We start from the raw sequence: 132,598 nt of genomic DNA on the forward strand, positions 1-132,598 counted from the left end.
CAAAGGTAAAAAAATGGCGAAACGCATTTGCACGAACTTGTCTGAGGGGCCTTATCCAATTCGCTTCAAACTCAACCAGAACACTTAGGACCCACTGAAGATTAAAAATCATCAATGTTATTTGCGTATCTCTAACGGTTTGGTAGTGGCCGCCGCAAAATCGCAATGCTAATTTTCGTAAGCACGCCGAAAGCTATCATCCCATCTTCACCAATGAACTGTCAAAGCTTACCTAAGAGCCATGGCGCTGCTGAGGTTTACTGTGAGTTTGTTTATAAACTACTAGCCAATCGGTACTTGCAGGCTGAGTATGAACTATTTGCACAGATCAAAGTGAAACTGGGTCAGGCAAAAGTGGTCAGATGCTAAAGAGCCAGTTCAGATTTAAAGATGAGGGTGCTTGGATCGGTCACTGAGTTTGAGTGGCGGTAAGTGGAGAGGAAAGCTTCACAAACCACTCTGGGAATCATTCAGTTTGTATCAACTTTGTCCAGATCAGTGCTGGGAGTTACTCAGGCCTATTCAAGGACTCATCAGGTGCTACATGGTACCGCTCACCAGTGCATCACTACTTCAATAGAGTGAAAGAGACTCAAACAAAGGCACACACCGATTCACTTACAAATTCTATTTAATCACAACTCCATATAGCATAATTAACCTCTAGCATTATGTGTGCTACGGGCCTCTCATTGTCACTTGTCTTTTTACACAAATTAATTCATAATTAAAAGAGTGAATCAATTATTGCAGAGTCAGGGTCATATGATAAAGCACAGATTGAAAGCTATAGCTCATTGGGAACATATTATATTTGGGGAGCCTAATGATTCATGAGATAGTTTTAAGTAATGGTATACTTGGTAATGTTTAACTGAGGAAAATATTTTAGAGATAATGTCAATTAACTTAATTTATTTGAAAACAGGTGGCATCTTCAATCATCATTTAGACAAAGTCTGATGAATATGGACAGAAGAAACATAAAAGAATAAAATGGATTTTTCAAATGGGACTTTTCATGATTTTTTTTAATGGCTGTTAACTTATTCAAACCTTCAACTCTTGTGCAGTTATGTTTCTTTTTTTTTGTTGTTTTTTTTTTTTTTTTTTTTTTTTTAAATCAAAAGTTCGAGCCCCGCTGTTAGCCCCCAAACTTGGCTCCGTCATACCCTGCAATAGACTGGCTTCCTATCCTGGGATAGGTGCTCGCACCCCTTTCAACACTGTAGAAGATAAGCGGGTAACACCAACTAAATGGATTCATTTGAATTGCCCTTTTGGTTTATTCTATCTTGAATTTTGTCGGATGGTTTTCTTTAATCCTAGCTACAGTATGTCTCGAGTTTTGCTCCACAAATAAGGAATGAAAACAAATCTAACTGTTTTAATTATTCTGATTTCTCATTTCTGTAACACTCTTTCAAAGCTGTATTATGGACCTGCCAAAATAAATCTTAACAAATGAGAGTTAATTTGCTCAAATTAAGCAGTGTTATTATTTATGATGTTCTACATGATATATGATATAACACTTGATACATTTGCCTTAATAAAGGAGCTATGTTTTAACATGGAGGGACACTGTCACTTGTAAATCACTAAGTTAGACAACAGGTAAGGATAGAATAAAAGGATTAAAAACATAGACGTAGATTATGAAATTAAAAGTCGTTCGTTGAATGCTGAATACATGCATTATGAGTTTACGGAGCACCCGCAATGTAGGCCATATTGTAAACACTGAGGCGTCTGAGCTGCTACAGGAAGCAGGAGGGTCAGTTGTCATCGTGCTGCTGGTCCTTTAAAACTTGTGCAGCGTCTCTGCCGTACCGACGGGAAATAGCAGTATTGAGTCATTTGGGCTGTAGGCTATCGGAAATTGAAATTGAAATTATAATTATATTATAATTAAAACAAATAATCATAATATCAATTCACCCTTGGGTAGGTACTGCTTACCATGCCTACCCTGACTACACGTCACTGATGGCCATTGACAGCCATTAACACAACAGTTAAGCTTGTAATCGGAGGGTCACCGGTTCGAATCCAACCTGGGCCATCACTGTGGGATGTTGAGCAAGTCCCTTAACCCTAACTGCTCGTGTTGTACATCCATCTATCCATTTTCAGACCCGCCTGTTCCTGTTTTTCCGGGCCGTGGGGATCTGCCGGTGCCTATCTCTAATCACTGTATGATTAATGACTGGGACATTCTTAATATTTCCATCGGTAAGTTTTATTAGCAAAACCTTGACAACTTGAGCCTTTGAAAGAAGCAGCTTTTCCCCCTTGTTTCTCTTGTGTATTGTCAAGTTCAGTTTATGTTGTTGTAGTTTTTCTTAAGTTGAAAAAATTCTAAATAATTTAGTGCACTATTTGGTTTGTTCCTAAAAGTCTCATCGCTGCAATAAATCGTTGGACTATTTGAGTGTAAAAAGCACAAACTCCTTATTTACATCAACTAGAAACTTGGTTTACAAATTACCTTGCATTTTATCTTTTCAATGTGAAGCATTCTGTGTCATCTGAGGTTTTAAATTTGAACCAATTTGAGAAAATTACTTGTTTACTGTTTGTTTTTGTTTTTTTATTTCACATGCTCACTATAAAACTGATTCTAGTTTGAAGATAATTATTCCAAAACTAAAAGAAAAACATTGATTCTTATTGATCTTTGTAAAATAGGTGGCTGGTTGAGGACAGACTTGATATTCCATATGAAGAAGTGGCATGTCATGTTGTTGAGCTTATATATAGTCTCCTTGGATGTCTGATTCTGCTCCCCTCTAAAAGTCTCTGAAGACTTCATAAAGACTATGTTTAAATATTTACGTACGTTTGTCAAGCATTTCTTTTCGTAGATTTTGATGTAAAAGTAGAAATAAAACTGGAGGCGTTTGAAACTAGGCCTTTGGACGTCCTCGTCCACAGAATGTACGTCTAATAACTGTGTTTTCATCATTTAGCCATGACTGCCTTTAGACATTTATGATGTTTTATTTTACGATATTCTGAAAGCAGAGGCACCCATTAAAGTTTGGTTTCAAATGCCCCATTATTAATGATCTCTGCTGCACTTCAACTCAGGCAATATTGGAAGACCCTCAGAGAACCACACATCTCAGTTTTAGATTTTTTTCTCCCTCAAATGTAATCTAAAGTTGAACAGATCTGCTCGGAACAATTAATTGAATAAATCAAGGGCAAACAGCTCTTTATATATTTATAAGCATTTAATAACACTATTACTCTTGTTGGCATGGCCTTTATTAGTTGTGTTTTTTTCTTGGTGAGGAATGGCTCAAAATCACATTACCACAACCGTAGCATCCTACTGCTGTGTAATGTGCAGTTGCTCCCTGGTTGCACATTGCAGCGCACAAAGTTACAACTCAGACATGTTTACTTATACAGGAATGAGGAATGGAGCTCTGTGAAGTGGGAACAGATAACACCTTAAAGTGTCTGACAGTTTGTCAGAGACCAAATTAAAAGCAGACATCAGTCCGTCAGAGTAACGGAACAGACCAATGATTTGATGCGAGAATGAAAAGAAAGATAAACCTTTAACTTTTTATTTTACTTTCTAACTTTTTCATTATTTACTTTCATTTACTTAAAATTCATTTACTTATGTAAAATGTAACAAATCTAGCATAAGTCTATCTGTACTCATGTAGATTTGTGTTATAAGGGTCTATCATACCCTAGTTCAGAAAAATGTAGTCAGTTGAATATACACGAAAACATTATTTTGCAACATCCACAAAAGTGGCTTTTTTTTGCACAAAGAGTGATTACAGTAAGTCTAAATAATAAATATAATATTATACATGTTGGTTTTGGACTAATGGTCAGAACAGGGATTTTCCACGAGTGTGCTGCAAGGGTTCAAATATTACTGGAATTTTCTGATACAGAATGCTGTCAAATTTTTTTGTTTTCATTAACAGAGTAAATTATTTACTCCTCCGAGAATACAGGGGTACAGTTGACAGAACAAGACTCTAATATTTGCTGAAACTGTTGGACAGGTCCTTTGTATTACTATATCAATAAGTGCGCCGTGACTCTTTTTTTAAGGAAAGAGAGATTTATGCTTAAGTTGAAGTTTGCATAGTATCTTTACATTCTGAGTTTATGAGTTTGTGCATATAATACATTATTTTCCTTGTGTTGACTTTTTACTCCTCAGTCATGATGCTTTTAGGATTTATTATTCCAGTAGTTTTTATTAATGACTCTGGTTGTTTTGGCATTTAGATGTTTTTTAAAAATACTTTAATAGGGTGGTAAGGGGGGTTGAGTTTGGGGGTCAGAGGATTTTATCTCTGCTGTTTGCAGATGATGTTGTCCTATTGGCCCCATCACCTCTTGCTCTTACTGGAAAGCTTTGAAACCAAGTGTGAAGAGAAGCGGAGTTTGGCATTCAAATAACAGACAATGTCATTTATTTTAAATGTTATAAGAATGTTATAAGAATTTCCATACTTGATTTACGCAAAAAATACAATTATTTTATCTGATGAGGATTTCAACCACTTCAGTAGTTGAAATAAGAATGAAATTAGTCGGAGATACAGTCAGAGGAAATGTTTTGTTTGAATTAATTATTTAATAAAAGACAATTCGGCAGGAATAACAAATGGGGAAAACCAAAACACTCATTTTGCACAGCTGTATAAGATTAAAACAATGCCGTGACCAACGCACACTAAGACCAACAACCAAGGCTGGCCACTTTGAGCCTCGATATTAGTTCTCAGCATTTCATCTAATAGTCGAGTATATCCTCGTCCCTCCTCCTCCTTGGCATGGGACAAAGCTTTTTTTTTTCCAGCCAATTAACCCGTTTCTACAGTATACATGCCTACACAGTTTACCTGATCTGTCATGTTGTGATTACATATCATATATAACTTTATTAATAACCAAGTCAAATTTACTAAAAAAAAACTTGCATCTTCACGTCAGCCTTGAATCTGCCAAGGCCTGGAACATGACATATACAAAATACTCCACGGTCACCTTCAGTTATAAATCTTAACAATAGCATTTAAAGGTAGGGTAGGTGATTTTCAAAAGCTCGCATGATTTTTAATGTAGCGACGGCACTGCATTTACACCCCTCGCCCCTCCCCTCTGTGCTCCATCTCACTCACATGCACTAGCACAGCTGCTGCAGAAGAGGAGCTCAGCTTATTGCTTATATTGTGAAACTACGTCAGCAGTAAGTTAACAATAAACTTAACCATTATATTTTAAAAAAACGTGACCAAAAACTCTGTTTTAACTGTCAGCGGTAACACGCTTTCAGTGTGAGCTCAAGAATGAGCAGGGAGACGTGATTGGTTGAAAAAAAAAAAACGGTTTGTTTTTTTTCTATTGGTCAAAGTTATTATAGGTTTACAGCTGCTACAGGTGACAGAATTCCTTTGTCCATTTTCAGAGCACATAAGATCGTAATTTCTGTCAGGACATAAAGAAAATTTCAACCAAAAACTTAAAAAGCGGAGTAAATCGCCTACCCTACTTTTAATAATGTGTGAGATTGTATTGATTAAAAGTGTAGGATTAAAGTGTTGAAGTATGGTTATTGATTAGCTTAATCATAATTAGTGGTTTTGAACTATACAAACAAGTAAATCTCAGCTGGTAACATCACAAGATTTAAAAATAAAAATTGGAAGTTTATTTGTTCGGAGACATTAAAAAATCATTGATTAACGTCCATTTGTGGATAAATATTTGTTTTTTTTTTGTTCACTACAAAGATTACAGGCTAGTTTCACAATTGATTTCAACAATAATGAAATAATTTCAAATACAGAAAAGGGCAACTAAGACGTGCGTGCTTGGAATGTCCGTGCACGTGCCTGAACAGATGCATCCCATCCTATCTTGGTTGTCATAGATTATGCAGTTTGACTTTGAAAAATCACCAAAGGTTAGAGAATGGTGACGGCAAATGACAAAGATTAAACTCAAGCATAAAGATGAAAAGTTCCCTGTAGAAATGAAACTCATTAGGATGTTATCAGGGCCAGCTGCCTTTTCAAGTTAGTTGTACATTTGGCAGTTTGCGGAGGCAGACAAGATCCAACCCTGCAATTACTGCTCATCAAGGTAATGATACGTAATAAAAAGAACCTTAAGCCAACTCCTCAAGTTCACTAATCACAATGAAGTTGGAACAGGGTAGGTAAATGCAAAGTATGCTATTTAATATCTAGTTGGAGAGGTTGGAGCATCTAATTTATGTTTTTTTTTTTTGTTTTTTTTTTTTTTTTTTTTTTTTTTTTTTTTTTAATGGTGCTACAATAAGTCATTGGAACTTTATGTAATTGTGCTCCAGCTTATGGTTCAAACTGGATCAAACCACTCAAAACTAGAAGTTACAAAATCGGAGGCAGGCTGGCACAATGTCCTTATCCTGTCGAATTTCAACAGTTGTGACTTCATTACCAATGGCTGCATATGATAATCTCACACTGAAAAGTGCATCACACGTCCCATAGAAACACTGCTTCTCTTGGACAGATTTGACAATTTGTGACGAAGCAGTAAATTGTCATTTCATTGAGCGGAACACTATCTGCTGCAATGCTAGTCAAGTTCAAATTAGGTGAACAAAGACAAATGAAAAGGACACCAGCAAATCAAAACACTCCTAATGGGCCTTAATTAAAAACCTGAGCGAGGCAAATGTACGTCAAATATGTCTACTTACATTACATTAGTCATCTAATGTCACTTGGCAGAAGCAAGTTTACATTCTCATCACATTTTTGTACTTGCTATATTACACATAGCACTGCACCTCCAGTGGAAGACAGTGGGGTTGATTCTATTAAGTTTCCAGCGTTCCCGTTTTCATAGGTCGGCCAATGTCATACGCACGGCATTACGCATGAAAGTTTGTTTTTAAAGGCCTGTCCACCTGTTGGCACAGCCTTGCTGGATGCTCATTTGCGCTCCTTTTGAGATAATCCTGATTTCTGTTTCATCTAATCATACATAATAAATAAATAAAAGGGTCTAAATAAGAACAAAAGATATCAATGAAAACGCCTAATTTCCTTTAAGTGGGAAATAGGATATGAATGTACACTACCTGTCAAAAGTTTGGACACCATGTAATTTAAATCAAATGAGAAGGTGAGAATAAATGAGAACACATTAAAAGTGTAATTAAATTCAACTTTTGACGGTTATTGTAAGGGAGAAAAGTAATAAAACAGCAGAGATGGTAAAGTCTATACAGATATTGTGTTGACAGGTTGGGTTTGAGTGTCTGAAAGAAGAGGTGTAGGGAACGTTTTGGTGGATTTCTGACAGTTTATGGGTGCTATTACCAGCTCTACCCATCACATCAGAACTCAAATGCAATGCAGTGTGGAGTAAAGCAAAACTGAAGTAAAACAGGCACCAAAACAAAACAAAGGAGGATAACTTAAATTCTCCCAAACAAGACTTGTTTATTATAAAGGCAGGAAAACAAACAGATTACTTCACAACCACAATATGATTTTACAGAGCTGGAGTGTCTCTCTCGACAGATTGACAATCTAGCAAGAGACTGACTAAACTGAGGGAGTACATACAGTGGGGCACAAAAATATTTAGTCAGCCACCAATTGTGGAAGTTCTCCCACTTAAAAAGATGAGAGAGGCCTGTAATTTTCATCATAGGTATACCTCAACTATGAGAGACAAAATGAGAAAAAAAAATCCACAAAATCACATTGTAGCATTTTTAATGAATTAATTGGTAAATCCCTCGGTAAAATAAGTGTTTGGTCACCTAAAAACAAGCAAGATTTCTGGCTCTCGCAGACCTGTAACTTCTTCTTTAAGAGACTCCTCTGTCCTCCACTCATTACCTGTATTAATGGCACCTGTTTGAACTCGTTATCAGTATAAAAGACACCTGTCCACAACCTCAAACAGTCGCACTCCAAACAAACTTTTACACCCATAACATAATGACATAACTCCTCTAATTAATCAGCAGCACAGCAGAAAATGAAAATAACTAACCTTTTCTTTATCAAAATAGCCTGTATCCTCGCAACTTTTTAACACATTTAACAGCCGAGGCCTTCCTTATTGTTCATAAGCCAAGAGTAGCAGATCATCTTGAGTCCACCCCGAGTCCTCATGTCGACTGGATAGTTAAAAGCAGGTTCTCCTGCATTAACATCATCGCTTACAGGTGCTGCTCGTCACTAAGCTAACTGCTGCTGTTGCGCACCTCCACGATTTCCACAGAAACAACCTTTACCTCAGGCTTAGCTTCACTTATTGGCTTAAAAAAGCTTGTTTTCTACCGTCTTCAGAGCTGACAAACTATTTTTGCGCAAAATCGCAGACATAATGTGGGGGCGTGGCTTGACTTTCCACTTCCTCATTCACGTCGTGTGTCTACATTCAATTTTGTGTTATTTGAAGTATCATCTGCCCACTCTACTTATAGTAGGTGTGACTACCTACGGCAGGTGAATACATTTCACCAGCCAATCAGGATTGGCGTAATGAGTTTGGGCTTCTGAGGAATGACGTGGAGGCGTACATCCCATAGTGAGACATCTCATCCATATTACTCAGAGAACCGGGGTTATGCAACTTATAGCTTCATGCAATCATTTGGTCTCTAATACATGCCGCATATGGACTGTTTCTCGGAAATGATCAGATAATCAATGCCTTATAGTGAACTGCTCCGTGGTCCTAATGTGTAAAGCAGGTTTGTTGGTTTAAGATTCACTCATCAGGTTCTCACCTTTCCTTCACCTTTTAGTTTTTACCAAGGCCAATATTATCCAAGCTCCAGCAATAAGCACCAGGGAGTTTCAAGCAGTGATCAACAATCTAATGCCTGTTGATATCTGAGTCCCGACTCCCTACCAGTATACTGCAATTCTTAAAACAATGAGCACCAATCCTCTGCTTGGCAATAATCCCATTTTAGATATGATTTAGGACATTCAATAACATCTTCAAGTCTTAATTCATCATATTGTTAGATTTCACAATGAGGTGTATGTAATTGTATGATGTTTCTAATTAGAGGCTGCTTTATCCAATGCTCGAGCACACTAATTAGGAGTGGAGAAATAATCCAATGCCAATATTAGGTTGCCCAGGGCAATTGCATTGAATAAGCGCTCCTGAAGGTCATCCCACTCTATCGCCTAGACTGGTTATCATGTCAAGCCAGAAAGCATGACTCAAAAAGCTTTTAAAGGGAATGAATGGATTGACGTCTGACTTTATCAGTTCACTTGGTGTGCAGAACAATATGAGTAAATGCATAGAATATTTGTATTTTTGTTTAAAAAAAAAAAAAAAAAAAACGGTTTAGAGCAAGAACAATGAATAGAATCTGTGTGCTTAATGATAACACACTATAGTAGGAGGTTGCCTCAATCTTCATTGGTCATTAAAGCTGCGGTATATAGAATCCTCTCTCAAACCAAAACTCAACCTCCTTTACCGGTGTCTTATGTGAATGCTCTTAGCAACTTTTTTCTTAATATAGACTATTGACAAGTGTATGAACTTTATCCCCGCCACAAGCACACACAAAGGAGGCTGTGATCCCACCTGCCTGTCGTTCTCAGCGGACTAAGAAATTAATTTACCTTGAATAAGCTTCTTATTTATCCCACAATTTATTCCGTCTGTTATCTCTCTCTCTCTGACACCAGTGTGTGTGTGGGAGGACCCTGCACAGTCACGGGGGTCCATGAGGACACAAAGCGATCCGTTCCTCCTCGGTATGTTTGTGACCTAAAACTGTTGCTTCTCCACATCGGTTGCTGTGTACTGTAACTGTTGTGTCTAACGTGGTTATGGAGAGTTGTGCTTGGATGTCCGTCATTTCACTTTTACCACCAAGGGTACCTGAACGCGCCTGATTTCAGTCGAGCAGCCAATAGTAACGCCAAAAACAGCTCATGGAGCACACGTGTTTGTAGAAAAATCTCCTATTGGCTGACATTCAGATTCTAGGCGCATGATGCTCCTGGATTTAAAATTTTATTTTACAAGGCCAGGAGAAGGAGATCAGATTCACTGTCCACTCAGAACAATTTCAATACGATATGCTCAAAGATAATGAATTTTTGACGAAATTATGCCAAAAAAAAAAAAAGTACATATTACAACTTTAAGATAATATTCAAACTGTTCCATGTCTTTTCACAAATATATTTTATAAAGCTTATTTAAGTGAAAAATGAAAGTAAAATCAGAAAATGTAGCTTGTCACCTTTGCTCAGTGTAGTTACAGGCGCCGCCTTCCTTATTAAATGAAATTGGAAATGTGGTTGGTAACCGCCATAAATGTGACAGCCTAATTTTTTCCTTTTTGCCTGGACCAAATGCCAACAGCCACTGCAGAATACTAATCCCTATTGTATGTAAATGGTCTCTGTGGCATAAAAAATGTCACTTGCAAAAGTTTGGTGAATTTGACAAAGAATCCTGTGTTAGTTATACAGACATGGAATGTCTCTATATATGTAAATAACCTGTTTTAAGTAGCTCAAAGGCAATGAATCGTTGCTTTTTTTTTCCTTTTCTTTTTTAAATCAAGTGTGGACCTACATTTTACTTCATGAAGAAAAACATGAGGCAGCTAAAAAACAAAATGTGACGACTGAAAAACAAATTAAATGGCTAAGTACTCGGCTGTTGACTGACTTTGATTGCGTTTCTTTTCTGTGTGTTAACCGTGCTTTGAAAAGGTGACCTACTAAAAGGGTATCCCGCCTTAAATTCCATTGAAAGCAAAAGCTTTTATTACAATGAGGGACAAAAAAATGTGGCATCTGTTGAAAACAGAGTAATGTTGCATTTCAAGCTTGGATGCGAGTGAATCTGAGCATGAGTTGCAGATATAGACATTCCACTTAAAGGATTCCTTCAGCCGTATCGACGTGAACCCTCTGAGTGACGAGGAAGTAGGAAGCCCACTGTCGATGCAGCAAATTAAACTGTCTGTGCTCAGACTGTAGGTAAAGGCAGACCTAAAAATACTAAAGAGTATAATTATAGTTTATATTAAAGCTATTAAAGACTCTGGCTTCAGCTGGTAGCGTCACTTTTGTCGAGCCACATAATTAGTCACAACACCTGTTTAAAACTTCCATCACAGATAGGTGTTGGGATCAATTCTGCAGCCCCACAAAAAGATTTTGAAGGCTCAATTTGAAATAAGGAAATTTCATTTGCAGAAATCTCCTTACAATAAGCTGCTACACAGTGTCGAGGAATTTTTGAGAGTAGTTTATGTAATGATAACAATGATTATGCTTTCTAACTCTATGGGCATCATCAGCGTTACTTCTTTCTGTGTCATAACAACCCATGGTCATTCTCAGAAAAGCAGAGCAGCAACGAAATGAACATTAAAATAAAAACTATAAAGTCGACTGAAGTTGCGCATGCTAAAATAAACAGCACCTTTTTGCCACATTTAGCAACAAACCACGTTTAAAAAAAATGTAAGTGATTTTTTTATGTTATTTTTGACCAGATTTACACCACATAACCTTTAGATTTATATTTAACATTTAGATTTAATACCTAACATTTAGATTTAGATTTAACATTGAGATTCAACATTGACATATTTTCATGAGAAAAAAAAATGTCAATTGCCAAATACAAAAACAGAGAGATTATCAAAACCATAGCAATGCTTTACCAGTCAGTGGTGTAAATGGTGTAAATGTATTATTGAATCAATGGAATAAGCACGCATGGGGAACTTTAGTACAATCAAGAATTTTGGACTCTGTTCTGATGGCCTTCTAGGGCTGCAGACTTCCAGCAACACGAGCCCGACCAGACAGATCAAAAAGCAATGCAAGTAGGGTTTGGATTTCACTGTCTGTGTCTGTGTGTCTGTGTGTCTGTGTGTGTGTGTGTGTGTGTGTGTGTGTGTGTAAATATTTGATGAAGCAATTAAGGAATGAGACCATTCTGAGGACATTGCTGGTATAAACAGTAAGGTTTTATCTATAAATGCATTGAAAACTGCAGTTGGTGAGGAAATTATTTGACACATTTCTCATTGTCTGTGTGCATCCTGATTGCTCCTAGGAATAGAAAGCGGTTGTGGTTTCTATTATAGTTGCTGAGAATTTACAGGAGAAACAACATTTTCACGGTTGTCATGGCACGCTGCTAGTAAATAGAGACGGCGGTCGAGCATTTAGGCGGGAGATTATTTAGTGCTTGTTGCTTAGTTGGATGAATAGGGATCCAAAGAACCTCCTGAGTGACATAGACCTGCCTAAATGATTGAGCAAATGACTCAGAGGTGAAATCGATAGTAAGACAAATGGATGTGTGACAGAGCACAAGAGAAGTGGCGGCCAACAAGATGACCGCCGTAACTGCAGACGGCAGAGACGTTTCATACTCGTCCAAAGAGATCCTGCAACAAAGTGCCAAAAACAACAACTTACCAACAATCTCTGATGATAGCTTCTCACTCTGCTACTTTTCAATCCCTCGTCCACGGCTATCTTGCTCAACACTGTGCCAACCTTCCTGGACTAAAGTGGTTGTAAAAAAAAACAAAAAAAAAACAATAGAAATCCATGAACAATAAAAACCAAATTCCACTCACTCTCTACATCGCTTTTGACAAACTGGAAGGACCAATCTGATGACTCATCCATCCTGAAAAACAACAAAACTTGAACAAATTTGAAAGCACAATCATCATACAGAAGAATGGAGAATAGTATTAAATGTTGATTATTAAACTTCAGATCTCTCAGATCAAAATTTCTCCCATATTCGGTGATCTGATAACTGACCACCAATTAGGTTTTCATTATCTTAATAACTGGTAAAAAAAAAAAAAAAAAAAAAGGAGTTTAAGGGTCTTAATGAAGCCATCTCTCTCAGTTATATTAACTAACATTGGTGTGCAGGGTTAGTAATTGACAATTTGGCAGAGGTGTAATATATACTCAAGTAGAAGTACTGTTATTTGAATGAAATTATACTCAAGTACAAGTAAGTCATACATAAAATACTCAAGTATAAATAAAAAGTAGCACAATTAAATAGTACTCAAAATCAAAGTTACTAGTTACTTTCACCCCCCACATTTATTTTTGGTAATAAATCTTGCCACATGTATCTCAAAGAGACCATGAATCAGAAATAAAAATAATAATTTACTCAATAACTTCTGGGTGTATAAATGTAAACAATTTCTTTACTTTTTTTTTGAAAGAAAAAAAAAGGTACTTAAGTACAAAAATTACTTGTTTAGAAATATACTCAACAAAGTACAAGTTTTCATATTTTTTCAATTTCTGAAGTTGCATTCCTGTTCTTATTTTTGCACATATGATGTTTCAGGTGAAATATATCCAGTGGGACAGCATAAAAGTAGGGTTAACATGTTAATTACATGGAGAAATACATTATGTGACTTGAAATTAGGAAGAAGAGTTCTATGTTTGAATCAAATTTGGTTAATATCGGAAATTGGAAATTACTGTAGGTGTTAAACAATTTTAGCATAAGGAATATCAGTAAAAAAACTACTATCGAACAAGCCCCCGCTCTGTAATTATAATTATAAAAATAATGCATCTGATTTTAAATAGCACTTTTTCATTGACACAAAGCGCTTTACATTGATGTGTATTATTATTTCACTCCACACGTGGTGCTGGTAAGCTACTATTGTAGCCACAGCTGCCCTGGGGCAGAACAAAAATGACTTGGATAGAGGGGGATATAACCCCCAACCCTTCTGTTATTGGACGACCCGCTCGACCACAAAAAGAGAGAGAGAGCCGACCATTCATGTAACCTTAGCAGTGGCAACTTCATGAATTTCTTTACAAATGAGATTTCCACAAATATAGACAAAACTACTGTGATTCCTGCAGCAGTGATCGATAAATAAATGGTTTCTCACGCATAAGAAGTAACTCCCACATGCAGCTGTCTTACATCAACACAGTTTCACTTCAATTGGTCAATCTGAGCTGACATTTACTGTAAATGAACCAACAACCTGTCTTTTAGATCCGATCCCAACTCGACTGTTTAGGGACTGTTTGGTGTTCTACTGATCAGCACCAATGACAAAGTGTATTTTAACTTTAGCTTTGAATAATGTCTAGGATTTTACTTGGGAGATTTAGAACAGTGTTACAGCTGTCACAGCTCTCTTACTTTTGCATGCTGGGCCCTTAATAACAAAAGAAAACAATAAAAGGGATGATTCATCGTTAAAGCATGCTGCAGAGACAGAGTGAAAAACGGATAATAATGACTCCTCTTGTTTTTTCACACAAAGCTGATTTCTCTTTACCCCTAATTGTGATCACACTATGAATAATGGTTTGCAGAGATATGAGATGCAGTCTTGTGTACTGCAAAAAAACATGTACATGCAACCTTTGGTAGCAGTTTGCAATATGAACAGTATGTACACTTTATTATTCTTTCTTTCATGAAGTATACTTCATGTTTCGGCACTGAATCTCTTTTGGTGAAACAATGTCAAGAAAAGCTGGAAAGCCGTATCCTAGTTATTATAAACTCACACACAGTCTCACACAACACAGATCTCAAAGCTGCTCAAAGGCGAGACGGTGTGAAATGTTGCTGATACGTGGACAAATTAAATTCAACTCTCGCAAACACTGCCACACACTCAGGTCGTACTCAGAGGCCGCCAAAGCATTATTAGTTGCTGGCTGCTTGCATGTCAATAAAGTGAAGCTGTGCATGTTCCCCATATATAAATTTGCCGTGTTGGTTGAATTAATTCTCCTTTACTTCACTAAATAGTGCAAGTACAATCCATCTGTCAAAATGCATGATTAATCATGCTTAATTATTCAATGCATTAGTATATTCATTTTTTTGTGCAATAATCTACATTTTTTATGGAATTTAGAATACTGTGATGCGAAGGGACATCATCAAAAATCTTGCCATGGGTGCCAAGTTTGCTGAATATTTTCTACCTGTCAAGTGAACAAGGCTAAATCATGTATGTAGCTCTACATACATGACAATAAAGGTGATCTATCACCCTTGCTTATCCTTATCAAACTACACTTTGAAATTGTAGGGTTCACGCCTCCAAATGCATGATGCGTGGTTGGTTAAGAGATTCATAATTCACTCTAGTAGAGTTGTAGATCCACACTCTGTGGCGCTAAAGCTAACACATTATAGAAATGTGCATAATTAGTGTCAGGTTCATAACCACAGATACACTCTTGCGGAGCGCCTCATCAGCAGTTTTGGCCTTTCTGCCTGACATAAGTTTAAAAAAAAAAAAAAAACTGTCATGTAATCTCACCAAAACCAATTAGGATGCAGTAAAGAATTCCCACTTCAAAATGGAAACACTCTTGTGAGACCCTAGCCCGGACTGGAGTTGATTAATCCCTGCAATCAGAGGTGAAATAAGAGCTGATTGTAGCCCCTCCCAAGACAACTGTTAGCAGCGCTGTTCGGCTCCTATTAGTTCTACAAACTGCTTATCGCACAGCATTCAATCTAAAGCCCAACGCACCATTTTCTGGGTTGCTCTTCGGAATGGAGCAGAAAGTGTGATTGCAGCCTGTATTCATCACAGGACCGCTGAAATGCAGCCTGTGCTAACTGCATTAATCAGTGCAGGCAAAACACACAGAATCTAAGCAGCACTGGATCAATGCTGTAACTGAGGACAGACATGTTCAAATCCAACAGTATTGTACTCGAATAGTGCAACAAGAGCGCACGCATTAAAAAAATATCAGAAGTGTCAAGAGCACTCAGAGAGCGCATGACTGATATATGAATATGCTTCTTGGATGAAACGTCTTCAAGCTAAACGTCAAGTCCACCTGTTTAAGACACCAGAATCAACATGACCTGGATTACTGAGAACCTTCACATGTTATAAGTATTACATATGATATTCTGTTTAACGTCCCGTTTACCGTGGGCAGCCATAACATGCTATGCAAGCTATGCTCCTTAAAGGTCCTCTATCATGCTATATTAAGACCTTCCAAAATCAACTACAGCCGCATGTGGGTAATATGTTACATTTTGTGAATTATAATACTAATTCATAAAGAAATTACTTGTTTTTTTTCAACCCGGAAGTTGAGACGCACGGTTTCTCGGAGCGCCGCCTCTCCCCGTGTGAGTGACGCCCATTTCATGACGTAGCCCTAGAGCCCCGGCAGCATGGGCAACAGTCCCAGAGAAAACAGTAAACAGTTCCAGAGAATGTATTTCAATTCTAAAGCCAAACAAGTGAGTATGGCTAACATTTTGCCCGAGGTTTATTTTACTTATGGCTGTGGCCTATCCATTAGTGGGTTTTATTGTGGGAATCGCTCCAGTTTGAAGACGTAATTTACTGGACAATCCAATTTGGAACTGGCCAAGGTTCACCAAGCAGTCCTCTGTAAAGTGACAGTCACAGACTAACGGATGCTGGATGGTGCGTCACATGCTCCCAGTGATGAATTCCAACCACTTTTGGCAGTAGACTGTTCTTTAGGAAGTTTGAATAAATTTCGAGGACTTTCGCAGTCGAACACGCATTTTCGGTTACCAGACATTATCTTTTGGTACAAAAACAAAGACCATTTGGTTCCCTGTGCAGACTGGATAAGAAAGGACAATGACCATCCAAACAGATGTTCTTCGGCCTCTCGCGCACCTCTAGCACCAGAGAGAATGGCCGTGTATGTTCACTGTGGAGGGGCAGAACCAGCAGCAGGCACTTCCTGGAGGGGACGGTTCATAATTCTAGTGACGTCACTAGAATTTGAACCGCTCGTTTTTCAGAAAAGGGCAGAGGATTTCCCAGAGATGCAGGAAGAAATCCCAATAATACTTTGGGGGTGTTTTTGATAAGGAATTAACATTGTAAATTGATTTGCATGATATAGGACCTTTAAAGTAGTGTATATCCACTGTAATCAGGCAGCATGTTTTTGACCACATACCTTGTGGTTGGTCTATCAAGCTGTTCCTAGTTAAAGTCCCTCAGTTAAAATCCAGCTGTTTTTGCATGGATGGAGTAGTTTGAAACACTCAGCGGTCTCCTTCAGCTTTAAGTTTAGCCGTAGGCATACTTCCACAGATTAGATATATTATTTCTGGCATTTGAAAGGACCTTTGAGCCCAGACACAGCTTACATTTAACTACAACATTCTCATCCTTGACCTGGATAAAGGAAAATTGTTAAAATTTCATCATGTGAAGAAACTACAGTCCGAAAACTCATGCTGCCAAGGTGTGTCGTTGATTGAAATAATCAAACACACCCACAACTTGGCTCTGTGTGCATATAGAAATACTTACAGTACATGAAATAACGCCAGCATACTAGAAAGGTATGGTGGAGAGGGAAAGAGTGCAACATTCTACTGTAGAATTCAGACACTGATTTTTTTTCTTTGTTGTATTTTCAGTTTGCTTTCACACTGTATTTAAGCTGCTCCAAGTTGTATGCGTACTGAAACCTACAGTACAAAACACATTCACAACTTACTAAATGAAATTATCAAGAAATGCAACGTGTTTTTCTTCAATCTATCAAACAGCTCTATTTTGAAAGAACTTGTCACCACTTGACGTTACAACTGTGGAAGGGAACCAGAATTCCTAGCATAGGGTAAAACATATACTGTACATTTTACACAGCAAGACCTCAAATTTAATCTTCTCACTGTTTATTGTTTGCTACCCTCTGCTCTGTGTTGCTAACAGCTAAGTGATGATAATATTTAGGTTAAGTAAAGCGGTTCCTGTTGCTAAGAGACAAATTTACCACCCTTAATCCAAATAGAAGTTGTTATATTTTCTCGACCTCCAATTTATATGTCAGTGGTATGCTAAATATTTTTATTTCTTTAAAATGGGTTACTTAAAACCACAAACAGATTCTGAGATCCATTTAGATAACGTTATTTTTTAAAGTTGGAATTTTAGGTTTGATTACATGGAAAGTATATTTGCTTTTCTTTCATTTTATTTTCTAGTTCAGATTTAGAAACGCACCTTCATCCCCTCCGCAATAACTGCTCTGAACAACATGAGATAGCCATCACACTGCAAACTGTTTATTTGTTGTTCTTAAAATGATCCCCATTGTGTGTTTTTAAGCCAATTTTATGTGTTTTACCGTGCTGAATGTGTTATTGTGGTGAATACGTTTTATTGTGCTGAATACGTTTTATTGTGCTGAATACGTTTTATTGTGCTGAATACGTTTTATTGTGCTGAATGCATTGCTGTTGTAGCTGTGTCAATAGAAGAATTTCTGTCACTGCTTCAGGACAGAAAACAAGTCGATCTATCCATTTATATTGATAATTGCTTGTTTTTATTTTATTTTTCTGTGGGGCAGATATGGTCTCGCTGGTCAAAAGATATTGAAAATTGGGAATTTGTGATTTATTTTTGTTTCTTCAAACTACTACACTTGCAGTGACCCATGCTGGCTCTTCTACAAGTTTTTGTTGCATACCTAGCAGCCTTTAATGTTGTGTGAGGTCTAATATAGAGCAGAAGATTTGGTCATCTAGACCTGGATAAAAACTGATCCAATCCAACATTGCTTTGAACAACTGGACCCTGGAGGCAGAAAGAGTTAATAAGGAAAATAACAAATAAATAAATAAATGCTGAAAAATGTTTTAAAATTAATTTGCCTCATCTAATTAAACAAATAACAGTGTCACAGTATTGAAAGGCAATTTTGTAGCATTTCAATCTGTAACACCAAGAGACTGACACTTTGATGTGAGTCTTCATAGCATAATGAGATGATTAACTAATGCTTCGAAGAGATTAAATCTGTTGTGTCCGTTTCAGGTGCAAGTGTTATTGTGGTGCTAAAGTGTTTCGTACAGAAAAGGAAAATGCCTTAATAAACCTGTATCAGTGTAATCAGCATCCAAGGAATGAGAAGTAGCTACCTGAGAGAATACCTGCACAATTCAGTGTGTGTGTGTGTGTGTGTGTGTGAGAGAGACTTCCAAGCCAGATCATATTTTTTGTTTCAGTCTATAAAAAATGAATTTAAAGACAAATCTACATCGTCTCTGTTGGTGTCCGAACTTGAGTCACATTTCAAGAATATTTCCAAAACTCTTCAGAAGTTGGTGGCAGACAACCAAAAAGGTCTAGAAACTGACAGAACATGTCTGAGGATTGAACAGTGAGCAGACGGGTTTGAGCTGTCCTCCCACGAGGCTGCCACTCTTATTGTAGAAAGAATCGCCGCACATCAGCAGGAGGAGCCACTCTGCTGAGCAATATCACAAGCATATTACACTTGGTACATCAGATACCAAGTACATGGAATACATAGTTTTGTTCAAAATCTGTCCATTATTCATGACCAATAAATATAAACATGAATATGAACTGTGCCTCTCTGGAAACACTTCCCACTTGAAACATGGTTGGTCATGTCTTTGGCTTTAGGTTTGCTTTTTTTGGGTCACTTTTTTCCACTTTTGAGTATTTCTTATAGCTTTGCATCTGATTTGCACCTCCATTGCCGCCATTGTTTGTTGTGTCTGCTCTCAGCAACTTGGTCTTATCTTTAACCACAACTTTGAATCAAATAGTACGACACACTGACCGTATGGTTGAGAGTGGTACTGCTCCTTTCTGTTTCTATTCATTGAAATCCTGGAAAACATGCGAGAATAGAGTTGAAATGAACACAATGTGCAATCGCAAAGCGCTGTCATATGACAAGTAAAGCGCTATCGAACCTTTAAAACTGAATAACACACCAATTAAACAGTGAATTAAAGATTTCTAAAAAAAAATGAACCCACCCCAACTTACATATTACAGAGGCGAGATTGAAGTGTCAAATTTTATAGTCCAAAAATTACAGCTACAATTTGGGGACTTTCCAGGGGATTTTTCATCACTGCAAACAGTAGTTTCTATAAGACAGACAAAAATATGTCTTATAAATGTGTATAATACAGTTGAACTATAACATTTAACATACAGTTAAGCAACATGACACAAAGAGAAAAACATTAAACTTACTGACGACAGAAAATATGATACCACATATACTATTTATAATCAAAATAAATAACAGTTGGGGGTTAAATGTACAACATTATCTGTGGATGCATGGCTGCTCAGTTTTCAACCAATTTTTGACAATTGCTTCAAAGGTTGGGTAATTGCCACAGTTTCTGATGTTTTCTGGATGCCTTTATTCCATATTTCCCATCCATGTTTTCTGCAGGTCCAGTTGTGTAGATTTTTTTTTTGGCTGATGGCGTGCTTGAGTTAGAGATCTCGGGCACACAGCTAGCCGGCGCTTGCCCATCCTACGTGAGAGCTCTGTGACCCTCTGCTTGTTATATTAAAATCTGTTACATTACCTACAAACCAGTGTGTCAGCCTGTTCTTGAGCCCTGCATCTGCCGCCTAATCCGTCTGCTGTGACTGAACGTGACATGGACTTGTGCCAAAAGCTATATCTGATACAGGCATCAAAATCCAGTTCTATTAAAACTTGTAAGAGTGATTGTGACTCAACTCAACTGTAAAATGCAAAGTTGGATTTTGTACAAAATTCACATTATAATCCTTTATTAATCAGAATGTTTGACATTCATCACCATAGTACACCCCTTTCGGGGGGGAGGCGTCTTTCTCGAAAAGCCTTTGGAAAAGTTCACAAATTATAGCTTGCAGATGTGGTAATGGAGGTTGATTTCTATGTGGTTTTTATAAATGGAGTAAATCCATCTTAGTCCACAGCCTACTAGTCATACAAGAACAGATCTAAAAAAATAAAGTCGTTAAGTCCCTAAAGCCTCTTCCTTGCTTCACCTTGGGCCCAATTAGATGAGTTACAGTGACTGGCCAAGCATTGCTGTCCTCTGTTGGCCAAACAGATCTGGATTCTTGTTTATCTCCTTTTTCAATTGTGAAAACCACATTATAATTCTCTTTCTGAGCTGCCATTAATAACTGCCAAAATAACGTAAGCCTCACAGCCAATATGTTCAATTAGGATTACCCAGAGACTCTATTCATTGGGACGGCAGAGTTTACATCTTAATGAAGACAGTACCAACTTCTGCTTTAAAGGCTTTGGATTTGCAATTAGCTAAAGCAACAGCAAGAAGAACAATGCTTCCATTTAGCCAATCCCACCCCACAACCCCTCCATTATTTTAACAACATATATATATATAATTTTTTTTTTTCTTTTTTTTTTTTAAAGAAAAAACAAGTAAACAAAATATAAGGAAGTACGTAACATCCTTCCTCCCAGCAACTCTTGAATGTGCTGATTTGTCAGTTGTCAACTCAAACTGATTAACTGGAACGTAATTTCAGTACACTATTTAACATTAGCATTCTTGATAACAGGAGTTGCTAAACTGCTTTAGGGCGTTTTGTCATCGGGGTTTGGCATTATTTGTTTATTTGAGATATTATCACATCTCCGTGAGTTCTGCATTCTGATAAGCAGTACAATGTTCAATTTGGGCAACATGTCGCTATTATACTGCAGATTGTCAGATGTTTAGTATGCAGCTTTAAAGGAGCATAGGGCAGGATTTGAAAAAAAAATAAACATTCATTTTAGGTTTTTTTAATGCTAATGCTTGATGAAGTGCTCACAACCAAAGAGAATGAGCCCACACACATTTTTTTTCTTATTGCTTTGACAATATTGTGGGATACATTTCGTATTTCTGTTCAGGGTACGAAGAGCAGTACAGTTCCACTGTCGGTGACGTCAAATGACGTTGGTGCGCATTCACGACGGCTTTGAGAGGCATCCCAATAACCCGGAAATAAAAGCGAATGAGGAGAAGATGGTTTGGAGACAAGCACAGTGGACTAAACTACTGTTTGGTTCCACAGATGCAGCCAGAGGCATGTGCACAGGTCTAGCAGTAAACAGACAATGACCGATGAGTAGATAAATAACCGTGTCACATAAGGGTGGGAAAAAAAAAAAAATCGATTTCAGGATATATCGTGATTTTTTGGGTGCCGACTTTATAAATCAATTCTTCTTCCCAGAATATTTTTTTTTTTGCGATATTTAATCGATATTTTTCCGATTGTACTTTTCACATTTTCGTGGACGTGCATTTTCTACTGCTGGAGGCATTGTCACTTCTCAGCGGAGCATCCCAACTACTGAGCATGTTGATCAGCTGCTGTTCCTACATAAAGCACTAGCTTGATGAACATTACAGTATCAGTTGACCAACTTCAAAAAGTTCCGTACAAATTTGTTGTTTGGTACATGTTTAGTTTACCTCCTTTCTAATGGAGGTTTTATTTCGTTATTTATTTCAGTTGAAATAATAAGTGAATGACTGAATGTGATGTGCATTGTTTTTTGGGACTGTGACATATTTTCAGAAGTGTAGGATTCAACTAATGTTTAGATAAGGAAAAAAAATTGTCACTAATCGTCACTGCAGAATCGCAATACTTGTAAAATCAGAATCGCAATTTAAATCAAATCGGCACCCAAGAATCGGGATTAAAATCGGATCGTGACAAAATGGTATCGTCCTAGCTCTAGTGTCAGAGTATGAATTGGGCCGCATTTTCTCATTGGAGTCCGACCAGACAGTGAAAACCTCTTTTTTTTCCTCAAATAAATGACATATGCACATTTGTTTTAATGGTAAGCATCAATTTTATTAAAGGTCCCAAATTATTACAAGTTTTTTTTGCTTCTACATCTATAAACTGGTACTCCCTGAGCCTGCCAACCCCCAAAATGAGGAAAACCAGCGATTCCTGCATGGTCTCTGCAGTCCACCTACTGGTAAAAAGACGCTCCTACAGGCTGTTCAGATTCAGCTCCTGTCGTTACGTAACCAAAGGAGTCATTTTCATAGGCCGACCTCCTCTGAGCGGTGATGGGGGGGCGTTCATCGCCGAGGTGAAGTTTGGAGTGTCCAACGAGTGTCCAACGATGAGTGTCCAACGATGAGACAGTTGTTTCGCAATGTCATCGCTCAGAGCTAGACATGCAAATTGCTCTGTTGTTGGTTGTACAAATCAACATAAGTGCCTATATTATGTCCCAGCAAAAGCAAGGCTCTCCAAGTAGGCGTCGACAGATGGAGCTCATTAGCATTTAAATATGCAGGCACAGAAACGGCCTGTTCTCAGGAGAGCTCAGCAGAGCTCATTTGAGCATCTTTTATGAATAGCTTTATTTGTCATGTGCACATGTTACAGAGCAACAAGATTTCATTTCAGTTTCATCCCATCCAAGAAAACATGAAAAGACAATCACGTATAACACTTAAAACATGGAGGGACAGGAGCGGGAGGACTGTGGTTTGCCACAAGGGCGGCGCCCCTTAGATGAAAAAAATGGGATTCATTTTTCATTATTCATTTAATCATTACTGCTAATGTGGAATTCATTGTTTTGAGCTTGTTATTTTGTTCTGTTTATTTCAACGCTTTACTTTTACTATAATAAGTGACACAAGACAGTGCCAAATTAAGTACATTTCAATAAATTGAATGGCACCATGCTGGCAAGATGAGTGAATTTAGTGGTAAAATGTGTTTCCAGTGGGCAATGTTCTGCTGTCATATTGCACCTGTGGTAAGATCAATTCTATTTTACTATGAAACAAAATAACAACTTTACATTCATCCCTAAGTGTAAGCTGGGATTGATTCCAGGAATTCGTAGGATCTTGGGAAATACGTTGAAATGGAAGATTCAGATTTAAAGACGATGTTTAAAAGCAAATTAGTGTAAATAGTGTTGTATTTAGTCTGGTGCCGATATGTGCAACTGGTGGCCATACATTTCTGCTTCCGCTCTATGGCGGGGTCTGGGTCTTCTCACCCCCGGTGTGACTGTTGACCAAAGCAGTTGACAGTCCGATCGACACTTTTATACTTTGTTTACGAGTTACCTACATTTATATTGAAAAATAAAGTGCACTGTTTGAAACCATTGTTTTAATGTTTGTGTCCAACAAAACACAGTTTGGTACTGTAGGTAAGTGATAATCCAGAAATAAATTACATTTTGATGTTTAAAAAACAAAACATTTTTCTGTGACCGGAAGATAAACAAGGGCTTTTTAATGCTCAGTGGCAGGGCGGCTAATCGCATAGCGAGGCGTTCACTCCACGCAGAAGTAAAAGGGCCAACCTCTGTGTCACGTTGACGGCACGCTGAACCTTAAACCAGGCTTCAGTCCCCACACACACAACATCCTCCTCCTCCCAGACATGCTGAGTCTCACTGCTTGCCCCGGTTTGTTGATCGTTTTTTCTCACGATCGCGACACTCAATAGTTCACTAATGCTCTGTTCACGTGTGAGCTGCTGGGAGCTTCACAATCTTCCCTTGTAGCGCCATTTCCTGCCTCGTTCCTGGCTTCTCTCTCCCCAGCGATGGTGATAATCATGGATAATCTCTCATCAAAAGGTGCACTGCTGCCACCTACATGGCACCAGCTGGTCATTACATCATAGTACATGGCTGATATTCAAGGAAGAGCTCCGTCACACTGTCTCCTAGCAACCCCCTTTGAAAAATACAATTGACATATATATATATATATATATACTGTATGTCATCAGCAGCGAGAGTTTGAATTTGAAATTACGTGTATTTACGTCAAAGGCAGTGAATGAGTTAAGATCGGTGAATTAATTTTGCCAATGATGAGCGATAGGGATTTTTCAATTATTGAAACTGATCAAGAATAACTGTATTGTTCCAAAATTTTATGGAATCTTCCATGGGGTAAGGTATTTTTTTGGTAAAATTTTTGTCAAAATCATTTAAGTACTTTTGGCATAATCATGCTAACAGACAAACAAACAAATTAATAAATAAACACCAGGTTACGTCCTCAGCGGAGGTAATGATAGTAAAATAAATAAAACAACAAAAACACACAAACCCTTTGTTCTTTCCAGTATTGTTGCTCGGATTGGTCATTATTCCAAATTGTGACAGGATTGTCGATATTGTGGCCGATATAATAAAAAAAAAAAAAAAAAAAAAATGTAGACCCCGCTGTGATATAAGTTGCCAATCTCTGGTCTAGTGTCTGTCTACATTCTGTTTGTTTACCAAAAAAACGTTATTTTTTTCTAAATTTAGATATCTAAGATAAACAATCATGTGATTTTAAAATCAGTTGAATTCAGGGCGACAGCCGCGACAAAGTAATTCAGCAGATCCTGCTTCTGTCCTTACTCCTCCGCAGCCATCCCACACAGTTATTAAGCCCCATGAATCATCTATTCAGAGCTCTCCAGCAGTGTCATAACATAACAAAGGGACTTGCCAGGTAAAGATAACCATGTGATTTAGTGTATGAAAAGGTGTACAGACGCTGAAAATAATAGTATTTGGTCATATACATTATCAGTGTTCAGTTCCGTTGTCCATGAACCCAGCTTTGGATGTTCTTTTGAAAAAGAAAGTTAACTAGTTCAATTGATTGTTTTTTGTTTTTTTTTTGACAGTCTGAAACTTGTAGATGTAACTTCATCAGCATGTACAGTACCTTTAATCTTCTATACCAGTAGCCCCAAACCATCGGGCCATGAATCAATTGGTTATCAGCCTCAAATAAAAATAGTTTAAAAAAATTAAATGCATTTTATTTTCAAGTATAATCCAACACCTTTTGTACTGACAACTCCTTTACTCGACTGAACTTAATGAGACTCAGTGTGGAAGCGTGTGAAATGGACTTTATTTTGCATGCTTGGCAATACGATATCCACATATTTTGCATGGTGCGTGACTTGAGTTTAGTTTGTGCGGCATGTCATGCAATTTTTGTGACAAGACACAATCGTAGTAAATTACTTCCAATCAAGTCACATGGGGTCGGAAAGTTGTGTCTGCAGCACGAAAAGAATACGGAGGTTGGGGTGGCACGCACAAAAAGCGAAATTTTAATTTTGTGACCGTGTCACGTTTTGTGCACAAAGCGGTGTTTTACTATATGGGTCAGTATATATCTAATTCCTTGCGCTAAACTAGTATAGATTAGATTGTAGTATATTTCGTTAAACCCTTGCTCAACTTTACCTTATTAAATGACAACACGAGCCTCAAAGGTCTACCTCTGCTTTGCCCTCAACAGTTCCTTTGTTGAAATTCAAGCTTAAACTGGATTTAAATTGACCCTTACATTCTGGGATTCATTTATTGAGCCCAGTAACAGTGTTTCATGAATGAGTCAAGCTAAAGCCAATTATGTAGAATTCTTAAGGTTCTAAAAAAGTACATTGTGTCTCACTGTTAAAAAAATAAAAGACTTCCGACATCATCTTGACCTCTACTTAGGTTCCAGCCATTAAACTTTTTAACTCTTGACCACTGGGATGTATCTCAGATCTGTTCACTTACAATGTCAGCATCTTAATTTTCTTCTGAAGGGCTCACTCTTATAAACCCACACTTTGTATTGATTTTATTCGGTTGTGAGACAGCATATTTTTGCATACTAACAAGCTACTTTACTCTTTCTTGTTGGAGTAAATGCTTCTTAGCATTTTGTTCCTCGTTTGCCACCTGAAACACTTAATTTGTGTCATAGGAGTAAAGTTAAACCTAAAGATACTTTTCAAACACCCTAATTAACATGTAGAAAGTGAGCGTACATGATAATTTAATCCCTACTCACAAGAGTTTGGAGTTGGTGTGAAAAACCATTGGTTTTGCCAAATTCTGAGAACTTGTTCCTCTACTATCCTACTCTGTGACAGGCTTTAAACATCAAATAAAGATTTTTTCATTGACAAAAATGGGATGGGAATTAGTCTAAAATATAGCAAACATTACATTAAGTTAACCCACAAAGGCCAGAACACTCAGTACTGCCTCCTGCCCTTCATTTCAGCAACATAACTACCTGCTTAACACGGTGTAGCCCCCCCCTTCTGCAACCAAAATATCACTGACCTTTTGAGGGATGTAGTGCAGAGGACTTTAAAGCTGTGCACCACTGCACAAGGAGGAAGATCCTTTAATCTGATCACTTGGAAGCAAGGGCCTCGATGGATTGAGCTCGATCAGCACATCCAACCGATGACCTATCAAAATGAAATCTATGGAAATCAAAGGTCAAGTAACAACAATGTGACTTTTTCAATCTGTTCAGCAGGGCCCATTATCCCCAGATGCCACTGCAAACATCTGGCATTCTCTTTTTCTCAAACAGGAGCCAAAGAGCAGAAAATAATTCTGTCGTCTGTGAAAGTTATGAGTTTAGTTTTTGTTTCTAACTTTTGTTGAGTATTCTAGTGGAGCAATTTGCATGGGTTTGGTCTTATACGCTGAAGGCTTGAACACAGGTGTAGTTTTAAAAAATATTAGTTGGATTTATTTACTAAAATCTTCAGTAAAAAAAAAAAATACACCAGTAAAGTAAGTCCAAACAAAACTGATGAACGGAGGTCAACACAAAAAACACAGTAACTTAACTTCTCCTAACTGAACTAAAAAATGACACATGGTAGGGTTTATATACAAGGTGGCTAGCCAACAAAGAAAAATGTGTACACTCAAATTAACTAACAACTGTCAATGAACATATATGAAATAATAAACAGTGTTGTGTTTGAGAAAAATATTAACTTAACTTCCGTGGAGCCACATAGTGTGGCCTCCACAAGGTTGTAAGTTGTTTTATTATTTTTTTAATTGTGTTTTATTCTGGATCCGGATTCATTTTGTGGCTACTCAGGTGGTATTTGATCAAAGTGTTCTTAATAGAGCCAGGCCTATGGTTTAAACCTGGTTTACCCAAGCCGCCCATGACCATGCTGGCTTTTCCCATTCCATCCAACTCTTCTCAACTTGGAGCTCCCCAGCTGAGCCGAGCCAGCTGATAGTGTTTATCTTAAGTACTCATATTCATAAGACCCACGAGATCGATCACAGATTTAATGATAGAGATGTGAGGGCGCATGCGCCGAAGCTTTTAATCTCATTAAACAGCCAATAAAAAACTGCTGAGACCAACAGGACATGACATCATCTGTTACTGAGCAGTGAGAATATAGTTAAAGAACTTTCTGTGGTATGAACATTTTAAATGTAGTAAAGGGTTAAAGATGGTGTTATTTAGTCAATTTATCATAAAAAACTAAAGCATAGGACCACACACTGATCATCTGAGTATGATAATGTTTTAACACCTGTCAGCGTTTAATAAAAGACGATGCTGTAACTCACAATTAAATAGTATGTAATTTGAGACTTGTGAGTGTTTTGATGAATAGTTTCTTCTGCACTAAACATCAAATTCAAATGAACGGGAAGAGGAGCTCAGCTGTGTGCCGCTGAATGTCACATACAACACTGCTCCCGGTCAAGCAGCGCTGATCACCTCTTATAAAGCGATGCTATTCATGGAGTTTGTCATCGGGGAGCCTTAGTGCTTTGCCCTTAAACTGTCCCTGAACAGCCTCTATCCATCTCTGTGTATATAGAGCCTTCTCATTATTAATCTCTGGATCCTCAATGAACATGGACATATACCGTGCGGTAAACAGAGGTGATGGATACGCACGTATCTCAATGGGCTTATTACTATTACTGATGGGTTAAACACATGAAGACCACTACATCACACCTGCAGTGGCTGCAAACTTGAAGGAGGTTTTAAACAAATATCCACTGCCTGTACTATTTCATAATATTTTGAGATGTATCACTATGGGATGCACACTCTGATTAGTTAGTGAAATGTGTCCATCCGCCAGGGACATTCCCACCCCTTAAAAGGAGAGGAGGTGGCGGACGGCAGCATGTCATTCAAACACCTCTTCTCACTCTTAGCATATCTTGCAATTTCTACCAGCTGTCTGCAGACAGATCTTTTTCTAGCCTCCGTTGCCAGGCGCTGATAGGAATTGGACACACCTGCTATCTTTGATCACACCTGGTCAATCAGCGCTTCCACTCCGTCAGCACTGTTTTCAGCTCGACACCACACCACGGTTTCAAGCTCCCGGACGTTGGCACATCAGCTAACGGCTCGGCTCCAACGCTGCCCTCGACGTCTCCGACGGTCCGTTGCACGTCGGTCCACACTTCGGCCAGCACACCAGTTTGCTACCACGTGGTGGCACTAAGCTATCCACCTGTTCTTCCTGCCACGTCAGCGCCAGGAATGGAGGCCAAAGCCCCTCACACCAGAGGGGCACACTCAGAGTCACACTTTTTCTCGAGCTGCCTCGGGCTGAAACATGCCCGGCTGGTTGTCAGCGTCCCCGTTTTTTGTCGGCACTGTGCAGCATTCATAATCAAAAGCCTTCGCAGAAGACTAGCATGCCAAGCTAGCCTGTCCGAGCAGGACCCCTTTCTCCCCCCTCACAGAGCATTCGTCGCAGCAGGAGAAGAGTCATTAACACCACTGGCCATCCCGTGGCCTGCAGTCGTGACAGAGACTACCAGATCTTGGTATGTAGGGGAGAGACTCCCCACATCCATGGGCGCGTCAAGACAAAATCTCCCTGTCTTCCCTGAGCTGCTGGTCGAGGTGGCACGCTCCAAACAGGACCGCCCCTTCAGCAGCAGGACTCTGGTGGTCAGTGCCTCATCCCTAAACTGCAAAGTGATGGAGAGCCTGGAACTGCTCCGGTGGAACCACTCGTCGCAGCACACCTGCTCCCACAGCTGTCTGCGTGTCCCCCACAGAGACCGAGTTTGCCAACCAAAGCTGACCGTCCCCAACCGGACCTGTCTGGCAGGACTTACGCAGCGGAATGTCCTTTGCATGTTCACAGCCTACCAAGCTGGCCGAAAAACCTTCGGCCTCGGCTGCAGCTGCGCCGACACAGCCAGCTCAGCACACACAGGCTAAGAAGAAGAAGAGGACGGCCTGAAAGTATCTGAGATCCGCTTTCCGGGAAATATGTTACGAGTACCGTGTGCTCCCTTTTGGCCTCTCTCTGAGCCCGAGGATGTTTGTGCGATGCACAGAGGCAGCACGTGGCCAGGCGTCTGTCTGCCTTCCAGATACGTACTTTTGGCTCAATCTGAGACGGATGCAAGAGCGCACACGCGTATCCTGTCACCTATCCAATTTAGGTTTCGTGATAAACGCGGAAAAGAGCATGTTGTCCCCAGCACAGGAAATTGTTTTCCCGGGACTGTCCCTGCACTCAATGTCTTTCACCTTTCGGCGGAGCTTGTGAAAGCGTTCAGGACATGCCTTACGCTGTTTCAACTGGGCAGATCTGTTCAGTTCAGATTATGTCTTTGGTTACTCGGGTTGATGGCATCTGCCATCCTCGTAATCTGCCTCGGACACCTCCACATGAGGGAATGCGGACCTCCAGCGCTCTCACAAACTATATTTCATGGGACATCACGTCCTGGTGAGGACAAACAATGCAACAAACCGCCATGTCAACCGCCAGGGTGGGTTGAACTCCCATTGGGTGCATATGCTGGCACGCAAACTGATCCTGTGAAGCTGTGGTCGTCTCCTCTCACTGAGAGCAACGCACATTCGGGGGTTCCTGAACAAGAGTGCAGACCTGTTGTCCAGGGGTGCGCCAATGTAAGGGGAGTGAATGTTTCACCCGGAGGTGGTGGAACAGTTATGGGCCTGTTACGGATGGGCCAAGGTGAACCCATTTGCTGCGGAGGAAAACGCGCAGTGCACAATGTTTTACTCCCTGTGCAGCACGGATGCTCCCCTCGGCTTAGATGCACTAGCGCACGGTTGGCCGCACATAATTTTTTACGCATTTCCCCCGCTGGTCCTGATACCCCCACTCTGTCCAGAGTGCGAGAACATGGCCATGCACTGATCCTGGTAGTTCCACTTGTTTGTTGTGTATGTTTAGATGATCTGATATTTTAAAAAATGAAATAATATTAGCCTCTACTTAAATAGTTATATAGATGACCAGGGCTTTAAATTAACACCCGCCAACCCACCAATTGCGGGTAAAAATGTACTTTGTTGGGTAACATTGTAGCGTTACTAGCCATTTTGGCTGGCGAAGAATGAAACGATGCGAAAAGTCATTGTTGCCAGAATGGGCTGTTTTCCGCCAATAAATTTGACGGTTTTTGTGTGTGTTTAGACTTTAAAACATAATGCATATCTGGCAACACAGCTGGTTGTACTAAGACTACATTTCCCATGAACACTATGTTGTGACGTGTCCTACAACAATTGGCTACATACTGACGTTAGCGTGATTGTTATGGTTCGATATTGGAGCGACGCAAAACAAACAATAGGAGCTGAAATTGAGAACAAAAAACGTGGGGATATTTATCTGGTGTTGAAAAACCTGAACTGCAAAAAAAGGAAAGCTGCTGCCGACACTGAAAAAGGATCTGAAAAAAAGAAGAAATTGAAAAGTTTCAATACTAAATGGATGGTGGGTCGTGAGTGGCTGGTATTTTGTCATTTGTTCACCTTTAAAATGTGCACTATACAGTTTGTAGGGAGTGGGATTTGTTTATATTTGAAGAGCATGCATGTTAGTAAAACTTTTTTTCTCTACAGTACATGTAATTTTTAGTACTGACTACTGCTATTCTTTCTCATTTCAAACAGTGTTCCAGGGATTCAATTTTCATCTGAGTTAAGTTTGTTTATTAAGTTATGAGAATATACTTTATAAAAGGTTTGCATCTCTGACACACCCATATTGCACCTTTTAGGCATTGTTAAATCATTGTTTTTAAATTAAATGTATTTCTGCAAATAACTAAAATAAAAACTATTTAAAGAAACGTGAACGCTTAAATCTATGAATGTAGTATATTTTTGCTGGGGAAAAAATTGGCTGGTGGAAAATCTGGTTGGCTGGTAACTTTAAGAATCTACTAGCCATGCTGGCTGGTGATTTAAAAGTTAATTTAAAGCCCTGTAGATGACTTATATGATTCATTTAATCTATCTATTTTGCAAGTCTGCCACAGCTTCTACATGATGTCACGTGCGATCACTGATACAATGTTCGGGGTACGATAAGATTGTAACTGCATATGGCTGTTGCTGTAGTTGCTTTACATTGATAATATGAATCTAATTTAGTACATTTTTTTTCTCTAAAGAAACACTTGCCACACGTTTCACAGTAGCTGAAGATTTCCTTCCGATTGCTCTCTGTATTTTCATTCCCAATGGGTGTCTAAATGCATGCAGCAATCAACCATTGAAGACTTTACATCCTCTTATTGTCACTTTTGTATCATTTGGTTTCATGTTAAGAAAACAAAAGTAATTCACAAACAAAAAGAACCTCCCAGCACATATAAGTTTTTGTTCTTTTTAACTCATTAATTTCAAGATGCTAAATTTTATTTTTGAAAGAATGTTGCAGGCTAGTTTTGTTCTCATGATTTAAAAAATGTACGCTGTGATGTGAAAATCAATGTATGTTGTGAAACGTAACACAAACATATGCTTTTTTTTTTTACAATTGTTAAACAGGAACTTATTGATAATGTTTATTTGTATTAATCAATTTGAGTGTTCTGTGGGCATCAGCGGAAATAACACACACTGGGAAGTTTATCATTTGTTGTTGACAGATACCGGGCTATTCAACTGGTGGTCTATGGGCAACACGAGGGCCACCTTTAACCCAGCAGTTGCCCAGTTTTGTATAGATTTACAAAATAACAACTTTCATACCCATTCCGAAATGTTGCCAGAAAATTGTGACTGACCTTAAACTCAACACTTGGTAGCCTTGGTAGTTTGTAATAGCATTTCTTTTTTAAAGCTGCAATGGGTCAATAACTTTTAGCAGATAAATACATAGTGTAGGCCTCATAGATCAGTAAATCAAAGATCAAAAAAAGATGTAAAAGGTTGAAATTGCTTTTCAAAAGCTTGTTTTGATCTTCACTGTAAACATTCAGTTTATTGTCATTGTCTGAAAAGTCCTGGGTATTGCATTGTGGGATGTGGAGTTCTGTAGGCGGATGCATAGAAGTGTTTTTACTTCATTCTTATTTTGAATTCTTGTGTTTGTCAAAAAAGTGAATTCCCAATACATTTCTGGTGTTTTCACAGACTGAAATTTTTTTATTTTGAGGCTTAAACCTGGCTGAAATTGAATATCTCACAGAGTGAGGCGTTATCACAGGGAATACCAGGAACAAACTAGGACAAAAAAGGTGTCAAGCAAATCCCTGTTCTCCTTGTCTGGCAAAGAAACACTTTGAAATGACATTCAAATTAAAACAACAAAAACTTGGTACAACACTGTAAGAAAGATAAAGTTTCTGGATTGTTTATTGCTTAATATGTATGATGTACCATGTATGCCTCCCAAAAATATTTCTTGTAATGCCCCCTCAAAAGTCAAAGAAAGCTCATTCGTATATGGCAAACATGTGTAATCAGAGCGTGTCATTTGTTATTGCAGAAAAGAAACTAATAAAAAGTCAGAGTTTTGGCATCCCCTCTGAAACCAAGCTTACATGGAGATTATCATGTAAATGCCACTCAACAGGTGATTTCATTTTCATTTACCACCACCCGTGTTTGCCATCTACGCAGAGGGGAACAATGATGTTAAAATGTATGACATTTAATGGCATTTAAATACACAAATTCTCAGATCACACTTCACCATCGTTAATCATACTTCTGTCTGTGATGTATCCGAGCTTTCTCATTATGCAGAATGCCTCATGTTTATTTGCACCTGATCCTTGTTACTCAATGTAAATGCTTTTAATGTAAAAAAAAAAAAAAAAACACTTTTTCCTTAAGTATCTCCATGGAGAGCTAACAAAAGTAATAAGGAGGTTTAATATGTTTGACTCACTCTCATCAGCGGCTTTAAAGTTTTCTTCCCAGAAGTTTTTTTTTTTTTTGTTTTGATTTAAATGGCATTTCCCAACTCTCTCTTGATGCTAACACTTTAAAACCTTTAGGTCACAAAACCATACTTTCCAGTGACAGCCATAATCATAAAACAAGGTAACCAGTTTTGATAAAGACTGTTTAAGATTAAGGCAAAGTTAGCTTATTTCAGTTTATAAAGTGAAACTTGTATAAAGTATACATTCATTTCACACAGACTGACATATTTCAAATGTTTATTTCTTTTAATTATAATGATTTCAACTGACAGCTAATGAAAACCCTAAATTGAGTTTAGGGTATTTTGAATATTTTGGAGAGGTTCAATATTGAAGACACCTGGTGCACCACTCTAATCAGCCAAATAACACAAAACACCTGCAAAGGCCTTTAAACGGTCTCCAGTCTAGTTCTGTAGGCTACACAACATGGGGAAAACTGCTGACCTGACAGTTGTCCAAAAGACGACCATTGACACCTTGCACAAGGAGGGCAAGACACAAAAGGTCATCGCTAAAGAGGCTGACTGTTCACAGAGCTCTGTGTCCAAGCACATTAATAGAGAGGCGAATGGAAGGAAAAGATGTGGTAGAAAAAAGTGTACAAGCAATAGGGATAACCACACCCTGGAGAGGATTGTGAAACAAAACCCATTCAAAAATGTGGGGGAGATTCACAAAGAGTGGACTGCAGCTGGAGTCAGTGCTTCAAGAACCACCACGTACAGACGTATGCAAGACATGGGTTTCAGCTGTCGCATTCCATGTGTCAAGCCACTCATGAACAAGAGACAGCGTCAGAAGCGTCTCACCTGGGCTAAAGACAAAAAGGACTGGACTGCTGCTGAGTGTCCAAAGTTATGTCCTTTGGAAATCAAGGTCTCAGAGTCTGAAAGAAGAGAGGAAAGGCACAGAATCCACGTTGCTTGAGGTCGAGTCTAAAGTTTCCACAGTCAGTGATGGTTTGGGGTGCCATGTCATGTGCTAGTGTTGGTCCACCATCCACTGTGTTTACCAGGAAGTTTTAGAGCACTTCATGCTTCCTGCTGCTGACCAACTTTATGGAGATGCAAATTTCATTTTCCAACAGGACTTGGCACCTGCACACAGTTCCAAAGCTACTACTGCCTGGTTTAAGGACCATTATATCCCTGATTGGCTATTAAACTCACCTGACCTTAACCTCATAGAAAATCTAAGGGTTATTGTGAAGAGGAAGATGCGAGATGCCAGACCCAACAATGCAGAAGAGCTGAAGGCCACCTGAGCAGTGCCACAGAGTGATCAAGTCCACTAAGTATTGAGTGCTGTACATGCTCATACTTTATGTTCATAATTTTAAGTCGGCCGAAATTTCTAGAAATCTGTTTTTTGTATTGGTCTTAAGTATTCTAATTTTCTGAGATGCTGAATTTGGGATTTTCATTAGTTATAATCATGAAAATTTAAATAAACATTAGAAATATGTCAGTCTGTGTGTAATGAATTAATATAATATACAAGTTTCACTTTTTGAATGGAATTACTGAAATAAATCAACTTTTTCATGATATTCTAAAAATATGACCACCAGCACCTGTATGTCAGTTATTTAAAATGCTGGGGCAAACTGATTTCCACCACCAAAAAAAGTTTAAATATTTCACCAAAAAAAAAATGTAAATCTCTCAAGAAAGATTTTTAACGCGTCAAGTTTAATCTTGCAAGATCTCGTGCCACGAGATCTCATCACAACCCTGCTTTATAGCTTTTGCTAAATTACAACTCTTGTCCCTAGTTGGGTTTTTACATTATATATAGCTATCAATGCACTAAAATATAAATGTAAAGATGATAGAACATCGTACACACAAAAACTGCATACAATTATCACAGTGCTATATGAATGAAAGTTAGTAAAATTGTAAATGAACTTTAGTAATTGAGAATGTAATTGTAATTGACTTTCAGAAGAAAACTAAAAATTGTAAATTAATTGCGAATTAACTTGGGTAATTGAAAAGGTAATTGTAATTGAAAAATGTAATTGACCCCAACCCTGGTGCTTTCTCTGCCATCTCTTTGAAATAGTCTGATAACGTTGAACTCTGATTGACTTTTAGATTATTCTGAAAAACTAGTCTAAATACAATGTTTTATAATTGAGGTTGAAATGCCTGAATGTGTGGATTCTTTGTGAAGTTGTGATTATTACTCAAATAAATCTATGGCATTATTGGATTTGGTGTAAAATGTAATGGTTATGATATGACCCAAACAAAAGAGCTCAGGGATTCCCTAGACAGCAAGAGTGTGAACATCAGAATCTGCTGGGTTTTTATTATCCCAGATAGGAAGGCCATTACTTTCCCTGTAATGACTTCACATGGCACTTATTCAAAGATATTTCTGTAATATGACAATCAGCCACACTATCGCTGGTAAAACTCAGTGGGAAACATAAGGAGGAAGAATTATTGCTATGTTTCAGGATATTAAATTGTAAAGTCTGCCCAAGCATTGGGCTATGTAGTTTTTATTCTTACAGTTAATATTGCAGGTTGATTTCTTGAACCATTTACCTCATTGTTAACGCAATGTAAGGCTGTGGCTAAACGAGACAAAACAAGAATATTGGAAATGTACCGGCAAATCATTCCTTTAATGAACGTTGTTAGGGTCCAAGCAGTGAGGCAAGGAGACAACAGCGTTACATTTCCAAAAAAGGTGCTTTATTGGCCACAGACTAACACAGGCCAAGAACAGAGGTAGCATGTGCAACAAGAACTAACACAAAACCAACTGCCTCAAATGAGACAGGAGTCAACTTAAATACAGTTTGGACCATACCAAATATAAATAAGGAGAAACACAGGGGATAAACAACCAAAACTAAGGGACAAACACAGCCCCCTTAACCTCAGTCCCCCTCTGCAATGGTCTGGTCCACTTAAGGCCGCCTCCAGCTCTCTCCAGGCCAGCCCCTCACCACCTCTGTTTTTAAAGGGACAGAGAATAATGTCAGTGGCAATCATCAAATGATTTAGGAGCTGTTACCTCTGTGTGGCCCGGCCATCACAAACGTCATTTCTAGTGTTTGTTGAGAATATATCCATTTCAAAATTATTTCGACAGTAATAAAGCATTTCAAGCAGTTTGATATGAATCCATGCTCTTTTCAAATAAAAGACTTAATTAATTGACCAAACTAATGTCTGTTTTCATGATGGAGAGCATATGGCCTGTGTTGTAAATCTGCCATCATGAAAATCTCTAATAGCCTTTTCCTCCTCGGAATCACTAGAAAGTATTTTCCCACTCTGGCTTGAACAAATATAACCATTCACACTCATTGTCAAGTCAATCTCAATGTTGTGCTGTTCCTGACATGAAAATAAATTCTCTTCACTGGACGTTATTTCCTGGACTTTACTCAGAAAACCAGACCTTCAATTATTTCTTTCTTTTTATTCAAAGTATTGTTTGTAGGTATAGATACATCATCTTAGGTGAAAAAACTCATAAGGAAAATATACAGTACAGGAACAATTAAGATTTCAAGTTCATTGAAATCAAATTTAGCTTTTCAACTTTGTAACCTTTTCCAAGTATTTTGTTTAGTTTTCATTACAGTTTGAAATCAGTGCCATTTTTCTTAAACAATTTTTTCCACTTTTAATCTTGATCAATTATATGAAATTATTGGAGTTTTAACTGGCATTTTAACAGCAAATCGAATCAAAATCAAATTGTTAAAAGTAGTTCCCTTAATACTTTAAGTCAGGTAGTTTTAAACCACAGTATTTTAAAGCAATGTAGATCATTTTTAAACTACTTATTTAACCAACTATTTTTAACCATTTTATCTTTACTTATCTGTATTTCACATTAACCAAATCTAGTTTTAACGACACAGTTAACAGCTCTTTAAATGAAACAAGTACATCAAACTCAATAATCATTCCTAGCATTGCCTGTTAAACAATAAACAATTTGCAAAATTTTACAAATAAATGAACAAGAAATGCATTCAACTTAAGTTTCCATGCTAAACAATGTTTAAGTCTGTTTCCTGATTGCTTTTGAAGAAAATGTCCAAGCAACAGAAGTTTATATGAAACCTGTGGTTATTTTGAGGTGCTTACCAGTCTTTCCACATCAACGTTCAGTCCCAGTTGAGGGTAAAGAACTCTTTCCACTGTCGGCTGCTAAGCATGCACTGCCATTGTCCCAGTTCACCCGCAGTGACTGGTTTGTATCATTAAAATAATCAGGTGTGCACACTCACAAGTGGGAGGGGCTTCTACCTGGCCCCTCCCCTCCACAGGGTGGGAGGCAGCTCAAGGGAAGTTTACCAGAACCTTCATTCACTCACAATTTTTTGGCAATATTTTCAACTTAAAAAACACTGTACAGACCTACAGAAGCATCTTTACGTCACATCCTGTAAAAATGACTGCTCTACATTAGTTAAAATTAATTCTTTTTTATTTTTCTAAATGTGTCTTGGCTATTGATAATACATGAAAGACAATTGATGATGGTGGTGACTAACTGGTGACCTGTCCATGGTGTACTCTACCTTGCACTTGATGTTGTGGGTCTGTTACGATTCATATTTCACATACACATAATTAACTTTTTAGTTTTTTTATTACTGCTTTCACTACAAATGGATACCAAATACCAGAGTGTCAAATATATGATTAATAGCAATCTTTTGTAATTGTATGTAGAAAGTTTGATTATTTTTTCATCTGGCACTTTAATCCAAAGAAGCAGACGGTCTCACTTTAAATTGAAGCGAACAGCTTTAATAAGGAATTGTCTTGAGGGCACACTTCAGCCATCTCACAAGGTTTTGAAACACAATTAGTGATACACCGAATTGCTCAACCAGAGAAAATTAGTTTTTTGTCTTCCTCCATTTAAGACCAGCATCCCCATGATAGGTTATTCATCCATTGTCATTGCAAATAGCACATTTAGTGAAAAGATGGGGAATCAGCTCATTTCAATTTTGTCATTAATAATGTCAGCTCATTTAATGCTGCTGAATCTCAACACAATATCTATCAAAGTGTCCATATTAGTCCTCCATGATGAGGTATTTAAAAAACAAACAATACTAGATCTCAGCATTAAAGTCACATGGTATCATCCATTCATCCATCTATCCATTTTCCTGACTCGCTTGCTCCTTTTTTCAGGGTAGCAGGGTGCTGCTACTGGTGCCTGTCTCCAGCGTTCATAGGGCGTTAGGCAGGGCTGGACTGGGACAGTACATCATCAGCGACACCACGTAGAAGCCGTTATTAAGTCAGTGATTCTCAACATGTGGCTCTTTGTCTTAATTTCAATTATTTCCCAGAAAATCTTAAAAGGGGGAACATTTTTAACCCCTATTTACGTATTTCTTTTGTCCCATTTTTGCTCTTTTTCAAAAAGTTCTGACACTTTTTTCAGATTTCAGCTCCTTTTGCCAATAAATATCCCTTTTTTTCTATTTTTCGTCAATTTTTACGAGTTCTTTTCAAAACTTTAATCCAATGCTTGTCCTTTCTTTAATTTTTTTGGCCACTTTTCATGCAACTAAGCTAACTTTTGCCCAATAAATAGATTTGCCATTTTTGTTTCCATGGATGAACTTGTACTTTGTGCGAAGCAAGACATTTTTGTCACCTGATCATCTGGTCAGTCTGCTCTCTCTGTAAAAGGAGCAAAACTGTGGAACTCTCTACCCACGCATCTAAAATTAGAGACTAGTGACAATGCTTTAACAAATTAACTCAAAAAAAATGGTTAAAATCAAAACAACAGTGTTCACATTGCGTTTTATCTTGTTTCTCACTTGCCTGTGTTGCCTCTGCCCTATAACTAATAACTGTATTTAAATATAATTATTGCTTTTCTTTTTCTAATGCTTTGTGCAGTGCATATTCCCTCCTTACTTTCTTGATATTTCTGTTACTTTTAACCTTTTTTAAAGGCCTCCTGTGTAGAGGTGTTGTAAATTAGCACATGTGCTACCACACTAAAAACAATACATCTGAGTAACTAATGTAATTGTGATGTGCGTAACAAATAAAAGGAATAATGGTAATGTTTTGTTCTAATCAGACCTCAACCACACTAAATAACAGCAAGTATTCCAGAACCTGGAGTTGTTTTTTTGTTTAACAAAGTCGACAATAACACACACACACACACACGCAACCGGTGCTTCGTGACCATTGGGAACAACCGCAGTTTCGGCACAAACTTTAATTCAACAACTACCTCTCTATAAAGCCAAACACCCTACTTTACTGCGTTATTGGTGTGTATGATTGTGTGTGTGGTGTGCGACGGCTGCATGAGTCAACTCACTGGATTAACACACAGAACCAGGATTTTATTGAACGATGATACAGTCTTGGCAAAGAGAGATGTTCTCAGCTGCATGAAAAGCACTCAACACTTTTGCCAAAAAATAATCATTACGACTGCCATGCTGTCCCCTTTGTGCTGTCAGTCATATGAAGGGACCTAAGGAGTGATAATACCCTCCAGGGAAAAATGACCCAGTTGAAGAGCTTTAATTTACTTTCCTGTACCAGTGTCTATGGTAAAACTTTTATTTTGTAGGAGGAAGATATTCTGTGCGCACGTGTCTATGCTGTACATTTGTCAATGTGGAGAATCTCACATCAGCTTTAGGTTTAAGAACATACTTTACCCTCGAGAACTACTGAAGGCTTATTATGGATGAAAGATAAAACCCTGCACACATCCTATTACCTTATAAGCTGACAGAATACTAACCCTCCTTGGTGAGATTCAGTTGTTTTAACCCCATGAAACCTAAACAGAAAAAAAAACTTCTAGCAAAATAACAGAGAGCTGTAAATTGTGGAAAAATATGTATTATAGCAAAATGTTTTTCAAAATAATTGATATATCCATGATGTTTTGTTCTTCTTATGCTTTCAAAGAGTTTAAGAAGTTTAAATGTTAATTTTAAACAACACAGATTGAGGAGCTTTTGCTCTTTTTATTAAGATTTAATTAGACTTTATGACAAAAAGATAATATTTACTTTTTTACATTTTACTTAAGAAATCTCAAGGTAAATAAAGACAAAGCATTGCACAGAAACCCTCCCTGTGGATGAATATTAGCATATAACAACCGATGGACAAATCTGTACCGTTTGGTGTCATTTTTTATTCTTTTATCTTTTTCCTTTTTTTGCTCCTTCTGTTCTGACATTTTGATTCTTTTGTCTTTCTCTTATTTTTGTATTTATTCTGACCAAACATGTTTTTTTGCTGGTGCCTATAAACCAGTGACGTGCCGCGAGCACTAGGGTTGGGTAGGCAGGGTGTTGCAAATCGTGACCACCAATGTTCACACCAATGGCAATTCCATATGTTTCTGCTGGCAAGTGTTAATCTAACAAAATCAACATCGTAACGCACCATTAAAGAAACAAATAATGATTCAATAGCAGCCTCCATACTCTCCCAACGAGATGTATCTCATGACACGGCAGCGCATCCGTTGTTTGTGTTGGAAACACAGAAACACGGAGAAAATGACAACAACAGCTTGGCGCATACACAAAGCCATTCCTTCATTTTTTACCATTCACTGTGGAAAATACGAACAATTTCTGACCTCACCTTTGCTGAAGGTCTGGTAACTCAGGTGTTGGTCTCCCGTCTTTTAAAAGCTGTCGCATTTAGCATAGCATGGTTACATCTAAAGGCAGCATAGAGAGCTGCCTTTTTACGTAAATGGTGTTCATATTGGGGAACTGACTGCTCATGCGGAAACACATAAAAACACGCTATGGGAACAGAGGCAGAGCAGCAATGTGTCTTTGGGAGGGGGTGTGGCCTCCTCCTGCCTTACAGCGGAGTGAGACTGTGCAGCGTCTCTGCCGTACCAAGAAATAGTGGTGTTTAGTCATTTGGGCTATGAAAAGCACAAAATGCTGACACTTTCAAACGTATAGGTACTGTAGGCTATTGGAAATGGAAAAATGAATCATTTTTAATTATATTATACTAAAAAAAATTAATCAAAATATCAATTCAACCTTGGGTAGGCACTGCCTACCTTGCCTACCCTGACTGCACGTCACTGCTATAAACTCATCTCTTTTCAGCATTCTGTGACACATTTGTTTCTCATTTGCATTTTTCTTCAGCTAATTGGTAGTTTTCCCAAACCAAATGTGGCAATATTGACTAAAAAGTCCAATTTTTCTGCAAAAGTGTTATCAACAAGACTGCAAGCTGTACAAACCTTCGCTCTCCAGTAATAAAGCTTCATATAATACAGGAAAATTGTGTTGTTCTTGCCATTAGTGGCCCGGGCTGCAGCGATAGTTGCCAATAGTTTTTAGGATTTACCAGAGGCTGTTAGGAAACAGCTTCTTTGCTTCCTGTATGAGGGATAGAATGGGGCTTTAGCAGAGCCAACAATGTAACATAAATTGAAGCCCAGGGCTCTGAGGGATTCAGAAGTTGATGCATCAAAGAAAAACAAGCTGTGAACCTGAAGTGCTGACAGCACAGACAGACAGAAGATTTACACCACTGAGAAAACCTTTACATGCTTTTATGTGTATTGAGATTGATTTTTTTTTTTGACAGCATATTTTACAGTTTACATTTTTAATTACTCAACTCTACACTTGATATTCAATTAATTACAAATCTTGGTAAATTTTGAGTTTTATCTTATGTTTAAACTTTAAACTAGGAAAATGCGGCTGTGATAGAACACAGAATGGTGCTGTGAAAACATACAGCATTCTTCTGGTTCTGCCTTTCCATCCCACATTTGCTGCACTTCATATCAAACAAATACTCATATCACTGATATCAGCCACATTGAATTGGGTAAATGAGCATGTGTAAACTGAAATTATTTCACTATAAAACCTTTTATTATAACTTGTCTCAATCAAGAGTAGATTTTTCTAGTGTGCTTCTAATCACTGTCCTATTGGTTAATCACGGTGTGCTTGGGTTGTCAGAGCATCAATTACTTTCTATCTGTCTGAGTTATTTGATGATCGGAAACACTGAAGTGTGACTAGAAAGGAGTCAATGAGGGGGCAAAGGCTCACAGCACATAATGAATGAAGTTGAACGACTGGGAAGTATTCATTTAATAATCCTACACCTCTGTCAAGTGAACCCGCAGACGACAATGTTTGAAAATGTGCACAGTGTATATATTTATTCATCTGGATGCCAAAAACTTATGTTAACCTAATCAAACAGTCAGATAGATGTAGGATTAGTGAAATGGATGCGTTAGGAATGAAAGGTTTCCTATACATTTTATTGCTAGTGATGACAAAGGTTTTTGAAGATAAACAGACATCACATAATCTACCTGAGGTCATTTAATGAACGACCAGCACTTAAGGCAGTGTTTTTCAACTTTGGGGTCAAAACTCCATATGGCACATGTGTCAAACTCAAGGCCCGAGGGCCAAATCTGGCCCTTTAGACCAATCTGCCAATTCAGCCCGCAGGAGAAAGTTAAAAAGACAGAAAAAAACACAAGTTATTGTCTAAATTACCAAACAATTCAGTTGATATCTCATCCCTTCTAAATACATAAATTCAATGAAACAATATTTGGAGGATTGCAATTTTTCCCATGCTTTTATCACACGACTGCAGTCCTTTTAAATCTGAAATTGTTCAAAGAACTCAATTTTCTTGAAATTATTTCACATAATTTTCCCAAATTGAATAAAAATAGGTCACAAAATCAATGAAATGTAAAGACAAAATCCTGCAGGGACTGAAATCTGTCACTTATTGCCTGGATATTGTCATCATTTATATGGCGTGAAAAGTGCAAACTCGGGGACTTGCTCTTTTTCCCACCTAAAATCTGCGGCCTACTTAAGATCAAACTACTTCGTATTTGGCCCCTGAACTAAAATTAGTTTGACACCCCTGCCATATGGGATGGCCTGGAATTTAGATGGGGTCACCTGGAATGTGTTAAAAAATAACTACTGATTAAAAATACATTTTCTATTTATTTTTTTTATTACTATTATTCTTAGATTGAAACACAACAACGCAATCTTAATTTCATATGAACTGTATTGTATACTTTCACTTTCTCAAATATAAATCTAGTCAGTGACGTGCCGTGACCACTAGGGCTGGGTAGGCACGTCGCAAATCAAGACCACCAATGACAATTTCATATGTTTCTGCTGTCAAGTGTTAATTCAATTCAAATCAATTTTATTTCTACAAAACAATTTCCAACAAAGTCATCTCAATGCGCTTATCAAAATATAAAATTCATAATAAGAAAGAAAAAACCCAATAAGATCCACATGAAAAAAGTGTTTAGCCATCTATCAAAATCAGCATCATAAACACCATTAAAGAAACATAAACAATTATTTAATATAGCCTCCATACTCTCCCAACAAGATATATCTCATGACACGGCAGCACATCTGTTGTTTGTGTTGGAAACACAGAAACACAGAGAAAATGGCAACTTAGAACAGCCTCAGTGAGGAGCATCCACAAAGTCAATCCTTCCTTTTGTACCATTCACTGTGAAAAGTATGAAACATGTTCTGACCTTACCTTTGCTGAAGCTCTGGTAACTCAGGTGTTGGTCTCCCATCTTTTAAAAGCTTCTTTTCCTCAAAACAAAGTTTCTTTATCATCTCTAGCGCTGTCATCCTGACTGTAGTGTTACTCCGCCCACTAGCTAGAGAATGTAGCAGCAGCGGTCACGTGTCATCTATTCACTAATGTACTGTGAACTTACGTATAGCATTTAGCATAGCGCAGTTACGTGCAAAGGCAGATCTCTACGCTGCCTTTACGCGTAAATTGATGTCACATTGGGGACCTGACTGCGCATGCGCAAACATGTAAAATCACGCAAAGAGAACGGAGGCAGAAGAGCGACGTGCCTTTGAGAGGGGGCGTGGCCTCCCTCTGCCTTACAGCGGAGCGAAAAAAAATAAATAAATACTGTGCAGCTGTTACAGGAAATAGCGCTGTTTAGTAATTTGCACAAATGCGGACACTTTCAAACTTTTAACTGTAGGCGATTGGAAATGGAAAAATAAACAATTTATAATTTAAAAAAAAAGAAAAGAAAAAAAAGAAATTATTATTAAATAATCAAAATATCAATTCACCCTTGGGTAGGCACTGCCTACCTTGCCTACCCTGACGGCACGTCACTGAATCTAGTTCAAATAAAATGTAGTATAAAGAAAAGGAAGATAAAGGAATAATATATAAAAAATATCTGAGCTGGCACATCTTTGTGCTCTAATCCTGGCTGCTCTGTATTTGTTACAGAGTAAAAAAAAAAGAAAAGAAAAAAAACACAAAAAGTTAATTATAGAAAATAATTCTTTGGGGTTGCCAGAAATTTGTGATACAAAAATGGGTTCACGATCCAAAAAGATTGAGAACCACTGCTTTAAGGCACTAGCGTAAGCACCGCAGTAATACACTTTAGCCTGGTTTTAGATTGGTGTGATCTGAAATGGCTCAGTGATTCTGCTGGCTGTCAAAGGGTGAAATATATGCATTTTATTTATGGAACATCAATACCATGGACTGGCAAAAGTCGACAACTTGCATTTTTTTTATTAACCCCCTCCATTCAGATGGACTCCATGAGCTTATGTTTTGTCTCGACCCCAATCAATGTCCTCTCTATTAAAAGTCACATGCTCCTTATTTGTATTTTTAGCACCAGCAACACAAGCATTTATTGCATTTCCATTCTAATGTAAGAATGTGTTTGTAAATGTCTCATGTCTATTGTAAATTTGAAAGAGCAGAGTGGCGCATTCTGACGTAATTGGTGGTTTCCTCTTTCATCAGAATTCTGCTTTCAACATATTATAGACAAAAGTGTTTTGTTCTTTTGTATCCGTGTCAAATTTTACTCTCACTCCAATTACTGTGCTTTTTTCTTCCTTTGGAGGTTTTTTAGCTTTGGTATGTTCTGATGAAGGGTCATGTCATCAGTAAAGAAGCAGATATAAAAGCAGAATATTTGCTTTGACAAGCCTTCTTCATTAAAGAAGAAGTCCACCCTCGTTCAAAAAGAAGACATGTTATTCTTTGACTTTCACTCTGACCTCCTTCCATAATGATTCTTCTTCTCTGATTGTTGCTCACCCTTAACTTCTCTTCTCCAGCTTGAACAACTGAGGCACGAGTCTCGTGAGAACTATTAAGATGCTGCGTTGACAGTGATTGTCAGCCATGGTTAATGTGATAGATGCCCCAAGTGTTGAAGGCTGACAGGAAGTAAGGGCCGCCTTTCATTTTAAAATGATTCTCCTTCACTGGTGACAAAAGTTCCTTCAGTCACGAATAAAAAAGTCTTTTGCAGAATTACATTTAATGATTGCAACATGATGAATATTACCTTTGTAATGCTTAAAAGTATGTGTTGAAGTTTGTTTTTTATTTCTTTTTTTAGTGCCACACATCAAGTCTGATGGAGTGAGGGGTGAATCCGCACTGATCATTTGTTCTGACAAATATACTGGCTCGTTCTGAGGTCAATATTTTTGCCTCATTAATCATTTTGTTTTCATTTTTTCACACGCAAAAGACGTTTTATGTTTCGGGGGAAAAAAATGCTAATGTCCCATTGAAAGGGTAAAAACAGTCCAGTTTTCTCTGACGCAGTCGATTAAACACAGGATCAAAAAAGCTCAGCAAAGAAAGTGTGCTGATGTAAAAAGTTTGGGATTGCTTCCACAATAACTATACATAATTTAAAAAAAAAAAAAAAATGATGTCTGCTTTTAGTGACTTAATGTTGTTGTCATGACACAAATCTGAATTTCTTCTTGAGAATTAGAAAATGAAAAAACAAAACCTGAAATATCAGAAAAAAATGGACAGCGTGTGAGTTAAATATGAGTGTCACAGCAAAGGGTCTGAATACTTATGACCATGTGATATTTCACTTTTTCTTTGTTAATAAATTTGCAAAAAATTCTACATTTCTGTTTTTTTCTGTCAAGATGAGGTGCTGAGTGTACATTAATGAGAAATAAAATGAACTTTTAGCAAATGGCTGCAATGAAACAAAAAAGGGAAAAATGTAAAGGGGTCTGAATACTTTCTGTACCCACTGTATAACAGCATCTACTCTAAGTGGAAGGCAAGATGTTTGAGTGAATTTGTGCACATTCATTAATAATTGAGGCAGGCAATGATGAAGGCCAAAACCGACTAGTCCCCAATCTCCATTCCAGTTCATCCCAAATATGTTTGATGGGTCCACTGACTGTCAGTCCAGATCACCAGCTGTCCTTTTTATGCACACCAGTTATCACTCATGGTTGATTATTCAGAAAATAAGTCCATAAATATTTTAATTTTGTGCAGGAATTTACACTGGTAACAGCATTTTGTTAATTATTCTATTAAACATCTTTTTAAATCCTATTAGTCTGAATAAGACTTGTTATGGCTGGCTTAATAACAGATTCATATTTTGATTCCGAGAGCTACACTATTTGCATCAAAAAGAATATATCCATCCAGCAATGACAGTTAAGTAATGCAGGTGTGTTTAAAATGCATTGTATTTTATCTGTATGGCAGCCCAGCCAGGCTGAGAAATGAGAATTCATTATCAATATAATGCAAGTATTCTAATTCATCACATGCAATGCCCCCACAGTCACAGCAGACCAATCAAATGAATAATTAAAGCACAATGTACACTAATCCATGTGAACAGACTGAGATTGGCCTTTACACCTGAAGCATGAAGCAACCAAATAAACACACAGGAAATTGTAACCCAGGGTTGTCGGACGTGTCTTAAGTACAAATGAAGAAATTTTTTTTTTTAACTGCAGATATCATTTGGATGCACCAACTTCTGCTGGATTAATCAAAGTGCAACGTGGCTACAAATATCTGTGGGTTCATTTTTAGCCAAAAAATAAATAAATAAAAAACACTGATATAATAAGTGATTCAAGTTAAAAGGATGGCTATGAAAAGTGTCACAGTTGCTCATTGGACTTCATCTGACTGTTGTCACGGCAGATTTTCAGTTCTCCTCGTTTTAGACCAAATATTTACACTCTGTGATGATGAAGTCCAGACGGAAGCAATGTGAATCAAAGTAACAAAAGTTTATTAAAGCAAAATAAATCAAAGGAGTGAGCACAATGGATCCTCCTGCGCAGGATGGTACGGAAGCTTGTGCTAATTATCTAAAGATATACTATATCATTTATAATGTTCTAAGCTACAGGGAGGAGAGAGGAGAAAAAGAGAGAAAAAAGGGTGGGGGCGACGAGCAAAGAGAGAAAGAGGATGAGGAGGATGAAGAATGATAATGGGAGGGGCGAGGACGAGGATGGGCTATCTTGCCTCTGCGTGCGTGCGTGCATGAGTGTGTGTCCAAATATGAACCGGTTCCTAAGATCCGGTTCCGGAACCGTAATGAAGATGTTTGTATTTCGATTCTTTTTTTTCGATTCCTAAATGCCCGCACTAGTTTGTGGTATAGGTACCAGGATCACCAGGAATAAATATTTGCTCCATGGTTAAGATAGTAGCTCGAACAACAGGTAACAACCTGTTTACCTGCACAACTCAAAGAATCGGAATCGAGAATCATTTAGAGCAGGAATCGGAATCAGAATCGTTGAAATCCAAACGATGCCCAACCCCTAATCCTCACACATGAATATATGATTTACAAATTATATGATGGAGGAAAGAGAATCCCATGCAATCACTCGAAAAAAGCCTTCATCCCAAAAAACCCAAAAACAACATAATCTGTAATATTTACTTCTTTAAAGCACCAAAGATTCAACACAGTAGCTAATACAAAAGGCAATACAAAAGGCACAATAAACCTCTGTGTTGTGCCATTAAACAGTGTGTACAAATACCACAAGGGGATTTTACATCAATATTTGAAGTTGCATCAATGCTTGCTTTGCTTTTTTCCCCCATTTGACGTAATTAAAGGAATAAACAGACAATTACACAGGAAAAATCTCTTTTTAGGGCACACACAAAGCAATGGCAGTTGTTTTTTTCTTATTCCCAATTTCACAAGAAATGGCTTTAGAGGCAATTTATTCCTCACATTGGGTACAGCACGGAAATTGTAACTTCCGGCAGCATTGCAGTGAAAAGCACACAGAGATCAGACACTCAGACCACACAACTTTAGTCTTATTATGTTATTTTGGGTCTTGTCTTTGTTTCCGTTTTGGAATTGTAAATAGTCTTTGAAGGTTTTGAAAAGTGCTGTGTAAATTAAAGATAGCAGATTTTTTAATAATTTGTGTGTTGTTAATGAAGGAAGTTACATCAGGTCTCCATGGTGTCAGGAAATTAGGCTAAACTAATTCATTTCCCAAAAACACACTTTAAAGTTTTTGTAGCACTTAAAAGGGAGTAAAAAGTTAATATATTTTTTTCAAATTTAGCAATATTTTTTGCATGGAGTGACCAATATTACATAGTGGAGCTTGGTGGAGTATGTGCATGTTTTGCGTAAACGTCTTAGCTTTTTCTTTAAATATTCGAATGTGAGGATTTGCGTATAACAGAACATTAACACAAGCTACCCTTACAATGGGGATTTTTCACAATTAAGATATTTGTTTTACTTTAAGACATGGTTTAGGAAATTATCATGCATGAATTTCATTACATCATGTGAGAAATTACCAAGCGGGCTGGTATAAATTTTAAGGTGCAAAACGCCTGTCACGAGAACATCTGGCAGAGAATCCAGTGTGCAGATTCAAGCACACTTTTGGAAACTCCTGAGTACTTCTCTTTTCAGGTGTCAAATGTTTCACTGTTATGCAAAGAGAATTTCCTGCTGCTCTCAGCACTAATCGCAGCACTAGCTGGCATGTGTAATGCATACATAGAGAGATGTTCTCACCAGATAAAGCAAGGCCAGAAGCAATTACATTAAAGTACCTTAATGAAAGGCTGGCAGAGAGAGAAGCAGCCATTCCACAGGGGGGATTGGATTCATTTGACCACGTTTTTGGCAAATGCTCTGCTTGCACCAGTCATGCCATTACACTGAAGATTAAAAGTTATTAGCCCGACTTCTGGTCCATTCATGTTGTATGATCCAGCATAATGTTAAGACAAGGTAAAAATGGCACAAAGCATATTGGAATCACAAATAAAATAATCTGACTAATAATACATCTACAGTACATTAGTTTCATTATCAAGACAGTGGATTTTGGAAAACATTACTACATTTTCATTTTACATTCGATTATTTTTAAACATTTTAAATCAAAGTCAAAGGCTTTTTTTTCTCTACTGCATATGATTAAAATGGAGATTTTTGGTCATGTTGTTGATGTAATGTTTGTTGATGATTTTAATTGATTTTACTGATGATTTTAAACGTTCTTATTGATTTTAAGCTGTTGAATGTTTTATCATGTAAAGCACATTGAGTTGCCTTGTGTATGAAATGCACTATACAAATATATTTGCCTTGACTTGCCTAGATGCATATCTAACGTGAAACTATATTCTGTGCGAATCATGACCACCTTGTAAAAATAAAATCACAAAAACAAGACAGTGTGTAGTTGTTGACAGTGTTAAGTCCCCTTACCTTCCCTGTCCCGTAGGTGTCCCACAGGGATCAGTCCTTAGGACCTTATCATTTTTCATTGTACATTAACAATCTTCCAGTTGTTTGTTCCAATTTTAATATTCAGATGTATGCAGATGATGCGCTTATTTTTACTCATGGTCTGACAATTGACACGATCTCATCCAAACGTACATATGCCTTATCTAAGGTCCTGGCATTGGCTTAAAGACAACTGCCTTGTGCTCAATACTTAAAAGACTAAGAGCTTGACGTTCACAAAAACACCAATATCACAAAACAATCTTACAGTTTCTATAGATGGAGAGGTACTTGAATTGGTGTCTCAGTTCAAGTACTTGGGAATCATACTGGACTCTAATCTAACCTTAAAGAAACATGTAAAAAAAGGTTGTTAACACAATAAAATGTAACCTCCAAAACTTTAAACAAATCAAGCCCTTTATTTTCACTACTGCTGCGAAATACCTTTATTGTATGATCCTTTCTCACTTTGTGTACTGTTTTACTGTATTTACTGTTATTTACTAACAACACTGCACTAAAACCTGTAGAACAGTTGTATAAACAAACCATCAACGCTTTAGCCAAAAAACCCAATTTTTCCCACCTTTGTCCAATTTTAGAGAAATATCATCTGTTGAGTTTTAATAACTTTAGTATTTTTAAACATGCCTGCCTCATCTATAAATCTCCTCCGTTGGAGGAATTTATAAGATGAAAAGATACCAATCTAAAAACTAGATCAGCCACTAGAGGGGACTGTGAGGTACCATTCAGACGCACAACCAATGGACAAAAAACACAATTTCTGTAAACGGATGCACAAATTGGAATAGTCTTCCAATCACTGTTTGAGACTGATTCACCTTTATAGCTTTTAAAAAAGAGCTGGAAAAAATGGTTAAAAGAAAATCAGTCATGTGATCATCTATGGAAGTTTTTTTTTTTTTTTTTTTTTTAATAAGAAGTTGTTTTGGTTGGTTGTAAATAATGTATATATAACGTCCATGTGTGTCTGTGTGCATACTATGTCCATGTCTGTATCTTTTATTGTTATGGTCTTAAATGTATGAGGACTGCAGATGGAAAGCAGCTCAAGGCTAAATCTGGCACATTTACACAAAAAATTGTACAAGTGTTCATTACAGCACTGTCCTCTTCAAATAAACAAAACAAGTAAACACTTTCATTTTAGTTTCAAAATATTGCTACCATTCCATTACAGCTAGAGTTTCCGTTTGCTGTCAAACATTAACAGAGGCAATAGTTTAAGGTTTTAATAAAATTTCCCAAGCTGGAACTATTTTCTTGGCAAATAACAAACAATGAATCAGTCCAACACTACATTGTGCCATTTCCACTGGTTTCCCAGCAACCCAACCAAGGACTGATTATTTGAGGAAGTCACTTTTAGTAGATGTTGTACTATGAGGACATGTCAACCCCAAACATCCTCAAAACAACAAAGTCCAACAATAACTATATCTGTTGATATGAGACGAGTATCAAAGGAAAACTTTGTAACTGTGTTTGCACATTTTCATATGTTTAACCTATTTTGTGAAAACCAATTACATTCAACTTAATTTTGGACTCGTAGATGGAATTTTAAAAAAGACAATCACGCCAATGTCTCCACAAGTCAGACTGATAACGTGTCGCACGTATAATATTTCTGTCAGTGTTGAGATTGTATTGCTGTTTTAGCCGAATAACACTGGGGGGAATCAATTTATTCAGAAAGCACATAGCACAAATGTTCAGCCAATTAAATCAACAACAAAAATTGTCTTTTCTAATTTCCTGAGCCCAGTAAAGCCTAAACTCAACACAATCTTGACTCTGTTGTTCAGCTGATGGATACATAGTAGAAATTAATGCTAAATAAACAAAAAAATTAAAGGACAGCATTTACGCACAGCGACATTCATCTCGAAACTGATTTCCAAGGTTGTGAATGAAGTCGATGTAAGACACACGCTTTCTGTTGTGTTTCGCTCCATGTAGGCTGATGACTGCACAACACACACCATAGAAATGTGTGCATATATGAATGTTGGGCAACAATGTGTTTTTGGGGTTTTGTCATTTCCCTGTCACCAAATACCATAAGTAACAAACAAACTCTTACAACAATCTATTTTCTCCTGACAACCAAAAATAAACTATTCAGGGACTGTGGGACATCCTTTTGAATTGCAAAAATCTTGCAGCTTTGTCTCCCTCCGCCTCAGCACGTCTACACAGAAGCCCTTGGGAACAAAGCCATTGGCTTAAATGCCAGTAGGTTGATTTCACCTGTCATGTGAATTTCACACTTTATCCTCCTTTATTAATGCGAACCATGAAAATGTAAAAAGAAAAGCTCTTTTTTCTTTTCTTTTCTTTTCATTTTTTTTTTTTACCAGGAAACTAATGTATGGTTTAAAAGAATCACTCAGAAATAAGAAAACAAGGGGACAGAGGATAGGACTTTTATGAAGCAGCTCCTGCTGAGGCTCTTGAAAAGAAATGGAAAAGCAGTGGAGTTTGGCAAAGGCGTATGATTATAATATAAAGCTCATACGTTACAGTATGAAGCCACCATATGGAGAGCCAGCAAGGGCAGGTTGCGACCGCTCAGAGGGACGGGCACTGACAGAAAGAGCTAATGGGGACTCAGCTGCTGCTCATTGTCTCATCAGGCCGTTCTCACCTCTTCAGGCCTCATGGCCGACACCCTGACTCGGCCGTGCTCACCACACACATCCATCTTTTAGTGCTTTTGTCTTCTACTTACATCGTCAGAACCACACTCTCTGAAATGCACACATTACCCGAGACATTTTCATTTTTGACGGCACCTACAGAAAATAATACACCGGGTGTCTCATGAAGACGCTCCAAAATCATGTTCCTCTGTTAATAATGCACCCACACACCAAACATGCACACAACACCCTCTGAAGACCAAGTTGACTTTCCTTCAGCGATATTTAATAAATTCTGCAATTAAAACCATCCACAAAACAGAATAAAGCATCTCAGTCTCGCAGTTTGTGAAACTGTCACAAAAGGGACTAATTTTCATGCGTGAGTCACAATTTTTTATTGCGCTGCACAGCTCTGGGAAAGGAATTGCAAACCAATGGGATTTATCACCTTTAGTATGAAAGTCATTTCCTACAGCACAAAAATAATGTGGAAAATGTGTAAATTAGAAACATTCCTTTTTTCATGACAGTGTCAGGTTTCCCCATGAGATTATGTTGTCTGCAATGTAGCTGTACATGTGTAAAAATTAACTTTGTTAATACTATTAAGGTGTTACTTTATTCTATATATATTTACTATCTAAGTTGACCTTTGATGACTAATAAAACACAGGCAATCTAATCAAAATGTGTCCTAGTTTCTCATTGTTCATTAAAAACAACAATAAAAAAACAAAAACAAATTACATTACTATTATGTTTTTCTATGGTTTTCTATTATTTTTTTCTTCCCATCACTAGATCATCTAAAATGTCAAAAGTTACTCGTGTTTCTAAAAGTTGTAATGAGGAAAACTATGTCTAATAATAAAAGTGAGTTTTGTGATTGCATGTAAGTAGAAAATATTTTTTTAAATCTGTGATTGTATGCATGATATCTGTTATATGCTTGTTTATTCTTTTAGTTTTGATTTGCATGCAGAATGCTGATTTACTCTCTTTTTTTTGTTTAAAGTTTTATTTCTTTGTTTATTTTTTAAACCATGTACAATACTGTACAACACGGACTTCATACTCCATTGACAGTATACATGAATATAAAAACCTCTTGCCCTATGGATTAAAGGTGCAGTCCGCTGCTCTCAGATCCCTCCCTCCCACTCCCTCTCCTCTGCTCTCTTGCCCTGCCTCCAAACTTTCCAAAGTCCCTCCCTCAAAGGAGCTAACAAGCTAACTTTAGTCCGACAGCAACATCGCAATAATATAACATGCACTGTTAAAAGCATATTACTGCACTTACAGCAGCCCAAACGGAGGCTGCTGCGCACACACAAACAACAATTACAAATCAAACATAATGTAAATCAAGCAGCAGTAATTACCTTTCAAGCAGAAAAGTCACCAATTCTATCTTCTACTCCTCCAGACCATACACTGTAAAAAAAAAAAAAAAGATGGTGCTCAGCCCATCAAACACAATCCTGGCTCTGATTGGTTCTTTTTGCTCGGTCTCCCAAAGGCAGCAGGAGCAGCAGGGGGGACTCAATGAGTCTGTTTTTTTTTCTTTCACACAAACTACTAGTTTGATGTAGAGCTGTCCTTACATAGTGACAGCTTTAGCAAATATTACAAAAGTCACTTTTATAAGAGTTGCAGACTGCACCTTTAAGTTTCAAATTATTAATTGACTGCAAAGTTTGAGTTTTGGATAGTAAAGAAGATTACGCATAAAATAATAACTGTGAAGAAATATTCTGAGGCTTATGTTGGTAGAAAATGCCTTAAATCTTCCATTGATAAATGATATCATGCACTCTACCGTCTATTAAGCCATTTATCCATCCTTTTCCAGCTGACTCAGGGTAGGCCACCACTCTAGCTAACACACAGACAGGCAATCACAGCCAAACTCATTCATTATACTGCAAATTAATGCTACTCACACTCAGGCAGAGCACATGCGATGTCGGAAAGGCTTAAGCCTGCTAAGAGACAGCATCAATAACTCATTTTTGGGATGTATGGGGAAATTGACAGCTAATTCCACCATTTCAAATCTGCCAGCCTCTTTCTAACACATATAAAAAATGTGCTTCCTATTGGTTATTAGTTTTCCTGATCTTAGGAACAGTCATAAGTAAAGATCGCTAGGACAGTGCTGGGTTTTTTTTCTAGATCATCTGTCATTTGAGAGGTCTTTACTAAATTTGCTAGATTTGTCTTTCGAGTGTGTTAGTCCATGGTTGCAAAAACGCTGCTAATCAATGCTATTATTAAAAAAAAAAAAAAAAAAAAAAAACCATAGTTCTCCAAAATCACATGTAAGATATTTACAAATTGATATGAATATTCAAAATCACAGCTTGAATCCAGCAAACACCATATCTTTAACAGCTATCATCCAGTCCTTCTGCATAATGACAACATCTACATTCATCAACCTCCTGCTGCTCGGCACTCACAAACACTTTCAGGCATTTTTTCAAAACTTGTAGCTTCCTCTTCCACGGGAAGAATGACAACAGCAACTCCACTAATACACTGTGCACTGCACCTTCAACTGTTTTGTTCGATTGTTTTATATTTTTAGAGAATAAAAGTAAATTCAATGCAGCACTTTGCCACAGTGATAACCCAAGGGGCTCCCACAGTACAAATGTGTCAAACCCTGCCTTCAGCATCTTCAGAAAGATTAATGAAAGTGCCCACTCCAAAGGAGTCTCCTGCTTCAGCACACACTTTCCAGGGAATCCATCGGATGTACAGTCATTACCTCAGATGCTAAGTAGGTTCATTTTACTTTAAAGACATACATCTAATAAGCATATTCAACAGAGATTTGAGGAAGGCCAGCAACAAAAAATGGCAAATTGTGCCTCAATGACATCACACACTTTTCTTACATTTTAGCAAATGCTGCAGTCTTACTGAGGTAAATCACCATGGTAACTTACTCTGAATGCTAACCTGGTGGTCGGGATGATGTTAAGTGCTAGGATTAGATCAAACAAGTATATAAGCACCGCCTGCTAACCAATCAGTTCTCTTGGAAAATGATCTGACAGCTGACAGGAGAGAAAAGAATATATATGGATATGTGCAATCTTTTCATTTACCCAATGACATTCTATATGAAATATAGAGATTTACATCTGATGGACAGGCCAATATTTTTTAGCTGATAAAGCCTGCGTGCGTTGGGCGCTCTCTGACCGACTATTTCATTCATTCATATACACTGTGGTGATGCAGAGAGCCTCAGTCTTGTAAGATAATACAGGCTGTATAAAATACAAATATTGTCCACCTTATGATGTAGGCTAAGCTGTATGAACGCAGCATTAAAGCCACAGACTGCACCCGAAATGAGGCAGATACGTGAATAGAAACACATTTGTGATAAGTTAATACTGTACAATCTAACAAATCTAAGAATTAAAGGGCCCTTTGAAAAAAAAAAAAAAAAAAAGAATTAAAGGGCCCATGTTATGCTAAATCTACTTCTCTGTGCTTTAAACGTCATAAAAGTGCTATTTGGGCTTCATACACATACACCTCATTTCTTACTGCAGGGTGAGCCCAAACACCTCGCTCCAATTTGATGACTCGTTCCTACTTTGATGATGAATTTGACGCAGCACTGAGCTGGAGAAGCTGCGCCTCCAGGAAGCTCTCTGCTGTGATTGACATGTAAACAGACACGCCCACAAAGGTGAGCATTTCAGCGTCCTTCATGCAGTGCTATGTATGTATTTTCTACAGTCTATGTATGTACCGGCGTACGCCCCGCCCCCACGCTCTGTCTCGTGTTTATAAAGCAGCATGAGCTCGGCTACGGAGTGGGTGGGAGGAGGGCGGGCTGTCTACGTCACCGTGCGGAGAGGAGGAAGTCAGTGTCCCGTCTATAGACACGCCCACTCATGAATATGCAAAAGTAGGCCACAAATCAGCCTGTTTGAGTAAAGTTGCTAAGAAAGTGACTTTTCAGAGGCAAAAACTCTGGAAAACAGGCGAGTTTGGGAAAATAAACCTCAAATACTATGTTTTTGGGTAACAAATGGAGATGGGTGAAAAATAGCATGACATGGGACCTTAAACATTAAAAGTCATAAATGATCTGCCTTCCTTCCTACTTTTGCTGGTGTTGTTTTTGGTCTGAATTATGAATTTTAATTCTTCATATTTTTTCAAGATTTATTCCTCATGGTGACGTACGTTGCTCTGCACGATTTCTCTGTGTTTGTGATTGGTCAGACGCTGTCTCAGCAATCTCAGCCCCTTTCATGTGAGCACGCACTGATCCAGATTGGAAAACCCTAGCTTAAGTTAACATGTGGACAACCAGCTTTGTAGTACAGCTGCCCTGTGATGGGGAATGTTTGGTTAAGTAAAGCCCACCAACCAACAGTCTTACTCATTGATAATGGCTTCCATTAAAACACTGATGATGAGCTTCAAAAGGTTGGTTTTTTTTTTTGGCTTTAACTATTAACTGCCTTGCTATTTTATTGGGGTTTTTTTAACAAGAAGTAAGGAAAAAAATAACTCAAACCGTAGCTGAAAAACAGATTTTACACAATAGTTCCAGCCCTGTCCATCAAAATCCTGAATGGTGTAACAACAGACCATCAACAAGGGCAAGCCACGGCAGCCTGAGGATTTCATGTAATCACAACTTTCCTATTTCACCTCTGACCGTGGACCTTTCGGTGCACGGCATTTCTTTCCTTTCCCTCGGCTTCAGTCAGTTCACCACCATTCTCTCTATTAGTAGAGGCTAGCATGCTTAAAAACAATCCAACGGCAGAGTGTTTTCCTTTGTCCGACTGCGTGTTCGGGCTCCTGTACTGACAGAAATGTCTCACTAATAAAGAACTGCAACACAGACTGTTTGGAATCTCAAAATAAGAATTTTCATCTGTGGAAAATTACCCTGGAGTGTTAAAGAAGATATGGAGGCTTAGAGTATTTACCATCAAGGGTCAGTCGTTTAGTCAATAAATTCTATCGTTCATCAGATATTCTAGACCAGACCATGGCAACAGTTGGCCTGGGGCCACATGCGTCCCTAAGTCTAATTTATCTGACCACAAAAAACACACAAAATGGCAAGAAAAAAATACAACAACAAACGCACACTTAGGGCCTGCGCTACGAAGATGGATTTCCCAGTAACTTTTGGGATATATTCTGTTCTATACAACGACGCTGGTTAACTTCTTGAGGTGAATCTCCAACCTGATAGCACACATACATCTCGCCGACGTCGGCACGATGAATGAAGGTGCATCGGTGAGACGTATTATGGAGAGCGTTTGCTCACAGGGCAGACGTCGCAGAGACATTGGCGTTTGGACGATGCATTAAAGATGCTCAGCGCCGCCTCGCTACAGCTTATATTAACCTTTATTAAGCTTGGCTCATTCAATTAGTATCAATATCTCTATATCCATTGTCGAGTTTTACTTAACTCTGACAGGAATATGGCAATATCACAACAACAAAACCATATACTACCACTAAATAGCTTATTATGTGTGGACAAAATAAAGAGAGACACAGTTCATGATCATAAATGTGTTTTCAGCAGTATAGTCAAAAGAGCCCAAGCACAAAAACAGCTTCATGGAAGTGACATTTTACAGTTCTACAATTTTATAAGTGGTATCACCGATTTGGCGGAAAACACGCAAAATGACGCATGAGGAGTAGAATGCCGACGCACGATCTGACGCTGACAGCGGCGAGACGTATGCGTGCTATCTGGGCATAGTATCTTACGCTGAGTGCCAAACCTGGTCAAACCAGTATTTCAGTATTTACCAGTGATGAGGCACACTTATACCACTGAAGAGCCTCTCTAAATAATCTATGAATTACTGTAAATCTCATCTGGTATTTAGCACCAAAATGGGACTTTATAATCCAAAGTGTTTCTTCTTATCTTGGAACTATTGGATTTTTGGTAAACAACCACTGTATCCCCAGGACACTGTTCAGATTTGGTTATAAATAAAGACCATCAGGGCTATGAAAAGACCGTAACAGTTTGAAATCAAGCTTCGGGCTTGACATCTGTAATTTGTAAAATTTAGGGCATTGCCTCCATTGTTAACAACTAATGATTTGTTGGCATACCGTGTTGTCAGCTAAGAGGTTTATAATAAGAAACGTATTGTTGTCTTTGTATGGAGGACTGCCATGTAAAAGCCAAAATTTAGAAATGCAAAAGCACATGTAATGTATGTCATATGTCTTTGTATTATTTAAACATTATTATAAGAAGTAAAACCTGATTGATTCAACTTTCTTCAGTGTTTGCTTCATGTGTGTGTTTAGTGATACTTTAAGGAAAGTTCTAATTGTTAGATCCACTGCTCTGATGGTTGTTAGGCTAATTTTCTGTTGTTTCAGATCAGGTTTATCTTTAGTTCATGATTATTTTTGTGATTTCTCTGGTTTTTCTCAGTCCCTTTGTCTGGTTGTGTAGTCCTTTTTGGTTTTTTGCAGCCTGTATTTTATCTGTGTGATTTTCACTTATCTTTACCGAGGTGTTTGTCATACCTTGATTATCTTCCTGCACTATTTAAGGAGGGCTTGGTTACAGTAGCCCTCATTCAATTATTGCATTTAAAATGTAAAGTATACCTCATACTTTTGCAAATGCACTGCAGTCTTTAATCAATTATGTGATGAAGTATCCTAGCTTAAGCCTAACTAAACACAGACAAGGGACAACATTCAGTCATTTAAACATTTATTTTAAGGTTTTTTTTTTAGGGTTTTGTTTCTTTTGATTTGTCATTCATTGCCTCAAGTGTGCGGACAACTGAGGCCGATAAACGGCATATTTCTACTCAGTAGCCTGACTAGACCACTTTTTCTTGACCTAAATGTAAATAATTGTCTTGATCATAAGCTTTTAGGTTGTGGATGACTAGAATTTCAGCATTCACCATTAGGCATCAGTTCAGTTAGAACAATAGATAGGAAAGGAGATAGGAGGGACTATTCGGACGCAACCAAAGACAAGAGTAAACCAGACTCAAAACAGAAAAAACAAAGACTTTCAGAAAAACTAAGAGAGAACCACAAGGGCTAAACACAAACAATATATAACAGAGCCTAACACCTATACAACAACGCTGTCCACTGCCTACGTTTTTCTCTTCCACAGAGCCTTTTTATGAGCGCCTTTAACTCCAGTTTTTGCACGTCTGAATGCTGATTTCCATCTTGGAAAAATCAAAATCAGCCGCCACATTTATCAGCACCCAATCATTTGTACGCTGGGATTGGTCGGATACGAATGTTTCATAAATCACGTGTCCCGTCACGTGACCCGTTTTCATGCAAGATTGATCAACGAGGGCCAGTGTGTTTATAGGAGCATGGTCTTGTCCTGGATGTTCTTTTCTCGTGTTCCCAGTTTTTAAACGTTTTTCTTTTTTCTCATGAATACTTGAATTCAACCTAGCATTAGTCTTTTGGTTAGCAGCCCTTTGACAGAGACAAAATATCGCTACTCAAAAGCATATTTGTGCTTGAAACACACAATTTGATTGTAAGAACATTTATTAGCTCTATTTTTCCCTGAGATGAGGTTATTTTCCAACGTTCTCACAGTTATATTTAACGGCATCTCAAAATATGGACATCAGTCATGAAAGGTTTTTATACAGAAATCATACAGTTTGAAGTTTTCTGTAGAAATTGGTCTGAAATTATCATCATAATAACAGTCATCACTTAGTGTCGGCCTGCTTGGCTCAGTCTGCCAACATTCAGGGACAGACTCAGAGAATGACAAATGTTCTGAGATGAGCTTTTCATTTCACGGGTCAGCCAAGGGAAGGCAAGCATGATGGTTAGAGGTGATATTACTGTTTCTTTAATTTCCTGTCATTTTGAGGCTTCCACTGTCATAAAATGGCATATGATGTTTGTTTTTAATACGAGGATGGAGTGAAATTCAAAATAGATTCTTTTGGAGTCGTGATAGAACTTTGACATTATTTTTGTGTGTGTATTTAGCTACAGTAAGTGTAAAAAAGTCAAATTAAATAAACTTTTATTTAGTATTAAATCCTTAATATTAATTAAATCCTACAGAATATCCGTAACATCTGATAACTTAAAATAGCATTCGACCAATTTCACATGAAGAATTTTTGATTTATTTTTTTTTAATCCAATCAGCTAAAACCACAGTAAGATCGTAGAGATTGTCTCCATCTCAGCAGAAGCTAATCTGCTGCACTCCTTACAGTTTTTTTTTTTTTTCCTCTTTCTTGCTAATCTACTAACATGTGATCCTGCCGCTGACCAAAGAGGAATAAATTAACCTGTACCTGAATCCTCGTTCGCCCATCGCCAATGGAATTTACATAACCCCCATCTGTAATTTTAGAATGATTTAAATATAAATAGCAAAGGGCTGAATAATCAACAAGTAATGAGAAGCTAAATTGGTCATCTGTTCACATCCAACACTATCAGCTCAATCAACAGGCATGGCTGCTCGCCTCTGCTCCAAAACAACCATCCTCTGATGTCAGTTCATTTCAGAAACACATGAATGTTTCAGTTCTCAGCGTATAGAACTCATCACCGCTGAGACGGAGAGGTCAAACACTATAGCCTCAATCATTTATTAAGATGAGCCATTTCTTTCACGGTGGCACAAATGCAAATTGAGTCTTAATTATAACTTTTTTAATTGTGAAATGATTTGAATTAAAAAACCAGCTTCAGGCAAATCTGATAACAAAACAAAGTTGTACAGCAATTTACAAGGGTACATTTTTGAGATGAGTCATTTGCTATTATTACACGTATGAGAAACACACATTCAGCTCCAAAAGGTAAAAAATCTTTGAATCTTTTTGGAAAATCAAGCTTCTGATGTCAAATCTATAGCTTTCTTCCCACAATCAACTAGCATTGGTGAAAGTAATGGATTACTTATGTTACTGTAATTGAGTGGCTTTTATGGGGAGTTGCACTTTTTTGAGTATATATTTTTTTTTTACTTTTTTAAAAAAAAAGTAAAGTATTTCGTTACATTTCTACACATAATTGTTACTGAGTAATTAATTATTTTGAATTTTAAAATGATCAACGGATATTGTGAAACTACAAAAAAAGAACAGACTAGACAACGATAAAATGAGTCACAAATAGCTGACCAATTGCGGTGGACGGAGTGGGTGTTTTATTTCTTTTTTTACTTTGTAAAAGTACTTTGAGCTGCGTTTTATTGCATGAAAAGCGCTTTTTATCAATAAAGATTGAGCTGATTTGATTTGAATAAGATTAAACATAATGCACGGCGCCAAAACACCATTGAACGGAGGTTCTTTTCTCAGTTTTAGAGTTTATAAATATAACTATACTTAAAGCCTGACACTTTATTTTATTTAAAATTGAATTCATTGGTTCTTATTTAAAAAAAGAATTGTACATTTTGCCTTTTCATTTCATATACGTAAATGTCTTCCTGGAAAATAAATTAAGTTCCAATCATGCAAGATTTTGTCTTTTCCTTTTTAGGTTTATACAGTACATGAGATGTTTACTGTACGCAAGGGAATCATGGCAAGATTTATTACCAAAAATAAACGTGGGGGGTGAAAGTAATAGTCACTTTGGGCTATACTTTATGTTTAGGGAACACCTACTAACCATTAATTAGTTGCTTTTTCGAATGCAAATTAGTAACATATTGACTCTTAGTTAGTCATTATTAAGTCCTTATTAATGCCTTATTCTGCATGGCCTTATTATACAACCAGTAAACCATTAACTAAGAGTTTTGCCTCGATAACCTCAGAATTATTACTTATTAGTAGTAAGTAAGGAAGTTGTTGTATATGAATTACAATCTCAAAATGCTAGGGATAGGGTTAACGTTAACCCTAATCCCAAACCTAACACGAACCCTAATCCTAATCCTCACCCAGTTTGGACTGCGAGACTACCATTGGGTGCATAATAAGGCATTATAAGAATAAGGCATTAATAAGTTCTTAATGACTAATTAAGAGCCAATACTTGAGTATTTTGTATGTGACTTACTTGTACTTGTACTCGAGTACAATTTCAATCAAGTAAGAGTACTTCTACTTGAGTAGGATATATGAGCACTCTTTACACCTCTGACAACTTGCTTGTGCAGAATTTAAAGTTTGTACGTGTGCTGTTTGCAGCTTTACTAGAGTGCCTGCTTGGAAAATAAATGGAGCTCACATTTAGCATATCAATGCAAGGGTAACATGCGCACATAATGGAGGCCCTTTCAGACGAGGGATGAAACGTGCCAACCTTTAACATCTGCATCCCTGGTACTCATTCAGCTGGAAGTCTTTGTTGCAAACCCCCCCCCTCACTCCCTGCGGACCCATCTCCATGTTGTTGTTTTGTTACCTTTCTATTATTGTTGCAAAAGAAACAACGACATTTAATTTGATGAAATTTGAGAGGGATGCTTGATGGTGCCAGATTGTGGGTGTGACATGTGAATTCATTCATCAGTTTCCTATCACAACTAAAATATAGAACAGTGGGGGAATAAACAGTTTCAACATTATTGTAGCCTATATAGTTTGCACTTCTACATAAAATCAATTTTATGCATGTAAAGCACCAGTGACAGATATCAGTTCCTGCAGGATCTGTGCTTAAATTTGATTGATTTTGTGACCAATTGTTATTTACTTTGGGTAAATATTATGGAGTTTCATTAAATTTGTGTATTTGGAGAGTTTGAGATATCTACAACTGAGTTTAAAAAAATATTTATATTTTCTCTGTAATTTACTTTCTCCAGTGGGCCGAATTGGATGCTTTAAGGCAGTGGTTCTCAAACCTCAAGTACCCCCATTTTCTTATTTCTGAGTCCAAGTTTGTCCGACGACAAAATTTTGCCTAGTAAGCTATTTAAAAACAACTATGGAGCCCAGTAATGGAATGAATGATTAAATAGAGCAGATATCCACGCATACACTTTTTCCATCTCAAACTGACATTTCAAGTTCCCTTCAGCAGAACAAAAAATAAATAAAATAAATAAAAGCTGTACAGATCCTGTACTTTTCTGTCTGTCTGTCCATTCGTTGAAAGTTTTCTCCTGCGATTGCTGTGTAATGCTGATCGGTGCACAATGGAGATAAACAACAGTGTCAGAAAACATACCAATAGGCACAGCGATTGCAGGTGAAATACAACGGAATGAGTATTCCTTAAATCTGATGTGTTGGGCACTGCAGATGACACACCTTCAATGTGCCTCAACAGTTTTCAACCAGCACTTGTTGGAAACATGTTCCAGCTGCCTCAGAATAATAGAGTTTGGGGTACATTTTCAGACAAAGTGAACATTGTATATATTATCTAAAAAATTGTGGATGACCAAAACACAGTTAAATATTTAGTTTCTTCCAGGCTGCAGAACCAAATATTTTCCTTATTTTTTTTAATGTTAACGCATTACATGTTTTTATGACAATCATGATATTCTGAGCAGTAGTGGCTAATATACTTGTATCTGTCATTGACACATATGGGCATTATCACTGACCTTGGCCTATTTAAATAGAAACTTAAAACACATTCATTTATGATGTCTTTTAATGCCCAGTTGTGTCGTCTGTGGACAATTGCAATGCATCCGTTGTTACTCATGTATTTTGTTTTTATTCTGTGTATTTATGTTGTGATCTACTGTAAAGCACTTTGATCACCGGTGGGCTGTTTTATAATGCTATATACATTTGAAAAAATAAAAAAATACAGAATGAGTGTGGAGCTAAAACAATGTTCAAACAATTCAGCTTAAAAACAGGTAGAAAACAATGTTTTTCACAAGAATGAATCTGATCACTAATCACCAGCTGGGTTTTTATTATTCTGTTTTGATGATTAGCTATTCTGAATATGTAGATTGTTTGTTTAATAATATATGAATTGTATTATTAGTTGTACTTAAAAAAGCAAAATCGATAGTGATTAATGGGGTAATTATTTAAATAACTCCATTTACCATATGAGCCTTCTCGGCCGCTGAGGTCCTCCAGCGCTGGCCTTTTAGTAATAACTACTGTCAGGACACGCACACACGCGGTGAGGTGTCGTTCCTCGTAGGTGGAACAGTCTGCCGGAGAACCTCAGGGCTGCAGAGAACGTTCATGTTTTTAAGAACAGGCTCAAGACCCACCTTTTCAAATTAGCTTTTAACTAATTATTTATTCATAGGACTGTGATCTTTAATGTTTTATTGTTACCTATTGTTGTTTTTATAGTTTTAGGATTGTTATCATTTGTTCTTTTTAGTTTTAGGATTATCTTTTGTATTGTTTTATGTTTTAGGATTACTGTCCCAGTGTTTCCTTGGAGGGAGCCCTCTGCACTGGGGGCTGTGATGGGCCGTGGCTACAGTTGTGCCGTTTCGTGGCCCTCATTGATGGTGAATAGCTTCTGCATGTTTTGCTGACTCTGTCTCAGTGCCCTGTACCCGCGATCTGTGTCCTACTCCTGGTGCAAATGGCTATACCTAGATCCTCTGTATCCAATTCAACTTCATAGAGCAAATTACAATAGTCATCTCAAAGCACTAAACAAAAAATAGTCCATAGTAAGAAAGAAAGAACCCAACAAGATCCACATGAACAAGCGTTTAGCGTCAGTGGGAAGAAAAAAGTCCCTCTTTTTTATAAGAAGAAATCTCCAGGTTCCAGTGGCTTTGACTCGTTTGGGTTAGTGGACAGAACAGGATAGAAGGATAGTCCATCCGAGTGCCCCAGATTAGTTGAGCCGCGAACCATTGATCAGTCCATCCATGTGCCATTGTCCTTATTTTAACTTGTGTGTCTGTGTGTGGTAGAAGTGGTTTGTATGGGGTGGGTGTATTTCTAACTTTGTAAAAGCACTTTGAACTGCATTTCTCTGTATAAAAAAGCACTTTTTAGAAATGAATATATTGATTGATTGATACTTATATTTACAGGTGGATATTTCGGCTACAGATGTAGCTTACATCCACCAGTGTCACACTAATGTGAAAAAACTTTAGTCTCGGCCTGCAAAGAACTTTATACATTAAAGCCAAAAACAATAAATGAGCAAATAAATAATTTTCCTTTATTACTGAAGTCAGTATAAGAAGGTATAGAAACAAAGACGGTCAATAATACATTCACATGCGTTGAGAATTAGAAGGATGAACTTTGTCCTGTCCTAACAGAGCAGTGAGCAGAACACAACACTTCAATGTGCAAAGCTTCAGCATTAAGTCACACTTTATGCTTCTTCTTCTTCTGCTTTTGCGTTCTTTCCTCTCTCAGTGACAGAATGATTACATATTTCCAAATGACTAGTGGTGCACACTATTAGCATAAGCGCTGCTGGTAAATGACTTTCAGAAACAAAGCAAATACCAAACTGAGAGTGTCGAACAAACGCTGGAGCCAAACAATAACTTGAGAGAACACAGCATCAGGCTCTGAGGGATATTATGCTGATCCTCTGCATAGGTTTACATATTACTGACTCACTGTTGCTGCTGCTGTGGTAAATTAGCAGGGATCAGAATCCCGATCAGTATTAAATGTGTGTGCACCAGTGTTGGGAGTTCTATTGATGCCTCCACAGTGCCACCTATTGATGGGACCCACTACACGAGCCTCAGCATCACTACATCCCTGGCTTTTTGTACATTCTGGCAAGGAAATATTTCTCCGACGAATCCTTTCTGCTGGCTTCTGGCTTTAAAGTCTGAACACTAGCAAACACACTCAGCAGTTTCTCCTGGAGTTTGTGTGTGAGGATCCCATCCCAGTATTTACAAAGCAGAGATCCCTTGGGCTGTAAAACCTTCTCAGCCAAGTCTATCAAAGACAAGCACATATTGATCAGCTTCTCATGATCCATGTCCTTAAAACCACTGGCGTTGGGTGCCATGTCGCTCAGGATGACGTGGGCCTGGCCATTGGGGAGGAGTCCCCTCAGCTTGGCCTGTGTGGTGGGATCCGTGACGTCATGGCAGGACAGGAAGTGGGCGCCGTCTAGAGGAGGAATACGAAGCAAATCGATGCCAATGACTGTGCCTTGTGACAACGTTGGATCTGGGGTGAGAGAAAAGATTAGCTCTGTTATTAACTGGTATTTAGTATGGAAGAACAATTACAGAGAATAGAAAGTAAATGTGCTACAGGAAATATTTATTTTAAGCATTATAAATGGATATCAACATTTTAGATCCTGAAGCAGAGTTGGGGTCAACTATAATTGTAAACGCGTCATTGATAATTAATTTCAATTATGGCGTAATTATAATAGTAATTTCAAAAATCTGTCCCCATTGTAATCATAAAATTGAATTGTAATTTAGTTCAGATAATTGACTTGTAATTGTAATTACCATGGGAATTCACTAAAAACTATCAATTATTTGTTAATCAATTACAATTTAATTAAATGCAAAACAGATCCATGGCTTACACGTATGTAGTTAACAAATATTAAAATGTGTTTCATATTAATTTTTCCCACTGCTTGTCAGTGAATTTTGACACTCATACAGGTGGCAAGGAATGGAAGAGTTAGGGGTTAGTGGGTTAGAATTAGGATATAATTGAATTTATTTAAATAGGGATGAGACAAAGAGTAACAATAACTGTGAATGTAACTGATGTTTTGTACAAAGAGTTTATAGCTATTGTTAAATTTCAACTCTTGGGCTTAGTTGGATTTTAACGTAAGATATTAAAATAAATGCACTAAAATATAAATGTAAAAATGCTAAAAGGACATTGTACACATAAAAAACTAGGGATGTAACGATTAATTGTAAGGCAGTTAAAAATCGATTCATAGGTATCCCGGTTGATATCGATTTTCTGAAAATTGAATCGCAGTAAATTTTTTAAACAGCAGAGGACGCTATATATATATATTTATATCTCTTGTCCAAACGCTGAGGTTGTGGGCGGAAACTGCTACTATTTTCTTTCTGGCCGCCTTATACACTTAAACATGTTCATAAATGATTCCTTACCCCTTTAGCACTGAAAAAATATCTGTAATATAATGTAAAAAGCCACGTTTTTCTAATAGCTCTGTCTGCTAGCATAGCATCTCTTCTTCACTGCACAGATTAGCTGCATGATAACCGACCACTGGGTTACCAGCGCCCTCTGTTGGTCCAAACAAATATCTGACCTAAATACAGTGCAGACTGTTTTTTTTCTTTTAAAGTCCAATTGTTAAGGCACAAAATACATTTTCAGTTGCACTTTTAAAAAGAAAAGGAACTATTATGCAGTTTTGCATTGTTTACCATAGAACCAGAATTTAAATGAATAGGCTTCTTCTTCATTTGTATTATTCCTTTATTTATTTCAATCAAGATTTATTTTTAGTTAAATTGCATTGTTCTGAATAGGTTATCGGGATTCTTTTGACAATAAAAAATAAAAAGAAAACAGTACAGTATTTTCTAGTTTTTTCCCCAAAAAAAAGGAATATTTGTCAATCATTGTTTGTCTACAGTCTCATTTTGTAAAATAAATCGCGAGAGAATCGTATTGTGAACACAGTATCGTGAATCTAATCGTATCGGGAGTTGAGTGAATCGTTACATCCCTATGAAAAACTATTAGTCCCACAAAGGGGAAATTTGCAGTGTTTCAGCAGCAGATAAATAAAACAGCGTAATAAAATGAAAAATGTGTCATGCATCATGTGCCACAATGATTATTAACACAGTTTGAACCCACTGTCCAAATCTTGAATACTTGCAGACACCTTATGTAGGACCAGCAGACCCAGTTTAATAAAGATTAATGTTGCTACCCTTTTCTTTGCTGCCCTTTCATAAGCCAAACGCAAAAACAACAAAAGTGAAATAATAAAGGCACAGAATTTTGATGAGGAAAGCAAGGATGGCAAGTTAGTAACAAAAAAAACTGAGCAAAGTTCTAAAGACATTGTTGCTTTTTTATGGCTTTCTGCTCCTCTGCTCACAATAACTGTAACTCACGTTTACACCAGCCACTTTATGCAGCATCAAACTGCTCTGCACTAGTGTAATATATCATAGTTATATTATATATATATATTTATTTTCATATTCATATCTGCACTCTCACTGTATATATTGTTAATACTTGTGTTGTTGTCCTGTCTTGTACATATAGTGAATTTGACAATAAAGCTGATTTTTATAGTCAAATTTCAGCAACATTTCTGCTTGAATTGAAATAAATTAGGGAAATAAGTCTGGCAGTGATATATTTTGTGGATTACAGATCACAAATGTATAAACATAGGTATTTAGCAGCGTGTGTACTATTTCAATAATAAGTGTTATTTATCTGGACTGAAAAAGCTCCAATTGATCTGAAATAAACTATATATTAAATTCACAACCACAAAACATACAATACATTCAGAACTTACATGAATTATATTGAAATCTAAAATCTATTTTCATTTAGAGTCTTACCTGTGCTCTGACGTTGCTACTCTAAATTACCGAGTTCATTTTTATGTATAGCAAAAATCACCTTCACATGCAAAATTTGAGATTTTAAGCAGTAAAACATCCTGTTGGTCTATAAACAAAAAAACATCTGAGAGTTCGTTCATCCATCATCATCAATTTCCCATCTGCTTTTGTTTATGTCACGGTTACATCTCCGTTTTGCGGTCACGGGGGGTAGGCTCTTCCAATCAATCTGCACTTACCGCTGCTTCACTGAGCAACAGCAAATAGACTTGGACTTAAATGAGTGCTGCCTTGATGGATGACGAGAAGATGGATTAGCAGGCTGAAGTGAGACCTAAGAACCAACATACCGATGATTTTTATATTAAAGAAAACACGGAGAAACCTGAATAGGAGTACTCAGCTAAAACATTAATATTATTGATAATATGATTTTTTTTTTTTTTTTTAAATAGTTGAAAAAAGCTTGAAATGATTTCCTGTCCATTCACAGCTATGTGAGAACAACTAAGCAATTCATACTTTCAGTCTGTAGATGGTGCTGCCGACTGAAAAAGTTACATTTTTGCTCCAGTCCATAAGATTCTCCCTCATTTCTAAATGAAAATAATAGTGATTTAAAGTCCAGAAAATATGGTACTTTGATTTCTCCCACTGTGATATGAACAAAAGAACATTTTAACCAGTTTTAACAGATCACAGATAGCCTGCTGAAAAGCAACATATTTCACTAAAAACATCTGGAACTGACCTTTATCATGTTCTACTTAATAATATCTGTTTTTCTTTTCATTTTTACTACATTCAACGTCATCCCTAGGACTGAATTGTGGCACATGTGATGTAAAACAGTGATTCTCAACTGGTGGCTCGGGACCCAAAAATGAGTCACGGAGTGGACCTGTACTGGGTGGGTCGCGGACAGCTGGTCAAAAATAAATTAATACTTAATGGCTCTTATGCTGGACTTCTCTTTTATTTTGAAAGATACTTTTCTTTTGACATGCATGCTGTGAAATGCATGTTGAACAGGAAAATATATAGATTTATGTTTGAAAAAATGATTATATGATAGGATATATAAGCAAAATAAATTAGGATGGAATAGAAGTGTCTGTTTTTGGTCTCTAATTTCATAAAACGAAACATTCACATCCAACATTATCTGAACTCAAAATCTGATAAGACATTTTAGGTCAAATACCTCATGTAACAGTGGTTGGATATTTTTGTGGAGATGTGAAAATTAAAATGATCCTCCACAATAACCTCTGACGTTGGAATATTTTATTAATAAGGCAGTGGCTATCCGCACGTAGCCATATCAATATACCGACATTCTATCCGTACGTAGCGCCCCTCATTGGCCACTTTAGGTGACGTGATAGGTCACGTGATTAAGACGCTACGAACTTGTATTTCCGTTTGCCATTAATACGTAGATTCCTAAACTACGTTACGGACATGCGACGTATTTATGAATTGTTGTGATATTCACACGTATCGCCACTCATTGGTCAGTACTTCTGTTTGTTATTAATACGTAGATTCATAAACTACGTTACGGACTAACCCGGTAACGTCATAGGCCATGTACGAATAGCACTCATGGGTTGTCCGTACGGCTACGTATGGATAGCCACTTTGTTTCAATAATGACCCCTTTATAAACCCATCGAGTGGCTTTAAGTTGTGTATTACATTGAAACACAGCATGCTTCCATGCTCTTCAGCTCACTTCCGGGTGCGGACCGTACACCCACCTGTCCCCGCTGAGTTGACCTTGTCCACGGCCACCTGGCTCCAGGCTCCGGGAGCAGCGCCGCAGTCCAGCACGCTGTGTCCGGGCTGAAGGAGCCTGAATTTACCGTCTATCTCCAGCAGCTTAAAGGCGCTTCTACAGCGAAAGTTGCGGGTGTGAGAAGCTTTAACATACGGGTCTCTACGTTGTCGCTGCAACCAGCGCTGCTCTGCTGCGGTTTTGTTCTTCTTTAATAACCTTGAAGAGCAGTGAACGAACCTTCTCTGTAGACAGAAGGTCCACATGGTTTCTACTGAGCAGGGTCATGGTGCGAGTGGCACGAACTGCGCATGCGCTACACTAATGCGCAACTGGTCAAATGAAACAAAGGTCTATCAAAAAAAAAAGAAACACAACATAAAAATATATATCTTGAAACGCAAAAGTAATACAGTTTTAAAATATTTACTAAAACTGAATAAAAAACGAAATCACTATTTTCAGAGCTGGATAATCACATTTCAAACTCAGCACTGCCCCTTCATATTTAAAAATTTAAATATGAAGGAGACTTTTCCTGTAACTGTAATGTGAAATGTGTGAAAACGGCAACCTCTTCTGTAAATTTCATAAATGTGAAATAGTTGCTTCAAAAGATTTTATAAAAGTTGATTTCATTTTTTTTTTTTTAACCTTCACCACAAGCTCTGTAGAGAAACCCTGAATATTTCTAATGGAAAACTTCTAAAACCCATTCAATTTACACTCACTTCTAATAAATGACAAAAATAAACTCCTTAATCTTGAAGTTGATGATTAATCAAAATAACTAAAAAGGTTTGACGTATATTTAATATTGACGTAATATTTACATACACGTTTTAGTATACAATAAACCCTTTTACTCCACGTGGTTATGCTCACACATTTATTAATTCACTGTGTTCAAATGCAATTGCTTGGGTCTCTAATATTTTTTTGCATTTAAACATTTAAACATTTTTTGTTTGAAAAGTTTTTTTTATTATTATTAATAATAATAATAATAATAATAATAATAATAATAATAATAATAATAATAATAATAATAATAATAATAATAATAATAATAGACGATCCGCCGTTTCTAGTCGAACATATTTTAATGTCACACTCAGACTCTCGTGATCGTCATAGGTGATCATGATTGGTCGGACAGGATGAGGCAATAACCAATCAGAACCCTTGTCTCGTACAGCGTCACGGCATGACATACTCATAGTGCACGCGGGAGCGCGTCAGGGAAGTAATGCGCTGTTTTGATTCAACGATTCATTTTTAATCTAGTATTTTGCTATTATTTCCTTCCTTAAATAGCTCTCTTTTTAACGGCTCTACCCAGCAGGTAAAAACATAAACAATGCTACATTTAGCAAACAAACATGTCAGCTACTTCCTCTGCCTTCCCTCAGGTGGAGATGCTGACATCCAAACTGTTGACGTTGGTTATGGTGGTAGAACCGCACCGCGTGCTGCTCGGTATGAAGAAAAGAGGCTTCGGGGCCGGGAGGTGGAACGGGTTCGGGGGCAAAGTTCAACCTGGGGAAACCATTGAAAAAGCTGCAAGAAGGTAAAGCCAACATCATTTACACAAGTCATTTTATATAGTAATTTAACTTTGTACATGGCAAAGTTATATGGGACGCCGATTGTAAAGTTATGCATGCTAAAATAAACAGCAACATTTTAGCAAGAAACCACGTTTAAAAAACGTATGTGATTTTTTTTTTACATTACTCTATAGCATGTTTACAGCATTACTTCTGAAATTTGATTTTTTTTTTTTTTTTTTACCTGGTAAAAATCTAAATCTGAATGTTAAGTCTAAATGTAAATCTTCAATGTTAAATCTAAATGTCACAGGGGAGAAACTAAGTATTGAGCTAATATGCAAATACACCGGAATGAGTTTTTTACGTTGGTACTTTCGGCGATTTTGCATAGTAGCTAAATATTGAGATTCACCTGTGACATTTAGATTTAAATTTAACATTTAGGTTTAAAAAAAAAAAAAAAAAAAAAAAAAAAAATATATATATATATATATATATATATATATATATATATATATATATTTATAAATACCATTTATATTTTAGATTTAAATGTAATATTTAGATTTACCATTTCTATTTTAGATTTAATACCGGAAAAAAAACACACACTATTGAAAAATGTAGGTTGTTGCTAAATGCTGCAGGTTTTTTTTTTTTTTTTTTCCAGCATGCTCAACTTTACAATCGGCACCCCATGAAGGTATCGTTTTAATCTGCTGGATTTTTACAAAAAAGTTTTGACTGACAACTTAATTGTGCACAAGTGCTCACAAAAGGCAAAGAAGCTCAGAAAACCTGTGCCCGTTTATCGCGATTTTATAGTTATCTGTTATTACAGTTATATATTTTGTTCTGTAACGTCCTCCAATATGAGAGTTCTTGCTGGTTAAAAAAAGGAGAGCTTGTGATGTATAACGTTTTTTCTGCTGCTTTACTAGCATTCATCCGAAATGTGTGTTTTATCGTAGAGAACTGGAAGAGGAAAGTGGACTCACAGTGGACGCACTGGAGAAGGTCGGAAATATCAAGTTTGAATTTGTTGGTGAAACGGAGCTGATGGATGTCCATGTTTTCCGAGCAGACGGTTATAACGGTGAACCAACGGAATCTGACGGTAGGGTTTCCTGTGCACCGCCACCACACCAGATAACAGCACTGAAACCATCTGAGACAGTGTGTTTGGACTGCTGTCATCTACTAGTTCAGGGTTCATTTTTGGCCCCAAGTGGGTTAAACCATGAAATAGTTACATTAATTAAAACTTAAGAGTTATGACAGAGTGCCGTTATCATAGGAATTCCCTTATGCTTATTAAGCATGGTTAAACAGATTCATGGAATATTGATAAACTCGCAGCGCAGAAATATATTATTGATTACAGTACTGTTTGCAAGTGAAATTAAAAAGCAACACGTTTGTCTTTAGAAGTGCTTTGGAAGTATTTTCCACAATATGAATTAGGGATGGACGTGGAATTTTTTTAGGGCCAATACCGATTTTTTTTGTCCATCCATACGGACTGCAGATTTTTTTGAGCCGATACTACTTTTGCTTCCTCAATTTACATCATATAAATTACACAATGATCATAACAAATGGTACGACTCTCAATTTAAAAAAAGGAACATTTCTTGAAATTAACAAAGGTGAGGTACAACGAAAAATATTTAACATATATTAAAAACAGGTGATGTAGAACAAGAACAAGTCAAAAATATTTCTGCTCTCTGTAAATAATGCGGCTCGGCGAACGCAGCAGCCCGCATCAGCCAATGAATGATACACGTAAAAAAAAATGAGAAAATTGGCCGATAATATCGGTCTATCCCTAATATAAATACACTTGACATTTGGTTTTTTTTTTTACCTGTTTTTTGTATTACATCTTTAAAATAAATACATTTGATTTAAGTAATAAAGTTAAAACTCTAGAATAAGTAGAAATGTAAAAATATATTGTAATAAAACAAATGTGATTAATTAGTTCTCTTTTAAGCAATGATTTTTTCATTTATTTTTTGTTGAAGGTTAACACTACAAGAAGTGCAATCTTTTATAGACAGCAATGCATGTTTTGTTATTGCAAATAAATAAAGGAATTTATTTTATTACATATTTGTGACCATCACCAGCCCTCCCTAAGCAATGATTTTTAATGTATTCAGATTGTCAAGCTAATTTAAAATGTTAGCCTTAAGAGGGAAGCAGCATCACAGATTTACAAGATTAACATTTTAGCATGTGTTGTATAGTTGAGATTAGGGATGTCCGATACAACTTTTTCACTTCCGATATGATACCGATATTGCAGCCTTGCGTATCGGCCGATACTGATTCAATTCCATACCAGCACAAATCATACATACTTTTATTACTTATTTTGTAATGTTGAATGTTAGAAAAGGCTTGATCAAATGATGTTACTCAAACAGAGAACAATAGTCAGCAACTGTAGGTTACTTTGATGGAGTGTGAACCACAGTCGTCTATGAAAGTGCTGGAGCGGAACATTTTATCAGAGAGCTTACATCGGGGATTTTAGATGCAGTTCGATAAAATTCGATATTCGTTTTCCGGCTGATATCGGACCGATATCAATATCTGATCGGGACACCTTTAGTTGAGATAAAGCTAGTAAAAATGATTCAAAAGGTTTCATAAAATCTGAATGACTGTACAAAGCCTGTGTATCACTACATGGAATAGTAAATATGAATTATTTATTGAATTATTCTCTCTGGTGTTTTCTAGAAATGAGGCCCCAGTGGTTTGAAAAGGACCAAATCCCTTTCAGTCAGATGTGGCCTGATGATATCATGTGGTTCCCTCTGCTGCTCCAGAATAAGAAGTTTTTAGGATACTTCAAGTTTCAGGGTCACGACGTGATTCTCAGCCACAAGCTGGAGGAGGTGGAGGCGCTCTGATGGCAGCCATGTTTACAAAGGATGAAGGATCCATGTTCCACACACTTTCACAAAGTACACAATCCAAAATGAATCAGGGCAACAACAAAGTCAAAGGTATATCTCCATTGCTTTTTATTCATGGTTAATTGATTTGATACAACTCAACAAGACAAAGGAATATTTACAGTATTTACACAACTTCAAATGTTTAATGCCATGTGTGCAGGTAGTTACTTACTTCATTAAATAAATGTTAAACTTTCATTTGTGTCTTCCTTTTTTTTACGATGTATTTCTGAAATTTGATTTAGGCTGACATCCATTGTGTCAGTAAATGAGATGAACTGTGTCGTCCAGTTACTCGCACACATTCTGATTAGTCCCTTTAATTTTTTCTAAGTGCAAAAATAACCTGTGTAAACTGTATAGATATAAATGCTTTTACATTGAAATAATCCAGCAGTATTCAGGCTGTGTTTGTTCTTAACGGTTCTCACTCATCTGTCAAGTAAAGTAGTCTGATAATATCATTTAATGTTTGTTTTTTATTTTATTGGAGTGCTAACATATGATTATATTACTCATTAATGTAAGTCATGTTTCAACGGTGGTAAAGATCAACGTCGTACTGCTTCGTTGTTGCCATTTGTCATTTAAATCAGTAATTTGATGATCTCCTAGTGTCACTTTCGAGCTCAGGCCTTTTTAAATAGCTTATATAACAAAGTCCTGCATGACATTTAAGCAGAGCTACGATCAGACTGTATCAAGAGTAAACAAAAGACACTTGTTCATGAAAATACATGATGTGCAGATAAATGTGTGTATATATACATACACTAAATACCCCAAATGTGATATCTACTGTTAACGAATAGAGACTGAAAAGAATCTCATCCATTATTATCAAGTCAAGCTCAGTATATTTGAACTTGCTTTAGTGTGTCAAACGTTTGAGGTCAAAATTATTTGGGAAAAAAAAAACAAACCTCTTTATCCCACGTTTAAGTCAATATTTAGCTCACCTTTAACAACACCACCCTACAGTCTGGCTCCTACCATTTACTCTGTAATCTCACAATGCATGTTATCTCATCTGTAGTGGTAATCCAACCATCTTGTGTATTTAAATCTCAGATGGACTTCAATCCGTTATTTTCAGCAAAAAGACAACTGAGTTTTGGCTGCAGTTCATTCCACACCTCTCCCATCTGGAAAACAGGCAATAAAAAGGTTAAAACTGGTCATATTTGCTGTGAAATTAAAAGAAACGCAACATAAAGTTGAGAACAACTTGATTTATATTCATTATAATTAAGCAGGAACATAATACCTGCTCGATTATAGAAAGAATAATCACGATTACTTTTAGTCATAATTGAAGTCACGATTATTTGTCATTCAAAAAGTTGTTTATTTTTTGCACAAACAAAAAAAATATTTTTCTTAAAACAAATAAAATCCTTCAAACTATAAAATCAAGTATGTTCACTTTTGCACAAAACTTTAGCAACAACTTTCTTCGTGAGAGGGGAGGAGCTTGCATGTGCATGGATTAAACAACTCAAAGTTATTAATAACCTGCGTGCCAAGCTTTATTAATTGTAGATGTCAGAAATTGTGTTTTTTTTCTTTACTTTAGTGAAAAACATATTTAAAAAATAAATATATATGTATATTGTTTTTTTCTCGATTGTTATTTTTGTAATCGTTGGGTGTAATAATCAAAATTGTAATCGAATTTCGATTAATTGAGCAGCCCTACTTGGGATCAGACCTCTTGGGGTGCAGACGTAAGATAATAAATAACATTTGTAGTTTTTAGGGAAAGGAAATAAATAATCTGACCGTGTATAAAAGGTTTTAGTCATACAGGCATATTGTATATAACTACAGATACACACTTGTGAATGTGAAAACAGTCTCACCTCTCTGTGTCCTTGGACCTGGGAGTTAACGAAGGATCCCAGAATGTGGGATGTGATGGGCAGGTAGGCGAAGATGAGCTGCGTCTCTTGATGAAGGCAGAACAGGGAGAAGTAGTTTCGTAGCTCCATGGTCTGGATGGCATTCTCTTGCTATTTTGAGAAAAAATAAATATATGTGCTTATATATTTTTTTCAAATAATCAAGTCATTTGAACTGGGGTTCTCAACTAGTGGGTCAGAACCTTAAATTAGGCTGTGGACATGTACGCAAAAAAAAAAAAAAAAAGATAGAAACTGCTTTAATTTTGAAGGTACAAGATTGTCAATTTCCAATTCAAACAGCAGATGGCAGCAATCTGGTACTTTATCTGTTTTTAAACCACATTATCTTCATCTATCTTTCACCTACTTTAGGTATAAGTAATAAGGAATATGTATGAAAAAAGTTTTGTTGATGAAAATTATTTAATAAATATTGGAGATTTAATAAAATATTTTAATGCAAACGTTTTTAGAAGTTTAAAATGTGCTTTTAAGAAAATATATTATTTATTTAACTTTACATTTTAGTTAAAGAGAATACACTTCTCTTTATATAATTAGCCATACAAAAGTTTTAAATATAATCTCATCCTCAATCTTTCATTTCGACATCTGAACTATTGGTGAAACATTGAGCAACTACCAGCATGTAATAAAGCAAAGGTGAGGACAGTAAAAGAGAATCCCGAGATAACTTATTGTAATAATTAAATAGTCATAAACTAAGTTGATGTGGGTAGTTTGAAATTACCTTGGTATGCATTAAAGGTAAATAGGAGTGGCCTGATTTATTTATAGTCTGCAGTTTCATGAGTTATTGTTCTTCAAAATAAGATATGATTTCTTTAAATAAAAAAAAAAACTCCTAATAGCTTGCAACTTATTATAAAAAAAACTAAAAAATGTGAATACATAGTTTTTAGCTATTTGCACATACTGTAATATTATTCCAAGAGGTACTGCTGTAGCAGAATTAGCAGTTAGCGATTAGCTATAATCAGTATCAATATTAGGTCTTTAGAAAAAAATAAATAAATAGCTGGTGATTATGTTTCTTTTCCAAATGGAACTCATGATATAATTAACAAGAATCCTAATGCTGCGTTCACACCGAATGCGTCTTCTGCGGCACCGGACGCATTGCCGCACGAAACGTTGAAGCGAAGCACCGCCCACCAGCGACACATCCAACTTGGTGAGTTTCACTGCCTGCTGAAGTGAGGAGCTGTGCTCCTTTTTCTCCTCTCATAAACATAAACCACCAGTGGAAAAAAGCCGGTGTGATTAGCGGCTAATGCTATCCTAGCTCAGTGCTACAGAGATAACTTTTACCTGCTACTACCACCTCCTTGCTGATTCTCCTCCTAATCCTTCCTAGTCCTGGTTATAAAGGGCATGTCCTACAGCTCCAGGTGGTCACACACAGCTTCTACTCCATGGTTGAATGGGTGAACAGTGTCCGTGTTGACGACCTGACGTCATCGTCAACAAAGACTCTGATTGGCTTTCGTCATGCGAAACAGTCGCAGGAGTTCAATATTTTCAACTCTTGCGAATGTGCGGATGCGTAAAATTGGGAACGCGCTCGCACAGCCATCGCATTTGACATGCGGATCGGACCGCCGCACAGGAAAGAGTTTGCATCTGGGACACATCTATTCATTGACTTTGTATGTAATCTGGACGCACGAACATTTCGTGACGCATCCGGTGTGAATGCAGCATCAGAAAGCCCCTGTTAGAAACAATTCTGACCTGAATAATGCGGGATTCCAGCTGCTCTACGGACGCCTGCTCTTTGGGTTGCACCGTGGCGCTCATCATCTGCCTCTTCATCACACCGTACTTGTGCAGCGCTCGCTGGTGCTCGTGCAGGACGCCTTTCTCATGGCGCTCGCAGAGATCCTGGAGAAAAGCATGACAAACTATTGAAACACCTGTTATATGACTTAAAGCTTGGAATAACAAGGAAATGATCACATACATATATGTATATACTGTATATCACTTATGGGGGATTCTGCATTATTGTCCTATTTAAAAAAAAAGCCTTTCATCTGTTTTATAGTTAGTGTTATTAAATTATATTAACACAGACTTCTATAATCTACTATTATGCTGCGTCATGTTTATCCTTATGAAGATGAAAGCAGAAACAGAAGAATGTGAGGGGCCGATAGGAGACCCCTGAAGGTGAATCCCACTCACTCTGTACGACTGCAGCAAATCCAGGAAAAGATTCAGCTTCTCCACAACATCATCTTCCTCTCGTCTGCCCTGAGGACATGAACAAAAACAACATTAACTCGTCTGTGCCAGTTTTGGAAGATGAAGGAGTGAAAAGGCTGGACCTGCTGAGCAGCTTTGTCAGACAGCACAGCAAACTCCACAGACAGGCTTTTCAGGGCCTGACGAAGGGTCCCCCAGGTGCTCTGTGACGACGCCATGGAGGGAAGAGACGAAGAGTCCGAGCCCAGCGTACTGCAGCAGGGGACAGGATTATTACACAGAGACAGGACTATTACACAGAGACAGGATTATTACACAGAGACAGGATTATTACACAGAGACAGGATTATTACACAGAGACAGGACTATTACACAGAGACAGGACTATTACACAGAGACAGGACTATTACACAGAGACAGGATTATTACACAGAGACAGGATTATTACACAGAGACAGGACTATTACACAGAGACAGGACTATTACACAGAGACAGGACTATTACACAGAGACAGGATTATTACACAGAGACAGGACTATTACACAGAGACAGGACTATTACACAGAGACAGGATTATTACACAGAGACAGGACTATTACACAGAGACAAGACTATTACACAGAGACAGGACTATTACACAGAGACAGGACTATTACACAGAGACAGGACTATTACACAGAGACAGGATTATTACACAGAGACAGGACTATTACACAGAGACAGGACTATTACACAGAGACAGGACTATTACACAGAGACAAGACTATTACACAGAGACAGGACTATTACATGCTGCTGTGTGCTCACCGACACATTTTAGGATAACAAAACAACACAAAACGTAAATATCATACCAACAGTAAAAAGCCTGTAGAAACATACAGCATTTCTTTGCTTTAAAACATCAAAATAAAACATATAAGATCATCCATTCATTAATTTGTCATCTGTTTGTTTTTTTAAACTATGACTTTCTACACTTAATAATAATATTAATAAAAATAACAATAATGTCTTAATATTCTTTGCAAAGATATGTCTGCATTTTCACCCATTTCCCCTTGGGGTAGCAAATATATTATTTATTGTTAGTTATTTATTCATTTATATTTTTCCTGTTTCTTTTAATGGATCGAAATAGCCTGAATTATTAGCCCCAACTACGAAAAAAATAAGTAGAATATAGATGTAAAATAGCAAATATAATATAAACAATAATAATTATAAAATAATAATAATAATAATAATAATAATAATAATAATAATAATAATAATAATAATAATAATAATAATAATAATTTAAAAATATGTGAAGTTAAATCTAATTTGCGCTCACAGCTTACAGGTTTTTCTTGGGTATATTGTTTTTTGGTTTTTTTTCCAGCAGCTCAAAAACATAATTTTGTGATATTTGTGTTGGTGACTTTTGTTCACACATTTTGCAAGTGAAAATGTGTAAAATGTCCTGTCTGTTCATGATTAAACAGCCTAGAGTGGACCACAACCATTCATAGCGTGGATAGATATTGAAACATTTTAAACGTGTCATAAACATTTTTTATCAAGATGGTATATTTCTAACTTTTTATAAAATAAAAAATAAAAAACTTTAGAGTTTTAGAGTGGTCATTTGCTTTCAAGGCAAGTTGTTGTTATAGCTGGCTGCTGCAAACGCTTCAAAAATGTGTTTAATAAATGAAAGTCGGCTGTAAAGGATTAAAATACCTCAGCTCTCTGCCAAACATGAGGAGGTCAGTGGCGTTCTCCTTTGAGCGCTCGGCCATCTTCTCCGCTCTGTCCCTCAACTTCTGGAAGCTGTTGTGAATGTTTCGGATCATTTCCCGACTTGTGGAAAACTGAGCCTGAATGTCAGATGGAAGGTATTCCTACCAAAACAACAAGTAGCACAAAGAACAACGTTCACTAAGCCATACTAATAATTGCATATTAAAATTAAACAATAATTACTTCCACATACATAATAACTGAATATATAGCGCTAGGTTCAAACTGATAACATAGGGAATGTATTTTACCAACCTTTGACTGGGTTGCGATTCTGTTAGTCATGAACTCATCCCTCGTCCTCTTATAAGAGTCACGGAGCTTGATCTGAACATCCTGTTTTTGTGGAAACAGACACAGAAAGGATTTTTGTCACTCTGTACTGTCATTATTTTAAAAGATTGAAAATTGGGAAAAAGCGATAGAAAATACACACGGAGCCACTAAAGGTGAGGAAGGTCTTCACCAGCTCGTCCTCTGAGAAAAACGGATGGCGAGCCACTAAGTTAAGGAATCTGCAAAGGGCACGTCTCCTTCCCTCTATGAACTCCCGCTCAGACACGTTGGTCAGAACTGTGGACAGAGATGGTAATTTTGTAATATATTCATATTTTTTAATAAAATTAGAAATTATTAGAGGTTGATCGATATGGGATTTTCAAAGGCCAATACAGATTTTTAAAAAACTTCAGCTGATGGTCGATATACTTTTTTTTTAAAGCACATTGATTTTGAAAGACAATTGAAACTCATATGATATAAATGTATGTATTAGAAATTTAATTAAACACACCAATAGAACTTTTAACATTTATTGAACATTTATTGAACAAAAAGTACAGGAGGACGGGTAAGTAGCAGTAAAACATGACAACAATATACAATGTGCAAGTAGTCGGTTAAAACTAAATACCTGTTTTAGGTGTAACCACTCACTCCTTCCCTCTGTTCACAGCTACCACCATTATACCTAAGCTCCACACTTGTCACCATATGCACAACTACAACCTCACATCTCACTTTAAAATAATCAACTCTTTCCCACTTTTTCCATTTCCTACCTTGAGTCTCTCCTCCCTGTTCCCTTCCCCCTCACACTGCCTTCTCTTTTTATATCCTCCCTATAATAAAGTGTTTCTTACACTTCCTTATGGAGGGCCGGTGATGGTCAAAAAAAAGAAAAAGAAAAAAAAAAAATATATATAATATATACATATATTTTATTTTATTTTTATTTTTTTTGGCCTTTATTGAAAAAAGTTTATATATCAACCTCTAGAAATGATAATAGAATTCAGCAAATAAGCACCAAAATAAATATATAAAATCTGTTTTATCACCTTTATGTGTAAAAGACATTAATTCGAAGGACAGATTTGCTTTCCCACTCATCCATGCAATGAAAACACGTCACAAATGTAATTCAGTTTGCCTGTCAGTGGCCATAATAAAACGGCTGATTGGATTACCCTTTAACATCCTTTTCGGTGGCAGTGCTGGCACCACTCTGTAAGCAAACCTCTGCAGCAAAACTTCATGGAAGACGTCAAAATCGGTGTAGCGTCGGTAAACGGATATTTTATAATGCTGGGAAAGAAAAGAGGGGGAAACGTAAAAAGGCGATTAGCAGGATGTACACAGTAGTTTTATTTTTGACTTGTTACTTACAATGAATGCTGACCAGAAAAAAACAACATCCAGTTCTTTTAAACGTTTTACTTTTAATGTCAGTTTAAGATATGCATTTCAGAATAGTGTGTTACTTTTTAAATAACCAATTAGTGTACACAAATGATACACACATGAGACATTTTTTTTTCAAATATATAAATATATTCAAAAGTGATTGACAAAAATATCAAAACTCAATTAGATGTCACTTATGTAAAACAGGGATTTGGCAGATTTTAATAAAAATCATCAAATATAAAAAAAAACTGTACGATTACCAATATAATCAGTTTCACTTATTAGCACCAAAGCACTCAGTCCAGACTGATTTAAATTAAAACTTTAATATTAACCTTTTGGTTTGGTTTGGAGTCAGTAAAATTTTCAGCTCATCGTGTTTTCAATTACCTATGTTCAATACAACTTAATTATGATTACAGTGACCAGCATTTTTCTCCAATTACAATTAAATTACAATTCTTTTTTTTATCCTCAGACAAACAATTACAATTTTCATTACTTAAAGTTCAATTACAAGTAATCACAACCACTGAGCCTGAAATAAATAACCTAAAAAAAAGTTAACCTTCCTCTTGTGTTAGCTTTCTGTTAGCATCTCTTACAACGGGTCCTAAATCAGCTGTAAAATGCACTAAATACAAATCTACAGTATCATTTCATTTCTTTCCTATCTATTGGTTACCTTGTTAGGCTTCCTAATTAATTAAAATGTAGGTTTTAAGTTTTTGGCATGGGCGTCTGAGCCTTTTTTGCGTCAGTATACCCCTCGATTTCCATTATTATTTCATTTTTTTTAAATGGTAAAATGGAAGTACATATGTGTAGAACTGTACATAGAACTGTAACATGGTTCACCAGGTTTGCGTTAAATTATAATGAACACTTTTTAGAGGACTTTCATGGCGATTACAAAGTCAATGAACTAACCTGGCTGGTGACCTGGTACTCCACGTGTTTTAGAAACAGTCCCTTCTTCTCAGGTATAAGCTCCACCTGCACAGTGTCGCGGGCCAGGATTTTGTCCAGCGTCAGCGACAAGGTCAGCACATTCTCCTGAACCGGCTGCATCCTCAAACTGCTCAGATCTTTTGGCTCTCCAAGATGAGGCTTAGGCAACTCTGCCAGACACACAACCAGAACAAACACTCAGTATGGACTGTGTGTGATTAATACAAAAGATCTAGAGTCACATGCATTTCCCGACACACAGGGGTGTTAATTTTACATCTACTTCCCTTTCCATTTCATTACGTTTGCCTTCTTGCATGCAATGTGATGGAATGTGAGATTCATGTGATCAGTTATTCATTCCTTTCATAACATTTCAAACATGTCATGAAGTCAGTGCAATGAACTGGAAAGAATGCAGAAATGTTGTTGCAGTGTCAGCAAGGAAATGGCTTGCAAGAAGTTCCAGCCACGCCTTAAATAACACTGAAGCTAAAAATAAAAAAAAAAAATGGCAGAACCTTTGGGATGGCCCTAACTGTGGTTTCCATAATGGCAGCTTCTATGCAAACTCCCTCATTTCATCATCCCAGTGAAATACTGGGAGAGAAAAGCCACGTATAACTTTAAACAACAACGTTCCTCCTCATTATCAAAGCAATTTCAAACAGCAACTCTGAATTCAAGTGAATGTTATTGTTGTTAAAATGTACGGTATATAACAGGTAATGGGAAAGTGGTGGCCCAAAAACAGACAAAATGACATAAAAAGACTCCTAAAACACAAAACAAAGACAAACATAACAGAAAAATATACAAAATGACAAGAAAAATGAATGATATGACAACAAAAATACAGACAAATATACAAAACTACACAAAAAATAGACAATGACTCGTGAAACACAAAAAACTACATAAATTGACTCCAAAAAACACACACAATGAGAGAGAAATATACCAAACAACAAGAAAAACACACAAAATGACGTAAAAAGACTAACAAAGACAAACATAACAGAAAAATATACAAAATGACAAGAAAAATTAATAATATGACAACAAAAATACACAACGACTCTTAAAACACAAAAAACAACATAAATTGACTCCTAAAACACACAAATTGAAAGAGTAATATACAAAACAACAAGAAATATGCAAAACCACACAAATTGACTCCAAAAACACTCAAAACTACAACTAAAACAACAGGACAAAATACAAATGACAACAAAAAGATGAAAAGAAACCTTTGATCTTCCCTGTGCTAATGCTCAGATTGGTTATTATTCAAAACGGAATAAGGAGAAAAATTTTACAAAAGAATTTTGAACAAACTAAAAGAACCAGCACCCTTGTATTTACCAAAATGTTATTTAATGTTTTAAAAAGGTGATTTCTTCCAAACAAAGTGTTTTAAAAGTGAGTCTTTTAATGGATGGTATCTGAACAGTAGCCATAGACACCCTAAGAAATCACCAAGCCTTCCTTTTAATAAATCCACCATGTTGTCACCTACCCAGAATGCAGTTCTCCAGGAGCTTGGGGCTGGGGGTCTTTCCTTGCTGGGCGAGAGCAATCAAAGCCAGTGCTTTATAAAAGGACAACTTGCTCAGAAACCCGTCCACAGAGTCAACATGCTTCACAATCTGATGAGGACAAAAACCATAGTCACATGGTCACATAGCGCCTCGTGTTGATTCTATTTCTTCATGCAAAAAGTATGGTGAAACCCTTGTGTCAAAAATAGTTTTTTAGATTTTCACATGTTTTTTTTCAGATTTGAACATGTTTAGATTTTCACAGTTTTCAGATATTTAAATTTTTTTAGATTTTCACGTGTTTTTTTTTTTTTATTGTCAAATGTGCTTTTTAGATTTTTACATTTTTCAGATTTTCACGTGTTTTTTTTTTTTTTGGTTTTCACATCTTTTTTTTTATTTTCATGTGTTGTTTAGATGTTCACATATTGTTTTAAGATTTTCAATGTTTTTCAGATTTTCACATGTTTTGTTTAATATCCACGTGTTTTTTACATTTTCACATGTTTTTATTGATTTTCACACATTTTTTTTATTTTCATGTGTTGTTTAGATGTTCACATATGTTTTTCTGATTTTCACGTGTTTTTTTAATATTTTCACGTTTTTTTTCCAGACGTTCACATGTATTATTCAGATTTTTATAAGTCAGTTTTTTTTTCAGATTTTCACAGAAAAGTCATTGACACACAATTTACGCATGGGAAAAATCTGAAAAATACATTATATATTTGTGAATCTTTTTGAGACAAATCTCTCCCTGTAAAAAAAAGTGTGATTTGCAGAAACGTCAGGAAAAGAGACAGACAGGTCACCGAACCAGCGGCTGGTTCTTCATTCATCCTTCACAATAAAAGCAGCTTCATAACATTAACTTTTTGCTATAGTAACGTTCCAATAAAAAATACTAAATAGGGGAATTTTGGGTCCAGAAGTCTGGCTTACCAAAAAAACTCTATCCTCGCTCCTAATTATCTACAGTATCATCTTACATACCAAAATAGAATAGAATAAAATAGAATAGAATAGAATAGAATGCTTTTATTGTCATTATACACAACTCTTGTGGTGTAAGATACAGAGAAAAATAAAAAAGATGGATAAATAAGTGTATTTAAAAGCGGAGTCACTAAGACAATAAATAAATAAATAAATAAACAGTGAGAACAACAACTAACTACACTTTTAGATGTCTCGAATATTCTTTATTTGTTGTTTTTATGGCAGTGGTTCCCCCAAACTTTTTTGGGACGTGACTCCATTTTGATATTACAAATTTCTAGCGACCCCAAAGACATTTAGTTTTTCTAGAATCAGTTTCTGATCATGTTTGTTATGCTGCGTTATCAATACAGATCATCCACAATTAATGACAAAATGCACTATATTAGATATTTACAGTATATAAACCATTTTATTTGAACTAGATTTATAATTGAAAAAATAAAAGTGTAGAATACAGTTGTTTGAGATTGTGTTTCGATTTGAGAAAAAAAAGAGTAATAAATAACTTAAAATATATATATTTTAACCAGTGATTTTTTTTTTTTCCAATTACTAGACATTTCAGGCGAAACCATTTAAATTGCAGATGACCCCAAAGTTGAAAAGCTCTACTTTATGGTGTAGTTGTAGCCAGGATTACTGAATTACACTTTGCATTTACATCAACATAAAACCCATTTACTGCCTGCTGGTGAACTGTCAGTATATGATCATTATATGAATAATGTGAATAATAATATTTTATTAATACTGTGAATAATAACAGGCCGTACTGAGGATAGTAATGCTAAATTTAAGTCTAAAAACTGGAGTTTGGGGCTTGAAATGGAGCAGGTTCTTTCTTTTCTTTGTCCTGGTTCTCTGCCTTCCTGTGTGGGTTTGGAACACGGCTTTCCTTTAGTCGTGGCCTGCTACACTGATGTTGGAGGAGACGCAGAGATTTCCTCACCTGGTTTAGAGCTGCTTCAGACAGATCAGTCCTTAAAAGCAGTCTCTGAAAAACTTGCAGTTGCACTCTCTCGTCTGTCCTGCAGCGAATGGCCTCGTGCACGTCTCTGTAATAGGAGGGAACTGAGCCTATAAGGAAAACAATGCCTGCTTAGCATCACACTGAGAAAGTCATTAGATTACTGCACTACTTTATTAAACTCTAAACTTTACTCTGATGCACCTGAGATTCTTCAGATCCAGTGGGAAATGTTTACATATATTTCCCAGGATTACTTGAAAACATCATGTTTGAGGCCACTGTTAACTGTCCTTTGGGTATTTTAGGGGGTTTTCCTCTAAATCTTCAGCTTTCCAAAAACATAGAATACATTTTTTTCAATTTGCACTGTGAACTGTTAGATTAAAAGTAGTGTAATAAAAACAGATTTTTTTTTTTTTTTTTTTTTTTTTTTTTTTCCAAGCATGATAAATAATTGTGATTATAATCATGATGAAAATAATAATGATTATTATTTTGGCCATAATTGTGCAGCCCTGCATTTGGCCCCTGAACTAAAAAGTGTTTGACAGCCCTGTGTCAGATATAACCACGTGCTCTTTTATCACAGATTAGACCCCACAATAATCTCCATTTTAAATTAGGGCTGCACAATTAATCAAATTTTAATCATGATCGTGACTTCAGTTGCCACGATTAAATGAACCTGATCGTCGGCAACATTTACAATTAAAATGTGGGCTCTGCTACATATCAAATCAGGCACTTTCCCAACATTCAGTTAGAGTCAGTTTTGAGTCATTTGGTGGATTAATGAGAGCTGTAAATGTTTCCAATAAATTGCATTTTGTGAAAGCACTCTGTAATAGTGTATTTATTCAGTTAAACCTTTGTACATTTTAAAATCTTGAGTTAATTTCTTCTTTTTTTTGGTATAATTTTTATTTAAAGCTTCATTTTGCACTGTAAACTGTTCATATACTGTTTTTTTTTTTTTTAAAGTAGTGCAAAAGAAATACAGATTTTTTCCGAACGTGATAAATAATTGTAATATAATCATGATTACAATATTGATAAAAAATAATCGTGATTACCATTTTGGTCATAGTCGTGCAGCCCTATCTTTAATGTACCCAAAGCATAAAAGCTTGATACAATAGATAAGTCTTCTTTCATAATAGCCTAATCTTTTTTTTTGAAGGGGGGGGGGGGGGTATAATTTGTATTTAAAGCTTCATTTTGCACTGTACAAATTAAGCTTTATTAAAAAACTATATTGTCTTTTAAAAGTAGTGCAAAATAAATACAGATTTTTCCCAAACATGATAAATAATTGTGATGATAATCAGAATCAGAATCAACTTTATTGACCAAGAATGTATGTTATACACACGAGGAATTTGACTTGGTGAACTGTGCTCTCTCTAATAGTGTAAACATGAAATAATAACAATCAACTCGAAAAAATAATAATAAATATAAACATAAATATAAACAGTAGTTAGACTAGAATGTGCAAAACTAAATAAAATAACAAGATAATAATAATAATAATAATAATAATAATAATAGTATAAAAAAATAATAATAATAATAATAATAAAATATAATAATAATAATAAGATAATAGTGCAGTAGTGCATTGATGAGTACTGCAGGAGAACATTTAAATTAAATTAAATAGTATGTACATGAACATGAAACGGGGGGGGTGGATCAATAATTATGATGATTACAATATTGATAAAAAAATTATCGTGATTATCATTTTGGTCCTAATCGTGCAGCCCTAACTTAAATGTTCCTAAAGCACTAAAGTCTTCTTTTATAACAGTCTTATCTTTACAGAAATGCCACCATCAGGTTAACTTCAGTGTATGCACATGACAGCACTCCCCACACACACACACACACACACACACACACACACACACACACACACACACACACACACACACACACACACACACACACACACACACACACACACACACACACACACACACCAGCAACTAAAAAGAAAACAGCTTTAGTCTATCAGACAGACAGAATCAGTCATTATCCACTGTATTCACCATCATCGCTTTTCAAAAACCATGACAATCTATTCCAAAGCGTGAAAGATGGAGAGCTTTTATTTATTTATTTATTTATTTATTTATTTTTTTACTGCGATCACAATGTTCCCAAAAGTTCTCGGTGGTCAGTTCACATCGAGACCTGAGCCAACAGGAAGATCCACGACCAAGACGAGACCGAGTAGACACGATAAACAACAACGACCAATAGAACAAGACGCGGGTGTAAATCATGAAAACATAGTGTGAAATGATGAAGTAAAGGAGCAGAAGTGAAGTTTGAGCACCGTACCTTCATTGATCTCTGCTGACATGGTTCAGCCTGTCATGTGAGCGCCACAGCACTGCCATGTGATTTCCTGAGGAAACGAAAAAACAAGTCATTTATTTCTTAAAGTTGTACAGAGCGTTGGTTAAAGTCCAAGTCTGGTAGAAGGTTGTCGAAATGTTTCCTGATCGTTTACATTCAGCCACTGACACCAACAGGAGGACATTTAAATGAGAAAAAAAATCTCGGCGTTTCACTAAATATCCACAAAGCTTTAACATGGTCTGTCAGCTAAATATTATTAGAGCACGTCAACATTAAGGAAGAAAACAAAAACATCTTAGTTTACCTCGTTTCTACGTCCTTGTACTTGTTTATAGTAAATAGTTACTCTGACCGTATTTGCTTAGATTTCAAGTTTGCTCGCGTTCATAATGCTGCCTTCAGGGATCCTCGTTTATTTAAAACGTCTATCTGTAAAATCCTAAAAACCATTTTGTAATTTTTTTTCCTTCTATTTATCTTTAAAAAAAAAAAAAAAAAAAAGTACTAAAAATTTTACATGTTTTTTTACAAAACTATTTTCTTGGACTTTGTGAAAATACAGTTTTAACAAAGCGATACAAATAATTAACTTTTTCCACCAATTTAAAAATATTCAATTGCTCTCTCTCTCTCTCTCTCTCTCTCTCTCTCTCTCTCTCTATATATATATATATATATATATATATATATATATATATAGATTTTTTTTTTTTTAAATCCCTAAGTTTTAAAAATAAAATTGACTACATTTCTTTATTTTTTTTTTTCTCTTTATTTTTAAAAAGGGATTTTAAGAACATGTAAACATCGGTACTATGTGCACCACAGTAAACATAATTAATAAATAATACATTTTAATTCTACCTCCATATGTCGTTGTGCTGTTTAAAATTCTGCATAGGAAGAGAAGGCTATGCTAAATATTACTAAACTGTTTCCTAAACTGGATTGCTTTTTTTTTTTTTTTTATCACACCGATCTAAATGATTCTAAATGTATGATTTACGTTGGCACTGAAAAAAAATAACTTTGACATTGAAATCAATAAATAGGTATTGGGCATTGAATGTTGGGACTAGATAAAACATTTAAACTGAAAAAAGAGCTTTACTTGATTATTATTATTATTATTATTATTATTATTATTATTATTATTATTATTATTATTATTATTAAAGTATACAAAACGAAATACATGTGCATAATGAATATACAGGTAATATATTTACCAATTTGTCCCTGGGAGTACTTTATAATTGCACCAAGAATGTGGCAGCTTTTCATGCCCGCATATTAACATTTGAGTAAAAATAAACAATATTGTTCTCGTAGAAACTTTGTGTAGCCTAGATGAAAAAAAATGGATGACTGTAAATGTGCCTCTACAGTGGTTGTCCACAGGGTGTCGCTGCTGTGCCAGTTATGCTGTGAGTGAGAGCTACTAAGGGGAGCATAGATATAGAGAGGGATTCTTCTCCTGCTCCTGTTCCTGGTGCTTGTCACACAACAGTCGCTGATCTAGCTTCACTCACTCTGGGAAATTTCTCATGATAACCCGATGGACGCTTGAGTCACAGGTTCTTCGAGCTGTGGTTGTGGAGTCACACCGTGGCGGATGTCGTGTGCACCAGGCAGACAGCGGGGGAGCAGGATGTAACCGTCCGCACTGCAGAATGTAACAGTGGATTTAAAAAGACTCGTCTTTGCCTTGGTTGGACTCTTAGCGGACTCAACTAACCAAAAGCTAACTCGGCTAACGTTAGCACGCATAACCTACATTACGGGTATAACCAGCTTATTAAAACTTCACATTTTCATTAGAACTTATGTTTAATCAGCTGCTGTGTTTGGTTTGTGTTATCTTTACTCCCCGGGTCATTGTTTGTATCCGAAAGGGTTAATGAAGTAACTAGCTTAGCTAAGCTTAAGTCACGAGCTGGTAGTAGTTAGTGAATGACCAGCTCTATACACTGTGTTTACCACATTACTAGGGCTTTTCTTGTCTCTTTTAATTGTAGTTATTTGCTGGAAACAGTGATTCCACTCATGATTAGCTTTTTAATTTTTCTTTTTTTTTTTTTTTAGGCTTAAACTCGGCTAGTCTGTCGTGTATTGGTTAGTTAATCTCTTTGAGTTGTCAAACTGAAAGCAAGCGGCCTTTTTTGTTCTTTCTTGGCATCTAAACTAGGACCAATAAAATGTTCCAGGATGGTAATCATAAATCAAACCAGCACCTTTTAAGGTAACAGACATCCAGTGCAAAATATTGTAATCGCAAAAATTCCCCCAGTTTATCAGTTTATAACCCTAAATTTACATTACTGTGAATGACTTACTTATTCTTTTCTCCAAAACAAAAAGATCACTTGAGATTGTTGTTGGAGGTGTCCCGATCCGATGTTGATATCGGATATCGATCCGATATCAGCATAAATTGGATTTTATCAGACTGCATCTAAAATCTCTTGTACAATATATATGTTGTTGTTTTTTTTGTATTTATTCTTTCAATATCTTCTATTTTAATTTTTAATTTTTTTTGTTATTCAATCATAGAATATACTTATTCTAAAAGGTTAAGTATACGTAATCCATTGGTTTATAATAAATGGGTCTGTTTTTTAACTAATCAAGCCTTTTCTAACATTCCACACTACAAAATAAGTAATAAAAGTACGTATGATTTGTGCTGATATTGAATCGGATCGATGGCAGTATCGGCTAATACTTGAGGCTGCAATATCAGTATCGTATCGGAAGTGAAAATGTTGTATCAGGACAACCCTACTTGTTGTTATTCATTCTGTATTTTGTTTATTTTTTGATTTCGGCCTTATTTGAGACCAAATTGAGGACTATATGGATCTTCAGAACTGTCACTCAACACTGTTGTTTTATATCCCTGCAGCTTTTGTTTACCTTTTTGATCTATAAGTAATGCCGCTTTCCCTCTCTGATTACAGGATAAAAGTATCCGTAGTGGATCTTTTTGACGTCTCTCCGCCATGGCAGCAGTGGTTGGCTACACTCCCCCATGGTGGGTGACCCTGCTGCACAGGCTTCCTCATTTCAACTTGAAGTTTGAGCAAACAAGCAGTGATTTCCAACCCGAGGATTGGACATATCAACAGGTACGATTAAAAGTAACAAGTATTATAGTGTATTTCTACCTGGAACTTATGGAAGATTATAAAAGCTATAGTTATAATGGAGTGCAATACCGTGGCCCTTTAGGTTGGCTTTCTTAAAACAGGTACTTTCCTGCTCCCAGGTGACCTATTTGCACCTGTTCCTCCACTTCACCTTCTGATCCAGATCACTATCTGTGTCAAGCCTTTTTATCCATGTCGTGACTTTTTCTAGACACTAGCCAGCTGGCATAGGATACTGCAATCCAAGTTACCTCATCTGACCGAGGCACTCATTTCCATTAAACATAGTCTTTCCCAGTCAAATTATAAAATGGGCTTTTATAAGTTAGGGTGTTCTGCTACGATATTGATATCGGATATATCTGTCCGATTATCAGCCAGAAAACGAATATCGGATATTATTGGACTGTATCTAAAATCTCCAATATAATGTATATTTATTTTTTCATTATCTTCTATTTTATTTTATAATTTATTTTATTCAATCATAGAATATTCTTATTCTAAAAGTTTAATTATATGTAATCCATTGGTTTATATCTGTTTTTTTAATAATCAAGCCTTTTCTAACATTCCACACTACAAAATAAGTAATAAAAATATGCATGATTAGTGCTGGTATCGCATCGCATCGGCTCGATATCGGTATCGGCCAATACGCAAGGCTGCAATATTGGTATCGTGTCGGAAGTGAAAAAGTTGTAGCGGGACATCCCTAGTATCCAGTTATATGGGCCAGCATCTATAATCTCTAATATGAACGCTCCAATACATAATTTCTTTTAATTTGCATTTATTTTTGTATTTATTTTATTATATTGTAGATTATTCTTATGTTTAAGTTAAACTAGTGGTTATTTTACACTTTTAAAACTTTTTTTTTTTGTTTTTATTGGATTTATTGAGGTTCTTTTTCAGGTTCTTCTTATTTTTTAATTAGATTTTTTTTTGTTCTAGGTTAGAATCTTAACAACCCATTAGTTGTTAATAATTGAGTCAGTTTTTCTCATACCTACTGTTTCTGACTATTGCTCTCTGAGTAATATCACTTTATAAAGCCTTTTCTAACATTTCACACTGAAAATAAGTAATACATGTGTCATGTATGATTTATGCTGATATCATATCTGATCGATATTGGTATCAGCCAGGGCAGCAATATCAGTATCGTATCAGAAGTAAAGAAACTTTAATCACATTACTACTCTATGAGTTATATCAGAACAGTTCAATAGGTTACTGATTTATATAAAGTGGTTCCTTATGATTATATTTCCTTGTTTTAAGGATAGATCCATCAATAAAAAAACATGTGATAGGCTAATATTAGTTTACCAGTCACTTGTAATCTCTTTTAACCTGCCTCTTTGCTAAATAATGTGTTGTGTGGTCAGGTGTAGCTTGGATTTAATAATTTGCTTGATGTTGTAAACAGAAACACTAAAGGATCCTTTTCAGCAGCTGTGGATAGATGATGATAGTTTTTAATAAGAGTGTTTTGTTTGTTTTGTTTGCCAATGAAACATTACAGGATTTCCTGTGGTTTTTAAATGGCTCTCTGGGACTCTGTGAGCATTCGTTTCAAATTACTGAGGGCAATCAGGGTAGTTTAATGTGTGAACAGAGCAGGAACATTGAGTGGAGCATGCCTGGTGTATCGAGTCATGATTTCAATATTGCTGAAATGAGGAAGTGAATCATGGTTTGTGTGAAAGGAGCACTTTGTCTGCTTACATTAGTTGTGTTGCAGTTATCTCTTATGGCTCGAGTTATTGTCCTTTATGGAGGGAAAATTTTACTTTGAATAGCATCGACAGGATGAGAAGTTTGGTCTCCTGGACATAATCATTTTTTAATCAGACAAATCCATAGTATAGGCCTCAGTGATCAATAAATCAAAGATCATTTGATTGAAAAAAAGATGTAGAAGATTGGAAATGCTGCTTAAAACCTTGTTTTAATCTCCACCATAAACACTGTTTGTTGACAGCTTTGCACATTGCATTATGGGATGTGAAGTTGACGGGTGCATGGAAGTGTTTTTACTTCAATCTGATATCACATAGAATACTTTGAACAAACTAGAACAAAAATAGTCTCAAGACCATCACTGTCATCTTTTTCTAGCGAAAAACACAATTAATCACACTAAGAAGGAAGTAAACTACTTCTATGCATCTGTCTACAGGACTCCACATCCCATAATGCAATGCACAAAACTCTTCCCAATATTTCAATAAGACACTGTTTACAATGGAGATTAAAACAAACTTTTGAGTGGCAATTTCAACCTTTTTCCTTATTTATTTGAGGAAATTATATTCGATTCATTGATCGATTAGGGAATAAAATATGATTTTATCTTATAAAGAAAATATTGTGGTTAGCAGCTTTAACAATATGTAGAAGATCAGATGTCTGTCGGAATGTAATTTCTTCAAGTTTTTTGTAATCCATGCTGGACTGTATAAACATATTTAAACATTTAAATGGGGGTGATTGGAGGGTTAGTTTACAAATTGCACATTTTACCTCACTGTGATGACAGCTTACTGATTGTTATCAATAAAAAGCTTTTAGTCAGGCTTCAGGGGAAGTCTTGTCTGGTCCATATGTCTGTTTCTGGCTGTGGGACTAAATCTTTATCAGATGCTGTGGAAAACCCTTGACTTAATCACTTTTTGTACATAATGCCAATCTCATAATGCGGATGTGTATGTTTATCTTCTGTTTATATTCTATGTTTGGTGGTTGCAGTCAAATATACCCATCTGTGTATATTGTGTACATGGTGCACAGTAGAATTGCATGCTCTTTGTAGGAACTTGCTCTGTTTGTGGTAAAAACCAAATACTTTCTCTTGGTACTCCTGCAGTTTTATTGGTAAAATATTGTGTTTCAAGTGTTTATATTGTGTGGAATACAATACAGTGTAGACCTATGTGGTAGTGCGTTGTGTATATGTGGTATAGATGCCAAGGGGGGGCGTCGGCTCTCACAGAAATTGAATATTTGCGTATTCCTCGCTGTTATGTGCAGCCAGAGCGAGTGTTTGTAGTGTTAGCTGAGACACACTTTTACTGACTAGCTGAGTTCTCCCAGTGTTCCCACTGCTTTTAAAGGGAAAGAGAAGAGCCACTTCGTCCCTGCAGCTACTGGTTACACAATGCCAAGCTGCAGCAGGCTCCTAACTTTTATTTAAATTGGTAACAATTTATGTCTGTAGGTCATATGTGTATATGTACAAACATTCACATGGTTTACATTTGCTATTAGTTGTGTTTAATGTGAGCAGCATATGTTGATAATTATGTCCTGCTTCAAAGTAAACAAGGGCAACGTTCACATGAAAGGTTTAATTCAGTATAAAAGGTAAATCCTCTTTAAACTGACCTGGTCAACGCCTAATTCCGAATGAAAATGGCCGTTCTTAATTAAACTTAAATCCGAATTAAGTGGCTGGTTTATTCTGATTTTAATTCCAAATGGAATACTCAGCTGACGAAAGTGAAACAATATGTTATTGTCGAGCTGCTGCTTCAAAATTACAGTCAAAACAATGTCTTAACTTGTAGCTTAAAAGAAAAGGTTTGTTATGCGTTTTTTCCTGATAGACGTCATATGTCACGTTTGCCCCCTGTCCAATCAGAAGCCTTCCCAACCCCCAGACCTAAAGTGGAATCTAATAAAGGCAAATAAATGTGTTTTCCATCTAAACCTCAATTCGGAATTACTATTTCCATGTAAACACGAAAACAGAACACTTTAATTCCAAGTTAAAAAAAAACTTCATATAACCGGAGCCACTCTGTTCTTTAATGGCTGTCAGGTTTAACTGGATGCAATTGTAGTCCTGCTTTAGTGATCCTATATCTTGATCACAGCATTGACAACATTTGGCCTAATTTATGTTGTGAAAGTGATGCGTAACTCTGAGACAGGCATTAGAGTTTTAGTTTTTGTTCTTGAGTGAACACCACATTGCTCATTGGGTCTGGTTCAAGTTTAAAAGCTTTGGTTTGGGGCTGATTTGTGTGTATAGTGAGGATTTGACACACTGCTATGAACGGGTCACCGGGGCGTGACATTCTCTGCAGCTTATCTCTGAGAAAGCCAAGTGAAAAGAGCAATGAAACAAAAGTGCAAAGCCCAGCCCAGAATCCTCAGGAGGACGGAGTTGAAACGCAGGCCTTCAGCGTGACCTACATGTGAAGTAACGCTGATAGCTCAGAGCTTTAACTATCACTTTGGATCTATTTCGCAATGAAAAGCTCTGTGTTTTCTGCCTAAATGAGCTTTTTTGTTCTCAAGTACAGGATGGAATGGACAACACAGAATTCTGAAATGTGTTTTGTGTTGCTTGGATTTTAAAGAGACAATGCATTCTATTTAACAATATAATACACATGCAATGTTTTCAGTTAAGAACAGAAATCCAGTAATGTTTGTTGCCTACAGCAAATTAATCTATAGCACATTTAGATTTAGATAATGCATAGTCGTCCTCTGTGGGACACTTGGGCGTCAGTTAGTCTTGTTGGTATTGACAATAAAGCTCTATAAGCTTTAGTTTCCATAACTCTGCTCTTCTTTCCATCAGTCCATCCTGTTGCTGGGAGGCGTGGCGCTTGCGTGTCTGGCTCTGGATCTCCTGTTCCTGCTCTTCTACTCCATTTGTCTGTGCTGTCGGAGAAGTAAAAGTGAAGAGCGACCCAATGCTGACTGCTGCTGCACAGCCTGGTGTGTCATCATTGCAACACTGGTCTGTAGGTGAGTGAGAACACATGGTAGCAGTGGGAATGACATCCATGACTCATCATTTCCAATCCGGTTTCTGCCATTGCCACCCCCCTTTATCTCTAAATATGAAGATCATTTTGAAACGCAGCTCTTCCTTCTATTTTTTTATGCGTGTCTGTATTTTCCAAACCTCAAAGGATTATGTTGAAGCACCGTAGTGCTCCCACTATACAGGAAAGCTCCTCACATGTAATATCAAAAAGATACTTTTCCAGCAGTGTGAGAATCTGTGGTTTCCTGTTTAGTCCCTTCTGTTGATGAGTCATCAGTAAATTCAAAGCAACACAAAAAATGATGAATGCACTGAAATTAAAATTCTTTGCCGAAACCCAAAATGAGAAAACCAAGGCCGAAAACCGAAACACCAAAATAAATTATTATGCAAATTATTATTCCCATTGCATTTATGGCTCTGAATGTGTACTAACCTCACCCTAATTAAAACATTGGAATTGTATACATCAGTATTAATGCTTCAAAGAATAAATCAATTAAAAATGTGAAAATATTACAGTAGGGTTGCACAATTAATCTATATTTTAATCTGTGATCACGAATTTGGTTGCCACGATTGAGTTAACCTGATCGTCCGCAATATTTACATTTAAAATATGGGCTCTGTATTAGCGATGTCCCGATACAACTTTTTCACTTCCGATATCGTACCGATATTGCACTCTTGCGTATCGACCGATACCGATATTGCTCCAATACAATATCAGCACGAATCATACATGCTTTTATTACTTATTTTGTAATGTGGAATGTTATAAAAGGCTTGATCAAGTGATGTTATTCAAACAGAGAACAATAGTCAGCAACAGTAGTTTACTTTGTTGCAGTGTGAACCACATTCACCTATGGATAGAAGAGTTGGAGCGGAACATTTTATTGGGGCGCTTATATCGATGATTTTAGATGCATTCCGAAAAAATCTGATATTCGTTTTCTGGCTGATATCGGACCGATATTCGATAACATTATCGGATCGGGACAGCTCTACTCTGTATAAGTATATTTATTCAGTTAGCCTTTGGTACGTTTTAAATTCTTGGGTTAATTTTTTTTATTTATTTTTTTAATTATAATTCCATTTTAAACCTTACTTTTGCACTGTATACTGTACACGCATTGTTTGTTTAAAGGTAGTGCAATAAAAACACAGATTTTTCCCCAATATTATAAGTAATTGTAATTATAATTGTGATTAATTATATTGTGATTGGCAGTCCTGTCCCACTGGTGTGTGAATGTGAGAGTGATTGGGTGAATGAGCTGATATGTAAAGCGCTTTGAGACTGCTTCATTGTGGTGATAAAGCGCTATATAAAATCAAGTTCATTTACCATTTTACCATTAAAATATTGAATTAAAAAAAATCCTGATTATGATTTTGGCCTTAATCATGCAGCCCTGTATTACGGTGAGTAAAGTGTTTTGGCCGAAAACCGAAAAAACATTACAATTGCGGTGTCTTTTGAACAGGAAGCCACGTGCAGTTGTTTCGAGTGATCAGAAAGTTTCCTGTTTTTTTTTTTTTTTTTTTTTTTTTTTTTTTTATTTTGCTTTGCTTTCGTTCTTTGATTGAGTTCCGCTTCAAAATCGCATGACAGTCTCGTCTTATCGTTAACAATGAGGAAAATACTTCGTATTGTTTGTAATGTTGGAGCTAATTTTTGTCCAGTGTTATGAATAAGCATATGATGGTCATGTCACAATTATCAGATCCCATTTTGTTTTCCCCTGCAGTGAACTGTGAGAGGAGAAGATTAGCTGCCTCTCTGGGAGCAGTAAAACCTACTAATGTGCTGCCTCAACACTGACTTCCTCATAGACGTCACACAGTCAGTTCTATCATTGTCGTGCTTGTTAATGACTTTTCTGAACAGAATAACACAGAACCTGCATCACATGGTATTATTCATCATCCAAAGCACTCTTCTGAATCGAGTTGTTTTGAAAGTGACAGGATGTTTTGAACGTCATTTCCAAATTAACTTAGCACATGCAGTAGTCGGAGCTGTTTTCTATATCTTGGAGCCTAATAGTGGTAAAAGGCCTGATCTCCTCTGTGTAGCCTTTGTCAGCTGTTGTGTGGGGTTGAGGCATTGCTGCTCCATTCCTCTGTGTTTCCATGGTTCTGTATGGAGTCTTTCTGCTCAGGATGAAAGGAGCCCGTTGACTAGAGCCTGAACTGACAGGGTTAATGTAGAGTTCGCACGCCTCCCATCCCGGCCGAGCTGTTCCCCTCGCTCACTTCCCTCTCCCTCCTCACCATGTCTTTTTTTTAAAAAATCCCCCCCTTCCCATTCCCCTCTCCACCCCGTTTCCCCTCTTATCTTTTGTCTCCCTTCAGTGCTGGCATTGCTGTCGGTTTCTATGGAAACGGCGAGACCTGTGACGGAGTGAATCGACTGACGTATTCGCTCCGCCATGCTAACCGCACAATCACTGGAATGCAGAAGCTGGTGAGAAAAGCGAGCACGTGTTTTCGGAAATGTTTATGAATACATCATTTTTTCTGCTATGTGATTCCTAAAGGTTTAATCAAAGCTCAGGATTACCTCGCTGAACTTGACCACAACCTTGTCTGTTCATACTGTGGCTCTAGGTGTTCGACAGCACAACCTCACTGAACCAGACAGTAGACAAGGACCTGCAACAGCTTGAAGAGCAGTACGCACAGCATGCAGACTACCTGTCCATCATCCAAAAGCTGCAGGGCCAGCTGGATGAACTGGTCAAACAGATGGTGGCCATTCCCTTTTGGAGTAACGTGAACTTCTCAGTGGAAGAGTTGGCTGTCCAGATTGAGCTTTTTGACTGGTACAGGTAAGATGATACAGTGGACTCCGAGTATTAGACTGTTGTATTAACACACTTCAGAGCTTCACAGAACACAAAAAAGAGAGAAATAATAATGTCACTTCTTTTTAAATACCTCATTATGCTAACACACTTTACAACATGAATTTACAGCCTCGTGAAGACTCAGCCAATGCCTTTTAAGTTCATAAAATGTAGAAACGTAATTCATTAAATTCTTTCCCAGAGAGAAACTGCCAGCGCTGCAGTGTAGGGTGTGTTTTCACTTTAAAGTATGTCAGTGAATCCAAAGCTGCAACAAGGGCCGATAACAAAATAATGAGCTTTCCAGCACGTGCTTTGGTTTTCTATGACGTTGCTTTTTTTTATAACCACCATCCACTTGCACAGCTGTGTGCCGTGTAAAACTGTCCAATCTTACTTGGTTTGTTCAAAAATGTGCAGGCATAATGATCATAATCCTAATACCTGACGGTGAATCATGGGACAGTTTTTATTCATGAAAGCTGGTGCTTATGGGGGCAACATAGACTGGATGGTTAGTCACAGGGTGTTTCAGTAACAGTAGTGTATCACCTGGGACACACACCTACCTGACGGGTTTCAGTGTGACAAGTCTGGATTAACCTATCAACCAATCATGGAATTATGGCCCATGGAAAAATATTCACAAAACTAAGCTTGGATTTAATTATGTAAAAGTAACTCAGATTTTGTTGAACTTGCATTTGGTAAGCATGCAACAGTCCCCTGCTCTGTTTACATTTTAGACTGATATGGATTTTGTATATTAAAGTTAGTGGTGGCATCATTTGGCATGGCAAGTTCTTTTGCTTTTTTTATGTTCTTAATGACATTGATCTTCACAGGTGGCTTGGCTATATCGCTCTGCTGCTATTTGATTCGCTCTTGTGCCTCGTGGTGCTTTTCGGCCTCATCCGCAACTCCAAGGCTACTCTTATAGGGTGAGTGTCATCATGAGCTCATGGCTCATTTTATCTAAGTAGCAGCCCAAGTTTATATAAAGCTGTTAGATGACTTAGATGTGGTGACTTAAACAGGACAGTCTTCAATTCTGCACATATAAATAATCCTAATCTATGCATGGTTTTGATAATTGCTGATATTGATGACTTGTAAAATCATGTGATAATTTAGTTATATACTATTTTCGTGTGATTTATAGATTAATACTTGCATGGTATTGTAGATGCTGAGCTCCCTCTTATGGAAATTGGTTATTTTAAACTGGGACTGAAATAATTTGTAAATACTCCTCAAAATTAGGGACGGACGATATTATTGACAGACTGATTGGCCCAACGATATTATCGGCTGATGTTAGGCATAAAGTGTAGTATTTATCAGTTTTTCCACCGATATTGATAAACTGATATGTGCTGTAGTTTGAAACAGCATTTAAAGATGAATATGGCATTTTTTCCATTTTTTGAAGTTGAATAAGTATTCAGATTTTGCTGAAATTATGTTTATTTATGAAATACATTCAGTGGGGCATAGCATTAAAAGTAGGTGTAGCTTGTTATTGGCATGGAGAAGTATATAGTTAGCTTGGGAAGGGGGCCTGTCTATATATCGTTATTGGTTAATATCATATTTGGAAATGTAGTGTATCAGCAAAAAGCTAAGAACAAGCATCACTACTCAAAGCATGTTAAATATTATTTTCACCTTTTTGAGTCTAATAGTTCTGCATTAAAGAAAGTCAATGGTGGTGTTTGTGGTTGAAAAGTAAAAATGGAAGTTATGTGAATCTATGTATTGTAAATCTTTCCAGTATGAAGAGGCAGCTAAACAAGCAAATCCTCCAGCATGTTTCCTGCTGGTTAGAATGAGCCTCTCGTGTTCTCTCCCCAGGGTGTGCTTGTTTGGTGTTGTGGCTCTGGTAATCAGCTGGGTCTCCCTGGGCTTGGAGTTATCCGTCTCCGTGGTAAGTCGTCGCAGCAGGAAGTTGTTTTCCATCTAGAGTTGCACAGTTCAGCGCTCCTTAGTGAATAATGTTTGCATTTGCATTTGTTGGGGCCACACCCTGTGACTGGAGATCTCAGCACAGATTAACTAAGGATCAAACATGAAGGGAAAAATGTAATTTGAAGTTCTATTCACTCAAAACTCATTTATTTACAGTATGTAATATTTAAAGGATTTTGCAGGTAGTATATATCTCTCAGGCTTTAGATTATAGGAGAATTCCTTAATTAAGAACCATTGTTACCTCACGATACAAAACAATGTGTCACATTTATTCTTTTTATCTCTTTAGGCCAATTCTGAGGATATGAGAATAAAAATCTGTAAATGCTATTTTTCACCTTCTTTATGCATAGAAAATATCACTGTTAAGTATTTCCTCCCCTGCAGATGAATCACACTCTTCACACCTAAATGGGTGTCATCTCTCTCCGCTGACGCTTAGGCAGCCTCTCAATATATTCAAGTGTGTTTAGGCAGCAGTCAAACATACTGGAAATGTACATATTTGTGCATTTCCTCTGTTTGTGAGATTGTTTGACTTTAGGAAATGTTTAAGCTTCGGTTTTTTGTGTTGCAGACTTCTAGTGACTTCTGTGTGGCTCCCGACACATACATCACCAAAGTAACAGACCAGTATCAAGTCATCAATCAAGGTATGATGTGGTGAATTAGTAGATTCTCAAAGGTGGTGATAATTCTCATCTTAAATCACTGTAATTTTAGTCATTTGGTTTTGTTGTCATGTGTGTAATCTATCGATACCATGCTGAAAAATAGTAAAACATTTAGGGATGCTAACTTTGGTCAATGCTGTCATGGTGGACCAAGATTTTCATCGGTTGACCAGCAATGATATCAGTTTCAATACCGTAAAAACAAAAAAAAATGCAATGCACTTATATAGGTGATAAGGATTAAATATCAGATATAATATATTTAATGCCTAAATATGATTCTATGTCCAGCAAAAATAGGTTTTAATGGTCGGTTTCAGGTCGGGCTCTGATATAAATACCTAATGTCTGTCGGACCTGTAGGTTTCACTTTTGCTTTTTTCGGGTTCTGGTCAAAACTTGAATAAGGTTCATATTATAAATGGTCTGTGGTTAAAAGCAAATCGGCACCACAAAACACCAAAACAAAATATTTCTCTTTTTCTTTGTCCTTAATAGTTGTTGTTTTGTTTTACGTCTGTGTGTTTTTTTTTCTTCTTCTTTGTCGTCTTCTTTGAATAAAAGCAAATTAAACCACAAAACTGTCACACACACACACACACACACTCTGGGTGTGTGCATTAGATATATGATCCTTCTGCTCTGTTCAGTCCAATCAATGTTGTTTACTGGTGACATTAAACAGGCCTGGGTCGCTTTTGTCAAAGGCCAATAAAAAGCATCTGAAAATGACTGCCACATCTGCAGCAGAGTCAATGGGTCAATGGGCTTCCTTTTGAAATCAAACAGGAGCCCATTAAACATTGTGGTAATGGTCCAAGCTGTCCCATGATGGAATAAGTGTTGGGGGGAAAAAAGTGTCTCCGGTTTGTCAGTGAGGCTGTGTGTGTGTGAAGGAGATAAGACTAGTGAAGCGGTGACTCAGATGTGACTCATTTCCTGTGTCGTCCTCGTGGTTGGAAAGAATGATTAGAAGTGATGACTGTGTGCTGGGTTTTGTCTTTAGCTTAGTTGTATTTTACAGCAACGTACTCATCAGTAGAAGCAAGCGTAGTTATTACACAGAAAAGAAGGGCGTAAGAGGGTGTGCTGTTGTCTGTGAACAGTGTGCACTGACATAATGTATGCACCGAGCTGTATTATGCTGCGTTTTACCCCGAGGCTGATTCCTGCTGCATGTGGGGTTTGCAGCTCAGTGAGCTGTGGAATAGTTGGTACAGGCACAAAAAGATCTTTATTAAGTTTGATATATGTATATAGGAGAGGTTTGTAGGGCAAGATGATATGACAAAGAGCATGAAAGGGACTGTATTCAAGTCTACATTTTGAGTGGCCTTATGTAAACTATGCAACATAGAAATAAGTGACACTGCCATTAAAACACTTCAGATCTGGGAAATGTCAAACCCAGCTTATTTTAATAGTATGTTATTAAAAATATTATCTTCTTACATTTTTGTGTAAAGTAATTAACTTAAATATATCATTAAATTATATAGCCACAAGGTCACTATTTAAGAGACTAGGTTTTTTTGTCATTCACATTTAATTTAATTCTTTAATAATACATTTTGTGTATGTACCTGTACAAATAGACTTAATTAATTAATTAAAAATACTTCATTAATTTTAATTAAATAATAAACAAGAACTTGGTCCTCTGAACAATTAAATATAAAAAGTAGATGTCATCTAAATGTTCAGTAAAAGGGGTGAAAACTTAGATCAAGTTTGCAGCTGCAGTGTGTCACCTTTAACTTCAAACCATGCATCAACAGTGTGGTTTAGTTTGTAGAATAGTGAATCTGTAAGGCATGTGTCAAACTCAAGGTCCGGGGGCCAAATCTGGCCATTTAGAGCATATTGTTCGGCCCACAGGAGAAATTTAAAATGACAGAGAAATCATTAATCATGGAGTAAATTATCAATTTAGTCAGTTATAGATATATCAGCCCCTTCAAACACAGAAGTTTATGAAACTCTACAATATTTGCATAGTTTTGCCATTCTTATATCACAAATTGTTAAAAAGGACTTTTGTTAATTTTATTTTATTTTTATTTTTTTCTCAAATTTCCCCAAATTAAATGAAAGCTGGTCACAAAATCAAGGAAATATCAGTCCTGCAGGGACTGATAACTGTGACTTATTGCTTTGATATGGTCAGTGCCTTACATCCTATTTAAATCATTTATATGGGGAAGTGCAAACTATGGCAGAATAATGTTGAAATAGTTTTTTTCCCTTCCTATAATCTGCGGCCTGCTCAAAATCAAACCGGTCCATATTTGGCCCTTGAACTAAAATGAGTTTGACAGCCTTGTTCTAAGGTGTCCTCTGCTCCTCATGTCCATATTTAATCATATACGATCAACTGGATTTCAGTCAGTAAACGTTTTGATGTAAGGAAATATCTGATATTGTGTGTGTGTGTGGGGCTGTGAGTTCAGACATCGGTACTGCCATGCGTCGCGTCAGTGCCGGTGTTCTCACAGCTTGTATTTGTGGACCTAGTCAGATCCCTTTGAATCATACGCTGACGCAGGCAGGATTTCACATCATCTCCTGGTAACTGTTAAGAGCTATTCTTGGTGAATTGTAATGACTCGTGAAAGTGCTAATTTGTGCAGGGAAGATGTTGGGTCTTGTCTTGTTGTGTAATAGCAATGGAGTGGAAGAGGATTGGAGTCTGATGAGCTTCTAGAACGTGTTTTTAAAGAATGAAATGGGTGGGGGTTTTAGTTGTTTGTTTTCATAAGAATATTAAATAAAGTAAAAAGGAATGTAAAATTGTAATTTAAAAGAATAATACAAAATACTGCCCCTGTAGGATTGGCATTACACTAATACTGTCTTGAAAATAATTTTTATTACGTTTATAATCCGTGTTTTCTTTGTCTTTTCATTTAACTTGTTTGTAAAATGCATTTTTCTTTAAAAGCACTTGTTAAACTATATGTATATGTTATGTTATTTATTTGTTACTGTACATTATGATTTTAGGTTGAGTTTTGTGTGGCAAACGTAATTATTTGAGTTAGTTCCAGAAAACCATGTAATTATGTTAAATTAGATTATTGTCCATCTGTAGTCCAATCGTGATGTTATTGGTATGAAAACATATCATTGATCGTGTTTAGCTTAAAGCTAATCATTAGGACGAACAGAGTTAGCCATAGATAGATATATAGCTTTATTTCAGACTTGGTGTTCATAAAAACCATACAAACAAACACATAAAAAGAAACAAAAAATAAGATTGTTTATGGTGAACACTAAAGTGGGAAGAAAACATTTTAATTTGCTTTTTGTTTTTGTGCATCTAACTGACTTTGTTCTTTTGTTTTTCTTTTTCAGATATCCTGCAGTACTACCTTAGTTGTAGTTTAGAGCAAACCAACCCTTTTCAGCAGGTTGGTTGCATTTTATTTGAACTACTATTGTGCTAAATGTATACCATATATAATGTTATATAACCATATAGAATTGTCTTTTCATAAGAAAGCAGTGAGTCACTCCCTCTGCTTAGAACAACCTTGTTCCTGCTGTTGTACAGTTTTCTTCATTTCCCCCAGAGAAAGGTGGAGATGTTTTGTATTTGTACATTTTTGTTGATAACGTATATTGCTTACAAGTTAATCTTGTACAGTAGTCGAATGGCACTTTTACAAAAAGTCTGTAGTTTTTGTTAATGGGCTCTCCACTTTATTCCACATGAATAAATAAAACTCCAGAGTGCCACTGAGGTCTGCAGCTCTATTTTTAGTGCAAACATAAAGAAAAAGTACATGTATACCGAGGACTATCCTTTCAGCTCATATATTTCAACATGAAGTCTGAGACTATATACAATCCTGATCATTTACTCAAGATGTGCTACATTATTTATGTGGTTTTGATTTTTATTTATAGAAACTCTCTGGAAGCCACAAAGCATTAGTGGAGATGCAGGATGATGTGACTGAACTGCTGCGCTCTGACTACAAACAAACTAAGGTATGTTCCCTAGCTCGAGCTGTAAGTGTTTGAGTTGGCAGGATGTCCGTATGAATGGACACGGACTGACCCACAGAGACGTGAAGAGCACCTGTCCACATAAAGATGTGCTGACTGCCCACCTGGGACCTGCACTATTATGTCCCTGTAGCTGCAGCAGGCTTTCACTAGGCCTTGTCAGCACAATGGTTTTATTGTCCCGTGCTGGTCCTTCCTCTTTGTTGACAGAGGCCATAAATGTGAGCTGACGTTGGGAATGCAGAGAAGCATATTTCTTTGCTTGTATTTACACAGAGAAACTTTCTGAGGATATGGAAACTTTGCTTAAATCAGGCAAATATTCAACCAAAGCTAAATTCAGAAGCTGCAGGTTAATATGTATCTTACAGTCAGAGTTGGGGTCAATTACATATTTCAGTTACAATTACGTTTTCAATTACCTATGTTCAATTACAACTCAATCACGATTACAGTGACTGGCATTTTTTCCCCAATTACAATTAATTACAGTTACTTTATATAATCATAGTCAATTACAATTACATTTTCAAATATTTATTTATTTTTTCTTTGTCTACACATGCTGTCAAAGGTCAACACTACAAGAAGTGTAATTTTTTATAGACAGCAATGCATGTTTTGTTATTGCAATGAAATAAATGAATGTATTTTATTGCATAATTGTGACCATCACCAGCCCTCCATAAGGAAGGGGAAGAAACACTTCATAATAGGGAGGATATAAAAAGACAGGGCAGTGTTACACCAAGGTGAGGGAAAAGGGAGTCAGGGTAGGAAATGCAAAGGATGGGGAAGAGTTAACTGCTTAAAGTGAGAGTGAGATGTGGTGTGATAGTTGTGCTTATTGTGTTGTGTACATTCTCAATTACTAAAGTTGAATTACAATTACTGAGCCTGAAATAAGCAACCTAATAAAGGTTAAGATAAGATAATCACAGCAGCAAGGCAGGATAGCAGAAGCAACTCACTCAGTGCAAAATTAGATTAGATAAAAACATAAAAACTAAAAAAAAAAAATGTATCAAAAAATAGTTTAATATAGCCAGTAACATCAACATGTACGTCTGTATACACTGTATGAACACTATCATGCACACACTGCATATAAGGATGGTGGTCCCATAAATTATTGTTGCAATGCAAATCAAAATCAAAAATTCAAATAAGATCATGTGGCGATGACATTTTATGACATTATTATTGCACAAGAGGTAGGCGTGAACCATCCTCTTGTTAGCTTTCAGTTAGCATCTCTTATGATAACGGGTCAGTTTGATCCATGTCTTAAATCAGCTCTAAAATACAATAAAAAACATTATTATCTAATTTGTTTTTCATCTCTTGGTTACCTTGTTAGGCTTCCTAATACAATGAAAATAATGGTATTAATATTTTTGGTGGGGACGTCTGAGCCTTTTTTTTTTTTTGTCAATATAGTCCTAGATTTAAAATTTTTAAAAATAATAAAACACATTTTAATAATTAACTACATATGTGTAGAACTGTAACATGGTTCCCCTGTTTTGTGTTAAATTAAAATGACCAATTTCTATAGAATTTTCATGACATTTACATTTAAGTCAGTTATCTGAACTCGATTATGATTACAACAGCAAAAGATCTTTTGAATTACAATTATAATTATGCTATAATTGTAATAAATTATAAATTACGTCATTACAATTATAATTGACCCCGACCCTACTTACAGTTGGCTTTTTCAGCCTTAGCTCCTGATTATTTCCTGATAATTGTGCTTTGAATAACTAATCAGTTTCAGCTTGGGTTTGAAAGAGCAAAAAACGTAAAATAATAATTTTATTCTATTTGTTTCTAATAATGGTTCAGGAATTTTCTAAATATTTTCTACTGTGTTCATTATGTGTGAGGACTAGCATTGATAGATTTATCTTATTTTTATGTTGCCCTTGCAACAACAATCAAAATTGTTACTTTTTTTTTTTTTAACTTATTCCATACTTGCATTCAATTCCAGCGAACTTTGGAAGTGATCCAGGGGATCCTGAACACCACAGAGATCAGCCTTCATCAGCTCACAGCACTGGTGGACTGTCGCAGCCTGCACATGGTGAGTGGACATGAGGAGACTTTTAAACTCAGGACAACGTTGCAGTCGGACTCACTGACTGATTAGAAAAGCATTGGCACTGATGAGCTGTGGCGTGTGTACAGGAGCTTGTCTCTGATGCATGGACCCTTATACTCCACCTGCCAGTATAGTTAACCTTCTCTTTGTCATGTGTACATTCATCTCTAACTATTGGCTGGCTGTGTAGAATTCATAAAGCTAACTGTTTAGCCTAGCACGCTGTCCAAACGCTAACAGCTCATGTGTGGGTGAAGCTCTCAGTACCTGCTTTCAGCTCTGCTTTTATTTTGAAACATCTGCAACTTTTTACAGGAAAGAGGGTCATTTGGGCTGTGTGGTTTAGTAAAATACAGATTAGATTTTTCTTCCTATTATTGATCTGTTCTAATCCCAGAATAACTTTAGCACTACCTGTAATGCCTGTTGAACTGTAATCTTTAACATTGATTTCTACTGTAATGAGTTAATATAAAGCAAGTAGACATTGTGTTTGATTCAAAGGATATGAACATCATGCAGCTTCTTTTCAGTGTTTCTAGTCACATTCAGCAAAAGCAGGTACTTATAATTCACATTTCTAAACTTTGTGTATCATCTTTGTTTGGCTGGTGACTCGATTTTGAATCAGTATTTTATATCAAAACTAAATTATAATTCTAATTGGGGAGGGTCCAATCTGATATTCATATCAGATATCGGGGAAAATACAATTATCGGATTATGTCGGCCTGCATCTAAAATCTCTGATATAGTCGCAATACATAACTTGTTTTTATTGGGTTTATTAAGGTTATTTTTCAGGGTTTTCTAATCTTTTTTTAACATTTTTTTTAAATTGTAGAATATTCTTATGTTTAAGTTAAACTAGTGGTGATTTTGCACTTATTAGCATTAGTAACGTATTGGCTCTTAATTAGTCATCATTATGTACTTATTATTGCCTTATTAAGTACTTATTAATGCCTCATTCTTATTAATGCCTTATTATACACTTCATGGCCGTCTCGCAGTCCAAACAGGGTTAGGGTTAACGTTAACCCTGGCATATTGACATTGTAATTCATATACAACAACTTCCTTAATTCCTACTAATAAGTAATAATTCTGAGGTTATTAAGGGAAAACTCTTAGTTAATGGCTTACTGGTTGCATAAAAAGGCCATGCAGAATAAGGCATTAATAAGTACTTAATAATGACTATTTAAGAGTCAATATGTTACTAATTTGCATGCTAATAAGAAACTAATTAATGGTTAATAGATGTTCCCTAAACTAAAGTGTTACCATATATGTATATATTTGGATTTGTTGAGGTTATTTATTTAAGGTTTTTAATTTTTTTATTTTATTCAATTGTACAATATTTGTTGGTTAATAATAAATGGGGGTGTCTTCACCCCCATTTATTATACCTTCTGTTGGTGACTATTGTTCTCTGTTTGAGTAATATCACTTGATAAAAGCTTTTCTAATATTCCACACTATAAAATAAGCAATGAAAATATGTATAAATAGGATAAATGACGTTGTCTAAAGTAAATAACGTTTTCATGCTTTAAATGCAGTCCAGTCTTTGTGTGTTTAGAGCTGTTTTCTCCTCCGGTTGCAGGACTACGTCCAGGCCATGACAGGTCTGTGCTACGATGGACTGGAGGGCCTCATCTACCTCGTGCTCTTCTCCTTCATCACAGCTCTAATGTTTACATCAATAGTTTGCAGCGTGCCTCACACCTGGCGGGCCAAACGGTAAGACATCCACTGTCCTCATGGTGTGTGTGCAGACACGTATGCAAAGCTGCACCAGAGCCTTTAGCCTGAGGATATATTTGGGACCATACAATGTGAGAAATAATTCAAGAGGATAGGTTCATTAATTAGTAATGGTTTTATAGCATTTCTCTGAAGGCTTTTGTTTTTCTGAAGCAGTGAATTGAAGTGATTGAGGGGGGGAAAATAAGAGAATTCTTTTTTCTGAGGACTATTTTTAGCCTTTAAAAAACGAATGTGTTTAACTGAATAAAACCGCAGAAGGCTCCAGCTGCTTTCTTCATAAGATCATTTCCCACCCAACCCCATAATTGTCTGAAGTTGGCCTATATCTATCATAACAGCTGTTTCAGCTGGTGTCACCTTTTTCCCTCTACAGCAGAAGAATCTTCTTACCAGTAGATATTTTCAGGATGACTCTGAGCAAAGGGGTTTTCCAGCATTCTTATGCTTTTTTTTTAATTTATTGAATCAATTTGAGCTTAGTTGGCTCTCCCTCTTTACAACAAATGGAGGTAAAATGTGTAGCATTAATACTGGAAATTTAGTCTTAAAAAAATAGTGTTTCTACATATCTTTAATTCATAAAAAGCCAAGTCACTGTAATGTAGGGTGCGGCGATATGAACCAAAACTTTTCTTTTTTCTCAAAATAGCATAATAAAATATAAATCGCAATCATTTTATTTCAAATGAAGACTGACCAGCAAGATAATTCTGGATTAAATTTCATGATCCAAATGCCACACAGACACATTTACTAACAAATAGCTGCACAACATGTGCCACTTTAGGCTTTTTCACCCCTAAGGGACAGCACGTGTGAGTGAGCTCTGTAGTGTGGCTTGTGTAGGGGAAAGTCTGGGTTAGAACACAATCAGCAGTCTGTCAAATTGTGCTTTTTATGCTGTTCTGAGAAGAAGTGAAAGCAGCGACTCCTAAAACAAGTATTTTTAAACAAAATAATCTATACAAAATATATATATGCATTGATATATGCAATATTGTAATTTTTTCATATCCCCAGAATAGAAAACTCAACATATCTTGAATCTCAATATATTGCCCAACACTGCTGTAGTGTGAAGTAAACTTAAATATGTATGATGTCATAGATCAGTTAGCAGCCTGTACGTGCCATTGACACAAGAGCGAGGCAGGTGACAGATGAAGCTGAATGATTCAAATGAACCCCACAGAAAGCTGCACCAGCTTTTAGATAAGTTACAATGTATTGTATTTTCTTAAGTTTTACTGCAGAAACAACCCGTTTGTTTCTATAAAGTCAGTAGAAAGCAAAGCATCCTTGGAAAATGGTAAATATCTCACACCCTTTACCTCCCTGACGTTAAACATGTGGCACGTTTTTAGCTTCTTTGTCTCCTGTGTGATGGGATAGGGGCTCCCTCTGGTGGTGACTCTCTGTGTGTCTGTGTCTCTGTCTCTGTGTGTCTGCTTTGCAGAAACGACGAGGACAGCGAAGACGAGTCCCTGAGCCACGGAGGAAGACATAACCATGACAACCTGTACCGAGTGCACATGCCCAGCCTTTACAGCTGTGGCAGCAGCTACGGCAGCGAGACCTCCATCCCTGCTGCCGCTCACACCGTCAGCAACGCACCTGTCACCGAGTACATGTAAGTCAACATTAGAACAGCAATTATTTCAGGTTCTTGTTGATATAGGATGGATCGTGTTTCAGTGTCCCCAGAGAGAAGCTTAGTGCGGTTCTAGAAAGTCATGCTGTGAGCAGCAGATGCAGCTGTTGTTTTACAGCTGTGTCGGTCTCTGTGTTTTCACAGCATGTAAAGAAGCACGCTGCAGTCCCAGCCTTGAACCTGATCTCACTTTGTGTTTCTCTGTTTCAGGGCTCAGAACGCCAACTTTGCAAACTCTCGCTGTGAAAACACACCTCTGATAGGACGGGAGTCTCCTCCCCCCTCGGTAAGTGCTCCATTTCCTGTGAGGGAAAGAAGCAGACGGCAGGAAAACCTCTGAGCCATTTGGCAGCCTGTTGTAGAGAGACTGTTTTTTTAACAATAGCAATGCTGAGAAATCACAGCCAGTTAGTATTCGTATTGTTGCTAACAAACTATTTTCCATGCCAACTACACTGATGTTTCTTTATCGACTAGTTTATAACACAAAGTTTTTTTTTTAAACCAGGCCAATCCATGCACAAAATATTCTGCATTTTACAAAAACATTCTCTGCATACCAAGTTATTATTAATACTACTGAGAGATGGGCACAGTGTGAGACAGACAAGCAGCTGAACCTCAAAGGTGTCTCCTCAGTGAATCATCAAAGGAAGCATATCACACTGAAAACAAATCAATGTGTGGAATTTCCTAGTTTTTTAATTTAAAGCACCGAACAACAAACATTTGGACAATAAACAGTGAATCCTACAGTCCAACGGGGAGAACAGGAAGTGACAACATGAAAAACAAACATTAAACTATGGACACTATACATAAAGTAACAAAGAAAACAGTCAAATGATGAATCAGTCACCAGAATTACTGTTTACGTGCAAATAATAAAGTTTCAGGCCTCATATTTGGCAACCAGCTGATTAAACTGGGAGATGGAGAAAGACATACATTACGTGGGAGATGCCCAGCTACTAAATACAGAGCATACAGAGTAGTGAAGCTCTGACTGACATGTAAGCATTATAAGATGAGATTTAAAAACCTCAAATACACTGACATTAATGTCTGTCACTCACTCCCTGCATTTTCACAAGCACACACTCACTCACACACATGCACTGGATCATACATCTGTCCTAAACAAAGATGACACGTTAACGTTAGCTTGCTGAACTGAGCTGCCTTTACTAACGTCAGGTGGAACACAATCACATCCAGCTGCTCTCCAGGTGTTGTTCTGCTTCGACTCGGTTAAATTAAAGTATGAAAGCTTTGTGATGCACAGTTTGTATTACACTGACTTTTTTATGGTAAAGTATTTCCAGACAGCTCTAGTTTTCACTGTCGGCAGCATTTGCGTCCTCGTGCATTTAAACATGCATGAGCACGGCCGGTAGCAGGTAGCGTTCAAATGCGCCGTAGATTGTGCTTTTTTCGAACAGCAGTGTTTTAAAAATCTTCTGTTGTGGCTATTTTCATCTGATGCTTTATATATTACGCATATTTATCACAATTGCATTTGAAACGTGATGCTTTTATTTTTAGTTCTGTAATAACTCACGAAAACACAGAAAAAGGTTCTGGCAGTTGACTAGAATGCTGTCGACATATTAGAAGCACAACATGAAAATCACATTTATTGTACTAGAACAGTGCCCGTTGGAAGTATGCAGTCATGTGGGAGCATAAGGGGTGTAATTGCGGGTGCAAAATGTGGGTGCAATTTTCTTGGTTTAATTCTATGGGACATGTGCATGATAAATGTGTTTGGTTTTTTTTACTCACTTTTATATTTTTGTTTGGTGTATTTTTCTGTAATGTATGTTTTTTGGAGTCGTGTATTTTTGTATGTTTCTGTTGTGTTTTTGTGCATTTTTGTAGAATTATTGTTTTTGTTGCCATTGTAGTGTGATTCAGGGGTCATTTTGTGTATTTTTAGTGTAAATATTTAGTTTTGAGTATTTTTTGTATAAATATTTAGTTCTGTGTATTTTGAGCCATTTTCATATTTTTGTTGTATTTTTCTGTAATTTATGTTTTTGAAGTCATCATTGTGTATTTTTATCTTTCAGTTGTCTTTTTGTGCATTTTTTTTGTATAATTATTGTTTTTTGTTGCCATTTTCTAGAGTCATATTTGTATTAACATTGTTTAGTTTTTAGTTTTATTTTACTCATTTAGTATATTTTTATTATTGTGTGTGTGTGCGTGTGCGCGTGCGTGCGTGCGTTGTAGCTGCTAGCATCCGTTCTTAGTACATAGAATAAGATAAGAACACTTACCCTTGTGCAGAACAAACAATAATCAAAGTAGAGCCGTGTTGTGGACCCACAAAAACATTACATTCCTCTGTCTGAATAACCAGATAGTTTGTGATAAGGTCGACTAACGTCCATCAGCACAGCTACTGCTCACAGTCATGAGACGAAGGAGGAAGTGAAGTCCGTGACCGTAGATTTAAGGAAGTTTGGAATCACGGGAATAATATTAAATAACCATGAAATATTAACTTTAATGACTTTTAGCGGTACAAAAACCTTTTTTATATCGACCTTTTTTTTTTTAACCCAAACAACTGCGACTCGGTGACGTCATGAACCCGGAACCGGAAGTGTCGCGCTCTTACCGAGGGAGCCGTAATTAATTTGCTTCACCAAATTACTCCAAAATAACAGATGCACACACTCGAGGTATTTGGAACGTGGATGAATAGCAGTTGATTCACAGTTCATCTGTTTGCCTTCAAAATGGATACCGGAAGTCGTCTCAACTGTGATCAAGACGGATGCTGGAATTCGTTTCTCAATAGACACACACACACGCACACACAGACCTCCCTTGCTTTTATAGGTAGATGAACTTTGCTTAATTCGTCTCTTCATCTTTCTTATCTTCAAATTGTTCTTCGATCCCCTAAAATTTCATCTTGATCCCAAGTTGCAAGAACACAGCTTGATATCAGCATGTTGTTTTTTTTTTTTTCTTTTTTTTTATCGAATAACAATACAACTAAAGGCTTTACCATAGTGTACAACTAAAACACTGTGAGAAAACGTAGAAGGTTTTTTGATCTGCCTTTTAATTCTATCTACTAATGACCTACTAATGACCTACTAATATATTAGTCTACTAATAGCGCTCCCTAAAGAAAGGGGCAAACAAAAATAATTAATAATTAAGGAAGAATAGGGCAGGATGTATAAATCAGACTCCATAGTGACACCACGGTGGTTAGTGTAACTGCAGGCATCAGCCAAGCTGCGCAGGGGCGCGCATCAACTATTTGCTTATCACGGAGCACAGCTGATACTGTGGATAGAGGACGGATACTGACGGCACCGGACGAGTCGGGTTCAGACAGATAGTGTTGTTTGTGCACAGCGTTCTTCCTTTCCTGCTGTAGCAGCCACAGCTGATCCGCGGTGGAGGAAGAATGGAACAATTATAAGGAATACACAGTTGAAACATTCCTTTTTCTGCACAATAACTTATCTTTGATACATGGATTATGTAAATGCAGGATCTGATGGGTCTCTTGGAGCACTGTGCCCCTGTTTGTGTTTGATCCGTGCACTGATCTGATGTTGACATTAACAGTTGTTTGTTATGCTTAAAGAAAGGTAAATGTGTCATTTATTTGAGAAAAAAAATGAGGTTTTCACTGTCGGGTCAAACTCTGATGAGAAAATGCAGCCCTATCAGCACTCTAACTGTGACATGGTTATTTATTTACTCTCCGTTCATGTGACTGTTTACTGCTCGACATGTGCACATGCCTCTGCGTACATCTGTGGAACCAAACAGTAGTTTAGTCCACTGTGTTTATCTTTTTTCAGTCTCCAAGCTGTCTTCTTCCCATTCTTTTTTATTTCTGGTATTGGGCTGACTCTCCAAGTCGTCGAGAACGCACATCAGTGTCATTTGACGCAGGGGAATCGGACCCGGAAGAGCAGTACAAAATGTATCACACAATCTTTTCAAGGCAATAGGTAGAAATATGTGTGGACTCACTCTCTTTGGGTTAGAGCGTTTTATTACCCATTAGCATTAAAAAAAACTTTAAATTATTTATATTTTCTCAAATCCTGCCCTATGCTCCTTTAAATTAACTTTGTTTTTAATGCAATTATCTTCTTTTTTATTTATCACATTAGATGACAAGGAAAAAAAATTGACATTCATTGTTTCTGTATGTGTGTGTGTGTGTTTTAAGATCATTTTTCACAATGCAGATGTCGGGATTTTGTTTCACTTGCTTTGAGGAGTTGAAATGTTTGAGTCATCAATCCTGTTTGACCTTAAATCACACGTGAACCTCAGTTATTTTCTCCTGTCCCTGACTGGCCTGATTCTGAACTGGAGAACCTGCACTCCCTGGTGTGTGTGTGTGTGTGTGTGTGTGGTGTGTGTGTGTGCACTTGGACGTCACCACTGCTCTGTGTTATTTCTCTATACTCTCTTCTTGTCCTTCTCTTTTCCTGCCGATCCATCCAGTTGTATTTAACCGCTGCGGACAGTAACAGCGGTCACTGCTGGCAGTTAAAGCCTTCGGACAGCTCCAGATCCTTTTGGTAACTTCATCCACTGGGCTGACAGGTACACAACATGCCCCGCCCCCCTCTCCACCTGCTGGCCTGTCTTCCCTGTGTGGCGTCTCCTGCGTTCCCAGCTATGCTCACCACCCTTTATTTTTTGGGTCCAGCCACGGCCTGTGCGTCTGTGGTAAATTGTCTCACCCCGTGTCTGCTTCCTGTGGTCCCAGGCTGCATGTCCACCCACCCTCCTGCTACACACATGTATTGGGAGGATTATGAGAAGGATAACTCCACCCTCTTGGGTTTGAGGCTGAGCTCATGAATAAAGTCACAAAGCTGCACTTTAAACAGTGGGAGAGCAGCGCTGAATGCTCCTGGTTCTGTTAGTTTGTCTTCTTTATGTTTTTAGTCTTTTACAAATTCCCTCCTGCCACTACATTTGTGTGCACAGAGACCTCTGTCAGCTCTCAGATGTTGTCACCTTTGGTTTCAATCCAGATGTGGAGTGTCATTAGAGTTTCTGACTCAGGGCTGTTTGCAAGGTGTGGACTCACTTATTTACAGATCATACCGCTGCACTTTTATCATGATTGGAAACGTTAAGAACACATGAACACGCTTTTGTTGTTTTTTTTCATACAGAGATGGACTTTCATCACAGTGAGAGTAACAAATGTGATTGTTTGATCCAATGGTCACATTATCAACATTCATGTTATCATTTAGAATAATGGCCCATCTGAACAATAATACAGGAAAGTACAAACCAAGGTTTTTTTTGTTTTTTGTTTGTACATTTTTGTTTGGTATGTTATTTGTGTCATTTTCTTAATTTTTTGTTGTTTATTTTACTCATTCATGTGTATATGTTGTCATTTTTGTGTTTTGTGCGTTTTTGCAGTGCTTTTTTATATTTTGTTGTCATATTTTATATTCTCTTGTTTTGTGTGTATAGTATATTTATAGTCATCTTTTTGTTGTTTTGTATGTTTCGAAACATTTTGTGTATTTTTCTCTTATTTCATGTGAATGTGTTTTGTGTGTCCTTATTTGTATTTTATATATATTCTATATTTTTATTTATGTATGTTTTTAGTCATGTTGTGTATATTTGTGGACCTTTTGTGTAGTATTCAGTACATTTTGGGGTTTATTTTGATCATGCGATCACCGGTGTATCGATTCATAAAAATTGTTTTTTTTTTTTTTTTAACCTACTGAGACTTAGATTTAATCTTTAAACTCCAAAATAAATATTATTTTGTAATCACAAGTAGAGGAGTTGAGAAGATTATATAATTATTTGAAGCAACAGCAATGTAAAAAATTATGTCATTTAAGTGTTTTAATTTTGTGCATTCCATTCCAAAGACGTCCCTTTCACAGATGAAATGAGAAGAATTAGATGTTAGAATAAATTTTAAAAAAATTTAAATAAATGCAGGATTGGCTTTCATGAAATAATAAGTTACTAAACCTGAGTGCTTAGAATTCAGGGCAGTGATAAATTAACATTAGTGTCCCAATTTGGTGCTGCTGCGTCTGGGTGTGTGTCTGTGTGTGTGTATTTCTGATGTAGGAGCATTTTATCACCTTGGATAGAGCCTCAGAACGACTGTGGTGCATCATTGAAACAAAGTGGGCTTAGGATTGTTTGAGTTTCAATAAGATTGAGTAACAGGCTGTCCAAATGGTTCTTATAGATGACCTTCAGACAAACTTGTTTGAAGGTCATGAGTAGGATTTTTCTCTGAATTGTGCAATTGTGTGTGTGTGTGTGTGTGTGTGTGTGTGTGTTGAGTGTTTTCTCGTGCATGTCCACCCTTGTTACTTGGTCTGCTGCCTTTGATGGTTTTATTTATCAGGAGCGGCTGCTTCACTTCCTATTTTCAGTCTGACTCCTGCACCTTCCTGGTTTTAAACCGTTTAAAGAAGTCCTGCACACTATGATTGGAGGTGTCTGAGGGGACGGACAGTTATCTGATGTGTGCAGCTTTCAGCATCCCTGACCCTGTTTTTCCTCTCCACAGTACACGTCCAGCATGAGGGCCAAGTACATAGCCAACAGCCGACCTGATCCCAGCAACCCCCCCGCACACTAGTGCCACTGGACCAGTCTCCCATCCCATCATCACCTCTGTTTTTACATCCCATCTTCTGCTTATTTAAAGGGACGTGCTTCTTGTTTATAAATTAGATTCCAAACACTGTTTGGTTAAAACAAAACTTGAAGGACATTTGTCTGATTTCATCTCATGATGCAGGAGGGAAGAAGTCCTCAGCTGAGCCTGGACCAATGTTCATTTGTTTATGACACACACACACTCTACAGAGGATAAGATGGTTTACCTTTGGTACTGTAAAACACCACCCTTACTGCAGGAGGCGGAGCTTTATGCCTTACAGACACATTCATACGTCAGCCTTTAGAATAGAAAGATGAAGCACACACAGAATACACTGATTCTGTTTGAACTCCATCATCTGGTACTTGTTCAGTACCTTTGCTTGTTTTCTTCTTATCTTTATGGTTGTGACGTGCTCCTCATTCTCTGCTCAGACTTTAACATGTGATTGTGTCACATGTTTGGTTTGGTGATGAGCCAGTGAAAGCCAAACCCTGGTGAGCACTGCAGCAGACGGAGTACGTCCACTGAGGAGTGTAAATGGTTTGTTTTAAATGTGTTTTAGCATTATTGTTGTTTTTTTTTTAATACAGCAGAAAAGGCTGTGAGGATGCTGTGCAGGGACCATCCAGTGATGATGAGACGCTGTGCCAACAAATGAAGCACAAACTCTTTGACTCCATGTTTTTTTTTGTAATTTTCCACTAAAGGTTTGTTATCTCTGTGAAAATGAGCCAGATGTTTTCTGTCTGTTCAGCATGATTACTCTCATTCAGCCCTTGGTTTTGTCTCTTTGTAAAGGAGGAACAGTCTCATTTCATCTGCGATGCTAGAATTGTACAGATTCTAATTTAAAAAGTTAAGTGGGAGAAGAAAAAAAAATCTCATATTGTTTTAAACTTTTTTACCATATTTGACATTTTAGGCATTATTTGGTTTTCTTGTAGACTTTTCTTTTGTCGAGATCAGTAGAGTTTTGTTCATTAATGTGAATATGGTGAATATATTTCCATATTTTTTGTTTACCTTTTTCCTGTGGCGATTACTGTAGATATAACTTTTTTTTTAAACAACTTCCTATTCCCTTTTTCCCCCCTTTTGACGTGTTCGTGTAAGAACTGTGGTTATGTTGAGCTTGAATGCTGTTTTACAAATAAATGTTGAACAATCTCCCTGCCTGACTTGTTATTTAACACTAGGTGGCAACATAACACCACTGTGGCTGCTCATTGGAAGACATTGCATTTAAATGTTTTTTCCCCTTCTATTATTATCAAAGGATATGTCATGAGTTTTACCAGCAGGTGTCAGTAGATAGCTGAGCAAAAATTATATTACATAAAAAAAAAAAAACTTTGTGGATGTTTCCAGTTGCTTTATCTGATTGTAAAACCTGAGATTCTAATATCAGCTCGGCTGAAAGACAAATTTATTTCTAAACGTCTTCTATTTTGTAATTATTTTACTTACCCCTAAAATCAGCAGAACTACTTTAATAACTAGTTCACCTTAATATACAGTATGTTTAATACAAGTTAAGGTTCTGAATTTTGTTCATTATCCTATTCTGTGTGTTTTGTTGTCATTTTGTGTATTTACGTTCTTGTTTGTGTCCTCTTGGTATTATTTTGTATATTTTTCAGTCATTTTATGTGCTTTGAGTCATTTAGTACATATACATTGTGGGCCGCACAAATTTAGACTGAGGGCCACCAGTTGCCTGTGTCTGGTGCATGGCCGGCCCAGCCTATACGCAGATTAAGCGGCTGCTTAGGGCCCCCTGGCCACTAGAGGGCCCCCAACCTGGCAACCCCACTTGCATATTACTGGTACTGCTGTGCATTGCGTGCATCAAAATTGGAATGGCCTACTACTCTTAAACATGTTCATAAATGATCTCTTACCTTATGTGAATATCTGTAAAAGTCACGTTTTTCTATTAGCTCTGTCTGCTAGCATAGCATCTCTTCTTCACTGCTAGAATAGCTGCATCCCAACCGACCACTGGGTTACCAGCGCCCTCTGCTGGTCGAAACAAATATTTGAAATAAATACAGTACACTTACTAAAATGAAATATCTATTATAAAATAACTAATAGCTTTCACGTTTTTCAGCTTCTGAGTTTCCTGGTTTTACCCTTTGGCCATATTTGCACTTTTTTATTCATGTTAATTTATTTTACTTTTAAACGTGACCAGCAAGCTTGTTTTAAGATTCACTAGGATTTAACTTAAGTGAAAACAATTGATATAATTTGTTTTAATCGTATTTGTGTGTGCGTGTGTGCGTGTGTGTGTGTGTGCCTTTTTGTATGACTCTATATTTAAGTATAGTTAATGAATGGCTTATAATAACAATAATAGTGATCATTTCAAAATTCCTGCCAACTTTTAACATTTTTTTTTTACACAAACATGGTGGGCCACCAGTGGGCTTCTCTACCACTACTGGTGTTTGACTTTGAATGCAAAAAACAGACATTGTGTTTGCTTGTTAATTGACTTTGGTGTGTTTGGTCTGCAGTGAGATTGTAATATTTCAGTTAACTGTTTGTTCAATACGTACATTTGGAGTGTTTACCTGTGTTTTCTGTTTGCTTGACTTGAATTTAAAAGCACTTTACTATTTTGCTTGACTTTTGACACGTAATGATTGCATGATACAAAAAAATAAAAGCAGAAATTTCAGAATTTCTTTGTCTTTTCAGTTTAAATTGAGGATGGGAACCATCTAGTGTAAGTTTCAATCAACAAGAATGACAAATAAAATATAGGTGTACACACACACACACACGCGCACTATGAGCCCCATATACTGATTTTGCTTAGGGCCCCCAAATGACCTGGGCTGGCCCTGGTCTGGTGTATATTATTTATTCTATCAAGCAAAGCACAATGCCTGCTAATATGGGCAATACCTTTCACCTGTCTTCATATGTCCCAATGAACTCTGTTGGAAACACCTGCAGGGAAACAAATCCAGACACTCTACTCTTAAAAAGGGATTTCTCTTGACTTCTGAACTTTATATGTTAAAGCAATGTACAGTATCTAAGTCATGCTTGCATTTTGTAGTTGATCACAGATTTACTGATCAGAGACGTGAGGACGCATGTGCCGCAGTTTATACTCCGTAAACAGCCAATAGAAACCAATGCTCAGACCAAGACAATATCAATTGTTACTGAGCGAAGAGGAAAATAGGAAGGATACATTCAAAAAGATTGTTGTTGTTTCAACATTTTAAAACTTTTTTTTTTTAAGAATCATGACGAATTGAACAATTCATTTAAAACTCGGTGTGGTAACTGAGAAACAAACTGAGGAATAACTGAATCCAATTTCATAAAGTTCGGTCAATTACGAACCTAGATAGGATTTTTTCAATTTTGCCAATGACGAGAGATTGTTTTTTTTGGGGTTTTTTTCAAAACTGATCCAGATCCCTTCCAAAGTTTAATCTTCCATGATGTAAGGTACATTTGGTCAAAGTTCATTGAGTACTTTGAGTACTGACGTAATCCTGCTAACAAACAAACATACAAATAAACGCCAATGAAATAATTACTGTACCTCTTAAGCAGCGACAATAAAAGCAAATACGTTATCAGTCATTTCTTTACCAGTATTAAGTCTGTCCCATCTTACTCAGAGCAGGAAACACCTTCAGATTATCAATCAAAAAGGAGGATATTTGATTCCAACATTCCTGTGTCCTTGTTGTGGTTGGTGCTGCTGTGAAGAGATCCACACAGTGCGTGTGGCGTGCAGCACAAAGGCCTTTCTGTGGTGTGACCTCTGTGAGCCGACAGCAGGTCAAAGGTCAGAGTCAATGCTGGGTCATCTGTCTGTTTATGTTGTCTTTCCTGTCAGCCATGCAGCTGCTGTCACCCCTAGCACATCTGGCTGGTTGATCCAGGAGCAAACTGATGACTAAGTATAATGTGTGTTCTTCATCATTTAGAAAAAATCTTTTTTTTTGTTTTGTTTTGTGTCCAAAGATACAACAAAGTCCCGTTTTCAGGTGTGAAAGCTCTTCTTCTTCTATGGAACAGGAAGACATTTCCTGAAGCTAACTGTAGATTACTTCTACCCATGTATTTCTCTCGTAATACTTTTTTTTGAAAGTGTCTATTTGTACGGTTGCCATACGAACAACCCCTGATGCTATTGGTACGGTTACCGAAGTACACGTACGTAGCGTCTTAGGGTTGGGTTATAACCCAATATTGCAACAATTATTTGGGCTAGGCTTAGGGTTAGGATTAGGTTTAGGGTAAGGTTTAGTCTTAGTCACATGACCTAAACTGGCCAATGACTGACCTATCACGTGACCTAAACTGGCCAAAATGGGGCGCTGCGTACGAATAGAATGTCGGTATATTGATACGGCAACCGTACGGATAGCCACTGCCTACTTTTTTTAACTTCACAAAGCAGCAATTCAAACAAAGCCAAACAAAGGCAGGCTCTGTGATTGTATTTAATTATTAAAAAATAAAACCCATGTTACACACAGACTGAAGATTCACGAACAATTTCACACTCTCTCACTGTGTAGGAAATTAAATTAGCCTGCTTGTTGCTGGTCCACAGGAATGCATTACTAATGCTTCGAGGTGAGGAGCTGAATGGAGGAGGGGACACCCCCCTCCTCCTCCTCCTCTTCCTCACCCCTCAGACACTTCCTGTGTCTGGTTGGGCTCCTCGCCAGCCGGTTGGAGGCTCTCCTTCTCTGTGGTCTCAGTGCCAAGCAGCTGCAAGACGAGACGCACGAGTGAATTCAAACATCACTGGATGAATCATGTGCCTCCATTTAAAGGTTATACTGGTTTTCTAAGCCTGAGCATGCTGACCTATGGCCTCAGACTGGGAACTGTGTGTGAAAACAGGTGCTTCATGAGTCACGACATAAATATCTTTAATAAATATGTCAAAAGCAGAAAATATTTTGTGCCAAACTGTATTGCTGTTTATTTATCATACATATTCTATCATATAGAGGTGATTACAAGTACTCACGTTACTGTAATTGAGTGGCTTTTATGGGTACTTGTAGTTTTTTGAGTGTATTCCAAAATCAGTAATTTTATTTTTTGTTACATTTCTACACCGAACCATTACTGAGTAAATTATTATTTTTTGCTATAAAATGATCAACGGACATTGTGAAACAACAATCAAACCCATCACATCATAGGTGACTTAATGTACAGTGCCAAAAAAGCATTGAATGCTGGTTTTTTTTCTCAGCTCTAGATTTAGCTATACTTAGAGCCTGATTTTTATTTTATTTATTTTTTATTTTGAAATAATTTCATTGGTGGTATTTTATTTAAAAATATATATATTTTTTTAATTTAATACCTTCCTTTGTAGATAATAAATTAAGTTCCATTTGATCTCTTCCGTTTATACATCAGATGTTTACTGTATGCAAGGGAACCGTGCCAAAATGTATTACCACAAAAAAAAAAAAACGTGGGGGGTGAAAGTAACTAGTAACTTTTACTTTCAGTACTATTTAATTGAGCTACTTTTTACTTGTACTTTGGTATTTTACGTACAACTTACTTGTACTTGTTCTTGAGTCCAATTTCAATCAAATAACAATACTTCTACTTGAGTAGGATATATTAGAACTTTTTACACCTCTGCTATCATATTTAATGAGATAAACCATACAATCACATTAGGTGAACGCAAAGGATTAGTGCATGTTTGCATGTATTAATGGTGTGTCTATAAAACGTCTTTGGCCTCTATGATGCAGCAGCAGCAGCAGAGACAGGAACAGGATGAGCGCGCGTCCATCGACCAACAATGGAGAGTCTGTTGTGTCTCTTTTTTACGCGAGGCAGCTGCATCCCAGGAGTCAGTGCTCACATTATTCACAGCTCTCCTCCTTTGTGCTCAGTCAGAGGAAGCACTCCTCCATCATTGTGTGCTGCTCACACCATGACTGGACTTGGTTTCCAGATCTTTGAATTTCATTTTCAGTGTGTGAGACTTTAAATACCAGTTCAGAATTGAGCATTATGAGGTCCTCAACTGGTCTCACTGGGATCCACATTTTGTCCCAGTCATTAAATTGGGAATTCAACCAACCAAATTTTGGTTTTCAAAAATAGCTGTCAAAAACCTTTTTTGTAAAAAAATAAATCTATATATTTTCCTGTGCAACGTTCATTTCACAGCATGCCTGTCAAAAGAAGTGTTTTTCAAAATAAGTCCAACATGAGAGACATTAAATATTTATTTATTTTTGACTAGCTATCCGTGACCCACCCAGTACAGGTCCGTGACCCACTTTTGGGTCCCGACCCACCAGTTGGGAATGGCTGAACTTAACATTCTCAGCTCATAAGAAGTAAAGTTAATTATTTCTTGTTTCCAATGTTTCAGCAAAAAACATGAGGTTTTATGTGCTCCTAAGTTTGTTATAAGGATAATTATAAACCTTTAAAGGGTTAAGGCAGCAAACTAAACTGTAGCAATTAAACAAACAAAAACTCCTCCCAAAACACAATTATAATCAAATCTAAACAAGGTTCTCCACTAGATTGTACACCGTGACTGACATTCATCATCACCATAATCATCATCATCATCATCCATCCACTTATACTGATCACATTAGCAATAGCTGAAGCCTCTCGTCTTACTACAGGGAATAAAGCATCGTCCACCCAGTCCAAGGAATGTCTGGAATTGTTTTACTGGGGGCGGCTAGAGGAGAGATCCTTTCAAAAGATTGATTAATGACACATTATATACAGCTGCACCATATATAGGCTATGTAAGCCAAACTTTATTGACAAAACTGAAAATACCCCAAAGGAATATTTAAACTACCAAAGACTGGATTGTGTGTTTATCATTATTGTTTTATAAAGTAAGGAATCTCTGTGTGTGTGTGTGTGTGTGTGTGTGTGTGTGTGTGTGTGTGTGTGTGTGTGTGTGTGTGTGTGTGTGTGTGTGTGTGTGTGTGTGTGTGTGTGTGTGTGTGTGTGTGTGTTGTGTGTTCCTCAAGTATCTCTGCGGATCAGGATCAGACTGACCTGAGAGTTTCAACATGGCTGCTGCTTGGTTCAAGAGTGTGCCACGTTGGATATGTTTGGACGCCCCACCTCCTCAGTTGACAGACTCAGTGAAGGTGTCATCAGTCCTTGCTTGATGATGTCATCAGTCCTAGCTCTACAGTGATGATGTCATTAGTTAGAACATTAGAACATTGGAACACCTATCTAGCCAATCACTGCACACCGTAGCCATGTGCACGCCAGAGCCAATCACTGGTAAGCCAACCCCCATTTTGGAACATTAAAACATTGGAATATTAAAACAATAGAACATTAGAACATTGGAACACCTATCTAGCCAATCACTGCACACCGTAGCCATGTGCACGCCAGAGCCAATCACTGGTAAGCCAACCCCCATTTTGGAACATGAAAACATTGGAATATTAAAACAATAGAACATTAGAACATTGGTCCTACCTCTACAGTGATGATGTCATCAGTCCTACCTCTACAGTGACTGTTGCTTGCGGAACGTGCGCATGGCTGCTGCTTGGTTCAAGGGTGTGCTACGTTGGATTTGTGTTGACTGCAATGATACTGTTAATAAATGATCTCTTTATAAAACCAAGGAATTTAATAAATGCTTTACAAATTCTCTGTACATCTAAACTGACTGTTTTAGATTAATGACACTAAACGAGTCCGGACCGAGGCTGTTCCGGTCTGAGGAGATCTGGATCTGCGAGGACAACAAACTGGAATCAGAATAAATGGGGTTCAACTCCCTACAGTGTCCTTGCTAAAAACCAAAATATATGAAAACACAATAGTTATGACTCTACACATTTTACAACAAACCTAAATGTCCCTGACGTCCCACCTTCAAACACAACCTCATTTGGCCATTCATGAAAAACTACTTAACCTCCCACTTTTATATAGCAATACATACGTCCTATACGGACACTACACTAGTAAAAAAGTAGTTTATTCAATTGTACTACAAGTATACTTATGTTATACTAAAACTGAGGCAGTACACTTGAAGTGAACTTTTTATATACTGTATTTTATATACTTTAGAAAAGCATAGTGAAGTATACTTAGCTTATACTGAAAAGTATAAAGAATAGTCTAAGACTAAGTACATCAATACTTAGACTTATACTTTAACACTAAAGCTTATACTTGTACTACAATTATATTTATTTTGTCCTAAAATTGAGGCAGTATACTTGAAAGTGTACTTTTGTAAACTTAAAAAGACCTTATAAAGTATATTTTAATATGTGGACTAGATGTATATACTTAGTACACTAGAAGTATATAGATGAGTGTACTTGTACACTTGAAAGTGTACTTTTGTAAACTTAAAATGACCGTATAAAGTACACCTAAAGAATACTTTTATGAACTTAAAATGTTCCAATTTAGTCCGAAGAAGTAATAATGTAGTATACTTTCTAGTACGCTACAAGTACATGGTCCATCGTAGACTTGCTATACTTATACTCAAGCGTAGTTAATAAAATGAACTTACACAATTGGACAACAACAAAAAAACCTCCCAAAGACACAAACAACAAAAATACACAAAATGACTACAAAAACACATCAAACAAGATCAAAAATACACAAAATGATAGAAATATATAAATATATATATATAAAATGTATATATATATATATACAAAAGAACACAAACCCTTTGTTCGTTCCTGTGTCAATGCTCAGATTGGTCATTATTCTATCATATGGCCTTTGGATCAGACGATCACATTTTTGTGGCCTTTGCTGCGACTAAAGTTGCCCATTTCTGCTGTTTACACTCAGTATTGTTTATTCTTTGAAAGGCTTTATGTTCAAACTACTAACACATCTCTATTGCATCTTCTGTATGAATTAAAAAAAAAAACAATTACAGCATCCTCCTGTTGAGCAGGTCCTTGTCACTTCTTTTCCACCTCCTAAGTGCCGCTCAGAGTTCCAGTCCTCCTGCAGGATATGTGATACCTGGATTATATTTGACTCCCACTACGTTGCCTTTGCAGCACATGCCGAGCAGGATTAGTGCCTCTGCCAGTTGTTGTGTGATTTCACAGTGGGCTAGTGGGGCTTGTCCCGCCACTCCTAATCCTGCAGACAATGCAGGCTGTTAATTGGAGACTGACTGATGTAGCAAAAGAGAAGCGTGGGGACAATGTGCCAGTGGCTAGCGTCTCTGTAATCCTCTTCACTCTGAGGAATGTCCCTCCGTGGCTGCCATACACCCTTCACCAAATCTACGCCAGCATGGCTTTCATTTTTTTTCCCCTCCAGTCAGAGGCGTTGTTTTGTTTTTGAGATAAACAAACGTAAAAAGTGGCTTTTTACTAAGTTGTGAAATATCACACGTACCTCTCAGATCACTGGTGGGAGGCGTGAGAAACTACACCAGAGTGTTTGTGTTTCAAACGGACTGCTAACAGCTAACAGCATGAGCAGCATACTGTTGTCCTGCCACAATGACAGAAGTCAGATCATGTCAGACACAGATTTAACGTGTCGATGGACGTCGGCCTATGTTTGTCTGTATTTTGGGTACGGCTTGCCCTGACTAAGCTGGGACTGGCTCCACAGACTTAAACTAGAAGATCATAGATAAAAAAAAATGGATGGTTAACATCATCACATGTCAAAGACACTTTTCACCATCAACTCCAAAATATCATAATTAAAAACTACGGGTTTATTATTGGTGTGGTGGAATGGATGGTTTTCACTGAAATAAAAACCTAAAACTTAACTGACAGTCTGAATAGTGACAAAATTAGCATAATTTACATCATTTTAAACGAGAGACAATTCACACAGTAAGATAAGACTAGGAGTGACTGATGCCCCTTTTCGAACCCAAAGAACCAGGTCACGCGTCAAACTCAAGGCCCGGGGCCAAATTCGGCCCTTGAGAGCATCCAATTTGGCCCGGAGGAGACAGTAGAAATTGACAGGGAGAATACGAATGATTGTGTAAATTACCAAATAATCTAATTGTAGATATCTCATATTCGCCAATTTAATGAAATGCCACAATATTTTTAGGGACTTGCAGTTTTCCTTTGTTTACATCGCATGAATGCGGACAATTTTAATTGCAAATTGTGGAAATAACTAAATTTTCCACAAATCTTGCCTGCATTTCTCACAAACAATTCCATAAAAATGATCTAAATTACGCAAAAATTGGTTACAAAATTTTAAAAAAATTGAAGTGAAGTTGCTGCAGGGACTAATATTAAAAACTAGGGCACAATTGATGTCAAAATTGACCTTTTTCTCACCTAAAATCTGCAGCCCACTTGATATCAAACTGGTCCATATTTGACAGCCCTGAACCAGGTGCTCGTTTTGTGCTAGTGCTTGGTTGTTGGTTCTAATCTTGTTCTGCCTATAAACCGGTTTGGTTTTCATTGGTAAAGATCCCAGTTGGTGCCACGTCATTGTAAAATATGAATACATTATTGCATAACTAGCTGTTTACCAAAGAACACTCAAGAACACCCAAGAATTAAAAGATCCAGAGCCATCAACGCTTCTACTCGTCGTAGTCACTGAGAAAATCGACTCGGTTTGGGAAGACTTATCAAAGACGTTTTGAGAAGTCTAAAGCCTCAAACATACTCGGACGGACTACGCGCATATATCCGCAGTCTGTCCGCACTCCTCAGAGCTTACATACTCAGGCACGCCGCCGCGTAGTAGTTTTCATAAAAATCCTACATTTTCCAAGATTCTTAGCACTTCTCTGTAGTCCTTGTACTCCTGGGACGTGTTTTCAAGGTGTTGGTACTTTCGTAGCTTGTCTGCCAGTCTCTCCTCTATGCTCGTCTTCATCTCTCCTGCTCTGTTTCACCAGGCGGGTGAAATGCAGGTTGGTGTATTTAATACGGATCGATACAATGCTGAGCAGTGTTTTGAGTGACACCAAGTACGCGGACAATCCACGCAGTCGTATAATCTGAGCTTTGCAGTTAATTGGCCTGGCGGAGTCTACTTTGTTTGCAGTAAAAAAAAGTAGTCGGGTGAATCAACCAGAGTCGTGTGTGTTCTCCTTGACATGATACTAAACATGTCTGTCACTCTGATGAGTTTCAACAAACATCTACACATGACTGCCCCTCCCTCTTCACTGCTTCAGGTCTACATATGTCAGGTTCTGTTTGGTTTCAGTTGTGTTTAGTCCTTGTGGTCCTCCTTTTGTTTTTCTGTGAGTCTGTTTATTCTGTTTTTAAATTCCAGTCTCATGTTTTAACCCTTGTCTTTGTGTTCCCAGGTATTCCTTCTCGTGTCTCCACCTCCCAGAGATGTTATAGTGTTTAAGTTGTGTGTGATTAGCTGCATCATGTTTTGCACCCTGGGGGGAATTTCATCAAACCCAGCTCAGGGTTAAGTCCAGGATTAACCTGAGAGTCCGGCTCCATTAAGCCAGGTTCTAACTGGAACTGAAAGCCAGCGTGGTCACGGATGGCTTGTGTAAACCAGGTTTAAACCCTAGGCCTGGCTCTACTAAGAACACTTTGATGAAACACCCCCCTGGTCCGTTCCTAATCAATTTAGCTGAGTGTTTGGACACTGAATGATTGCTGGTTCATTGTCAATGTTACCCTCCCTGTGTGCTGCAGGGTGTTCTCGTTTGTTCCCTGTTTTTATTGTGCTTCCTTGAGCCTTTTTTGAATTTGGTTTTTGTTAGTTGTTACATTAAATATGGACTGGTTTTATGAACGCTGCGCCTGCCTGCTGCCTCATTCTCTCTCTGCGCTTAGGTCCTCCACCACCACATCTCTGTATCGTGACAACTTATGACCTGTTTTTTTTACGTTTTAGGATGTTTACTTGTGCTGCTGTTTGTTAGTCAGCTCTCCATCAGAGACATTAACTCATTTGGAAACACTTCAATTCCAATTTAATTCAAAGTTTAATTTGCTTTTCTGATAAATAAACAAATAAAACAAACATACGATATCAAGAACAACCATACTCCATAAAAACCTGAATGAAAACTGGGATGGACAAACTTTGTGTCTATATTCTAAAAAGCATTTGTTGTTCTTCTCCATATGGAATGTTAAAATAGGTGTCAAACTGAGGTGCGAACACTAGGTTGTAAACCCACAACCGTCTGGCTGTGGAGAGCGGGCAGCACTGACCGGACACATCTCGCCACCTGCATAATTTTCCTATTTATATTTATTTATAGCTTCTATTATTTTCTTTATTTCATTTTATCTTAATTGCACAATTTTTTGGGTCTCTTTTGGGTTTTTTGTGTCTTGCCTTCTGTTGTCTTTTTATTAAGCTGTCATGTCAGTAAATTTCCCTAACTGCGGGATGAATGAAGAATCTCTGATCCAGTTTTAATTTTGACAATAAATGTTCATTTA

The 132,598-nt window shown here is 37.0% G+C and overlaps 4 protein-coding genes across 6 annotated transcripts; 2 read left to right on the forward strand and 2 right to left on the reverse strand.

Moving 5' to 3' along the window:
* Positions 1-66,348: 66,348 nt before the first annotated feature.
* mrm2 (mitochondrial rRNA methyltransferase 2) lies at positions 66,349-71,827 on the reverse strand. Its single transcript, XM_028455523.1, has 2 exons — positions 71,501-71,827; positions 66,349-67,353 (listed from the first exon to the last, which is right to left on the reverse strand). Exons 1-2 carry the CDS (start codon positions 71,781-71,783, stop codon positions 66,923-66,925), a joined length of 714 nt encoding a protein of 237 aa, XP_028311324.1. The 5' UTR covers positions 71,784-71,827; the 3' UTR covers positions 66,349-66,922.
* An 895-nt stretch (positions 71,828-72,722) lies between these two features.
* On the forward strand, positions 72,723-76,243 carry nudt1 (nudix (nucleoside diphosphate linked moiety X)-type motif 1). Its single transcript, XM_028455959.1, has 4 exons — positions 72,723-72,862; positions 72,930-73,087; positions 74,042-74,187; positions 75,825-76,243. Exons 2-4 carry the CDS (start codon positions 72,936-72,938, stop codon positions 75,995-75,997), a joined length of 471 nt encoding a protein of 156 aa, XP_028311760.1. The 5' UTR covers positions 72,723-72,862; positions 72,930-72,935; the 3' UTR covers positions 75,998-76,243.
* On the reverse strand, positions 76,088-90,916 carry snx8a (sorting nexin 8a). Of its 3 annotated transcripts, XM_028455956.1 has the most exons (14): positions 90,798-90,916; positions 90,473-90,539; positions 88,103-88,230; positions 86,127-86,256; positions 84,584-84,774; positions 83,434-83,551; positions 82,401-82,537; positions 82,220-82,300; positions 81,905-82,065; positions 80,301-80,430; positions 80,158-80,226; positions 79,705-79,854; positions 77,908-78,057; positions 76,088-77,190 (listed from the first exon to the last, which is right to left on the reverse strand). In XM_028455956.1, the coding sequence occupies exons 2-14, from the start codon at positions 90,492-90,494 to the stop codon at positions 77,113-77,115; spliced, it is 1,545 nt and encodes a 514-aa protein (XP_028311757.1). In that variant the 5' UTR covers positions 90,495-90,539; positions 90,798-90,916; the 3' UTR covers positions 76,088-77,112. The 3 variants fall into 3 exon arrangements, with proteins under 3 accessions (XP_028311757.1, XP_028311758.1, XP_028311759.1); XM_028455957.1 differs by lacking the exon at positions 88,103-88,230 and having other exon boundaries at positions 90,798-90,869; XM_028455958.1 differs by lacking the exons at positions 86,127-86,256; positions 88,103-88,230.
* A 1,020-nt stretch (positions 90,917-91,936) lies between these two features.
* ttyh3a (tweety family member 3a) lies at positions 91,937-121,322 on the forward strand. The gene is made up of 15 exons (XM_028455728.1): positions 91,937-92,277; positions 93,457-93,624; positions 98,246-98,415; positions 100,802-100,913; positions 101,057-101,277; positions 102,141-102,236; positions 103,150-103,222; positions 103,844-103,919; positions 107,298-107,353; positions 107,853-107,936; positions 109,954-110,046; positions 111,677-111,813; positions 113,297-113,470; positions 113,702-113,777; positions 120,057-121,322. Exons 2-15 carry the CDS (start codon positions 93,499-93,501, stop codon positions 120,126-120,128), a joined length of 1,566 nt encoding a protein of 521 aa, XP_028311529.1. The 5' UTR covers positions 91,937-92,277; positions 93,457-93,498; the 3' UTR covers positions 120,129-121,322.
* Positions 121,323-132,598: the final 11,276 nt, after the last annotated feature.

Source organism: Gouania willdenowi, chromosome 8, assembly GCF_900634775.1.
Source record: "Gouania willdenowi chromosome 8, fGouWil2.1, whole genome shotgun sequence".
Lineage (NCBI taxonomy): Eukaryota > Metazoa > Chordata > Actinopteri > Blenniiformes > Gobiesocidae > Gouania > Gouania willdenowi.

Excerpts from the sequence above, each read along its gene's own strand:
- mrm2 (XM_028455523.1), bottom strand. The coding sequence starts at position 71,783 with ATGTGGACCTTCTGTCTACAGAGAAGGTTCGTTCACTGCTCTTCAAGG. Across the intron at positions 67,354-71,500 it reads GGTCAACTCAGCGGGGACAG|ATCCAACGTTGTCACAAGGC; the intron begins GTGGGTGTACGG and ends CTCTCACCCCAG.
- snx8a (XM_028455956.1), bottom strand. The coding sequence starts at position 90,494 with ATGTCAGCAGAGATCAATGAAG. Across the intron at positions 82,538-83,433 it reads ACCGAAAAGGATGTTAAAGG|TTCTGACCAACGTGTCTGAG; the intron begins GTAATCCAATCA and ends CTCTGTCCACAG. Across the intron at positions 77,191-77,907 it reads AGGTCCAAGGACACAGAGAG|ATGGGAGAGGTGTGGAATGA; the intron begins GTGAGACTGTTT and ends CCTGTTTTCCAG.
- nudt1 (XM_028455959.1), top strand. The coding sequence starts at position 72,936 with ATGCTGACATCCAAACTGTTGACGTTGGTTATGGTGGTAGAACCGCAC. Across the intron at positions 73,088-74,041 it reads ATTGAAAAAGCTGCAAGAAG|AGAACTGGAAGAGGAAAGTG; the intron begins GTAAAGCCAACA and ends GTTTTATCGTAG. Across the intron at positions 74,188-75,824 it reads TGAACCAACGGAATCTGACG|AAATGAGGCCCCAGTGGTTT; the intron begins GTAGGGTTTCCT and ends GGTGTTTTCTAG.
- ttyh3a (XM_028455728.1), top strand. The coding sequence starts at position 93,499 with ATGGCAGCAGTGGTTGGCTACACTCCCCCATGGTGGGTGACCCTGCTG. Across the intron at positions 101,278-102,140 it reads GAGCTTTTTGACTGGTACAG|GTGGCTTGGCTATATCGCTC; the intron begins GTAAGATGATAC and ends TGATCTTCACAG. Across the intron at positions 107,937-109,953 it reads CTGACTACAAACAAACTAAG|CGAACTTTGGAAGTGATCCA; the intron begins GTATGTTCCCTA and ends ATTCAATTCCAG.